The 120,004-nt window shown below is 42.8% G+C and overlaps 4 protein-coding genes across 19 annotated transcripts; all 4 read right to left on the bottom strand.

The window, feature by feature from the left end:
- Positions 1 to 5,922: 5,922 nt before the first annotated feature.
- IL18R1 (interleukin 18 receptor 1) lies at positions 5,923 to 28,159 on the bottom strand. 4 transcript variants are annotated; one of them, XM_077927611.1, is made up of 13 exons: positions 27,707 to 28,159; positions 27,378 to 27,460; positions 27,061 to 27,158; positions 26,205 to 26,293; positions 23,267 to 23,495; positions 19,440 to 19,617; positions 18,368 to 18,518; positions 16,240 to 16,305; positions 15,042 to 15,186; positions 11,439 to 11,575; positions 9,819 to 9,980; positions 9,341 to 9,499; positions 5,923 to 7,034 (listed from the first exon to the last, which is right to left on the bottom strand). In XM_077927611.1, exons 4-13 carry the CDS (start codon positions 26,260 to 26,262, stop codon positions 6,703 to 6,705), a joined length of 1,617 nt encoding a protein of 538 aa, XP_077783737.1. In that variant the 5' UTR covers positions 26,263 to 26,293; positions 27,061 to 27,158; positions 27,378 to 27,460; positions 27,707 to 28,159; the 3' UTR covers positions 5,923 to 6,702. The 4 variants fall into 4 exon arrangements, with proteins under 4 accessions (XP_077783737.1, XP_028583776.2, XP_077783738.1 ...); XM_028727943.2 differs by lacking the exon at positions 27,378 to 27,460; XM_077927612.1 differs by lacking the exons at positions 27,061 to 27,158; positions 27,378 to 27,460; positions 27,707 to 28,159 and adding an exon at positions 26,879 to 27,014.
- A 2,012-nt stretch (positions 28,160 to 30,171) lies between these two features.
- On the bottom strand, positions 30,172 to 47,249 carry IL1RL1 (interleukin 1 receptor like 1). 4 transcript variants are annotated; one of them, XM_077927608.1, is made up of 11 exons: positions 47,122 to 47,249; positions 46,016 to 46,086; positions 44,587 to 44,770; positions 42,585 to 42,750; positions 40,951 to 41,113; positions 37,988 to 38,056; positions 37,740 to 37,860; positions 36,546 to 36,703; positions 33,720 to 33,818; positions 32,100 to 32,258; positions 30,172 to 30,862 (listed from the first exon to the last, which is right to left on the bottom strand). In XM_077927608.1, the coding sequence occupies exons 2-11, from the start codon at positions 46,077 to 46,079 to the stop codon at positions 30,498 to 30,500; spliced, it is 1,548 nt and encodes a 515-aa protein (XP_077783734.1). In that variant the 5' UTR covers positions 46,080 to 46,086; positions 47,122 to 47,249; the 3' UTR covers positions 30,172 to 30,497. The 4 variants fall into 4 exon arrangements, with proteins under 4 accessions (XP_077783734.1, XP_077783735.1, XP_077783736.1 ...); XM_077927609.1 differs by having other exon boundaries at positions 33,720 to 33,815; XM_077927610.1 differs by having other exon boundaries at positions 33,720 to 33,860; positions 47,122 to 47,203.
- Positions 47,250 to 53,012: 5,763 nt separating this feature from the next.
- Positions 53,013 to 75,181, bottom strand: LOC114596403 (interleukin-1 receptor-like 2). The gene is made up of 11 exons (XM_028727942.2): positions 74,565 to 75,181; positions 71,731 to 71,800; positions 70,922 to 71,171; positions 66,148 to 66,340; positions 64,801 to 64,966; positions 59,404 to 59,469; positions 58,435 to 58,558; positions 57,675 to 57,811; positions 57,003 to 57,131; positions 55,657 to 55,806; positions 53,013 to 55,264 (listed from the first exon to the last, which is right to left on the bottom strand). Exons 2-11 carry the CDS (start codon positions 71,792 to 71,794, stop codon positions 54,864 to 54,866), a joined length of 1,680 nt encoding a protein of 559 aa, XP_028583775.2. The 5' UTR covers positions 71,795 to 71,800; positions 74,565 to 75,181; the 3' UTR covers positions 53,013 to 54,863.
- Positions 75,182 to 81,291: 6,110 nt separating this feature from the next.
- On the bottom strand, positions 81,292 to 117,187 carry LOC114596401 (interleukin-1 receptor type 1). Of its 10 annotated transcripts, none has more exons than XM_077927601.1 (12): positions 117,034 to 117,185; positions 115,014 to 115,131; positions 95,903 to 95,969; positions 94,070 to 94,289; positions 92,315 to 92,486; positions 90,469 to 90,637; positions 89,031 to 89,096; positions 88,814 to 88,931; positions 87,928 to 88,076; positions 86,326 to 86,469; positions 84,199 to 84,363; positions 81,292 to 82,635 (listed from the first exon to the last, which is right to left on the bottom strand). In XM_077927601.1, exons 2-12 carry the CDS (start codon positions 115,023 to 115,025, stop codon positions 82,241 to 82,243), a joined length of 1,677 nt encoding a protein of 558 aa, XP_077783727.1. In that variant the 5' UTR covers positions 115,026 to 115,131; positions 117,034 to 117,185; the 3' UTR covers positions 81,292 to 82,240. The 10 variants fall into 10 exon arrangements, with proteins under 10 accessions (XP_077783727.1, XP_077783728.1, XP_077783729.1 ...); XM_077927602.1 differs by having other exon boundaries at positions 95,903 to 95,966; XM_077927603.1 differs by lacking the exon at positions 115,014 to 115,131 and having other exon boundaries at positions 117,034 to 117,187.
- Positions 117,188 to 120,004: the final 2,817 nt, after the last annotated feature.

The following is a 120,004-nucleotide window of genomic DNA, read 5'->3' as shown; positions in this document are numbered from 1 at the left end:
GAGTCTTCTCTTCTCATGAGGTGGCCAAAGTATTGGAGCCTCAACTTCACGATCTGTCCTTCCAGTGAGCACTCAGGGCTGATTTCCTTAAGAATGGATAGGTTTGATCTTCTTGCAGTCCATGGGACTCTCAAGAGTCTCCTCCAGCACCATAATTCAAAAGCATCAATTCTTCGGCGATCAGCCTTCTTTATGGTCCAGCTTTCACTTCCATACATCACTACTGGGAAAACCATAGCTTTTACTATACAGACCTTTGTTGGCAAGGTGATGTCTCTACTTTTTAAGATGATGTCTAGGTTTGTCATTGCTTTTCTCCCAAGAAGCAGGCGTCTTTTAATTTCGTGGCTGCTGTCACCATCTGCAGTGATCATGGAGCCCAAGAAAGTAAAATCTCTCACTGCCTCCATTTCTTCTCCTTCTATTTGCCATGAGGTGATGAGACCAGTGGCCATGATCTTCGTTTTTTTGATGTTGAGCTTCAGACCATATTTTGCGCTCTCCTCTTTCATCCTCATTAAAAGGTTCTTTAATTCCTCCTCACTTTCTGCCATCAAGTTTGTGTCATCTGCATATCTGAGGTTGTTGATATTTCTTCCGGCAATCTTAATTCCGGCTAGGGATTCATCCAGCCCAGCCTTTCGCATGATGAATTCTGCATATAAGTTAAATAAGCTTGGAGACAATATACAGCCTTGTTGTACTCCTTTCCCAATTTTGAACCAATCAGTTGTTCCATATCCAGTTCTAACTAGCTTCTTGTCCCACATAGAGATTTCTCAGGAGACAGATGAGGTGATCAGGCACTCCCATTTCTTTAAGAACTTGCCATAGTTTGCTGTGGTCGACACAGTCAATGGCTTTTGCATAGTCAATGAAGCAGAAGTAGATGTCTTTCTGGAACTCTCTAGCTTTCTCCATAATCCAGCGCATGTTTGCAATTTGGTCTCTCTGGTTCCTCTGCCTCTTCCAAATCCAGCTTGCACTTCTGGGAGTTCTCGGTCCACATACTGCTTGAGCCTTCCTTGTAGAATTTTAAGCATAACCTTGCTAGCGTGTGAAATGAGTGCAATTGTGTGGTAGTTGGAGCATTCTTTGGCACTGCCCTTCTTTGGGTTTGGGATGTAGACTGATCTTCTCCAATCCTCTGACCACTGCTGAGTTTTCCAAACTTGCTGGCATATTGAGTGTAGCACCTTAACAGCATCATCTTTTAAAATTTTAAATAGTTCAGCTGGAATACCATCACTTCCACTGGCCTTGTTATTTGCAGTGCTTTCTAAGGCCCATTTGACTTCACTCTCCAGGATGTCTGGCTCAAGGTCAGCAGCCACACTACCTGGGGTGTACGAGACATCCATATCTTTCTGGTATAATTCCTCTGTGTATTCTTGCCACCTCTTCTTGATGTCTTCTGCTTCTGTTAGGTCCCTACCACCTTTGTCCTTTATTATGGTAATCTTTGTACGAAATGTTCCTTTCATATCTCCAATTTTCTTGAACAGATCTCTGGTTCTTCCCATTCTGTTGTTTTCCTCTATTTCTTTGCACTGCTCATTTAAGAAGGCCTTCTTGTCTCTCCTTGCTATTTTTTGGAAATCTGCATTCAATTTCCTGTATCTTTCACTATCTCCCTTGCATTTTGCTTGCCTTCTCTCCCCCGCTATTTGTAAGGCCTCGTTGGACAGCCACTTTGCTTTCTTGCATTTCCTTTTCATTGGGATGGTTTTCGTTGCTGCCTCCTGTATAATGTTGCGAGCCTCTATCCATAGTTCTTCAGGCACTCTGTCCACCAGATCTAAATCCTTAAACCTGTTCCTCACTTCCACTGTGTATTCATAAGGGATTTGGTTTAGATTGTATCTTACCGGCCCAGTGGTTTTTCCTACTTTCTTCAGTTTAAGCTTGAATTTTGCTATAAGAAGCTGATGATCTGAGCCACAGTCAGCTCCTGGTCTTGCTTTTGCTGACTGTATTAGAGCTTCTCCATCTTTGGCTGCAGAGAATATAATCAATCTGATTTCGATGCTGCCCATCTGGTGATGTCCATGTGTAGAGTCGTCTCTTGTGTTGTTGGAAAAGCGTGTTTGTGATGACCAGCTTGTTCTCTTGGCAGAACTCTATTAGCCTTTGCCCTGCTTTGTTTTGATCTCCAAGGCCAAACTTGCCAGTTGTTCCTTTTTAACTCTTGATTCCCTACTTTAGCATTCCAATCCCCTATAATGAGAAGAACATCCTTCTTTGGTGTTACTTCTATAAGGTCTTGTAAGTCTTCATAGAATTGGTCAATTTCAGTTTCTTCAGCACCAGTAGTTGGTGCATAAACTTGGATTACTGTGATGTTAAAAGGTCTGCCTTGGATTCGTATTGAGATCATTCTATCATTTTTGAGATTGCATCCCACTACAGCTTTCGCCACTCTTTTGTTGACTATGAGGGCCACTCCATTTCTTTTACGGGTTTCTTGCCCACAGTAGTAGATAAGAAAGTCATCTGAACTGAATTCGCCCATTCCTGTCCATTTTAGTTCACTGATGCCCAGGATGTCAATATTTATTCTTGCCATCTCATTTTTGACCACATCCAACTTACCAAGGTTCATGGTTCTTACATTCCAGGTTCCAATGCAATATTTTTCTTTACAGAATTGGACTTTCCTTTCGCTTCCAGGCATATCCGCAACTGAGCGTCCTTTCAGCTTTGGCCCAGCCGCTTCATCAGCTCTGGATCTACTTGTACTTGTCCTCCGCTCTTCCCCAGTAGCATGTTGGACGCCTTCCGACCTGAGGGGCTCATCTTCCAGCGTCATAACTTTTATATGCCTGTTGTCTTTGTCCATGGAGTTTTCTTGGCAGGGATACTGGAGTGGCTTGCCGGTTCCTCCTCCAGGTGGATCACGTTTGGTCCAAACTCTCCACTATGACCTGTCCATCTTGGGTGCCCTGCTCGGCATGGCTCATAGCTTCTCTGAGTTATTCAAGCCCCTTCGCCACGGCAAGGCAGTGATCCATGAAGGGGACTTGAGCAATAGATCCTTGCAATTCTGCACTGGAACGAAAAGCATATTACACAGAGACTACAATTCCCATCATCCCCAACCACTGGTCCTGCTAGCTAGGGATCATGGGAGTTGTAGGCCAAAAATATCTGGAGGGCCGAGGCTGAGGAAGCCTGGATTAGCTCACCCACTATAAACAACACCTATAGGCAGCTGCCACTTCCAGAATATAAAAAAATGCACTACAAACAAAAGCATTTTAGCCCCTTCAATATTATTTTGCATTATTTTATTATTATTTATTAGATTTGTATACTGCCCTATACCTGCAGGTCTCAAGATAAAAATCCCAAGATAAAAATCCCAATATAAAACCAGAAAACACATAAACAAAATAAAAACAAAAACAACCTGTCAGAGCTGCCCCTGGTCCCAGCTCACAGAGGACCAACGCCAGTCCGTTGTTATATTAAATAGTTTTTATTGAAGTTCAGTTTCTCATTTACAGCCACGGTGCGCAGCTCTACGTCTTAAACCCTAGACCGTCGAAGCTCCGTCTGAGTCTCCTCCCCCCAGACACCAGTTTAAGACCCTAGCCTTGCTCCACCTCTTTCTCTGCTCCCTCTTCCTCTGGGTCCTCCTGTCCGCCGGGGTTTTCCCCTTTCTAGACTCTTCTGACGCTGACTCCCCCGAGTCTTCCCCCTCCCTCCGGTGGGCTTTAGGACCTGGTTCCCAATCCGGGCTTCCTGCTGTCCCGCGCGCCTGTACATTTGAACTTGGCGCGCGCGCCCAGCCTGCCACCTTCTTTCTGACCGTTATACTGCTCCTGTCGCTGCTCCCCTCTTCGGGGACGCTAGCTGGGCCTGACTCCTCCTCCCTGCTTGCCGGAGGAGACGCTGACTCTGACCTATGGGACTCTTCCCCCCCACTACGCTCCGGTGGGGAAGCTGGCCCTGATTTCCAGCTACTGCTCTGGGAGTCTCCGCTGGCCCCCTGCTTCTGGTGTGTCCCCCCTGGGACCCCCCTTGCCCTGGCCATCGGCGCCCCCTTCTGGGAATCTTCTGATTCACTGGAGAGGCTCATGGAATCTCTCGGGTCACTGTCATTCTGCCCTCTGCTGCCCTCAGATTCCTCCCCCTCGCTCTCCATTTCCTCTCTCCCCTGTGCCTCTGCTCCTGAGCCCCTGACACAACCCAATAACCCCCACCCAAATGTGGTATATGGTTGATGCTAGTCTGGCACCGGAATATAGAGATTGTTTACATCCATGGTTTATCTGTCATTGTAGTACAGTAGTGACTGAGGTTAAGTACTTAATTCGTTCCGGAGGTCCGTACTTAACCTGAAACTGTTCTTAACCTGAAGCACCACTTTAGCTAATGGGGCCTCCTGCTGCTGCTGCGCCGCTGGAGCATGATTTCTGTTCTCATCCTGAAGCAAAGTTCTTAACCTGAAGCACTATTTCTGGGTTAGCAGAGTCTGTAACCTGAAGCGTATGTAACCTGAAGCATATGTAACCTGAGGTACCACTGTATCTAGTGAATATAAAAAGAATGAACTTCTGTCTAGTTGAAGCAACTCTACAGTTTAAACTACCAGATGACATGTAATCACGATAAGCATTCCTCACCCTATGGGAGGCTGTGGTTAATGAGTCAGAAGGCTGCTTCCTGCACCAAGCATAAAACCACAAGGCCCAGCATTTATATGATTGTGGTCATGTAAAATGTTGTGTGCTTGCCCCCTGCAGACTGCTGTTGAAGCTGGAAATGGGTGCATTGTGAATACAACAATCTCTCATCAAGAGGAAAGTTAAACTGCTTGCTATAGAGAGTAGGGAAACTAATTGACCTGTTTCATCCCAGACAATGGATTATAATCCCATCCTTGAACCTTGCCCCAGCTATTCAGACTCCTGATCCCTGCACCAGCCTTCAATTTCTTTTCTCCAATGGCAGGGTTGCCATGTGTCCTCTTTTTCCAGGACAGGTCCTCTTTCTCACAGGTATGTAAGATTAGAGATGTCATAGCAACCCATAGTGAAAAACAGGAGTCAGAAAATGTGTCCTCTTTTTTTGCTCTTCAAGATATGGTGACCCTACCAACGGGGCTTGCACATTCACTTGTTGTGCACCAGAGTCCTGGAACTTTTCTGTTTTGGTATTTCGACCTTGCATCTCGTTCAACTTCTTTGCTCTTGTGCTTTTTTCAGGAGTGCTGTAGTACGTTGTAATGGGAATTGGGGTTGCTTGTGCGTAAATTCCAAACTGCTCCAAGCTGTTGGTGTACAAACCTTTCCCTGGTTTGACAGCCCTTACAAGGCGACTGTCTCAGTCACTGGCAGAATCCGTCAGTGGGCGTTTCCTAAACTTCTTCCAACATAAAAATTCCTTGACTCCAAGTCTCCTCCTAGATTCTCTGCGCGGAAGCTTTCTGCGCAGCATGGGTGTGCCAAGCGGAGGTCCTGTGCTCTCCCCGCTGATCTCACTGGAAGAGTCTCGGAGCCTTCCCTCCGAAGTACTCTCAGCCTCCCCTTTCTTCCTGGTGTCACCTTGATTCCCTTCCCCAGCGGAAGCTCTCTCTCTCTCCTTGCTAGTTCCCTCCCCTGCCTCATTGGGGAGCCTTACCTCTCCTCTTGTCTCTGATGGCAGTTCCCTGACATACGTATATGTACAGAGAGCGGAAAATGGGCAGGTGAAAAAGGCTTGCGGCTTGAAATGGCAAAATGGAATACCTCCTAGCGAGTAAACCCAGTCAGCAGACACCTTGCTACTTGAAAATCAGACTGGAGAGTTGGTACAGTACTAGATAATTGTAGAAAGTTTAGCCATTCTCTGCATACTTGATACAGCACCAAGGTATTATTGCAACCAAGTATAATACTATTGACATTTTCTTTTCATTATTCAATAAATCTGAAGACAGATAGCTAATCCACTGTGGTTTATTGTAGCTCCTTATCAGATTCAGCAACGTCTGGTTTTAAAAGTGAGATAACAAACCAAGGCAACATATATTATATTTCTACAAATATCTTGTTCCCACCCAGCGTGTCTTTTGAAAGTAAAAATAGCACCACAGTTGGAGTGTGTGCACACAGATGCAGACATTTATTTTTTGGAAATATCTATAGACTGCAGTTTCATAAAAAACACAGCAAGGCAATATACAGCATATAAAATTACTATAAGATTTTTTTAAAAATCATTATAAACACCATTTTTTAAAATAATCAATAAATACAGGTTGGTAAAAATAATTTCACATTGCAAAGGCTTGTCTGAATATTACAATTTCAGGAGATGTATAAAAGAAGGCAGGAGCGTTTCCTGCTGATCCTCTCTTGGCAAGGAGTTCCACAGGACAGGGTCTGCAACACTGAAGGCAGCAAACATATGAATGACATCTGTCCATATAAGGAGGCAAAATATTCTCTATTGAGTCCTATGTTGAGCTGGCTTCCAGAGAGTGCTGCATCTACTTAAAGATCACACGGTATATTTTCTGACACATTTTGTTTTGGGGATATGAGACACAAAACTTCCCAAATATAGTCACTCTAATTGCAAACAGTCAACAGCCTGTAGCAACATCTTGTTCTAAAGAGACTCTGATATAAAGCTAGTAGCCTTACTAAGATGAAACCTGAGTGAAGACCATCAGAGGTGGCTGAATTGGTCATGCTCTGTCCTGGAATGTACATCTCACAAAATAGTTGGTTCCTTCATTGAGGAGGGCTTAGCAGGCATCGCATAGCGGAGCTTCTTCCAAAACCTGGAATTTAAAGCGAGTGACTTCTCTTCTTTCCATTTCAGCACGTGGCTTGGTGAAAGAAGTTTCAAAGACTTGGGCAAGAAATCAAAGTCACGTATAGCCATATATTCTATTAGTATCACTTTAATGTTCTTCTCAACCAAGGCCTTGTGAAGCCCGGTCTCAAGTTCAAACATGACTTTGTCAGAGATGTAGTTCTTACTCAGTATGATGATTAATCTTCTACTTCTGTCAATATATGACTGGACTTCATCAACAGCAGCTGCAGGCAGAAGAGGGAGCAGTTATAATGGAAACATCTGAAATAGCATTGGTCTATTAATACATTACACAAATTACAAACATGAGAGGCCTGTGGAAATGTGCTAATGCTGTCTCTTCTGCCACAAAGCAGCATAGAAAAGTTGAAAGTGAATTATTTCTGATTTTAGAATAAAGTTTATGTATATATATATTGTGTGTGTGTGTGTGTGTGTGTGTGTGTGTGTGTGTAACAATATAACTATATAACTATGAGTAGTATCACATTTTACAGCTGGAGAACACTGAGGCACAATAATAAATGACTAGCTCACAATTAGTCAGCGAGTTCATGACAAAGAATTCTTAAGCAAAAATTCCAGTAAACGGCAATAGTGAGTGATTCTGGGCATGTGCAGAATGCCTTTCACTCACAACCAAGCAATCTCAGCCTCCCCCCCCCCCCCCCCCCCCGCAATCCCACGCTTAGAATTAAGAATTTAAAGTCAGAAGTCCATTTTCAACTAAGAAGTCTATTTTCAGCATCAGGACAGAGTCCTGGAGTCAAAGAAGAAAATGGCAGGTTGCGAATACTTTAAAGGACACCAGTTGTTTTCTTTTGCCCTTGATGAACTGCACTAATGTGATGTTCTGAGGTCTCTGAGAAACTGTGAGGAAACGACTTCTACGAAGGCAGGAAGGCATGTGGGCATGTAAGCGGCAGAACTTCATACCTGGTCTGTGATATTATCAGAAGCAACTCACACTTCCTTTAAATCAACACCACTTGTTAACCAAACGATAAAACCGTCACCTACTATGGTCACAGATTCTTGTTTGGCACAGAGGAATAAACGATCAGCAAAACAAACATCTATGTCACCCTTAAGGGTAACAAGGCAAAGGACTCGCCCTTCTCTGGTAGGCTTCCCTCCCCCTTCCATTACAGAAGGACAAAACATTACATTTCCCCCCAATAACAAACATTTGTAATGCCCTTTCAGCCAGCGAGGCACTGCCCCCCACCTCCAAGAGGAGGTCACCCATTGGTCAATATGAATTGAAGCAGTGGGCAGGAGTTTGAGCCAGCTGCCCAGGCGGCCAAGGCCAGCCACCCGGTAAAAGGGGTAAGCGTCCATTTTTCCTCAATCTGAAAAGCGCCTTAGAATAATGCAGCGGAAAGAAAAGGCATTTCTCTCCTCCAAAATCTTAATATATCTGTCAGATCTAATGTAGCAGGGGACTCCTGTCTGTCAAAATTGATAATACTGGGTGGTCCAGCTCAGTATATGGCAGTTTCATATGTCCAACGTTCTCTCTGGACCTCAAGGACGATGGGGGAAGTAATGTGAATCAAAGCCCAATAGCAGATAGTTGAAAAGATACAAGCTGATAAGGCTATTTCTTCCAGCAAGAAATAGTTCGGGTCCAGACTTCTAAAATGATTGGTTCCCTTGGCAAAACATGAGTAAAGGGGACAATATTAAGTCATCCCACACCCGTGCAGGGCAAATGGTTTTGTTTTTATCCCTTTGTAGACGCAATCTGTTTGTTTCCAACCAACTCGGCATACACAAAGATGAGTTTGGCTGCTTAGTCATGCAGCCCATAAGGTAGAAAAAATATATATTAACTTGACCTTGGTTTGAATTGTGAAAATACTGAAGTCAGTTGGATCCAAGTCAGAGTTCATTACAAATCTAAAAATTATGAGCAACTAGATTTGACTTATAAATAGATTAACAGATTTCTTCTAATATAGCTCCTAACTGCTCAAGTACACCTTGCATGGCTAAATTCTGCTACAAAACATCCCTCATTTTGATATGCATTTTAATTTTTCAAAAAAGAATCAGGGTTAACACCCATGAAAAGGGGTTATTAGTGCTGTCCTTTAAAGCCCTAAATGGCTTTGGCCCTGTATACCTGAAGGAGCATCTCCATCCTCATCGTTCAGCCTAGACACTGAGGTCCAGCTCCAAGGGCCTTCTGATGGTTCCCTCATTGCGAGAAGCGAAGTTACAGGGAACCAGTGGCACCCGCTCTGTGGAACGCCCTCCCATCAGATGTCAAGGAAATAAACAATTATCTAACTTAGAAGACATCTGAAGGCAGCCCTGTTTAGGGAAGTTTTTAATGTTTGTTGTTTGCTGTGTTTGATGTTTTAATTTGTTGGAAGCTGCCCAGAGTAGCTGGAGCAACCCAGTCAGTTGGGCAGCATGTAAATATATTATTATTATTATTATTATTATTATTATTATTATTATTGACAATTTTTGCATATTGTCAAAAACTACTCAATAAGACAGTAACAACACATCCACCTACCTCCTCCAGGAGAGATATCCCGTTCAAAGATACACAGTTTGTATCCAAAATGTTTTTCTAATATTGTGGGCAAAATGTTCAGTGCAAATTTTCTCTCTTCGTCACATATGGGTATAGAGTCTTTCAGGTAAGACACAAATGCATCATATATTTTACCATCTGGAAAAAAAAATTCACCTGTGAAGTATTTATGTGTTCTGTCTATTTTTAAAAAGACATTCCTTGTGCAATTACTGGAACTACCGGTAATTGTGCACCTCCTGCATTTCTTGAAGGTAGCCACTTATCCTTCATTCCATGCAGCCTAATAAACTGAAAGGTCCTTCCCGTAGCAACCGGGGAATGCTGCAACAGAAAAGCTTAAAAAGCAAATACAACCCTGTCTGCCTCCCCAACCAAGACCTACAAAATTCATTTTTGCTCAGGCAAAACAGCTCTTCACCCACCCCACCCTAAATCAAACCTTACTATGTTTTACCTCCAATCGTTTCATCCTTCCCTGTGACATCTCTGTACAATAAAACAAGGTCAACTTTGAATATCACAGACAGAATGACTGCAAGAACAGAAACAAGGGAAAGAAAGATCACTGCGATAATTCCAGGGGTAAAGACCCGCAAGGGTATGTCTCGATTCGTTTCTGGAAAACAAAAGGAGGCAACACACGATTGAGACGGAGCCCTCCAAATAAATACTCTTCTCAAGAAAAACTGCAATAAGTCTATCCCAAGGGTAGCCAACATACCCCTCCAGCCACAGTGTTGCTTCACTACAGTTCCCATATTCCCCCTGGCTGAGGCTGATGGGAACTGGAGTTCAACAACATCTACAGGGCACCACATTGGGGGCCCCTGGTCTATACTGATGCCGGAACACTCTGCTATTAAGTGTTTGCCCAGTATGTTTTTAGGCAGAAAAAGGGATGGCGCATGTTGTCATGCCTCTTGCTTCCTATGATCTAAGCCCTGTTTAGGGAAGTTTTTTATGTTTGATCTTTTATTGTGTTTTTAATGATCTGCTGGGAGCCAATTGGAGTAGCTGGGGAAACCCAGCCAGATGGCCGGGGTATAAATAGTATATTATTATTATTATTATTATTATTATTATTATTATTATTATTATTATTATTATTATTATTATCATTACTACAGTATGATGATATTATCTATCCTCAATTCGTGAGGTCATGCTTCTTCTGCTCTCAAATTCTAACAAACTGAGCCCCATGAAATCCATTTGTTCTTGTTCATTTACAGTCAACATCCAAGAGGCGACCAAAGCTCCCCCCCCCAAAAAAAAAAATAAACCACATGTTTGTTGAGATAATGTGATTGTGAGGAGGAGCGTTTGAAAGAGAGAACTGGTGGGTGCTTAACACTTCCCCCCCTCCCCACCAATTCTTCCTGACAAGCTGTCTCCACAGCAAGACTTCATGAGTCAAAATGTCCAGCTTGGGGGGGGGGGGAGCATGTCTATTACAATCTCAGACCAAGATCGCCAAGAAAAAGTAGCAGCCCTGTATGTATTTGCCACTACAAACGTTGACCTGTGCTGAGAGATCCGGCACTAGTCTTTTTCCCGGATTACACCAACACCAGGATGCTAGATCTAGTTAGGGGAACTATCACTAATTTTGTCAGCTAAGAGAAACAGCCGCGGGCAGAAACATATAATCACAGAATTGAACAGCTGGAAGGGACCACAAAGGTCATCCAGGCCAACCCACTGCAAGGCAGGGATTTTTTGGCCCAGCATGGTGCTTGAACCCACAACCCTGAGATTAAGAGTCTCAGGTAGCTACTGACTGAGCTACCTTTGCCGTTGCTATTTCCCACTTTCTTTCAAATAAGGTAAACTAATTCTAAAAGAAGGGAGCACTCAAGTGAGACAGAAATACTAAGTACTGTAGTATTGCACTAATTGTTGTACTATCAACAATTTGAGGCCCCCATCCAGAGGACTGCTTCTTAGGCTTCCACACGAAAGCTCTGATTTTCCTTGCATAAGTGCTTTGCACTTCCGTTGTATCTGGTCCACAAACAGGCCCCAGTTAATATTCTTTGTGGGTGACGGGCATTAGAAGAAAACCATACAGTACCTCTCTGCAGTGTAACTATTTGCTTTTCAGGGTAACCAGCTGCCACAAAATTGCATATGTATGAAAAATTGATGTCCGCCTCTTTAACACTCTTGATCCACAACTGCTTCAAAGAATAGTTTTTCCCTTCTTCTTGACTGTTAGAAGAAAAGAAAAGAATGTGAGACGTCTTTCATCGGTCAGCTTGATTCTTGTAATCTAATTTCAGGATACAAATCTTCAATGGCAGATCACTGAAGAAAATCTTAGAATCATAGAATCATAGTTCAACTCCCTGGAATGCAGGAATCTCAGATCAAGAATCCATAACAGAAGAAGAGCCCTTTATGATTGTGCTACAGTAAGTTGAGAAATAACCCACCCTCTCCAACTAAATAAATCTTCTTACTGCAGCTTCATTGGGTACAAACTAGAGGCTGTGCCCAATATTAGTAATGCTCAGAGTAGACAGATTGAAACAAATGGACCTGATTAACTTGGGTCCATTAATTTCAAAGGGCCCACTCTCAGTATGATTAATGTTGGCTACAACCCTAGATATTTAGTGTGGCATTTCTATGTTTCCTTCTGTCACTGTTTATGGGGGAAGATCTGTCATGCACAGGGATGATCCTATCATAGTTCACACAATCTTTGCAAGGCACTGCTTTATAAACCCTTTTTATGATCTTTTATTTAGCATGAACATGTATTTATGGATATATATATATATATATATATATGCAGGTTTTGGTGTCCTCGGGTATCTTCCCGTGTAAAAGTTGGGGTGTCTAGGCGACGTTTCGACGAGGTCTCACTCATCATCTTCAGGCTGGTGCTTTCGGCTTCTTGTTACTGGAACAGAGCAGGATCTCAGTGTTTGAGTTCCTATAAATACTGTTGAGGAGTTATGGTGTATAGCCTCCAATGTTCTGGGCAGAGAGGAAGAAAAAACTTCCTCTCTCTTCCAACACATGAAAGAAACAGGACACGAAATTAATTTTGCAGATTCCAAATTGCTCTCTAACATGGAACATCACCACAAGAGAATAATCATGGAAGCCATCGAGATAGAGAAACACCCTCACAACATGAACAAGCGTGACGACACATCCCGCTTGCCAGACATCTGGAAATTAGCCCTCCCCACAAAAACTGACACCAGATCCAGAGGCACACAGAACGCCATCACCAATCAACCACACCAGACCCAAACCCAGACCCTCTCCACAGATAAATTACAGACACCATCCAGTAGCCAAACCATGGTGGCACCTCCGGATGCTGCACCCCCCTGCAATCCCTACACAGATCTGGCTGGCACAGGCCACAAAACCACAGCTCGCCCCTATACACGAAGCCAAGCCAGAGCACAACTAAATGTAGTACACCCATCTTCTCAGAAAAACTCTTCACAAAGTTCAAGAGGTCAAGACACAAAGGCTTTAGCAACTAATCCACACCTAATGACCCACCTAAGTGGTACTCAGGATATCACTCAAGAAATCACTCAAGATATCCCTCAAGCAATTAAGGAACAAAAGAAGAAAAGGCACACTAGCCTGGGAACTTCCTCTCTGCCCAGAACATTGGAGGCTATACACCATAACTCCTCAACAGTATTTATAGGAACTCAAACACTGAGATCCTGCTCTGTTCCAGTAACAAGAAGCCGAAAGCACCAGCCTGAAGATGACGAGTGAGACCTCGTCGAAACGTCGCCTAGACACCCCAACTTTTACACGGGAAGATACCCGAGGACACCAAAACCTGCATTCCTGTACCCGTGAAAATCTACGAAAGCATATATATATATATATATATATATATATATATATATATATATATATATATAATTTAAAAACTATATACCACCTGTTTTGGACTGCTTACACACTATACAGTGGTACCTCAGGTTACATATGCTTCAGGTTACATACGCTTCAGGTTACAGACTCTGCTAACCCAGAAATAGTACCTCGGGTTAAGAACTTTGCTTCAGAATGACAACAGAAATCGTGTGGTGGTGGTGCAGCAGCAGCAGTGGGAGGCCCCATTAGCTCAAGTGGTTCTTCAGGTTAAGAACAGTTTCAGGTTAAGAACGGACCTCCAGAACGAATTAAGTACTTAACCCGAGGTACCACTGTACATTTAAAGTGAGAATCCTGGGAATTGTTAATGGTACTGGGAATTGCAGCTCTGTAAGGGAGTAAAGGGACGCGGGTGGCGCTGTGGGTTAAACCACAGAGCCTAGGACTTGCTGATCAGAAGGTCGGCGGTTCGAATCCCTGCGACAGGGTGAGCTCCTGTTGCTCGGTCCCTGCTCCTGCCCACCTAGCAGTTCGAAAGCACGTCAAAGTGCAAGTAGATAAATAGGTACCGCTCTGGCGGGAAGGTAAACGGCCTTTCCGTGCGCTGCTCTGGTTCGCCAGAAGTGGCTTAGTCATGCTGGCCACATGACCCAGAAGCTGTACGTCAGCTCCCTCGGCCAATAAAGTGAGATGAGCGCCGCAACCCCAGAATCGTCCGCGACTGGACCTAATGGTCAGGGGTCCCTTTACCTTTAAGGAAGTAAACTACAGTTCCCAAGATTCTTTGCATCAAGAATATTTGATTTATATGTGCTTTAAATGTACAGTGTGTATGCCGCCGTATTGCCATTTCCTGGTAAAATGGAAATACAGAATATGACATACAAAGTCCAAAGTAAAACAAAAACACCTAAAACCCACAATGGTTAACATTCAGCCAAGCTGAAGTGAGAGAGGTCTAGTGAAGTAACACCATGCAGGGATAGCTAATATAGGATCCTCAAGATGTGGTTTGACTACTACTCCCATCATTCCTTATCATTGGCCATGCTGGCCCAGGACTGATGGGAGTTGTAGTCCAATAACATCGGACGGGAAACATTAGATACCGCTGCCACAATGCTATAATGCTGATTTTTAAAAAATCCTTTTCAGTATTGTTGCCGTTCATTTTTTTTTAATCATTTAATCTTTTTGTAAACCACTTTGAGGTTTTTTTGTTTGTTTTCATAATCAAGCAGTGTATAAATTTATTGAAAGAAGAATAAGAAGAAAAAGGAAAAAGAAGAAGTGTACCTTATCCAGTCCAAAGACAGGGGGGAATCTATAACATGCTAAACCAGTTCACAGATAATGCACACAATATGAACACTAAAGAAAGGTGGAAGAGACAGTGAAAGGAATGCAGTAAATGTAAATAGGCAGATAGTTGCAGAGAAGAGTGCAAAATTGAAAGTGATAATTTTGTTGTATTGTGCACCTTCCCAATCCTCTAGACACTTGGTTGAATCCAGGCTTAGGCTATCTACACACTAACCCATTTGTAGCACCAAAAATGTAGTTTTCGTCAATCTGGAACAATCCATGTAAACATCCTGCTTTCAATCTAAACTGATTCTAGATCCTGCCATGGACACAGCTGGCTATTAAACACCAGTTTGTGTCTGTCGTACAAAGAAGCCCCATGGTTGTATTTTATTTTAGGTGGTTAGGTAAGAATGCAAGACAGAGAACACAGGAAATCACAACATGCCAAAATGCCAAGGACTATATAAACATTGATACACAGTATTTTTCCACCAACATTACTTACTAATGGTATTCCATTTCACATGGCAAGTCGTTGTCCTCACAGCGACCTATCATGTCATCTTGGTGTGCCCAGTAAAGCAGAAAGTCTTCAACTACATTGTTAGAGTAACCTAAAAAAGCTGTGCAGTTGAGGATTTCCTTTTTACCTAAGCAGAACATGTTTCAAAATTAATAATTTAGGGGGCCTTTAATAAATACACCCAATTGTTATTAAAGCGGAAATGATTGCCTAATTTGTTTTCATTTATTTGTGAAATTTCTGGCCCACCTTCCACTATGTAGGCCCAGGGCAGGAATACAAACATTCCTAAAACTATACAACTAAAACCCCATGGGGTGGTATCTAGCCAAGTCATACTCAGAGCAGCGTTTCCTCGATGACAGTGGTTTAAGTTCAACCACATTTTGCTCACAGCAGACCCATTGAAATTAGTGGACTTAAGTTTGTCATGTCCACTGAATTCAATGGGTCTACTCTGAATATAACTAACAACCCACACCTCAAAAGTAAAGAGTCCTCCGGCTGCATCAAAACAGACAATAAACAATACCAGCCGAACGGCTCCATTAAAATCCTCACCCTTTCCCAACGGCCTGGGAGCAGTTGCTTTGCTTCCAACTCCCATTATTTTGTAGTCCTATATTAAGGTCTTAAGGGTGTTTGCTCCAGATTTTTTCAAGATTTCAGAAGGATACTGCCTCATGAGGAAACTGGTGTGGGTTGCTATCTACCACAGAGATGGAAGTGATATCCATGGTTCGGTTAAATATGCAGTTAAAAGTCTCCCATAAGCTTCTTGTGCAGATAACAGCTATGAAAACTTGCACTCTACATGGCCAACCAAAATGATGAATGGATTGTAAATAAATAATAATGGTTTGTTTAGGTTATGGCGGTTATGTGTTTCAAATCAACATAAGTCACTTTAAATTTATTTTGTAAAAAAAATTCTACCTGTAATATATGCATGCATGCATAATCTGCAATAGGCAGTCCGCATGGTTCATGAAATACGTCTACTCTGTCCCCACAGTGTATCTCAGGATGTAATGTCTTACCCATCTACACATTTTGGGGACAAATGTGGCAATGCCTGCTGTCTTCACTTCCAAGCCACACAACCAGCCCATACAACCACACACACTTACACAACTAGCCTTAGAAAACGTTCTCTCATTTTAGAGAAAGGAAGAGGTACCTATTTCCGTTAGGATGGTATAACTTTCGGATCCAATTAGCCCAGGCTTTGTGATTTCCTCAAGACCTTGGGGGTGCAAAACAGCACGTTACTTAAGCCACCCTTTCCCCTAACAGTTCAGTCTAATGTTGACATATTTGAAATTGGGTGAAATAATGTTGTTGTTATAATTGTTGTTATATGATTTGAAAGTAATATCATCATCATCATTCACATAAATCCAGGGTTGACAAAAAGTGCCTGATAGGAACCTGTCAGCTTACAGAGTGTTGATGCAACAAAGCAAATCCCCTGTGCTGCAGAACAGACAAAACTAGACCAACCAGAAACAACACGCAGCTAATAAAGAACTAGCAATAATCAGTAATAATGTAGTGTTTCACAATATCAAATAGTACATACGTGATGTGTCCAAGTACAGTAGTACCTCGGGTTACAAACACCTTGGGTTACAAACACTTCGGGTTACAAACTCCACTAACCCGGAAGTAGTACCTCGGGTTAAGGATTTTACCTCAGGGTGAGAACAGAAATTGCACAGCGGCGGCAGCGGGAGGCCCTATTAGCTAAAGTGGTACCTCAGGTTAAGAACGGTTTCAGGTTAAGAACGGACCTCCAGAACGAATTAAGTTCATAACCAGAGGTATCACTGTATGTCAAATCAAAATAGTAAGCATAACCAATCACTATAACAGAACATCGTGGTTAAAGTCAGATGCCTTTAAACAAGCACATAGCGATTAAGGACAGATGCCTTTGAACAGTCAATCAATGTGCTGCAAAAAAAGTAGGTGCTCCAGCAGAAAACAGAAGAACAGTTTTTCCGGATACAAGCACTGTTTTGAAGATGAATCTTCATCAGCGATTAAAATGTCTACCTACAGGTACATCAAATAACAAAGGATCAGCAGACACTGATACGTGTAAAGGCTGCTAATCCTTTGTTATTTGATTACCTATGGGACCTTAATTGCTATGCGCTTGTTTAAAGGCATCTGACCTTAATCGTGATGTTCTGTTATAGTGAGTGGTTACACTTACTATTTTGATTTAATGTAATAATAATAATAATAATAATAATAATAATAATAATAATAATAATAATAAATTTTATTTATATCCCGCCCTCCCCAGCCGAAGCCGGGCTCAGGGCGGCTAACAACAATAAAACAGTACAAAAGTACAGCACAAACAACACTCCAAAATCATTCATTATAAAATTAATTCAAATCAAGCAACTGGCAACCATTGGGCCAGAGCTCCGCGAAGCATCACATACGCACTATTTGCTATTGTGAAACACTACGTTATTATTGATTATTGCTCATTCTTTATTAGCCGTGTGTTGCTACAGAGTGTTGATGGCAGCTGAGCCTACAGAGAGGAGGCAGAGGGTCTCCAGAAACCAAAGTTAGGCAGACTGTAGGCCCCTTCCATGTATTATCCACACAAAATGGCCTCCACTATAGCCGCGAGCCCTTTGCTGTTTTTACACATGGGAGACCCATTCACGTGGATAACACCTAAAGGTGCTTGTGTGAAGCCTGCATCCCCAGTATCATGTCTTAAAAAACACACCCTAAAAATCAAATACTGAGTAAACAGCAGCATTGCTAAGCACTTAAAAGATTCAGAGCACAGCCACGTGCCACAAACGGACATAAAATTGACACCTGCTAATATGTATTGGGACGCAGGTGGCGCTGTGGGTTAAACCACAGAGCCTAGGACTTGCCTATCAGAAGGTCGGCGGTTCAAATCCCCAAAAACGGGGTGAGCTTCCGTTGCTCGGTCCCAGCTCCTGCCAACCTAGCAGTTCAAAAGCATGTCAAAGTGCAAGTAGATAAATAGGTACCGCTCTGGCGGGAAGGTAAACGGCGTTTCCGTGCGCTGCTCTGGTTCACCAGAAGCGGCTTAGTCATGCTGGCCACATGACCCGGAAGCTGTACGCCGGCTCCCTCGGCCAGTAAAGCGAGATGAGCACTGCAACCCCAGAGTCAGTCACGACTGGACCTAATGGTCAGGGGTCCCTTTACCTTTAATATGTATAGGGGCTCCTGGGTAAGTTGAGATTTAAAGGGTTTAATGCAAAGCAAACTATTGTCCTATTTTTCGCTCCGCCTCTCACCTTCTTTCACTGTTAGTCCTATTGTTTTGGTAGCATTGTATCTCTTTCCTGCATGAACAAATGACTTCACGCATGTGAAGTTTCCAGAATCTCCCGCTGTTAGCTCATCGATAGACCACTCCTCCTTTGTTTGAGGGAGCTTCCTGCAGTCCTGTTTAAAGTGGAGATGTTCCAAAAGGTGTCTTAGAAGCGGCATAAAACATCCAAATACAGTACATGAACAAGTACGCAAACAATGTGGTGAGCCATTCCCTCCCCATGCGTTCTGCCTTCATTATCTTGCTCTAAAGAAACCATGGGTAGGCAAACTAAGGCCGGGGGGCTGGATCCGGCTCAATCGCCGCCTAAATCCAGCCCGCGGACGGTCCGGGAATCAGCGTGTTTTTACATGAGTAGAATGTCTCCTTTTATTTAAAATGCATCTCTGGGTTATTTGTGGGGCATAGGAATTTGTTCATTCCCCCCCCCAAAAAAAATACTCCGGCCCCCCACATGGTCTGAGGGACAGTGGACCAGCCCCCTGCAGAAAAAGTTTGCTGACCTGAGTCTAAATATTTTGTCACAACCTTGTAGTTAGTTGTGTGCAGTGGCGTAGCGTGGGGGGTGCAGGGGGGGGCGGCCGCACCGGGCGCAACATCTGGGGGTTAGGGTTATGGGGCGCAAATCCACGGGTTGGGGGCGCAAATCCATGGGTTAGGGGGAGCAAATTACTTGCCTTGCCCCGGGTGCTGACAACCCACGCTACGCCACTGGTTGTGTGCAGTGATTTTGAGGGGGGGGGTAAAGGGAGGGGAAACTCACCACAAAGTTTGTTCGATTGTTGCAGATCCAGTAACAGTGCCACCCCTACCCCCACCCTACCCCACTTGCTGGGCAGTGACTAAATGTAAGATTTGATTAATAAACTGGATTAGAAATGGCCACAGCTTTATTGAGTACAGATATAGGTGGATTTTTGGGTGCATACCCGTTCCAGCCCTCCAGCCTGCCCCCCCAACAAAAATTAATTATTATTTAATTTTTTAAAAGGTAAGGGAACTCAATTTCCAGAGAAAGCTGTGTTAATAAATACCTTGTACCATGTTATCTTGGCAACATTTGCCTTGTGGTATGTATCATTGCATTTCAGGTGGTAGGTTCTTCCAAGAATTCCATGTATAGCAGATGACACGTGGTTGGCATTGAAGCAACTTGTTCTACTTCTTTGGAGGACAATCAAAGACCATTTCTTTGGATTGTGTTTTCCATTGCTGAGAGGAAGGAAGAAGTGTGTGTGTGTGTGTTAAGGTGGCTTTCTTTATTTTCTTACATTTATATCCCGCTTTCCTTCCATGAGAGAACCCATCAAGGCCAGCCCAAGGCATATTTTGACACCTGAGGCAAACCACAAAATGGCGGCCCTCCCCGGCTAATGGGAAAAAAGGTTGAGTGAAGAGGTGGCAGTTGGGGAGGTCACCAAGGAGGCGGCAGATCCGGGCTCCAAGGAGCACACCATAGGCAGCGCAAGTGGGAAATGTATTCCTTGAAGGCTGGGTCAGCTGCCCCTGCAGATCCTGCTCCCTAGGTCGTCCCATCATGCCTCATGGGGTGTGTGAGCCAGCCCTAGATTCCACGACACATTAAAAGCCATTTACACAGACCAGTTCTCTCACAAGGACAAAACCAAATTCACATATTTTGCATCTGCAGTGGTACATTTGTAAATGGTTTTTTGGGCAGAGTTCCTGAATAAATCAGGCATTTAGGCCATTGAAAGTAGGAAACCAAAAGCAAGGAACCAAAACAAACAGAATAATTCATAAATTAGGTGTTGGGGTGGGTGGGAAATTTGTTATTTTATAATAATAAGAATAATAGTAGTAGTAATAATTTTGAGTTATTAGGTTGTTAACAGCCCTGCAATTTCAGATGAAGGGTAGTATATAAATGCAATAATGATTGTGATAGCTCATCATTATCACAATACAGTGGTACCTCGGAAGTCGAACGGTATCCATTCCAGAAATCCGTTCGACTTCCAAAATATTCGGAAACCAAGGCACGACTTCCGATTGGCTTCCGGAAGCTCCTGTAGCCAATCGAAAGCCACGTAAACCATGCTGGACATTCAGGTTCCAAAGAACGTTTGCAAACCGGAACACTCACTGACTTCATTTCAAGGCACAGAATCACATACTCAAGTGAGGTCTCTGTGACCTAATTTGCGACAGCCACAAGAACCAAGGTGTCAGTAAAGGGGGCAGGAAGAAAACAACAAGCAGCGGCCCAACCCAAGATCTTTGGATAACAGTTACCTAACTTGACTTTCGCTCGTGGGTCATTTTTAGATTTAAAAAAAGCCATCTGAAAACTGAATTGATAGATGCCACTGAGAAAATTATGTGGGACTCCAGACGGCCAAATAAAGCATTTTCTATAAGGCAAAGATGCCTCCTGTTTGAGCCCTTCAGTTGCTCAAAACAACCCAGGTCTCTGGTTTCTTAAACTCAGACGTAGGACTCAGCTATACAGCTGCAAACAAAATGTTTTAAGTGTGTTTTAAGTGCAATATGCAATGTGACACTAGATGGCGATGGTGAGCCTTATGGAAAATTCAGTGTATTTTTAAGAACGCTTTATTACAAAAAGCATTTTCAGAGCGGTTTTTTAAGTGTGTAGAGATTCCACCTTAGTCTCCCTGAAACTCACCTGGACTCCCTTTGTTATTGACCCTGCATTTGGATTATGTTTGGGCCTGGACTGATTCCCTAGACCGATTCAACCTCAGTATGTTCTGGTCACTGCTGCACCATCATCCCAGCTCTCATTGGCCAAGAATTTTGGAAAGGAAACTTATGCCTCTCTGGACTGGCACCCAAGCCCTTGAGAGCAACCCTAGACAATAACATCTATTTGCTTTCAAGTCCTATCATTCACACAGGAGAGTGTTCCTTGTTGTTGCTAGGCAGCAACATCAACAGTGTTTGTATGTGGTACAAAATCAATATCGTTTGCTCTGCACATTCAGGACCAACGGGACATAGCTGGACTTTCCACAGTATGGATTTGGGTGAGGCAGCATCAGTCATAAAAGCTCAGAGCAATAAAGAAAAAAGATCCAAAATTCATGCCACAATAAACTGATGGGTCACCATGCCATGTAAATTTGGGTTTGTGGGTTGCCATCCCAAAAAAGTTGGGAACTAAGAGGAGACTATTTTGGCATTAATATAAATGAATAAATAAAATAACTGGTTGCAGAATGGCATCCAGATGGACACTTCTTGCACTGAGAGTAGCACTAAACCAGAAATCCCCATCTAGCTTTGTTTGGAAGCACCCATGGGCCTGTTTGGCCCCTGCTGTAGCTAACTGTGCTGCATTAGTTCTGGTACTGGATCCAACCGTTCCAGGCACTTCTTACTGCTAGAGTCCTTGTGTGGTTTGTGAGTGCCAGAAGCCAGCTCTTCTATTGGAAATCATGCAGCTGCTGTCGCACGTGGTTCGCCAAAGAGGTGCCGTGATGCTGGCTACATAAGCAATCTGTTCCGGAGGTGCATTCTTAACCTAAAACTGTTCTTAACCTGAAGCACCACTTTAGCTAATGAGGCCTCCCGCTGCTGCCGTGCCGCCAAAGCACGATTTCTGTTCTCATCCTGAAGCAAGGTTCTTAACCTGAGGTACTATATCTGGGTTAGCGGAGTATGTAACCTGAAGCGTCTGTAACCTGAAGCCTCTGTAACCTAAGGTATCACTGTATTTTGCAGCACATGTCTCTGCCACACTCATGTTAAGCTTCAAACGGGGTCATCCCCTTGATGATCCAGGAAACATATTGCTTCAAGGAGTTGCCCAATCCAGAATGCATAACAGGAAAAGGCCTGCTTTCGGAAGAGGGGAAGCTGCTAGTGCTTTACTAACTGAGAAGGAAGTGAAGGAACTCACTGTGAGGGCTCTCCTGACACTGTTGTCTTTCACTGACATTCGCAGTGTAGCAAGTCTCACTCCTGCTTTGAAACCACACTAAGATACAACTAGTAGCAATGTTGCTGAACTGTCAGCACCAGTTAAAAAAAACCTGTTCCATTCTGGCTAAAGGGTGGGAAGGCAGTGTGCTTGTGCAACAGCCGGGGACCCCTAAAGCCTTGCCCTGTTGCAGGGCTGGGAAGGGCAAGGGGATAAAAGCATTGATGCCTGCCTTTCTACTTAATCAGCCTTTTCTTAGGAACTGGGTGTGGAGAGTGGGAGAGGGAATAGTAGAATCTTAGAGCTGGAAGGGACCACAAGGGTCATTGCAAGATTTGGAGGGGGGAGGTGCCGGTACAGAGTACCACAAAAAAAAAAAAAAAAGCACTGAGAAGGTTCAAACCCTGGTGTTTCCAGGTGGAGCAGGGAGAAAACCCAGCCTGAAAGCTTGGAAAGCCACTGAGCTAGAGGAAAGGCAGCTTCCTATGCAAATATGGACTGCTGTACATCTTCTTTGTGGGACGCGGGTGGCGCTGTGGGTTAAACCACAGAGCCTAGGACTTGCCGATCAGAAAGTCAGCGGTTCGAATCCGCGCAACAGGGTGAGCTCCCGTTGCTCGGTCCCTGCTCCTGCCAACCTAGCAGTTCGAAAGCACCTCAAAGTGCAAGTAGATAAATAGGTACCACTCCGGCGGGAAGGTAAATGCGTTTCCATGTGCTGCTCTGGTTCGTCAGAAGCGGCTTAGTCGTGCTGGCCACATGACCCGGAAGCTGTACGCCGGCTCCCTCGGCCAATAAAGCGAGATGAGCGCCGCAACCCCAGAGTTGGCCATGACTGGACCTAATGGTCAGAGGTCCCTTTACCTTTTTACATCTTCTTTACGTTAAAGGAAGACCTGGCAAAACAGGCCAAGGCCTCCAAACATCTCTCTATATACTCCTCTTGGTACCTACCTGGAATTACACATATAGTTTCCAGTGTCATTCAGCACAGCTGGCCAAAATTCCAAGTAAGTCCCGCTCAACTCAGTTCTGTTGTCTCCTTGAATCAATGTCCAATCTTCTCCTCTTTTCTTATACCAGTGTACAGCATAGCCTCTATCTTGTTCCACCCCGGGACAGCAAATTGAAAAATATTCTCCTTCTGGAATGTTAATGATCGAGCGTATCGGGCAAAGCTGACCTTCAGAGTGTACACAAAGAAACAAATAAATGTGGCCTTTCTTAGAAAACAGGGGGCAAAAGAGCACATCTCATTCTTGGAGCTATGCTAACGCTAGCCCTGATGTAACCTAGCTTCATGAAACACAGCCGTTCCACCTCTTTGGCCTGACTATTGAGACAGGGAATGGAGTATGCTGGCACTATTCAAACAAAACAAGACAGCAATGGCAATGCAGCTCTGAGAAGGGATGGGTCCATGCCCCTGTTTTTGTTTGTAGATGATCCACAATATCTTGCATGTTTGTGCATGAAGCTTCTAAGGAAGGGGGGAAATGCACTAGTGTGCGGAAGATATGGTTAGCAGGGAGAGGTGAAGTGGTGTAGGTGCTTGACCAGTCTTTGGAGATTGTAATGGGTTAGATGAGGACCAATAAACAGAAACTAAATTCCAACAGGGCAGATGTGCTGTGAATCAGTGGCACCCACATTCAGGAATTAGGTAGAAGGTGACCTGTCCTAGATGCACTTGCACTTCCCCTGAAAGAATAGCTTCATAGTCTGCAGGTAGGGACGCTGGTGGCCCTGTGGTCTAAACCACTGAAGTAGAAGAAGAGGAGTTTGGATTTGATATCCCGCTTTATCACTACCTAAAGGAGTCTCAAAGCAGCTAACATTCTCCTTTCCCTTCCTCCCCCACAACAAACACTGTGACTGTGTGAGGTGAGTGGGGGTGAGAGACTTCAGAGAAGTGTGACTAGCCCAAGGTCACCCAGCAGGAGGAGCGGAGACGCGAACCCAGTTCCCCAGATTACGAGACTACTGCTCTTAACCACTACACCACACTGGCTCTCTTGGGCTTGCCAATCAGAAGGTCAGTGGTTCAAATCCCTGTGACAGGGTGAGCTTCCATTGCTCTGTCCCATCTCCTGCCAACTTAGCAGTTCGAAAGCATGCCAGTGCAAGTAGATAAATAGGTAGTGCTGTGGCAGGAAGGTAAACGGCGTTTCCATGCACTCTGGTTTCCGTCACGGTGTTCCGTTGTGCCAGAAGCGGTTTAGTCATGCTACCCACATGACCCGGAAAGCTGTCTGTGAACAAACACCGGCTCCCTCAGCCTGAAAGCGAGATGAGCGCCACAACCCCATAGTCGCCTTTGACTGGACTTTACCATCCAGGGGTCCTTTTACCTAAATTCCGCCTTGTCCCTGGAAGTCTATGCAGTCTCTCTTTCCAAATAAGGCTGGTTCATCACTTACAAAGGACCACTAGGGACTGATCCACTGCTCCCTGGGCTTCCTTCCTGTGTGAAGGATCAGTCCCTGGACAGCTGGGCCTGCTGATAAATAGTAGCTGGGAGATGAGCCAGATAAGGACCAACTGGGGAAAGAGACAGCTCTTGAGTGAGGCCTCAGAGTGTTTTCTAACTGATGAGGATGGGAAGATAGCCGTGGCTATTTATGTGCAGGAAGAGAGGGACAGCAGGCATGGGCAGCAGGTCTACTGATGTACACAAATTACAGGGGTAGCCTGGTTACTGTGATCCACACTCAAATGACCTCCGGTTCAGCTACTGCAATGCAATGCACTCTACGAGGGGCTGCCCTTGAAGAGGGTTCAGAATTTGCAGCTAGTGCAAAATGTAGCCACCAGAGTCATGTTGGGTCTGATGTGTCAAGACTTCATGGCACCAATCCTCAAAGATCTGTGCTAGCTGCCAGTTAACTACCAAACCCAGTTCAAGGTTTTGGCCCTGACATGTAACTCCCTAAACTGCTAATACCACTGCTAATAAACTCCCTAAACCGAAATACCAGAGGGACGCACTTCTCTATATATCAACCTGCCCATGGCTTGAGACCTGCTTGGGAGGCCCAGCTGGTAGGCCCAGGCCCAGGAGGTCTCTAACACACCAGAGGGACTTCTTGGTAACAATCTCACAGTTGAGGAATGCACTGCCCCAAGAGGGTTGGCTTGGTGCCAAAACTCTTTAGGCATATTCTCATCGGTGTTTCCCAAAGTTGGGTCTCCAGCTGTTTTTGGACTACAACTCCCATCATCTCTAGCTTGCAAGGCCAGTGGTCAGGGATGTTGGGAATTGTAGTCCGAAAACAGCTGGAGACCCAACTTTGGGAAACACTGTCCTAATGATTGCCTTTTTCATAGGGCATCTTTATGTAGAAGTAGACTGCTTACGGAAATTGGTTTTATTTTACTGCACCGTTTATTTCTTTATTGGTTTATATATTGTTGAACTCTGTCCCGAAGATCCTCGGATGAAGGGTGGGATACAAGGTTTTTAAAAATAAAGTTTGAATTACGCAGGGTGGTTGGAGGGGCAACTCAGTATCAAAGGTTAGTCATACCCAGAGAAACCCATTGAGTTCAAGTTATTTAAATCCATGTATTTCAAGGATTCTGCTCTAAGTATCACACCCCACACTCTAATTCCTGAGAAATAAAAATGTGTGCTTTCAGTAAAAATGACATTTACCAATAATAGAACCAACACACTGAAGGACAGTGAGATTACTGAGTTTGACTTTGCATTTACAGTTGTTTTTTTTAATTAATGTCTGGAAATGTTTCTGGGGAGCTTTATATGAAGATCCAGAAACAGTGACTTCTATTCTATCTATCTATCTATCTATCTATCTATCTATCTATCTATCTATCTATCTATCTCTTGCTAAACCTTGTTTAAAGAGAGGAAAAATTGAGTTATACTTACCTAGCCTGGCACAGCTAAGAATCATCAGCAGGAGAACAGACAGATTTCCAACATACATTTCAAAATTAATTTGAGTTGCACCTTCTTTTCTGGAAAAAAAAAAGAAAAGTAAAAGCTAGAGGCTTTGATTTTAAAAAGCAGAGTGTGGATTTGCAGGCCGTCTGATTCGTCAACAGAGGTTTTTATCTAAGGATATGAGTAATATGAGAAACAACTAAAACTGGAGGGTTAAAAAAAATGGGAAAGTTATTACTACATAAAAAAAGAAAATATTTGCATATTTGGGTATGACTCATTTCGTATTGCTCATGGCTTAATGATTTTGCTGAATACTGTGAATTACTATCACATATTCTATATATGCCTTCTAGATTTAGAGATTAACCACACTGGCCTGGGTCCTAAAGCTGCAATACTAAGCATCAAGTGTATCTACACTGAGAGTTTTTAACAATGCCTGCTCATTATTCTCCCACTTTAGGCTAAATAATTTTCCATGCCGCAGAAGTTACATCCTCCCATTTTCTGTCATATCAATGTCCACACACAGGCAGTGCGGTGCAGTGGTTAGAGTGTTGGACTAGGGACCTAGGAGACCAGAGTTCAAAACCCCACTCAGCCACAAAGCTCAATGGGTAACTTTGGGCCAGTCACTGTCTCTGAGCCTAACCTACCTCACATGATTGCTTTGAGGATGAAATGGGGAGGTGGAGAATTGCACTCCGAGCTCCTTGATGGAAAGGGGGGGGGGGGCATAAAAGAAGGAACCGTGCGGAATTAGATATAATTTGCAGACATGTGCCTGGATCCCAGGGACATGACAGCAACAGTCTAGAAGTACCGTTAGCCCTTCTACCTGCGCACTTGGGCTGCTTTCAGATGGTCTCGCTGTTTTGTGAGTGAGCGTCGAGGAGAGAGCAGCAAAATCAGGCTGCTCAATTGAAGAGGATTTGTCTGAAAAAAGGTGATGAGAAAGCACATGGGAAAGTGAGGGATAACAATTCCTTGACGCATAGAATCATAGAATTGTAGAGTTGGAAGGGACCCCGAGGGTCATCTAGACCAACCCCTGGCAGGAATCTCAACACACTGTCCCCTATCCCAGTTGACACAACGTCATATCATGAGAGAGAAAGGAAACACTCAGGAAATTTCAGGAGCCTTGTAACCTACCTGGAAACTTTGTGCAAAAGCAAAATCAGGAGAAATGCTCAAATTAGCAAGTTGTCTTGAAGCAACAGCAATGCAAATCTTTCCTGTTTAAGCAGAAGAAAAGTCCTACTGAGCGCAGTGGGTAAGCATGTTTAGGATTGGGGCCGCAGATTTCAATGGGTCTTAATCCCCACCTCCCCCCCAAAAAAAAAAACCCCAAAACTGTACAGGATTGCACAGCATTTTGATTGCAAAGCGCTCAACACGTCAGCTACTACCACTTGCGCGACCATCTAACCGAGATTGCAAGAGGGTGGAAATCGTCCCTGCGAGAGCTGCGTGCGCCTTACCTTACGGAAACCAAGCGGAGCGGAGAATCGGGAGTGAACGAGGGAGACGCGGCCGGCTCCTGCCTACCGAAAACTTAGCGCGTCGCTTGGAAGGCAGACATAGCAACAAAAAACAAAACCCCAGCAGCAAAGGGAAAACGATTGATTTTCTATCCAAACCGTTGATTTGCGTATCTAGGCGATGCAAGCCGGCAGAGGGCTCCGTGACCAAGGCGGAAGAGGGAAAAGAAAGGATCGGGTCCTAAATCTTTGTGGGGGGGGGTGTCTTCTTTTTTGAAAAAAAGAAAGAGGCGGCAGTGTTGAGGTTTAGGCTTGCTTGGAAGTCCCGCCCTGTGACCCAGATGCGCGCGCGCGTGCGCAGCAACCGCAGCTGGTTAGGAAAGTATTCGGGTTCCCCGGCCGAGCGAGGAAATTCCCAGGACGACAGGTTCAACTGCTGCTGCAGCAGTGGAAGAGAAGCGCGCGGCACTTTGGTCTCCTATGATTGGGCGGGGGGGGGGGGGGGGGAGTCAATGCATTGCCTTCAGTTTCTAGTTAATGCAGGTGTTGCTTTAAACCACACGACGGCGCTGCTCTCTTGCAAGCTAGCCAGCAGTTGCTTGTAAGTCTCTTTGAAGAAGTTAACTCCCCCGCCCCCTTAGGGATTGCCAACGTTAAAATAAAATAAAATAAAATAAAATAAAATAAAATAAAATAAAATAAAATAAAATAAAATAAAATAAAATAAAATAAAATAAAATAAAATAAAATAAAATAAAATAAAATAAAATAAAATAAAATAAAATAAAATAAAATAAAATAAAATAAAATAAAATAAAATAAAATAAAATAAAATAAAATAAAATAAAATAAAATAAAATAAAATAAAATAAAATAAAATAAAATAAAATAAAATAAAATAAAATAAAATAAAATAAAATAAAATAAAATAAAATAAAATAAAATAAAATAAAATAAAATAAAATAAAATAAAATAAAATAAAATAAAATAAAATAAAATAAAATAAAATAAAATAAAATAAAATAAAATAAAATAAAATAAAATAAAATAAAATAAAATAAAATAAAATAAAATAAAATAAAATAAAATAAAATAAAATAAAATAAAATAAAATAAAATAAAATAAAATAAAATAAAATAAAATAAAATAAAATAAAATAAAATAAAATAAAATAAAATAAAATAAAATAAAATAAAATAAAATAAAATAAAATAAAATAAAATAAAATAAAATAAAATAAAATAAAATAAAATAAAATAAAATAAAATAAAATAAAATAAAATAAAATAAAATAAAATAAAATAAAATAAAATAAAATAAAATAAAATAAAATAAAATAAAATAAAATAAAATAAAATAAAATAAAATAAAATAAAATAAAATAAAATAAAATAAAATAAAATAAAATAATAAAATAATAAAATATTTGGGGGGATAGTAAACCCTGCTCCACATAATCAATCACATGATGCGGCACACACAAACTATTTGAATGGCAATATTCTTCAATTTGGGGGGGGGGTGACCCCTTCAAATATTTTATTGGGGGGAGGCAAAAGGACCCAAGGAGTTGGCTCCTATGCCCCCCCCAGTCAGATTTAGGGGAGCACGGTAGTTCGATCGCACAGGGTGTCACAGGGGAGCAACAACTATTATTCAGAATGGAGCGTGCATGCCCGCATTAGTGCCCTAACTGTTCCCCTACCGAAAATGTCACTGCACGCCACTGACCTCTGCCCCACAACGCTGTCTAAGGGGGCTGAAGGGAGTTGGAGCCCAACGACTTTTAGAAAGCTCCAGGTTGAGAAAGCCTGGGTTAGAGAGGAATGTTTTGTTTGTTTGTTTTTTTAAATAATATTTATTCAAGATTTTTGCAATACATAGAAAAAACCCCTAGCCCAGAAAAAGAAAAAAGAAAAATGATACAATACAAATCTCAAAATACAGTTTTCGTTTGCTTAGTTCTTGAACCTCCTCACACCTCCCTTTTTGTATTCCAGTTTAAATCATTATTTCAGCAAATTCTTCTCACAATTCAATTTTAATTTAAATAGTTAATCATCACACTCTATCTTATTTATTAAACAACATACCTTTTCCTTCTTTTAGATTGAACTGCTATTCAATTTACCTTACTCCATTTAAGCCTGTCTTATTATTAAAAATCTTAAAATTTCAAAAACACAACATATCCATACATGTTTTGAAAGATCCAGGACAGTGTGCAATAATTTGAAAAAGAGGGGACGGAAAATTCCTTCCAGAGTAGAACCACCCCCGACCTCTCTCACCAACAAAGAAATGCAAAAGGTGAATAGTAAAGAGAACCCACACAAGTGACGCTGACACAAAACCCCACACATACACTCAGTAGAAGAATAGAAGCATTGCCACCCGACCCCACCCCCTCACTGCTCCCCCCCCTCCACCTCTTCCCCCCTTTTCTTCCTAACCTGACATGGTATGTAACACTAATGTCTCCCAACAAATGAAACGGATCTGTAGAAAACGCAACTTGAAAAAAGGGACAATGCACGTGTTTTTGTTGATTAAGAAATCTTTCATTTACAATACATTTTGAAAAGAAGACGTAAAGCGTGCAGATCATTTTGCTGTCTCGAAATGTAAGTGCTAGCCTGATAGCCACAAGCAACAGGGAACTGCAGGCCGCGAGCCAGAGTGCTCCACCCTTCCCCTTACACCTAGCAAAGAAATGCAACAGGCTGCTGTAAGAGGCCCACAGCGAACTAGCAAACATTCATGGAAGCTAGTCGCTTTTGCGGGCTTGTTTACAGCAAACCATATGCAGGATTCGCTGTGGTTGGCTTCTTTGAACGACGCCTCCATGGCATTTGGTATTCCACGTGCTTCCAAAAGGCAGTGTTGGGTGAGGATGGAGAGGCCATGTATTTTGCTCTCCATTTTATAGTTCCTTGCTGGTGAATGAGGTGCCTGAGAGACTCCTGCAGCCGTTCGTAGTCCCCAATTTCCTCCATTTCCAGCAGAATCACTTTCACGTTGCTTTGGATGAGGACGTTGTAGAATGCGATCTGATGCTCGTATGCAAAATGTTCCCTCTTGGCCAGCCATTCTGTTAGAAGGATTATCAGTCTTCTGCTCTTTTGTATTCTGCTTTCAGTTGCACTAATAGCATCTGCCAATGTATAAAGTACGTAGTTAAGAAATAGCACAAGACCTTTCCAACTCTATGGTGCATGTTTCAGAAGGCTATTAAAAATCTGAGGCTCAGAAGATACCCATTATACCAACACTGGCCACTGCATCTCAAGTAAGGAGCACCAGCGGTGCAGTCTGTCTCTGGTTTTTCCAGTGGTTTCTTGTGACTCTTAGAATCAGAGAGTTTGGAAGAGAAAGCTAGAGCATCCTCATCAGATGGCTAGCTAGGCCTCTGCTTGAAGACCTCCAGAGCCTACCATGCCAGAATTGAACTATTTCTGGCGCAGCTTGAATTGAGCCTTGTCTACTAAGGAAGAGCCCCCACCACAAGCAGGGCTTGCTTTCGGTGCTGAATATAAATTCAGTGCCAATTGCAAGCCCTGCTTGCAGAGGAACAATTGGAACACACTCTAATGCTCCTTTGATGCCAAAGCTCACCAGTGTTGAAGCAATGGTTCTTCAACATCAACTTCGTTGGACTGGTCATGGTGTGGATGCCTGAATATCGATATAGCAACTACTCTATTCCGAACTTAAAAACCAAAAGCGTAATGCTGGTGGCCAACAAAAGAGATTTAAAGACTCTCTCAAGGCAAATCTTTAAAAAAGTAGTATAAACACCAACAACTGGGAAACACTGGCCTGCGAGCGCTCCAATCGGAGAATAGCCTTTGCCAAAGGTGTCATGGGCTTTGAAGACACTCAAACTCTGGACGAAAAGGAGAACTGCACTTGGCAAAGCTTCATAGTGGTCAACTCCCACCCGGAAATTAATGTTCCCTCTGCGGATGTGTGGATCCAGAATTGGCCTCCACAGTCACTTACAGACTCACTGTTATAACTGTGTTTATGGAAGACAATCTTACCTGGCTACAAGTGATCACCAAAGAAGAAGAAAGAAGAGTTTGATGGCTGTGGCTGGGGGCCGAGGAAGGAGGAATGCCAAACAAACAGGCCTTATTTGACCTGTGACCTGGAGGTTCCCCAGACCTGTTCTAGATTATATTTTATTTCAGCTCCCATCATATCTGACCATGAATCAGGCTGGTCCAGCAACACCTGTTAGAGCCGCAGGTTCCATATTCATGATCTACCATACTGGAGCTCTGTGTTGACTAGCCTTTATTCACAAGGCTAGTAGTGGTATGTAGCTGAGATCATGGCAGTACAAAATGTACCGTAATTCACAGCTTCTTCATTGCACAACAGCTTACCTTCTCCAGGCAACACGTCTCTCCCATAAATGCACAATCTATACCCGCATTGTTTTTCTAAAACCTCCGGTAGAATCTGATGAACAAAAGAGCCCATAAAATTATTTTCATAAGTGTCATTTGTGGGATAGATAACATATGCATCATGTACTTTCCCATCTGCGAAATAAAACAAGAAATAGGTGCAAAGCTGAAGTATGAATTTTAGAAAGCTGTTATTTTTCAAGTTAGAAATGCAGAATTCATTTGGTTGTACGGGTTAAACAGCCGGATTACAGATTATTAGCACGCCTGTTTGTAAATCATGTACCATATATGCAGCATGCTTAGCACAATTTTTAGAATGTACAAGCGTGAAAAGAATATGGATAGACTTGAAATTATTCAGCCTACTGAATGTGAATAAAGTTGCATGCACCATAGCATTAATTGTGCATATTTGTTATACTACAGTGGTACCTCGTGTTACAGACGCTTCAGGTTACAGACTCCGCTAACCCAGAAATAGTACCTCGGGTTAAGAACTTTGCTTCAGGATGAGAACAGAAATCGTGTGGTGGCAGCAGGAGGCCCCATTAGCTAAAGTGGTACCTCAGGTTAAGAACAGTTTCAGGTTAAGAACGGACCTCCAGAACGAATTAAGTTCTTAACCCGAGGTACTACTGTATTTAGGATTATTATATCAAATTAGTAAAGCCAAAGAGGGGAAATGAATTCCAAGAACTTGAAAGCACAGTCCTTAGTTGGGGCAGATCTACTAGGAAACCAATGAAGCTTAAGCTTCAGAGGGGCCCCAGAAGATAATTCAGTCCACATTGCTTAAAATCATTAGGTCTAGTAGACCCAATTTGAGTTGCACAACTCAAATTGATTAATTTTTTGTTGTATATGTTTCAACAACCCCAAAGTTTGAGAGTGAGTGGCAAAGATGTTGTAATTGTGGAATTCTGGGCCTGTGCACATGATTCTCCGCACCCCTTTTGATCCTCACAAGAAACCTACGAGGCATGTTCTGCTGAGAGACAGTGACTGGACCCAGGTGAGTTTCATGGCTGGGTGGGAACTGGAACTCTGGTCTTCCAGGTCATAGTCCATTACACCACACACTTCCAAATTCAAGGGAAGCAACTGCCAAGTGATAAAATCAACATGTCATGTGCCTTCTGAAGCAACGTGATCCAATTTAAGCGACTCCTAGTACTGCCATCAAAACAGAGTTAGTCCATCCTTTCCCACCCATTCTACCTTTTCATTGCTCTTCTCCCTGAAAGCAAATTTGCGTTCCTCTTGTATAATAATAACAATGATTTTTTTATTTATAACATCAATCCTGGAAAGCTTCCCTAAACAGAGTTGCCTTCAAATGTCTTCTAAAAATCAGATAGTTGTTTATTTTCTTGATATCTGAAGGGCATTCCACAGGGTGGGTGCCACTACCAAGAAGGCCCTTGTAGTGTGACATCCGCTCAGATCCATACTACCTTTTATCAAGTGGTAATTCACCATGGTGAACGTCCAACTACATGAGGAGACAGTCATCTGTAGATCATGGATAAATTCTTGGCTCTGGGACATGCAACTGCTCATTACTGCTTGCACAAACTGCACATTCATACTCACCATCTCTAGATTTATTGCAGTTAAATGTCCTTCGGACACATAAGACAATGTCAACACGAAAAACATGGTAAACCATCACCAAGATCATTGTAAGACCTGCTGAAATAGCAAACACCACAATCACGTAGGTGTCGCTATGACCTGACGAAAAGAAAATATAGAAGATTACCAGAAATATATATATATCCTGGGCTCTATTTTCAATCACACAAAGCAGCAGTGAAAGTAGAAATGCTAGAATAATAAGTCTAGAGTAGACTAACCAGGATGTCTTGTGTCATGAGAAGGAGGGAAGGGCTGGAGCTCAGAGCCAGCTCACATGCTTTGCTGGGAAAGCCCTTCTCTAAAACTTGGAGAGGTGTTGCTCTGCAGTGCAGACAATACTAGAAGGTCTAATGGGCTGACTTCCTGTGTAAAGGAACTTCCTGTGATGACCTCACTTCAATTAAACCCCTGGCCACCACTTCCCAGAATTAGTCCTCCCTCTGTTCCATTATTGCTAGTCTCAGTTCCTGTCACTGCGTATTGACCCTCAAAGCAGCCAAGGTGTATTGATTTGTGTACGTAGTAACTGGTAGACGTCATCAAATGGGGTCTGAGTTCTGTGGCAACTTCCTGGAAGACATTTGGCAATGTAGTTCTGGACTCTTTAACCGAAGCACTGCAGGTCTGTCCTTGTGTAATAAATAACTATTAAAACTGGAGAGTATCCACAGGTCAAGATGGCATTCTAAGTGTTTCTTATCAGTTAAAAACACCAAGCCTAAACAGCTGCTCCTCCAATGCCTTTTCTCCAATTAAAATATATGACTTTTAAGCCCACATAGAAGAAAAACAGATAAAACAGATATCCTCCTTGCCTGTACATAGCAATTAACATTAAGTGTTGAGCCAACTGACTTTAAAACCTTAAAACTGTTCAGAAAAAAGCAAATTAAAACTACAACAGACTATGCATATACAGGACCAGCAGTCTTACTCATCACCATCTTCACCTAAAGCTTCAGCCTATGGTGAAGTTTTACCTCTTTGCCCTGAATTTTGACACTTGAGATACATATTTCCAGGTCACTTTGTTATTGTGTGAAACTGTTACAAAACGTGTTCTTAAATTGCTGTAACCCTGGGACCTTATGATGAAAGGCAGGTAGGAAATCATATTTATAAAAACAACAAATAATCAGGGGGTCCAAAAGCACAATTGCGGCAGGGAGACATCTTTGCCTGGTGCCTCAGAGCTGACACTGGCAGAGAAGGAGCAGGTTAAACCTCCTTAGGAAGGAAGTTCCACTGCCCAAAAGGTGGTGGACAACTCAAAACAGAGCTTCTGAGAAAGCTCTTCTAAGTACAGGCTGGGTAGGGTCATATTGGATTGTTGAATGGTTGTTTCGTACAGTGATTGCTCCAGAAAGCACACCATGCTAGTGCTTCTGTGTCTTGACTGATAGTTTTCTATTGTCTCTGAAGTGAAATTCAAGGATATAATAATAAATCTCTGAATGGATCGAACCCTTCAAGTTTCAAAGGCCAGTCATTTAATTTTTGTGGTGACTGGGATTCTTACTATCTCTACAGCCAATAAAGGAACTCCTACTAATCAAGCCTATGCAAGAAGCCTAAAGGGTAGAGAGAAAAGATTGGCATCCTTAAATTGGCTGTACAGTGGTATCTCGGTTTTCAAACATAATCCATTACGGAAGTCCGTTCGAGTACCGAAATGTTCGGAAAGTGGAATCCTCAAAACGCAAGCCTCAATACAGAAAACTCAAAATGGAAACCGCGTTTCCTGTTTGACTTCAGAGGCACGTTCAAAAACCAAGGCACTTGCTTCTGGGTTTTCGGCGTTCAAGTTCCGAAACGTTCGACTACAGAGGCATTCGAAAACCAAAGTACCACGTGGCAAGGAGAACTTGGAGAGCATGATTTTGATCAGACAAACAGCAAGGAGGGAATGGGTGCCCCTTAGATTACAACTCCCACCATTCCAGATTACTGGCCATGCTGACGTCCCACTCAATTAGCATTAAAGGATTTGAAGATATTGCAAAAGTGGTGGCTTACCCTGGTAAACTTATCATACATTTATAGGAATGTTTCAGCAACTTGTTGGAGGGGGTGTAGTGATAGGGGTAACTATAAACATATGTGGAGGGGATGATGGGAATTGTAGTCTCAAAACATCTGGAGGGCCAAATTTGCGGAAGCCTGTGACCTAGCCTGTCCTCCCCAGTTGGGTGAGCTTAGCTGCGGCAATGGCCTCCGCCTCCTGGCACTCTTTCTGGCTTCCCCACGGAAGCCGCCATGAGAAGGAAGAGGAGGCAGGGTGTGTGGTCCACAGCTGCCACCCTTCCTGCTGCCTTTGGCCACCAGCCCATCTGCACAGTGACCCCACAGTGTCACCCACCCACCCCACCCAGCGTTGGCCAGGGGGCTTGCTTGCCATTGATGCTGCTCATTGCTGGTGGGGCTGCAGAGATGGCAGAAGGCAAAGGATGGGAGCGACTCTTCCTTGTATATTTAAAACATAGGCTTCGCAAACTAGAGTTCCCAGGCCAGAGATGGCTGCATGTTCTGATTCGCTTCAGGTGTCAACATGTCCTGAGCTGCCCTGGTGACTTGCCACACATATACCCCTGTACCCTGTCAAACAAGTTGCATAGGCCTTGTTCCAGCCACTTAGAGGCACTTGAGGAAGGCCAAGAGCAGGGATGGTGAGAGAGTTCTGGTGGGAGAGTTCCGAGGGAAAGATAGGATAGGAACAACATCCTTCTTACGCTTTGAGATTTGACAGTTGCTGAACAAAGAGAGGATTAAAATTCTTCTCACCTTCGCCTGCCCCTTTGGGCACCAGTGTCACTTCTGTTGTTTCAAACTCCAGATCATTGGCCAGGACACATCTAAAGGTTAAGCTGAGGTCTTCTTCCCTCACTTCTGTGATGCTTAATTCAGCCTCTGCAAACTGTCCTTCGCCAGGTACCATATACCTAGTAGAAAGAATGCCATTCGAACCAGCTCAGCTTTGGCAACCTAGAAGTGGAATTTGCTTCACTTGGCTTGCAACTGATTTTTTGTGATATTAAGCTGTTGCATGTTGAGTCCCACAATGCCACCCCCCAAAAAATTCACACTTCACACATCAATTTTTGTTTAAGGTTTTTGGCATAATTTTGGCCACAACTTTATTTAAAATACAAAAAATGTGAGTGGTTGCTTAGGCATTGGTTATAACTATCTGTCCTTGCCCTCAGGGACAGAGCTGGCCTTCCGGACACCAACGGAAGCCAGCGTGGGAAACAAGTATTGGGTGAGAAATGAAGCTGGGTATCAGACCCTCACTTCTCACCCTCATGTTCCTGTGGGGCTTGCACGGCCCAAGTCCGACGCCACGGACAAGGACGAAAAGAATGGCAAGCCCCTGGATTCCTTTAACGGAATTCCCTTTCCGCATCATTTGGAGGGATAGGCACTTACCCCTCCAAGCACCAATTTAACCAATGCCTAACCGCCAACCTTACAAGTTGTGACGATTTGCTACGCAGTAGGCAAAAACCAAATGGCACCAGCCAATCAGCCAAATGGCAAAATTCCTACCAGGCCCCCGCTCCAAGGCGGACGACCCCATGACAGGCATAGCAAGGTCAAGCTATCAAGAAAAAACCACCCTATTAAAAAGGGAGGGAGGGCGGGTGATCCGGTGCAAAACGGCCAAGAGGATGTCCAATGTCTGGCCCCTGTATTTAAAGACTCTGACCCCTCCTCCAAATTGGCAACAATCAAAACTCCCCAGCAACCCAATTTTAACCACTTAAAGGCTTGGGTTCCTCACCAAATCTGCCTAGTCACGGCAGGGTGGCTTGTTCCCCCAACCGCAACACGTGCTCTCTGTTAGGGAGAACACGCTTTATCGTTTAATATGCATTTTTGTAAACTACTCTAGAAATTCTGGCAACATAAAAAATTAGCTAATTAAATTATTTCTCCCCTCCCCCACCTCCTAACAATGGACATATTTTTACTTACGATTTATTGGATGTAACAAAGCGCTTGGAATCGTTTGCTTCATCGAATTCCCAAAAGCTTATGGCTATGTCTTGCTTTCCATGGCCCAGCCATGCCTTACATAAAAGTTGCGCAGGAGAACCTAGAAGGATGAATCCATACATCATCAGCATAAAATTAGACCCCACCAGGTCATCCGATGAAACCGAATGGGTGGAGATTTAGGACAGACAAACAAAAATAAACAGCTGAAGAAATAGTATCATTACCAATCTCTACTTCTATAACGTCACCATCCTTTGGATATAAAACTTTAGGAGATGTCAGTAAAAAGGAATCTGTGGAAGAGACAGGGATAGAAAACATTAGATTAATGTTTAAGCAGTGATTTCACAATTTAGAATTATAGCTTATACCCATAATATTTTCCAAGTTATTTTAAATACGGCATCACTTAGATTACTTCAGTGTGATATCAGAAGAGTAATCCCTGTTGCTTATTTAAAAAAACAAAACAAACCAAAAACAACTCAACCCCACAAATATAAATTAGGATTACTGCTGAGCTCAACTCTAGTAGAATTCAGGCTGAATTTTGGACCAGAACATTCAGAGATTACAGGGAAGACTTTCCAAAGCCATTTTGGGACAAAATTGTAGCGAGGTAAAGGTAAAGAGTAAAGGACCCCTGGATGGTTAAGTCCAGTTGAATGGGGTGTGGCGCTCATCTCCGCTTTCAGGCCAAGGGAGCCGGCGTTTGTCCACAGACAGCTTTCTGAGTTATGTGGCCAGCATGACTGAACTGTTTCTGAAGCAATGGAACACAGTGAGGGAAGCCAGAGTGCATGGAAATGTCGTTTACCTTCCTGCTGCAGCAGTAACTATTTATCTACTTGTGCTGGTGTGCGTTCAAACTGGTAGGTTGGCAGGAACTGGGGCAGAGCAACGGGAGCTCACCCCGTTGCACAGATTCGAAATGCCGACCTTACAACTGGCAAGCCCAAGAGGCTCGGTGGGCTCAGGTGGCGCTGTGGTCTAAACAAAATTGTAGCAGCTGGAAGGAAGAGTTGAACCTTCCTTCTCAAGCACTTCAGTCCCAGTCAGAAAACCCCTCTGCTTCTGGCTGCTTCTATGGCACACTCCCATTGACGAGAGCACTGACCACACAAACTAATCAATTTACACGGCAAAGACAATTACAACCCGGGGTTGTTGTTTTTCAGCGGGAACTTGCCAGAACTCAGTTCAGGTGGGCACCATTGCCATTATAATAGAACAAGGGAGGCATTCATGGTGAGTTCCGACACCTTCCCGCCCCCCCTAGAAAAATAGAACTGGTTACAACTGTTAGAATAATCACGTCAGACAGAAATATAGAACAGCATAGAGATTCTCCGCTATGTCTCACACAGAACGAGAACAGACCAAATGCTGGAAGACTGGCATCCAACGCCTCTTGTCCCAATACCAATCTTCAGGTGACCATGAAGATGGATAAGAGGCACTTAAGAGACTGTCTCTTTGGCTCCAATGCAGAAAGAGGTCTAACCATGATTGCTTCTACCAAGAGCTCACCATGGTTCCCACTTATCAAAACGGAGCATGTCCAAACCAGATACCTGACAAAGCTCCCACTTGCCATGCTAAGAATCGCTTTTACAGAACTACAATTCCAATCGATGCCCTCGGCGGTGTTGGATGGACAGTACGGCAAAGCACATTACAAAGAGAGACTGTCTGTGTGGACAACCCTGCATTGTGGACCTGTGCTGTTATTTATTGCAGTGCCCGTTATATATAGGCCCAAGAGACCGATTTATAAAACCCCTCTTTACGAATGGAACACATTTGAATAGGGTGGAAAGGGTGAAATGGCTGCTGAGCGACACTGACGACTTTGTTGTAGGATGTGAAACACAAGAGCAGTCAAGTACAACATTCCTAGAGTGAACATGTTTGTACATGGGGAGGAATGTTTGTCCAATCAGCAGGGAAACTTCCTGTTTCCTTCTGGGCTGGGACAGACTTCCTCTGCATGTGAGGAATGTGGGTGTGGCCTCACCTGTGCAGGTAACAACAAAAGCACAGAGCAGGGCAGCCATCTCTCTCTTTTTCACCACATGCATCAAAGAAACATCTACTAAGCCAAAGATGCCCTCTTGGCTTCCAGCCAAGAGAGGACAAAGGGACTGTCTTCTTATGAGATAGATTCCAAGTGTATGTTACTTCATTAAGCTAAGTCTGCCTTCTGAAATCTGATTGTGAACAGAATGTGAGTAAACTCTTTTTATACTTTTGTAGAAGACTGTCGTGTCTTATGAGGGAATAAGGGGAAAATACCAGAACAGTTATTATAGAGGCTTTAGCGAGCCTGAGCAAACGCATGCACTGCAAAGTTTAAAAATAAGGGGAATGTTACTCTGCTGAATTGTGGAACTTGTTAACACAAGTTGGATAAGGATATAATCAGACAATATATCCTCTCCTGCATCCCTGAACATTCCCACATTTGTTACTTATAAAGTAGCACTCTATGCACTGGCAGCTAAGAAGATCAGGAGGGAAGAACTAGATAAAATAGCAGTCAACTGCAAAGGGGATTCGGATATTTAATTTCGCTCATCTTACCTGAGAATCTTCTGCTATTCCATTCTATTTAATGCAACAAATGATTTTATGGTTTTATTGTATGTGTGGTGCCCAATGATTTTTATGGTTATTGTTGTGTGTTTTTTTGTTCTCTTTCTGAATGATGCCATGGCCTATGGCTAGTGCAATAAAGAGTTTAATTGAATTAACTAGAACAGCATAATACTGTAAAAACTGGCTCATCATTTAATACCACTTCAACACCAGTTTGTGCTAATAGCACCACACTATCTTTTTAGGAACCAAAGCAACCTTGGTATGTACAAACACACTACGAAATATTTGTTTATCGAAGAAGAAGAAGAAGAAGAAGAAGAAGAGTTTGGACTTGATATCCTGCCTTTCACTCCCCTTAAGGAGTCTCAAAGCAGCTAACAATCTCCTTTCGCTTCCTCCCCCACAACAAACACTCTGTGAGGTGAGTGGGGCTGAGAGACTTCAGAGAAGTGTGACTAGCCCAAGGTCACCCAGCAGCTGCATGTGGAGAAGCGGGGAAGCGAACCCAGTTCACCAGATTATGAGTCCACTGCTCTTAACCACACCACTGCTGGCTCAAACTGGTTAATGTCCACTATCATCTTACCTGTAATTGTAAAAGGCGTTGTTGCTGTTACTGGAAATGCTCTTCCACCATGGTGGTATGTAAACTGGCAAGTATAGTATCCACTGTCACTTTTAATTGCATCAGAAATGTAAAGGATGTTTTTAACCGCTTTGTACCTTGCTCCATGAAGAAGTTTACAGTCCTAAAAAACAGAACATATATTCATTTTTCACCACTGTTTAATGACTTATTAAATATTACTAAAGGTAAAGGGACCCCTGACCATTAGGTCCAGTCACAGACGACTCTGGGGTTGCGGTGCTCATCTCGCTTTATTGGCCGAGGGAGCCGGCGTTTGTCCGCAGACAGCTTCTGGGTCATGTGGCCAGCATGACTAAGCCACTTCTGGCGAACCAGAGCAGTGCACAGAAACACCATTTACCTTCCCGCCAGAGCGGTACCTATTTATCTACTTGCACTTTGGCATGCTTTCGAATTGCTAGGTTGGCAGGAGCTGGGACCAAGCAACGGGAGCTCACCCCGTCATTGGGATTCGAACCGCCGACCTTCTGATTGGCAAGCCCTAGGCTCTGTGGTTTAGACCATAGCACCACCCACATCCCTATTAATTAATTAATTAATATTACTACTGCTCCTCTAAATGTGAACTCCAGTGTTGCGTGCTGGCAAGCACAGCCTTTTTTTTCCAGCCAGAACTCTCCGGAACTCAGTCCTGGCACTTCTCAGTTGGGTGCCATTGCCATTCTAAGAGAATGTGGGGAGTGTTCATGGTGAGTTCTGCCACCTCTGTCAACAAGACTGTAGTCAGAACAGAAAACTGAGACTCAAGAGGGAAGGATCAGCATGCTCAGAGAAGCCGAAGTTTCCAGAAGTTCATAATTCCTCTGCAAGTATACTATCTGCATACTTGGGGCCATGAGAAATTATAATCTTAAGGACATCTTACACCTTGACTGCTATAGCCGAGGAACCCAACCAAATGGTGCACAAATAAGTAACAGCAAACAATAAAACAATATTTTAACATTGTGTGCTGCTGTGTATGTGATACCATATTGTCAACAGCCATGTAGTCCCTTATTGGGAAGGAAGTCGGGATATGTATGAGGAAATAAATAATGATCTACCCATGAACAAGACCACTGCCATTTCCAGGGCAGTGAAGGATGACAGAACTAGTGTGTGACCTCAGTGGTGGATGTTGGGGTCTGAAATTTAGCGGCCCTACACCTCTTGTGCTCCACTGCAAATCACAATTGCATCATCCCTGGCACCCCTGAGGCTCTGAACCCATCGCACTTCCCTAAATCCACCACACAGCTCACTCAATAATATGCTGGAGAGTCTCATGGTCGTGAATTATACCTATCAAGCCAGCCTGGGCATGAATGCTGAAGTCCTCCAAAATTTCAACGCCAAGTCCTAAATTTCACCTGCACAGTCAGAAAGGGAGTGCGCGAGCCTAACGTCAGATTAATACATTCAAAAGTGGTTGTGTTCAACAGTTACTTCCTGGCAGAGGAGATGGCATCTCAGCAGGTAATTGAGACTTTCCCTTCTCATGCCCTAGAGGAGGCTGGTGCTACACAGAGAACTGTCAAGTCCAACACTGTCTGTCTAGAACCATACAGCCAGATATCGATGATACATACCTTGAACCACTTCATATCAGATGCGTTCTCATAGTCATTATAAGAAGGGCAGAATATTTTAGCGGATCGAGGGCTTCCAGTTGTTTCCAAATAAAGAGCATCTTCATAATAACAAGTGCCTTCTATATTTGGATTTATTATGACACTCATCGTTTTAGGAGCATACCTGTAAACACAAAGCAACTCCCATATATTTTCTTAAGATATATTTTCTTAAGCTACTTTAAATGAATTCAAATTTCCAGGGCCTGATGAGCTGCATTCAAGGATACTAAAGGAGATTGCAGGTGTAATTTCAGAGCCTTTTTCTATTATCTTTGAGAATTCTTGGAGAACAGGTGAGGACTGGAGGTGGGGAAATGTTGCCCCCATCTTCAAAAGGGGATGAAAGGAAGACCCAGATAACTACCGACTAGTGAGCTTGACATAGATGTCAGGGAAGGTCCTTGAACAGATAATTCAACAGCCGGTCTGTGAGCATTTAGAAAAGGATGCTGTGCTTACTCAGAAATAAGTCACGCCAGACCAATCTGATTTCTTTTCTTTTTTTATGGAATTGCAAATTTGGTGGATCAGGGAAACGCTGTAGACATAACGTAGCTTGATTTCAGTAAGGCTTTTGGCAAAGTTCCCCCATAATATTCTCATGAGGAAGCTGGTAAAATGTGGGTTGAATGTGGGTAACTGTTAGGTGGATTTGTAGCTGGTTGACTGACTGAGCCCAAAGAGGACTCATTAATGGTTCCTTGTCATCCTGGAAAAAAGTGACAAGTGGGGTGGGCCCATTCTGGGTCTGTTGTTCAACGTCTTTATAAATGATTTGGATGAAGGAATTGAGGGGATGCTCATCAAATTTGCAGACAACACCAAACTGGGAGGGGTAGCTAATGTCGCAGAAGACAGAATCAGAATTCAAAATGACCTTAAGAGGTTGGACAACTGGGTGCAAGCTACCAAATGAATTTCATTAGGGACAAGTGTGAGGTTCTGCACTTAGGCAGGAAGAACCAGATGCACAAACATAGGATGGGGGACACCTGGCTTACTAGCGGTATATGTGAAAAGGATCTAGGGGTCTTGGTAGACCACAAGCTTAACATGAGTCAACAGTGTGATGCAGCAGCAAAAAAAAAAAAGTTACCGCTATTCTAGACTGCATCAACAGAAGTACAGTTTCCAGATTAAGGGAACTAATAGTACCACTCCATTCTGCCTTGGTCAGACCACACCTGGAATACTGTGTCGAATTCTGGGCACCACAATTTAAAAAGGATGTTGACAAGCTAGAACATGTGCCGAGGAGGGCAACCAAGATGATCAAGGGTCTGGAAACTAATCCTTACGAGGAGCGCTTGAAGGAGCTGGGTATGTTTAGCCTAGAAAAGAGGAGACTGAAGGGAGATATGCTAGCCATCTTCAAATATCTAAGGGGCTGTCACATGGAAGAGGGAGCATGCTTGTTTTCTTCTGCTCTGGAGGGTAGGACTTAAAGCAATGGCTTCAAGTTACAGTGGTACCTCAGATTACAGACGCTTCAGGTTACAGATGCTTCAAGTTACAGACTCCGCTAACCCAGAAATAGTACCTCGGGTTAAGAACTTTGCTTCAGGATGAGAAAAGAAATCGCGCAGTAGCGGCACAGCGGCAGCAGGAGGCCCCATTGGCTAAAGTGGTACCTCAGGTTAAGAACAGTTTCAGGTTAAGAACAGACCTCCAGAATGAATTAAGTTCTTAACCTGAGGTACCACTGTACAAGAAAGGAGATTCTTGACTAAATATTCTGAAAAACTTTCTGTTCAGCAGTGGAACAGACTCCCATGAGAGCTGGTGGGAGTCCTTGGAGGTTTTTCAGCAGAGGTTGGATGGCCATCTGTCATGGATGCTTTATTTAGCTGAGATTCCTGCATTGCAGGGGGTTGGACTAGACGACCCTTGGGGGCCTTCCAACTCTATGATTCTATGACACACACTCATGCAAAGCTTTTGCTCGTTTTTTACTTACTCAGGATGGATGCATGTATAATTTCCATTGTCCTCAATGGATGCAGGCAGAAACCAAAGTTCATTCCCAGAAGCATGTATTCGGGCCCTTTTGTCTGTAGAGATGGTTGTATCACCACGCTTCCAGACCGCAGTGTCATGCACAGGGCACTTTACAACAAAAGCCTCACCTGCTATTGTAAGCCCTGCAAACATACGTATAGATTCAAAATTCCTTTGCAAAATATCAAGTGATGGGGGCTTGGGGGAAAACATTCTGCATACCTACATCAGGAGAGATTTCCTAGCTTGTTTAATGCTGCTGGTAATGTCATACTAAAACCAGTAACTCTGTCTTGGAAACAAATGCAAATCAACAACAACAACAACAACATTCATCTACATGTCCGCTCTTCTGGATTAAGAATTGCACTTTTGACATGGACATGATCCAGCTCATGAATCTTCCCACCATCCCAGTACAAAGTGCATCCCTATCAAAAGATCTATCAAAGCAGTTCAATGAAGCCCAAATAAACACAGTGACATAGGTAGGCATCCATCTGCACTGGCTGAGTGGTCGTAGAACCTGGTTTTCACTGATCAAATTGCAGTGCTCATGGAAACTGGATTGGGGTGTTTATGTATATTTTAAGGAAATTTTTCAATGGTAATGGTGTCACATCAACGCCAGAAGAGGGGAAAACTTTAACATGTAGCAGAGTTCAGCAGAGTTCCCAAAAAATAGACCAGAGGCAATTGTACTTCATCCAGCTTTACTGATACTGAAATCAGGCATGGCCAAACTTGGCCCTCCAGTTGTTTTGGGACTATAATTCCCATCATCCCTGACCACTGGTCCTGTTAGCTAGGGATGATGAGAGTTGTAGTTCCAAAACAGCTGGCGGGCCAAGTTTGGCTATGCCTGGATACATAATGGTTACAAATCCAATACAATCAGGATTGGCACAGTCCATAAAAAAATCCAGTTGCAGCACTTAAAATAAAACTTAGAATAAGACTAAACCTTAGCACTAAGCATACGGAACAGAACATCAGAACAAAGAAAAATAAAGCAAGAATAAGAGCCCAGGCTCCTCATTGCCTTACCATAATAGTCAGCATGACCTTGACAGAAACATAACAGAACCAGTTTAATCCAGCTGAACACAGCTTCCCAGAGAAATAACCCAACCATCAGAAACCATATTCCTGTTTCTCTCACATAGAAATAAACCTTTCCAGAACACTCTTGAACTAACCAGAATAGGAAAGATTTCTACACATCAGATTAATACTTTCTGCACTAAGAAATGAAAACTGACAAATGGATGTCTAGATCATTCTAGTTTAGACGCACAACTGTGACCAGCAGTTCATTCATTCAACAGAATGAATCAATCATATTCCAGGTATTTCTGTGAGTAAAATCAGCGCAGAGTAAGACTTACAGTATTGCGGTTTCCCAGCAGTAGCAGAGAAAGCCATGAGGAAGATGAAATACAAGAGAGCCATTGTGTTGCTAAATTGGGGGGGGGGGGGGACACATTAGAAAAAGGGGAAAAAAGAAAGCCCTGTTATTTGACTCTTCAAAATTATCAGCATGCTGAAAGAGAAACATCTACATTTTTTCAATTGGAAATACATTGTTTTGCAAAATTCCACCTGAACAACTTGTGCCTTGTATTGAATACTTGCACAGCATTTCGGTTTCAGCTCAGAGACTGATATTCAACACAGCAAGTAAAAAAGGTAGCTCCATAACTAATGATAAATAATCATCCTCCACATTTCTTTCACAGTAGCACTTTTATCTTCTTTGTGGAAATCCCCTCCCACCTTTTGTTTATGAAATAAGTTAAAATATCTGATTGTGAACTGCATAGTAGCTGATAGACCGACTGTTCCAATATTCAGAATCATGATTCAAATATTAATATAGGATCTGGCTGTAAGAAAATAATATCCAGAGCTGAGACTGTCCTGCTGGAATATCTAGAACGCAGTACACTGGCTGCATACACACCCCACATTTAAGACACATCCCCCCCCCTCAAGAAACCTGGGAACTGTTGCTTACCCCTCAGAGTGCACCCATAGCAAACTACAGTTCCCAGGACTGTTTAAGTGGGGGATGCGCTTTAAATGTATAGTATGCGTATATAACCACTTACTATTGCAATGCTACTGTCCATGGTACCACAACAGAAATGGAAGTTGTGCAGCCATCAGCTAGCTGTTGAAGCAAACCACCTTCATTAATTCATTCATTTTATTTGTATACTGCTTTTACACACACACACACACACACACACACACACTGCAAGCAGCTTACAAACCAAGAAACATTACAAAACAATTTCATAACAACATAACAAAGCAAAATAACAAGATTATGTAATGATCTTATCCGAGCATTTCTGAGTGCAAGGATTATCTCAACGTATTTCTTTATTTATGAATTTATAAGCCGCTCTTTATGACAAAGTATAACAAGGCAGAATACAACATATCCTAATTAATTATTATAATATTATTATTATTGCATATGACCCACCGACTGAAGAGTGCGAAATGGAGAAACTTGGCAGGTTCCCTGTTCCCCTTCCTTTCACTGAGATGCTTAGCTGATCCAAAACTCTAAAGGGTTTTCATTATATCTATAGCTGAGGCTCCTCCTTCTGTGTGGTTTGTGAACTTACCAGCTATCAGTGTCTCATGAAACGCTGTGCAGATAAGGATTTTGTTGAGTAAGCAAAGCAGCCACCTCCTCAAATTGCAAAATTATTTCCTGAACTGATATTCTTTACAAAAGTTCTGTGCTTTCCCATCTCTCTGCCAAACGGTGGCAAGAGCCTAGGGGGGTTCCAGGGTCTGTGCTTCTTCGGAGAATTGAGACATGGCAGAGACAGTCATAGATTTAAGAAATACGGTTTAATCACCTATTTTCACCTTCAGTCTGCAAGGAGGGAATCCAAATCTTACAGCATGGTCATTTCAAGAGAGGATTGTCCCCCACAGCAGTGTAGCCATGGAGTCCAAGGCAGCTCTCTCAGCCAGCCTTCCCAAGATGGATCCCAGACTCTGTTTCTCCTCTCCTTCCCAGAATCCCTTGCTACCAGGTGCCCCAGGCTTTTCCCCAAGGTTTGTGTTTCCTTCAGAATGAGGGACAGTGGAGGCTGTGGTGTCTTTATGAGATATGGTTTATTTACACATATATGCAACCTGAGCCTACAATGGTGGGGGGGGGGGTACATCAAAGCATTAACATCTCAAGAGGGTTTTGCTTCCCCCATAGCCACAGCCTTGGATGTCAGCAGAAATCAGGTATGTCTCTCCTTCAGAGGCTTCAGCCTGTTTCTTACTTCAGCTTCTAATTTACACACATACAACTCAGCCTTTACTGTATTTTCTAAGGGGAGGGGGCCACCCATTAGTTGTCTGGCACAGATCCGCTTCCTTGGTTACCTTAATGGCCTGTTACCTCACCAGCAAGCTTTCTTTCTTTCTTTCTTTCTTTCTTTCTTTCTTTCTTTCTTTCTTTCTTTCTTTCTCTCCTTCTCTCTCTCTCTCTCTCTCTCCTCTTTATTTCTATTGTCCCTTTCTTTTCTTCCTCTGCTTTTCTCCTTTGCCTTGTATCTTTTGTAGCTTCAGTTTTATATGGAAAAATCTTAATTAAAAAATCTAATTTTTTTTTTAAAAAAAGTTTTAACACTTGCTGGATCCAGGAATTATCAGGGTCTTGGTATACGGCCTATTCCCCAACAAAATAATAACAATATGTCATGGAGAAATCCTGTTTTTAGAATAAGAGGGAAACGTGCAAAGTTAAATACTGCTTTGTAGTTATAATTTAGGACTAGAATCAGGATATTTTTGAAATGTGTATGAATGTAATAATTCACTGTGTGCTTTCAAAGAATGGGGAAAGAACACCTATTAATAGCCATGACATCTGCTACAAAACAAGACATTATGCAAGATAAGCAGCTTTAAAGGAAATAATCATCGTAAGCAGAACCTCCTCAGGAAGCTTCTGAACTTCTTAGAACTATCAACTGTTCTTTCTTCTGTTATTGGCAATTTCAGTTGTTAAGCAGCATTTGGTAGCCAAACATTTGGTCAGTGCTTTTTTAAAATATAAAAGGTAAAGGTACCCCTGCCCGTACGGGCCAGTCTTGACAGACTCTAGGGTTGTGCACCCATCTCACTCAAGAGGCCGGGGGCCAGCGCTGTCCGGAGACACTTCCGGGTCACGTGGCCAGCGTGACATAGAGCCAGCGCAGCACACGGAAACGCTGTTTACCTTCCCGCTAGTAAGCGGTCCCTATTTATCTACTTGCACCCGGGAGTGCTTTCGAACTGCTAGGTTGGCAGGCGCTGGGACTGAACAACGGGAGCGCACCCCGCTGCAGGGATTCGATCCGCCGACCTTTCGATCAGCAAGCCCTAGGCGCTGAGGCTTTTACCCACAGCGCCATCCGCGTCCCAATTTTTAAAATATATATATATATAAATGTTTGGGGGTATTCTTATCTTGAGTCAAGAAAATCACTATTTTATGGTTCAAATCAGGAAAAAGAAATACAGTAAATCAGGGATGTCCAACAGGTCGATCGCGATCTACTGGTAGATCTCCCTGAGGTTTTGGTATATCGCGGCTGCCTTTCCTTAGCGTTGCTAAAACTGACTCCTGCCCCGGCCTCCATTGTTGTTTGATCTCTGGAAGGGAAGATGGAGCTTTCTCTGTGCTGAATCCCCCCCCCAAAAAAGGGGGTTTCCTTCTCAAATAAAGCTCAACAACTTTGAGCTGAACCCCCAAAAACGGGAGTAGATTACTGCCAGTTTTTAATTCTGAAAGCAGATTGCAGTCTCTTGAGAGTTGGCCACCCCTGCAGTAAATGGACAAAAGTACAAAGATTCACAAAATGTTAGGGGTATGCATACCCCTGCGTCCTCCCCCCAAAAAAGCACTGCATTTGGTCATAGAGTATTCTGTGAGTGCATGCACGCAGGAAAGCCTCTGCCGAACACCAGCAGAGAACCGAATTACAGGGGTCATTTCAACCAAAGCTGTATCCCAAGTCTTTTTAACACCAATAGTATTTCACAGCTCCTTCCAAATCCTTCATGAAATGCGCAGTCATTAGTTGCACTGCCACTAAAACACAACTTCCCAACACTTTACTTTTCAAATTCAAATCGCTATTCAAGAACATGTCTAATAAATCTAAATAACAATCCAGCTCTAAAGTTGATTACTTATATTCTCAATTTCATGAATGACTTGTTTCTAGAAATACTGAAACTGTGGAAAAGAAAGGAAGGAAAAGAAATATCTAAAATGGAACCTGATCATGGTTTTGTGCATTGCAGCAAGGAATTCTTCTTGGGTACTAGTAAAAACTCTGCTGTTGGTCCCTCAAATAACTCTTCTGGGTACTTCTAGGTCCCTAAGCATCCAAGAAAGAGGTCTATTTTGATTAAAACAAGACTGGCACAGTGTGTTAGGTACTCCTGGTAAGAGATCCCTACAGCTGATATAATACAAAGTAATTTACTAAATACATTAACAAGGTTGTTTAAATGCCATTTCAAACTGCAAATAGAAACCCCAAGTACAAATTGTGCAGCTACTTTGACATTTGCTACTTTCCTTCTTTCACGGCCCCCCCAGAACATGTGGGCTCTTCACAGAGCGTAAGTGGAACACCATATCATATAAATATCAAAGTGTGCTAATTTAAAGCAAAATGGCATGACTCTTTGGTCTGGGAGTCACATTGCCAAGTGGTTAGCAAACAAAATGAATCCTGTGACGTCCAAACTTTTTTCAAAGAGGGCCAGATTTGATGAAGTGAAGGACCGTGAGGGCCGACCAAAGTTGTTAACCATTTTTTAGGATTGAAGTTGTTGTGTAGCCTTATTGGAGTTCACCGATTGGGTCTGCATTGCTCCGGGACAGGAGGAAGGAAGTCAAATGACACCAAGGTTGATTCAAAGAGTTTATTCTGCTCTCTGGATAGCAGAAGGCACTTGCGTGATCAAGTCCACAGCAAGTCCAAAGAAATGACAAGTTTCATGCAGTATATATATCCTCCAGGCACCCTCTCCCTCCTTCTCCAGGAATCCAACCATGTCAGCCTATGTACGCAGGTTGACATCACATATGTTCTTGCTCTGGTATTCTTAACCATAAAAGGGAATTCCTTCCTGTACTTCTGACCATAAAAGGATCTTCCTCTTCCTACTCTTATCTGGGAGGAAGAGGTCATCATCTCCGGGAACACGCTTTTGGCGTTTTTCCCGGACATCGGCCTGTGCGTCTTTTGTGGTCAGCACATAAGATAAGGTACTGCCGTATCTTCTCTGTTCCCCTAGAAGAACAGCCAGGGTCATCCCTTGCCGTGACTGATAAAGGAGAGAGCTTGTTTATGCAGCTGTGTCCTTGTTATGCTTTTGCTCAACAGCTCAAGTTTTATGCATTTTAGAGTGCTCTCTTGGAGAAAGAAGAAAGGGGGGGTGAGTCAGTTTTAAACTTACTGCACAGAAACCCATTCCTTCAGTTAAGGGTTTTTTAGGATTTTACCCCAGGAAATAAACTGCCACAGGAGCCAAATTAAACCGACCAGTGGGCCGGATTAAGCCCCCGAAACGGACTTTGGACATTTCTGCAACACATTGTGGTTTTCAATGCTGTGCCATGTAGATTCATTCGAGGAAAATACAGCAGCAGCAGCAGAAACAGAATACCACCTTTATTAGGATCAACTAAAAGCCATAAACCATTGAGCTAGCTTCCTGTCCGAGGCTGGATGTTAAGACCCTCCCATTCCTTTGCCTGATGATTGGTTTTCATAGTTAATTTGATGCTGTGACCATCTTCTGTGGCAACAAAGACTGCTGCTCCTAAAAGAAAACAGAGGGCTCCTCCAGACTGCTGTTTTATTGTGTGTGTATTCTGAAACATCTTCTTAACATTAGTGAATTAGTTGTAGATTTATTCTGCTTGCAGTTTGCTTTGCAATGCTTCCGCAATGGTACCACATTATTGCTGTCTATAGCACACAATAAAACTAATAATAATAATAATAATTTATTATTTATACCCCACCCATCTGGCTGGGCTTCCCCAGCCACTCTGGGCGGCTTCCAACAGAATATTAAAATACAATAACCTATTAAACATTAAAAGCTTCCCTAAACAGGGCTGCCTTCAGATGTCTTCTAAAAGTCTGGTAGTTGTTCTTCTCTTTGACATCTGATGGGAGGGCGTTCCACAGGGCGGGTGCCACTACAGAGAAGGCCCTCTGCCTGGTTCCCTGTAACTTGGCTTCTCGTAGCGAGGGAACTGCCAGGAGGCCCTTGGCACTGGACCTCAGTGTCTGGGCAGATTGATGGGGGTGGAGACGCTCCTTCGGGTATGCAATAAAACTAGAACATTTATGAGATAAAAAGGTGGGATTTCAGCAGTAAGTTACAGGATATACACTGCTTGGAAATGAACCCGAACTTTTGCAGGGGCAAACAGTACTGAAAGCGGGATTGTGTGTGACTGATCCAAAAGCATCAGGGACACAGATTGTCATGAATGTGCAATTTTTTAAAAAATGACCGCTGAACAGCCGTCATGTGACACCCATCCTCACAAAAATTGTGCAAACAAATCAGGATGAATGCTTAATGAACAGGTGACCTGGAAGCCACCAGTCTGAGACCCAAACAGCATGATTATTTTAAAATTGTGCAGCAGCCTTTATGAATCCAAGACTGTTTCCTGAGAGCATGACCCGCCTCATCATAGAAATTATGCTTTCCTGTAGGCACAAACACAAGATTCTCCTAACATTAAAAAAAAATATGCTCTGTAAATACAAGCAATGTGGATTGAAGATGTTGAATGATAATTAAAAGTTTCATGAGTAAAATATGAAGAGCAGAAGCATATTGTCATAATGACTATTGTGGGTTTAGTTAAGTAATGCTGCTTTGCTATATTCCTGTTCAGCATAAAGTCCAAACCACTTCATACTTCCTGAACATTTTTGTCGATAAAAAAAAAAATGTATATCATTGTCCATTCACCAATTTATCATGGTTGGAGTTATTTCACATGTAAGTTTCTTACAGTTTGACACTGCTCATTCTGTGAACGAGCCTGAGACCTCTGGGTATAGGGGGTTATATAAATTAAATAAATAATAATAATAATATATTTCACATTTTACTTTTTAGTATTCTTTTGCCCCTTCTAAATCAATAAAAGAACTGGAAGTTTAAAACATCTCTACCTCTGAAACATTACATGTTTATCCGTAAAAAAATGTATTTCCTGAGAATCATTACTATTCATAACAACAATCGTAGAAGGCAAATATTGCAAAGGAACAAACAACGTTATGGTACTTTAAGCCAGAGAGTTGCATCCAACTACACAGAGTACAGCCATTTACATTAATGGAACTCAGTCATGTTTATTGCTTTTGATGGGTCTACTCTATGTTGGATTCACTGATAATTATTTTATTACGACATAAGCATTCATGGACTAGAGTCCTGTTCACTCAATGTATGAAGCATTGATATAAGTAAGGATAGGCAAACTTGTTCATTTCAATTTTCCCAGTTTTCCAATCTTAGGTCCACATTTCCACATCAGTTTGTGAATTTTTCTTTTGAGTTCTCATTAAAATCCATCAGCATTTTAATGCAAATTACTCCTGTTATACACATGCTCATACGTGATTTGCCTAAGACACATTTTTGCAAAGCAACATCCTCTAAAATGATGTATTTCTGTATGTTATTTTCATGTATATGCACATTTTTATGGACGCTTAACCCGAGTATATGCATTTTTGTACAAATTAATTGTCTGGAAAACTACATTGCAAAGTTCAGAGAAGTGTGAATTTTGAAGGATGGCCGTTTCCATGGTGTTTGTGAATTAAAGCAAATTTGGGGCAGGTGTGTGTATGTATTTGCAGGGGAAGAATAAGCAGTGAGGGGCAAGGGAAATAAAATATAAAAAATACAATCTATTACATCAAAACTTAAACGAAAGTCAAATATAAACACAGTGACAGTTCACAAAGTAACCCAACTACTCCCTGAATATTGCAAAGGGTGAGTTCAAATGGAATGGTGCATATAAAAAAGGTAAAGGTACCCCTGCCCGTATGGGCCAGTCTTGCCAGACTCTAGGGTTGTGCGCCCATCTCACTCAAGAGGTCGGGGGCCAGCGCTGTCCGGAGACACTTCCGGGTCACGTGGCCAGCGTGACAAAGCTGCATCTGGGGAGCCAGAGCCACACACGGAAACACCGTTTACCTTCCCGCCAGTAAGCGGTCCCTATTTATCTACTTGCACCTGGGGGTGCTTTCAAACTGCTAGGTTGGCAGGCGCTGGGACCGAGCAACGGGAGCGCACCCCGCCGTGGGGATTCGAACCACCGACCTTTCAATCAGCAAGCCCTAGGCGCTGAGGCTTTAACCCACAGCGCCACCCGCGTCCCCATGGTGCATATAAGAGGCTGCAAATGATTTCAGACACGTCTAAGTCAGTCGTCAAGTGTTACCATAATACAGTAAGAGTAAAAAATGAAAAAACTGCAAGGTTGAATTTCAGCAGAACAAAGAAACAACTGGTCAAATGTAGTTAGGGGCTACGTGTTCACAGAAAGAGACTTCCATTAGAGTTGCCATACATCCAGAATTTCCTGGACATGGCTGGAATTTGATCATAGAAAACAGTGTCCATGTGGAAATCGCTGAACAGTGTCCAGATTTTCACTTTTTGAAGTAAGGCAGCCCTGCTTCCATGGATCTGTCTATAGCCGGGTGGTGTATCAGACACAAAGACCTATGCTCCAAATGTGATTTTCTTCTATGAGCCAACCTTTTGCGCAAAGCTAAAATCCCATTGATAGGCTGATTGGCAGGACGAGGAAGGCGGTGGTCTAGATTCACTAAACAGCTGGTTGTCAGCATTTCAACTTTCTTTAAAACAGGATACACAAGTGTAGCTAATCCACGTGCATTCAGCTGGAGTGTAGCCACTGTGTGTAGTTTTCCTCCCACAACAAGAGAAACAAATGAAAAACCCTGCTCATCGTACATTAGTTGAAATAAGTTGTTTTAAGTTTTACCTTTTTTGTTTGAAACACTATGTGAATTTGGTACATTAAGAAATGCTAGTGGAAGCGATGTTGTCAAAAGAGTCCGTTTACCATGTACAAATGGTGGCTGTAACAGCACCATCCATCAAAGTAGTCTTTTGAAACAGCTGCGCCAGGAGTTATTAAAAGGATACAAGGGTTTCTGTTGTATTGAGAGAGGTTGGCACCAAAGGTAGTTCTGGAGAAATTTGGTGTCCTGGTGGCATTCGGTATCTGACCTTTTTCCAGAACTTGGTATTTGCAGAATAAGAATGCTTCTTCGTAAGGTCACCTTTCCATCTAATGGCTCCCTGCTTTTGCTTGATGTATCTAATGGATTCTGGCAAGCTGCTGTAATCCTCTATTTTACCCATTTCGATCAGAATGACTTTCAGTCCAGCACTTTCACTCATAAGGGCATTGTACAAAGCTATTTGCTCCTCAGGAACCCCTTGTGATATACTGTAGGTTTGGAATCCGGGTACTAAAATAATGATTAGCCTTCTGCTTTGCTTAATGGTTTCATCAATAACGTTGACTACAGCTGTAAATTAAATAAATAAATAAGATAAATACCACATCAAAAATGGGCTTCTGCAAGTTAATCACCTACTTTTTGTGATATTCATGGATTCTTAACGATGCAGAAATTTTTCTTAGGAGGAAAAATCCCAGATATCCGACCATATGCACATAACATATTGATGCCTTGGGATTTGAAATACGTATTCAACTCTGTGTGGGTATCCAACTTTGGCTCAAAAGCAAGCAAGCAGGATGGAAAGGTTCATGCTCCATATTAAACAGAACTGCAAGATGACTATCAGTTATTGCAAGTTATTAACACCTCATTAGTTTATGGATGAGACTGAGATAACCTCTTTTATTTAAAAAGCAATAAGGATGAATGAATGCTTTTTTCTTTTCTTTTCTTACCTTTTCCTGGTAAGTCATCCCGGCCAAGGATAAATAGATTATACCCACACTTTTTCTCCAAAACCTCAGGAAGCACTTTCAGAGCAAAACAATCTTGGGTATCCGTTTTTGGATACAGTACGTAGGCATCATAGATCTTGCCATCTGAAACTGAACACCACATGTAAACCTCTAATATTTTACTCTTCGATACTTGCATTTCCAGTTTTACTTGGTAAACCCCCTCCAGGAACAGCTAGTGTTTGAATAGCAGCTGGTTAAAGAACAACATTGGGCAGATGCCATGATTTGATTCTATCTGGCCTGCGTGTCAATATGGCAGCCGCCTGCAGTGGAAGGCTCCTGGACTGATTAGGCAACACCAGTTTGTGAAGGGATGATGCGAATTTACAGAGGGGAAACTTGGATTACAGATTTGGAGCATAAAGAAGAAGAAGAAAGACACAAAATCCACACAGAAATGTTTTGACTTAACTCATTTGCAGAATGAACTCAGAGATTGTTGAAAATAATGGATTTACATCAGAATGAATTATGGGAATTATTGTAATGGTTATGAAGTAGAACTATGAGGTGATTAGGATTCCCTCCAATCTCAAAGCATGGGAAGTCAGCCAAAAATTTATAATTAGGCATAATATTGGGACTGTTCGATTACTGGATAATTTGTATAATTTGTATTATATAATATGGTTTGATTGGATTGTTAAAATGGAAATTTAATAAATATTATTTAAAAAGAAAAGGAAAGAAAGAAAGAAACTGAACACCACAGACCAAGGTAATTGGCAGAGCTAAATAATAACATAAGGTGCTAGGTATACTGTGTTATTTTTATGCTGCCTATTATCAGCAAGTAGATCAGCATATATCTCATGTTTTTAAGTGACATTCAATGGGCAATCCTGCTTTGGGACAAGATACAGGGGCAGCTTGGGCTGTGAGCTTTATTTTGGTTCCTTCCCATACCACTCCAGTCATTTTTTAACCTAGGAGTTTGCACGTGAGGAGCTGGCATTGGGGCTACTTCCAAAGCCAACATGGTCAGCTCCTGGAAGTGGATGAGGCAGAGATGAGCCACATTACTAGCCCTGCCCATCTGGGTTTCTACAGCAACAGCATGGAAGGTGCAAAGGAATGGCACCTCTGATAACAAAATAATCGGCACTGAATCTCAACCATTAGCATTGTCTTGCAATCACTCCATCTGTAGATATCCTATGACTATAGCCACCCATTGCTTTGCTATGGCATGCTTCCTGCACCCCCTTCTTTGCTTTTATTTTTGTGGCCGCAGATAAGGGCACTGTATTCTTTCCCTTTCGTAGTAAATAATATACCATTACCTTTTTTATGAAGAAAAGGGTGGCATGACTTCCGATACCAAAGTACAAGCTCAATCTTGAACAATGCGCAGATTAGCACGGGGATAAAAATGAGCAATACCAGTGCAATCAGTCCCAATATATTTTTGGCTGAAATGGAAAAGAAAAAGAAAATGAAAAAAGTGGAGCCACTCAGATGTACCAGGATCAGACAAGCAAAGCATATATGAATATTTCAAAGTAAGGTAAGCAACTGGGATCCCACTAGGGCAGGAATTGGAAATGTTGGGCCCTCCAGATATTAAAATCAGAGAACTGTAGAGCTGGAAGGGACCAGAAGGGTCATCTAGTCCAGCTAGATGCATTGCAGAATAGAAGATTGGACCACAACTCCCATTATCCTAGAGCAGGGGTCAGCAAACTTTTTCAGCAGGGGGCCGGTCCACTCTCCCTCATACCTTGTGGGGGGACCGGACTATATTTGGGGGAGGGGAATATGAATGAATTCCTATGCCCCACAAATAACCCAGAATTGCATTTTAAATAAAAACACACCTTCTACTCATGTAAAAACACGCTGATTCCTGAGGGTCCTCAACCCTCCAGAGGCGATTTGAAAGGTGTGTTTATTCATTTGCATTCTTCACAATTATTCATTTTTTTACTAATAAAAATACCAGATGACATACGTACGTGGGCGTTGTATTAAGAAGTATGCAGCAACTTCGCCCGCCTGGCAAACAAACCGCTGGTCATAATCTTCACTTTTCACCTCATTGATGGTCAGAGGGACTACATAAGCCCATGCTCCTTCAACAGGGAAGTCTTTTCTGTTCAAAAAGTAGTAGAAGTACACATTGAAAATGTGTTCTAAAGGGGCATTGTGGGGGTTGCAGCAAAGGATTTCCAGGTGCAAAAACTGAAGCCCAGATTTAAACTAGCTGCTTGGTGGACAAGGTCACATCACTCACTCTTGGGCTGATTTAATCTACCCTGTCATGCAGCTGTGCAGATTTTATACATGGCCATTTTCTAAACGAGATCCTGTGTGGAATCTGCTGTGGACAAAGCTGAAGGACAGAAGTGTCCCATGCCGTTTGTCATGAGTACACAACGAGAGGAAACAAATCATGCTGGATTTATTTACGTTAAAAACAGATATTGCAATTTCTTTCCACTTCTATTACTTTCTTTCACACACCTTTAAACCAATTTTCTGCTTCTTTTTCTATTACACATTGCAATTGAGTATATTGGAAGTCTAACACAAAGGTGGGGTGAGGGATGGGAAAAGGAAGTATCTGTGGGATTGAGTGTGGGTATGTATGAACATTTTTAAGGATTGTATGAAATGTATGTTTCTATGTTTATTCGTAACATGTGTGTATTAATGCTGAATTATTTTAATAATAAAAACTTGTTTAAAAAATAAAATAAAAATAGATATACTTACTCGAATCCTTCTTCAATTCTACCGTTAAACAGGAAGTTTACTGGTGTATTATTGACTTTCCAGGTGATGCTATTTAAAGAGTTTCTGTAACTTGACACATTGCACATCGTAAATATTTTGGAGCCTGCAAAATTCATTATCAGAAAATGGCCATAAGACACTTTCAATAAATTGTAGTTGTACAATCATGTCACATCTTCTGGTATATAATCTCTCATTGTTTGTGCTAATGTAGTGTTTCAGTGATGTCTACGCTGGCTTGGTCATGTACACAGAATGAAAGATGGCAGGATCCTCTCAAAGATGTGCTTTACGGGAAAGCTGGATTCAGGCACCAGGCCTGTTGACAGGCCAACCTTGCATTATAAAGATGTCTGCAAATGTGACATGAAGGCTGGCAACATTAACCCCAATGTTTGGGTATCCCTTGCAGATGACTGCAGGGCCTGAAGACAGACAGTGAGGTCATGTATCCACAGCAGTGCCCAGAAGAGACCTCTGGGAGCAGCACAGAGAGAAGAAATGCTATGATACATCTGTAACAGTGAAACCAGATGCCTTCATCTGCCCCATCTGTAACAAAACATGTCTCTCCCATATTGGTCTCTACAGCCACAGCAGGCACTATAACTCTCCAACTGTTTGACTTTACCCTGATGGCAGACTCTTCCATCACCTCTTGAGACAGATGGATACCAATGACAACAAGAGTAAACCATCCACAAATTATGTGAGCTCTGCAGATTTCAAAAAATATTTAGGGGGGAAATTATGTAGCAAAAGCAGGGAGACACTGAACAGTCAAATAAGGAACTACTTAGAAAGTGCAATGCTAGCGATTACTACTGATAACAATGCCTTCGACTCATGGAAATAATGAAATGATTGGGTTCTTGTTCATTTTGTGTTGTTGTAGGCAGTTTTGTTCGGCCAGTTCTCTTTAAAATATGAAAGTACTAAATTACTTACCAAGTTCAGCTTCAATAGTATTATTTCTGGGGTACAGAATCTCAGTTCTTTTCTTTGGTTCATTTGCTAGCAACAGAAGAAGACAGAAATATTTTCATAAGATCAGATAGAGAACAACAGCTCTTTTTGGGGGGATGGGATTTCCATAATAGTTCAGATAACAGATATGGTCAATATATAATAATAGATTTTGTCTTGACTCTTGATGATGGGGAAAAGAGTCCAGGCCTCAGTATGGCCCAGAGGTCTTTACAACAGAAGATGTTCCCTAGGCTTCAGGGCAGGTAGCCACACCCAGGCAAAATCTCAGGGAGATGGCAGAGAGCTCTCTCCATCCAAGCTGGGTGGAGTTTATTATTTAATTTCCACTCCTTCCTTCCTTCCTTCCTTCCTTCCTTCCTTAGGGGCCCAGAAACTGGAAGCCAAAGTCTGCTAGAGAAGAAAGTAAGGGGAAAGTCAGGGGAGAAGCCAAATGCCCTAACTTGATACTCTCCTGAACTACCATCAGGACTGGTCTGAGACATTTTGCTGCCAGAGGCAGAACAGCAAATGCCTTGCCCACAAACAGTGTGACAGACACCCACACTAAATATGGGCGCTGGGTAACATGACCAATTTTATGAGTGTGCTAAAAGACACAACTCTCCTGTTTTTAACACAGGAGAGGTCTGGAATTGACTGTTTGTGGCAGCATTTGTGAGTCAGCAGAAGCAAGGTATTGTGCTTCTTTGAAGACTGCCCCTTGTCCACTCCCAGAGGTTCAAAGTATGAGGCAGTAGCATACGGTGAATTTTTTTGTAGGGAAACAGTGAAGGCCAGAGGCACCAGCTTGCAAGTGTGATGGAGGGGGGGGGGGAATCACATGCATCAGCACAGCATAGCACCTTCTACCCTAAACTGGGAAGAAGCTTCCAAGGCTTTGGGAAGGAGGTGCCAGGGGAACATTTAGGGGACTAGCCTAGACCACTGACTACATGCCACTGGTATGAGGATGCACTTCTGAAACAAAACAAAACAATTTATTTAATGGCATTTAATGAGGATTCCAAATGTGACGGTTACATAAACAAGGCACAAAACTTGGTCCAAAGCACACACTCTTTGCAAAGAGCTTTAAACCACGCTCTTTTTAAAAGCAAGTCTCAATATAGACTTTTCCCACCTAGAAAAACCAGCAACACTCACTCAACCCTTTGTAGGGTTTCAGCTTCCCCCTCAGGGAATCAAACTGGGTTGCCCTGCTTGGATAAAACTTGTTCCTGACCGAGCAGGTAGCTATCTAACTCACTAACTGGCAGCCAATTCTCTGTCTGAGCTCCCTCAGACAGATCAAGGTCCCCACCATCTGCCCTCACCAACTGACAGTCTCTATCTGACTGTTAAACTTCTAGCTTCTCAATTTCTGACCTGCCAATCCCTCCTGATTGGCTGCTGGCCCAACCAGCTCTCACTGGTTGCTGGGTCCCCAGGAGGCTGACCCAGGGCCTGTCCGTCACACACAATACCAAAGACCGGCCAAGATATTTCAGCACCTGATGCAGAAAATCACACAGCCACCTCTGCTGTGTTTTCATGGCAACTCCAAAGTCGGCTGCTTGAGGTAGCCACCTCACTCATGGTAGGGCTGGCTCTGGGTACCAGGTGACTCTGCTTTCCATAGCTGCTGGCCTCCCATTTTCCCCCACAGGGGATCTTGTCTGCCCTCTGCTGGTGGATCCTTGCCTTTCAAGGATTTCAAAGAGCCCCTCTCTCTTTTCCTAACTCAGACAACTGTGCCCAAACTCCACAGGGCAGCAACCAAGGACAAGGACTTTCAAAAGTGGGGGATGCTTTCCTGCAAGTGCAAAAGAGAATAACTACATACTGTATCTGACATCCAACAGCAACTCCCCGTCTCTGCCTCAAGTGACCTGCCCTGTGATGGCCTGGGATTCGGACTCGGAGGCTGAACCTGAGGAATCCCAGCCTGCACAGGAGTCCCCGCCTCCAGAACCAGCTGAGCCGGGACTGGGGCTTGAGCCTGAAGGGTCCTCACTTGTGCTGGATCCTCAGGTGCAGGCATCAGCTGAGTCTGCTTTGGCTCCTGAGGTGATGGAGGACCCATTGCCTGCAGGTGCTCCACTCTCAGCCCCATCAGAGGAAGCTGAGGTTGCCTCTGGGTCTGGTAACCCTCCAGCCTCTCCTGAGCTGCAGAGGCTCAGGGCAGAGAGGCGGAGGGAACTAAGTTCCCGCAGGAGGAGTGCTCGCCTCCAGGCCAGGAGAGGCGAGTCACCTGTGGACCGGGGCCGCCCTATGCCTCAGAGCAGATAAAAGCCAGCCAGCCCCAGTCCCAGGTTGCAGGAGCAACATTGTTGGTAGCCTGTTCCTGCCTGCACCCTGTCCTGCTCTCCTGCCAGAGTTCCTGACCTCACCCAACTCCCTGCCTTGGACCCCGCTTCAGCTTTGACGGACTGCCTCCCTACCACACCCTTGACCTCGGACTGGACCTTGGACTGGACTCGGACCTCACCACACGGTTAACCCTCGGGACCAGCACATGCCCAGAGAAAACATGGGATGCTTCCAAACTGTGCTTTTACTGCATAATGGCCATGCTTTGCTCACTAACTTTTTACAGGGCAGCAACATGACATCATCATTAAATGACTGCTTTCCTCCTGCTTCTTCACACTTTCGCAGTGTAGTCTCCGCAGGTAAAGACGGTCCTAGGACTACTCTTAAAGAATTTAAGAAGAGCCTGCTGGATCAGGCCAGTGGCCCATCTAGTCCAGCATCCTGTTCTCACAGAGGCCAACCAGATGCCTATAGGAAACCCACGAGCAGGATCTGAGCACAGAGCACTCTTCCCCTCCTGTGATTTCCAGAAACTGATATTCAGAAGCATTACCCTTTTCCATGATGCATGGTTTATACATTTATAACAACATAGTGGGCAGGTGAGCCTATCGCCCTACATCTACTGAAATGCATTTTCAAAATATTTCCTTTCCCATTTTAGTAGTTTTTTTTTAATTTACCCATCTTTTCTGTCAAAATAATAACATAATTATCCAATAGTGTTCCAGTTATAAAAGTGCTTTAGTGTGGTTTTTTTAATGCAAAGAAAAAGCCAACCTGGGGGGACGGGGCACTAGGGTGTCATTCACTGGGAATCCAGTGAACTGATACTAAATGATAATGGAAAACATGTGAGTTGCAACCAAGTTCCACTCAGAAATGACCCATTGAAATTAATCTGCCTACGTTATGTTAATACATAAACAAGGAATAAATAGGAAATCAGTCAATAATTATAGACCCATATCATTGCTTAATAATGATTATAAGCAGTTTGCGGGTATCCTAGCAAACAGATTAAAATCACTTTTAAAGAATAATATAAATCAAGATCAAGCGGGATTCCTCCCAAACAGACATATAAAGACAAATATGAGGATAGTGATTGATTTATTGGAATATGAGGATAGTGATTGATTTATTGGAATACTTGGAGTTAAGACCAAATAAAAGAATGGTGTTTATGCTAATAGATGCCGAAAAGGCTTTTGATAACTTATCAAGGGTATTCTTACAGAAGGTATTGAAACTAACATCACTGGGGGAATACTATTGTAGAGGTATAAAAGCAATCTATGAGAAGCAGCAGGCTAGGCTAATAATTAACAGTGGCAAGACAGAATGTTTCCCAGTGGAGAGGGGCACCAGACAAGGGTGTCCCATTTCACTTTTAATTTTTTTATACTAACATTAGAGATATTATTATCAGAAATAAGGAAAGATAAAGGAATTAAAGGAATAACACTCAGAAAAAAGATTTTTAAGATTAGAGCCTTTGCGGATGATATTTTGCTCACAACAGAAGAACCAGAAGTAAGCATCGCCAAAGCAATAGAGATAATAAATGATTTTGGTAGGGTGTCAGGTTTTAAGATGAATATGGAAAAGACAAAACTTATGGTAAAAAATATTCAAGAACAAGAACAAAAAGAACTTTAGGAGAAGGTAGGCCTACAGATTGTTAAGAAAGCAAAATATTTGGGTATAGATTTAACTATGAAGAATATCAAACTGTTTAAAAATAACTATGAAAAAGTTTGGAAAGGAATAAGAAAAGATTTTGAAACCTGGAGCAGACTAAAGTTATCAATATATTCTACCAAAAATGCTATATTTATTCCAAACAATACCAATTATAAATAAAGAAAATTGCTTTGAAGAGTGGAGGAAAGATATAATGAGATTTGTATGGCAAGGGAAAAAACCGCGGATAAAATATAAATTATTGATGGATGGAAAGAAAAGAAAGGGGAGGATTGGTATTGCTAAATTTAAAATAATATTATGAAGCAGAATGCTTAATATGGGTAAGAGATTGGATTAAATTGCAAAAAACTAATATACAGTGGTGCCTCGCAAGATGAAAAACCCGCTAGACGAAAGGGTTTTCTGTTTTTGAGTTGCTTCGCAAGACGATTTTCCCTATGGGCTTGCTTCGCAAGACGAAAAAACCGCTAGACGAAGAGACTCGCGGAACAGATTATTTTCGTCTTGCGAGGCACCACTGTATTAGATCTTGAAATTATGAGAAGGTGAAAGTCAATAAAGAATTTACAAATCATATATTTAGAAGTGCACTATAAAAGTTTTGGAATAAATATAGATTACAGTTAGAACCACAGACACCTTGGTGGATATCACCAATGGAGGCGTATGCTGTAAAAAAACTGAATATGAGAACAAATTGGCCAACATATAGACAACTATTGAAAGAAGAACAAGGGAAACTCAGATTAAAATCCTTTGAGGAGATACGTCAATATGAAATTGAGAGATGGCATTATATACAACTAGGAAGTATATTTAATTCTGATCAAAAGAAAGGCTTTGCAAAAGGGGATTGAAAATTCAATATTATAATAATTCAAAACAATAAGAAATTGCTATCTAAAACATATAATATTTTACTGGACTGGGAATTGATGGATGAAGAAGTGAAAGAAACTGTAATTAAATGGGCCCAAAGATGTCAGACATACTATTTATGGGAGAAACTCTGGTGAGAAGATATTCGATTTACCGCCTTATACACAATCAAAGAAAATTTTATCAAGATGTTCCATAGGTGGTACTTAACACCAGTTAAGTTGGCAAAGATATATAAATTGAAATCTAACCTTTGTTGGAGATGTGGCAAAGAAATAGGAACAAAAACCATATGTGATGGAGGTGTGAGGAATCTCTAACGGATGCAATCTCTAAGGGATGTACTGGAGACCTCATACAATAAAACTAAAAATAGATTCAAGTTTTAAAATTAAAACTGCATACAACCCCATTACATAGGGAATATTTTACAAAATACAGGCTTTACCAAGGAACTAAAACATAAAGATTTACCTTTAACAATCACAAAAATGCTCCTTGAAACATTATATTGATTCCCCAAATGAGTGTATGTTATTTTACATTCATATTTTCCCTTATCATCTTCTCTCACGTTGTTTATTACAAGATATGATTGCAAGACAAAAACTCGTCCATCCTGCTGCACTGCCTTGCATTCCTAAAAGCAAACAAAGGTTCAGTTTAAATGCACACAGAATGTGAAAAGTACACACTATTTGCTCATGCTTAGTTTGGCTTATCCTAAACAAATCTCTGTATAGAGTCTTATGCTAAACAAATTCACTGTAGAGGAAGGCAAAAATAAGAGAAATTATTATGTTCCTCTATTTTATATAATGTATGCAATAACTATTCAGTCAAACATTCAGCATGAAAAGCAATATTGTACACTGACCTTTTAAAAAGCACCATAGTGACTTTTTCTTATGAAATAACCTGGTTGTATTATGTTAATATATGTTACATTATTTGTTTTGAGTAAAGAGGCAAAGTGGCAAGCGTGTGTCTGCCTGCCCTGTATACTTTTTGCTGTAATGAGCTCTGGAGAAGTTGCAACATACTAAATTTATGCGCCATCCCATTTATGTCTTGTTTGAGACTGAGCTGCCTAAGAGAATATGTAGTTCCAAACCCACGCTTGTTGAGAAAACTGGAATGAAGGGAGTTGACTGCCTTGGGCTCACTTCCAGTTTCATAAGACAGATAGGAAAATAAATGATTTTAATTGTAGCCTGGGAGATTTTGCTGGAGAAAATAAGCGGGCAATGGAAGGGGTGAGTGCTCCCTCCCCACCTGACGATACTACTACTACTACTACTACTACTACTTGTTATTATTGTTATTATTATTATTATTATTATTTATTATTTATACCCCGCCCATCTGTCTGGGCTTCCCCAGCCACTCTGGGCGGCTTCCAACAAAATATTAAAATACTGTAATGCATCAAACATTAAAAGCTTCCCTAAACAGGGCTGCCTTTAGATGTCTTCTAAAAGTTTGGTAGTTGTTGTTCTCTTTGACATCTGGTGGGAGGGTGTTCCACAGGGCGGGTGCCACTAACAAGCAGGCCCTCTGCCTGGTTCCCTTTAACTTGGCTTCTCGCAGTGAGGGAACTGCCAGAAGGCCCTCGGCGCTGGACCTCAGTGTCTGGGTAGAAAGATGGGGGTGGAGACACTCCTTCAGATATACTCCCCCCCCTCCCGCACTGCCCTGGCTCTTCAGTTGTGAGAGAAATGTGGCATTGAGAAGTTACTAACATTAACGTTAAGTATTCATTAGAAGAAAAGAAGTGATGGGGAAATACCACAGAAGAGGGGGACCTATAAGGGTCTGTACCTTATACCAACGAACAGACAAAAAATCCAGCTCTCGTCCCAAGTCCTCCGTGTTAGAACACACAATCTTTGCAGCTGATCCTTTGGGTACCGTTTGATTGTAGCTGGACTTCTCATTAAAACAGAGAGCGGCACTGTCGTTGACAACCAGTATTCTAATCCTATTTCTGTAGCATATTGTCGAATTCTGGTAACTAAACATGAAAGTGTCAGAGTTAAAATTACTTCAGTTTTTTGCTTTTGCAGCGTAAGCATACCCACAGCCATTCCAAGTGTTACCCCCCACCCTCACAATTATTATCTTACGTTCTTTCCTTCTCACTAATCCCAAAGGAGCACCTAGCATAAGATAAGGGAGGTGGGTGCTTGGATACCTTTTGTTATAGTGACAACACAATAGCAAGCACATTTTTGTTACCAAATAGACCCCTGTCTACTTTATGGAGGCTACAATCTTATACTCCAGAGTAAGTCCCATTGAACTCATAGGGGCGTACTTCAGCCTAGACTAGGGCCATGGGTGTAGCCAGAGGGGCATGGAGGTAGCTCCCCCATCCCTAAATCAAATAAATAAATAATATTTAACTAAAAGTAGAAATAATCAGAATATTTGAAATTGAAATGCACGCTGCGGCCACTTGGATTATATTGTGAAAGGTTTTCAGCAAATCCAAGAAAAGTTGTTTTAGTCTAGATTTTTTTTAAAAAAAGATAAAAATTGTGTGTTCTTTGTAATTTTGAAAAATATACTCGTTAACCACATGAAAGGTACTCCCTGACATAAATTTTTTATTTAACTTAGTTTTCAAATGACTGAAGATTTTGACAGCTTTTTCTGAAAACTTGGCGTCAGAAGAAAGTACCGTATTTTTCACTCTATAAGACGCACCAGACCACATGACGCACCTAGTTTTTGGAGGAGGAAAACAAGGGGGGGAAAATATTCTGAATCTCACAAGACAGAACAGCAAGAGGGATTATTGCGCAGTGAAAGCAGCAATGCCTCTTGCTGTTCTGGCTTCTGGGATAGCTGCGCAGCCTGCATTCGCTCCTTAAGACGCACACACATTTCCCCTTACTTTTTAGGAGGGAAAAAGTGAGTCTTACAGAGCAAAAAATATGGTAATTTTAAAACAACTGTTGTTGAAATGTTTCGTTCTGAAGCTGCTAGACAGAGCCAGATAGAGGATGGTGACAGGTAGGTGTCTTGCCCCCATCACAACATAAATCCTGGCTTCCCCCATGACTAGGGGTGGGGAACGTCAGGTCTGAGGGGCAATTTCAATCCTCCAGGCTTCTCTGTCTGGCTCCCAGGACTCTTTCCAGACCCCTCACTGGGCCTGATTCATACGCTCCATGAGTATTCTTTGCCTGGGTGGAATGTGTACTTGAACTGTAAGAAGGCCTTTCTTGACTGGATGGGGGATAAAGAGAAATGCATTTCTGTGTGTAAAAACTATCCTAAGGTAAAAAGGTAAAATTTACATTCAGTGATCTACCCGCTTCTGCCTGTGGTCCCACCCATGTGGCTCTTGAAAAGTTATGCAAGAGGGAATGTGGCCCTCAGGCAGAAAAAAAGGATCTCTCACCCTTGGAGAAGACACATATAGGATTGTACTTCTTGGACCAAATATGTAAACAAATGGAAATGGGAAAATAGATGGTCATAAACGAATACCCACTAAAATTACAGGACCTAAATCTGACGCTTCCATACCTAAGGGTGCAACATCTGAAATCTCCCAATTTGCAAAGGAATCATTTCAAAAGATCTCTGCCGAAATAGTTCAATCTGGTTGCCCAATGGAAGAGCACAGTCATTCCAATCTTACGTCAGTTTGAAGGTTTTCCAAAACAAAACCCTTTAGTCGTTTACCAGTGTTTTTTAACGATGTTTTGAAAACGTTCGGATTGTCCTGGACTTAGGCAATATTGCTGGAATGCAAGCACAAACACTGAAATAATCTAGAATGTGCACATTCCACAGTCAAATAACTGTGAATGCCTGAAGAAATGCTTTCATCCAGAGAGTGTAGTTTTACTGAACTTCATCGAGTTGAGGATTAGGTGATGGGAGGATAAACTAAAGATTACCAGTCATTTTAGGACAAAGATAGATGGCATACCATTTTGGCTGAATGGCTTTGTGCAATGGAAAAGGGGGGTCAGGAATTAGTGTTGGAAAATACTAAGCAATGGGATGCTCTGACTGGTATGAGTCAAACACATTCAGAGCTGTTATACAATCACGTGTCAGTCAATTAGAATTATGAGAACTTTGAATGAACTCTGACAATATTCCCCAAAAGGCAGTCATCCCTCAGCAAAAATAACACAAAGTCTCAAGTCACCATAAAGACTAGCAAGTGTATACAGTGGTACCTCGGGTTAAGAACTTAATTCGTTCTGGAGGTCCGTTCTTAATCTGAAACTGTTCTTAACCTGAGGTACCACTTTAGCTAATGGGGCCTCCCGCTGCCACCGCACAATTTCTGTTCTCATCCTGAAGCATTCTCATCTCATCCTCATCTCATTCTTAACCCAAGGTACTATTTCTGGGTTAGCGAAGTCTGTAACCTGAAGCATCTGTAACCTGAGGTACCACCGTATAAGATTTTGTATACTTTCCACTTAAGATTGTGCTGCATGGAACGGATCAAATGGACTGCAGCCCATGAAAGCTTAGACCACAATGAATTTGCTGGTCTTTAAGGTGCCACAAGAGTCTTTGCTGTTAAGATTCTTCAGTGAGAACTACCAATGAAAGTGTAGCTGGCAAAGGGCAGCCAAACTTTTGAAGGCAAAAACAGGCATTACCATTTTGTCTATATACATGAGCGTTGGCGGCAGCATGCAAGGCACGATATACAAGCATCCTAAAGTTAAACCCTGACATGTGATACTTTGAAAGCCACTCTAGTTGAGCACTTGCAAAAGTTCAAGCTTCTAATGCCCATTTAAAGGTAAAGGGACCCCTGACCATTAGGTCCAGTCATGGCCGACTCTTGGGTTTCGGTGCTCATCTCGCTTTATTGGCTGAGGGAGCCGGTGTACAGCTTCCAGGTCATGTGGCCAGCATGACTAAGCCGCTTCTGGCAAACCAAAGCAGCGCACGGAAACGCCGTTTACCTTCCCGCCGGAGCGGTACCTATTTATCTACTTGCACTTTGACGTGCTTTCGAACTGCTAGGTTGGCAGGAGCAGGGACTGAGCAACGGGAGCTCACCCCGTCACAGGGATTTGAACTGCCGACCTTCTGATCGGCAAGTCCTAGGCTCTGTGATTTAACCCACAGCGCTACCCACGTCCCAATGCCCATTTAGAGCACCTGTAAAAAGTTTAGTGGTGCTCATGGAACACTAACCTCAGCCACCTCCCCCTTTCCTTGCCCTCAAGGACCCAGGGACTCCCCTCAGCGATGGGGAAAGCAGAAGTAACCACAAGCACTGCCACTCCCCAGGGAGACATCTACTCTTCTCAGGGAGGGAGATGAAAGCATCTCTTGTGGAAATTGATGCAAATAGCCCTCTTCCCAGTGGAAATTAGTGGAAACAGCATTGTGTTACCGCTGGGCATATTGGAATATGAACTCCCAAATCCTACCTGGTGGAAATGGATGTTTCTAATATGAGTGGAGGGCCAGCTTCCACCTTCTGCCTTCCCTATGGCTGCAGGTAAGTTGTTGGGCCTGGGAGTCACAGGAGAAGGTGCTTGAGGTTGAAGTCAAACAGGCTTTGTTTGCACCAAGCTGTGAACACAGAATTGCTCCACTTGCAAGGAATCAAATTGGGGTGCTTGTGTATGCGATTTTAGTTTTCGTTTTGCTTTTGAGTGGAATGATCGATCTCGATGACCCCTGGGGTCCCTTCTGATTCTACAATTCTAAGATCTGCAACCTCTCTCCAAAGCACAGCCTCAATCAGCAGTTAAACAATATCTGCTTATCTCAGATTCGTTGCACTGGGAAATACAGTGGTACCTTGGTTCTCAAACGCCTTGGTACTCAAACAACTTGGAACCCAAACACTGCAAACCCGGAAGTAAGTGTTCCGGTTTGCAAACTTTTTTCGGAAGCTGAACATGCTCCGTTTTGAGTATTACGCTTCTGATTTGAGTGTTTCACCTCCAATTTGAGTGTTACACTTCCGATTTGAGTGTTATGCTGAGGTCTGTCTGTTTTTTGGTATTTATTTTGCATTTTTGTTTTGGGGGCTCTTTTTTTGTTTTTGTGACTGTGTGGAACCCAGTTCAGCTATTGATTGATTGATTGTGTGACTGCAGTACATTGTTTATTGCTTTCATTTTATGGATCAATGGTCTCATTAGCATAGCTGTCAACCTTCCCTTTTTTTGCGGGAAATTCCCTTATTCCAGTGCTGTTTCCTGCTGCTTCCTGCTGCTATCCCGGATGGTTAGATATCCCGTAGACTGTCTCCAGGACAGGTGAGGCTGCTGATGCCTTATTTTTGAGGCTGCTGATCCCTTATTTTCAAATCTGAAAGTTGACAGCTCTGCTCATTAGATAATAAAATTCATGTTAAATTGCTGTTTTAGGGGTTGTTTTTAAAAGTTTGGAACGGATTAATCCATTTTGCATTAGTTTCTATGGGAAAGCGTGCCTTGGTTTTGGAACGCTTTGGTTTTGGAACCATCTTCCGGAACCGATTAAGTTTGAGAACCAAGGTACCACTGCAGTCAGATTTCCAATGGTGTAGCCTGAATTACCACCCTCCACCATTTACACACATGCACCACAGTTAAATGCAAGTCCTGACCGTATAACACATTCATATAATCCAGAATCTTCATATCTTGCAGGAATAAACCACAGCTTTGTTCCACGCTGATGAATTCTGGAGGATGGGTCTTTCGTTATAGGTGTTTTATTTCCACTTGTATACCAGCTGAAATTATAGGGTGTGTTTTCAAGATCTGGTGTTGGGTAAAAAAAACAATGGCGTCCTAGAGGTTCTCCTTCAGCAACGTATGGGTTAGCAATTTTAATATCCTGGACAATGCATTTCTCTGCAAGGAGGAAAGGAAATTATTATTTTTAGTTTCGAGTGAGATTTTTTTTATTGACTGTTAAAGGAGAAATTAACTTCAGCTAACCGATAGGAGCCAACTACATCTACCCACAATGTTGCAAGTTAGGTAATCTTAGCTTATAGTGTCAGACTAGGACCTGGGAGACCAGGGTTCAAATCCCCACTAAGCCATGAAGCTCACTGGGTGACCTTGGGCCTCTCAGCCTGACCTACCTCACAGGGTTGTTGTGGTGAGTTAAATGAGATGTGGGGGACAGCCATGTATACCACCTTGTGCTCCTTGGTAAAAACAAGGTGGACTACAGAGGTAATAAATAAATACATAATGTAAGAAATAAATAATAAGTTTAAACTTACCCTTGCATAATCGTGAACATACAAAGCAAATATCGGCAGCACAGCAGTGAAAAGCCAGAGTTTTAATCCTAGAGTATTTTGGGCATCTAACAAAGATTGCTGGTTTTCACTATTGCTTTGTGTCCCCCCCGCCCTTAAAATATTTGGAAAGTTCCCCACAAAATTTCTGTATCACCCACCTGATTTGAGTACATAGAAGAATGATAGCATAACAGTGCAGGAAATCCCTAATGTGGTCTTCATGTTTTACTACACGAAAGGAAAGGGAGAGAAAGATTCATTAATGCCCTTTTAATTTGATACGTAACCCCAAAACACTTTCATTATTATTTTTACTAGTAAATGGTATCTGCAGCTGCAAGAATGCGGTTTTTTCCTAGTTTTTTGTTCTCCCTCCTTCAAAAAAGAAAGTTTCTTAGCACTTCATGCAACAGAAACCAAAAGGAAAAGCCTTTCATCTTTCCATCTATGAACAGAAAACCATTCTCCTACAACATGGAGAATGGGGAAGCCTTTGTGGTGCTAACCATCCACAGTAAGGTGCAGCTACCTTAATAACTATTGTGCTCTAGTAACACAAATAGCTCGCTACAGAAAAACATGTCTCTTTGAATGTGCACAACATGTTAGTTCATGCACCAGCAAGCAAATGTTAAGTTTTCATGCACATACACAAAACTCATTCTGTTCCCACAGCTGGTCCAAGCCATTTACCTGCCTCAGTCAAACAAGATGGTTTCCTCGACCCCTCATTCCACAAACAAAATCCTAATAAGGCCACCAAGGAGAACGCTTCCTCCATTTCACCTGAGGGCAACAGGCTAGCTTAGCATGGCCTTTACATCTCTCTACTACTACTCCATGTGCCCAGCACCTGCCCCTCCCCTGAGGTGGCTGCCTCACTCGGCCATTGTAGGTTCAACCCTGACTGCTACACCATTGCCTGGCCACATCTAGGCCTTGCTAGATATAGAGATACCACCTGTTCCCTGGCTGGATATGTTTATGAAGAGATGAGTCTCAGCCCAAGGCGATTATCAGAATCACCACACAGTTGGGTCAGAAAAAAATGGCTGGAACTTGTGAGAGAGTCATTGACTTCCACACATGCATTTGCAGCCAATCCCAGCTCAACAACACACACCCCAGTATAAATATACACAGTTGCAAACATGCGTTATATTTTGAGATAGAGGTTAAACAGGTACATTTAAAAAATGAAGCATATGAAGTAACCTCAAGTGTAAGGAATAAGATCGCCGCAAATCCATTATTCGGTGACCAAAAGACACGGACACTTAAGGCAAAAGGTACAGCTACAACACATAAACAACAACAACACACCTAAAAAGTGAGAAATCAAAGCAATTTCCCACTTCCCTGGCCCACATAGTAAAGTAATTGTGACTCTAGCCTGTAATATAAGGCTGTAAAATCACAGAAGGATATTGTAATGATTCCATAGTTCATTAGCCACTGCTTGTAAGGTCAGGGCTGGGCCAAGACATTTGTTGCCTTGGGCAGTAGACAAGATGGCATCCCCCTCTCCATTCCACATGCAGAAGTTGACTGGACTGGCAGCTGAATCTTATATTTGCAAAGGCACTAGGACCACATTTTTCACTGCACCTGAGGTTAGCAAGCTTGTTTAGGGTGCTGTATGACACACACAGCTCTGTCCACACCTTTCCCTTCAGCATTTGATACCTGAGGCAGCTGCCACACTCTGCCTCACGGTATGTTTGGCACCAAGCAATGCCCACAGAATATTTAGTAGGCTGTTATCGCTTACATAGTTATTATTAATTGTTTTCATCCAGTTTTGCTTGAACTGCTCTTCTACAAGGACGTTAGAAAATAACAGTTATAATCACAAAAAGGAAAAATTTGACTCTTGCTGGGAGCTATCGATGCAGAATTAACCACAGGTATAAAAATTTTGCCCTGGCTGTCATCAATATTAAATTAAAGATAATTTATGATCCTCTTTTGTCACCTGCCATTTTAGATCAAACATTATCACATTTATTTGTTGCTGGTTTTAATTTCAAATTTTGCATTGTATTATTTTACTTTACTTCTATTCGTTATTGTGGGGAAGACCATGAAGGATTTTCACATTCCAGTTTTGAACTTTGGCCAATGGCAAGATACTACAGGAAAAATCCTGAAAAGCCTCTCTGAAGGAATGGAGAGCCTCTCCTGAACAATATTTATATTTGACCAATGGCAGCTAGAAATGAAGTTATTCTAATAATACAGTCATCTAATAGTGAGATTGTAAAAAAAAAAGGTGCATTGTCAACTAAGCTGTGAAAATCCAAGATACTCAAGTCTCCCACTTTACTTTTTTTTAAAAAGATGGTTGTTTCTAACAGTATGAAATTATTTTTAGCCTCCATTCCTAGCTTCTGCTAAAATTATCAGTGCTTTAAAGGTATTTTCTTACTATCTCATAGGATCTTTAGGTCCAGGGTATCTCAGGAGTCACCTGAACTCTCATATCCCAGCATGATCACTGAAATCATCTTCAGGAGAATTGCTGGTCCATCTCTGAGTTTGTGAGTCACATTTGACAACAACGAGAAACTGAGTCTTTAGTGTCATCGGTCCAGACACTCTGCCAATAGAGATTCAGTGAGTGTCTTCTGTGCCAACTTTTAAAACGCCTGATGAAAACCTTTTTATTCCATCAGCACCTATGCAAGCAATCTCCTACAATGGTTTAATGGTGCTTGTTTTTAACTCTTCTGCTTTTAAATCATTTTTTAATGCTTTCATTGTGCGGCTTTTATCTTTTTTAATGTTGTAAACCGCTTTGATACGTTTCATGGTATACAAATACTTTTAATAAATAAATGTACATTCCTCAAGAAAGAAAACAATAGTATACAATGGCAGATCATACCAGCACATTAAGTAGCTCATTTCTAAATACTAAAGAATTTTCTCGTTAACCTTTCTCAAATATTGGACAGTTATTGTTAGCCTTTATAAAGTTAATTCCACAAACCTGGGACAGAAGAGAATCAACCACCTTTCAGGTCCAAAAACTCTGTAGTGTCTCATGATGAAGCACCAAACATCTTCTTTCCAGAAAATCCCACCCCAAAGTTGCCTTGCCCCTTGTTACTGTAATCCTTCGTGGAAGAATAGAGTGTGGGTCTATTCTGGCAACAGTTCAATATAAAAAGGCTGGAAAGTCTACAGTACTCCTTAAATGGAAATACAAAAGACGCATTAATATCTCAAAACACCCTTATGTCCGATGAGAGCTCAAAGCAGCCATACCACATCTCTCTTTTTGAAGCTCTGTTGAAGAGAAAAACCTGTTGCTGCATTCTGATCTTCTCCTCTATAAAATCAGCTTTGGGCATTATGGAAGTGTGCACATTTGCTGATGGTGAAGACCATGAAATTTAGCACCCTGTGGAGTAGTTCCATTGTACGGAATGCCTGGTGTATACCGAACTTGCCAGTGTACGCTTCTCGCTGCGTAAGGAAAGCTACAGAAGCAAGTCTAATCCGTATCCTACCGGATAGAAGTGGAAACCCACAAGCAGATGTGTGGCAAGAGCTTCACTCCTCTCCTTTAAACGGGTTTTACCCGTTTACAGAGTTGTAGGCAAGGAAGTTGTTAGGGCAGAGCAAACAATTATGCACCAACTTCAAAACAGCACAAATCAAAACTCTGAAAGGGGTGGCTTCCTTCCCAACATTTGCAATGGTGTGGGTGTGCTGAGCTCTCTCCAGAGACAAGTTGGAAAAGATAATCTCATCCGAAACAAACATGGAATTTCACGCAGGAAATTCTCCTGGCCCCAGATTGAGTAAGAGCCATCTGTATGACAGACCAAACAAGTTGAGAGGGAAAATGTGCTTAAAATATATGGCATGTATGCAGTCCAGAGTCTAATATTACCCAACTGCACCTCTGTTTCAAATCATGGTTGCTTCAGAAAAGAGGGTGATATTTTTATCACCTCACTTTGAAGTTGTGGGAGGGGGAGGAGAGAGAGCGCAAGCATGTGTGCCTGTGGTAATTCACAAGAAGAGAAGTCAAACTCTCTCAAATCTCAGCGCTTCCCTTGCTGCAAAACTAGTTGGAACAGTTCTTCAACTCTACATTGAAAAGGACCCTCCAAGATTGGTAAAGAGCATGGCATCATGAAAACGGTGTGAGAGGAAGTCAAAGTACCAGGTCAAGAATGGAAAGAATGTCTGTCAAGTACCTGGAAAAGAGCTAAGAAATTGCCACATCATTTGCACTTGCAAAATGGCATGTACCAAACCCTAATGCACTTCCTTCTTAGGGGTTACCAGCTACGGAGTTGGCCACCTGGTCTACACATCACTTTTGCTGTAGTGGTCACCACATCCTCATCCATATTGTCGGTCACCAGAGGCGTATCTAGGGGTTGGTGAAACCAGGGGGCGCAAAAATCACCTATCAGACCATGTGTGGTACATATGTATGTTGCAATGTGCCACTTCTGTCGCAGTGAGATCAAATGTGGGAGAACCTTCCTCGCACCACAGGACAAAAGTGTGTGAATTTTTCCACCCTTCCTCCTTGCCTCACCTTCACTCCAGATGCTTTGATTACTTGGATCCTGTAAAATGTACCGTATTTTTCGCTCTATAAGACACACTTTTCCCCTCCTAAAAAATAAGGGGAGATGTGTGTGCTTCTTATGGAGCGAACGCAGGCAGGAGGCTCTGCTCAACGCTCCCTTTAAAGAACCGTGTGGAGCATCTGTGCGGCTCTTGGGGGCTTTTTCCCAAGGAGGGAGGGGGGCTGCCCTTCTCCCTCCTTGGGGAAAAGCCCCCAAGAGCCGCACACATGCTCCGCGCACTCTTTAAAGGGAGTGCGGCTCTTGGGGGAGCCTTCATCCAGCTGCTCGGAGAGGCTGTGTACGGCTATCCCATAAGCCAGGACAGCAAGAGGGATCGCTGCGCAGCGATCCTGCTTGCTGTACTGGCTTCTGGCTTAGCGCACGGCTCTTGTGGGAGGTGGGGGAAGGGACAGAGCACATGGCTCTGTCCCTTTCCCCACCTCCGAGAAAAGCCCCCAAGAGCCGCGCGGAGTGTGTGTGCTCTTGGGGGCTTTTTCCTCCTCGGGGATGCATACAGGCTCTGCTCAGCACTCCCTTTAAATAATATTTTTTTCCTCGCATTCCCCCTCTAAAAACTAGGTGCATCTTAGGGTCAGGTGCGTCTTATGGAGCGAAAAATACGGTAGTTATTCTAATGTGACTATCGTGGTAAAGTGATTTTCTTTCATTGGGAGGAGTGCTGATAGAGCTGGTGGTCAAAGGCGCAAGGGACCCTGGGTACACCTCTGTTGGTCACTGTAGGGAGTGGGTGTATATGTAATCACCCCAAATGAGTGACCCTTCACCATGACATTTGGGGTAGGTGGAAACGTTCTATGGAGTCTGCTGGGTGCATTGCATATGGGGCAGGTAGTCTAGGACTTGCATATCTGAAGATCCCATTCATTTTCAGTGCAAAGCAACCAACCCGACTTCTACATCCCCACCAGTATGCATAGCACAATGCATTGCACGAACCCAAGTACACCTAGAAGTAAGCAACCTTTCTGTTGGGTGAATCAAACTTCTAGCTGCAAGACCCTCAATGCCCTTGGAGTACAGAAACAAAAGGAAAGGCCAACAGGAATTTACAGGGATGGTGACAGAACTTTCCATAGCTTTCAAAGTTTTACAAATAACAATTTCTGAGGCAAGTTGTGTATACCATATCCTTAGGCTAGAACATGGTATGGAAATTCAGAGATACTTTCAAAACATGCAGACAATCTTAGCAGCGTTCATCCTTGGTATGTGCCCATTTTAATTGTCTATACATGTCTTGCTAATTTCCTGAGGCACAGTTCAAAATAGGTCTCAACAAGCAAAACTCAGAAATATATCTTCACCCAGCAAGAATACTCCAGACAGTGTTCTATTGCGTGGACAGGCAGAGTCCCCCAAACCCTTGGCGGCTCAAGACAATGTGCTATGGGATTAAAATTGGCCACAACTTTATTATGTTTCAGATGTGGGTAGACCTTGGCTCAGGCATTGGGCGTTTATCACTCCCAGTCCCCCGCCGGGGATCTGGGGAATATCAGGGTTATCCAGTGTGTGGGGTGGATGGGCTGGCTCTGGAGAACATATGTTCAAGCAGAGAGAGCCCGCCTCTGTTATGCCACCATCGCAGGGGAGAGCGATGACGACCTCTAGGCATACGGTCAAAGCTTCCCCTCAAAAACCCCTTTAACAGGGAACCCTGGTATCGCCACCACAAAGAGGAAGGGGGCGTGGGTCACCACTGCACACACCCCCATTCAGGGAAGATAGACTAAAAGATTCCGCCCAAGGCCTGATACCACCAAAGTTGTGACATTTTGCTATGGGAAAGGCAAACCTGCCAATGCAGGAGAATTCCTTTCCGGCCCTTCTTCAGCGACCTTGACATAGCAGCGCCCATGTAACTGTGGAGAAAAGGTTAACCTGCAAAAGAAGTCTTAACTGAGGGTGGGTAGGGTGGGAGAAGCTCTGGAGCCAACTGATGATTCCCAGGTAAAATCCTCCCTCTATTGTGTGGGCAGGTGGTCCCTCCCCTTACCTGGCCTGATCACCTTGGCAACGCTTTCCCAGGCAGGATTGGACGACTGAGGTAGGCGGAGACCTCCAGGTATCCCACCTGGGGGGAGGCAAAGCCAAGCCTGTTCTAATGGTACCTCATAGGATCCAGGAGCTATGCGCGACCACGCAAAGGGCACCCCCCATTTAATGTGGGGAGCGGTCATTGTTGTGTCCACAATCGCAAGATCTAGTTCCTCATGAATCAATGCCAGTTCTTCAGAGCTCATTAGCATATGTGATCAGGGGTTTGGGGGGGTGGTAACCATATGAATCAATTTTCACTTCCTGAACTTGGTTGCTATCTCATGGCCGCAGACTGTTTGAGATTTCAAAATCTTGAGTCGTATGGTGTAATCCACAAATGTAGCCATCATCACTGTACATCTGATTCCAGATCATTTATGAATAAATTTAAAAGCAGAAGTCCCAATATAAATGCCATCGCAACACATTCTGCTTGCACCTTCCTTCTGCTTCGTTTAATCAGTCACCAATGCATAAGGAAATCTTTTTGTCTGAACACATGACTGCTAAATTCATTCAGGAGCTTTAAGGGAAGGACTTTGCCCAAAGCTTTTGGAAAACAAAATAGATGATGTCTACCAGATTAGCCCCGACTTCACGCTTGTTCGTATGCTTTCAAAGCACTCCAGAACACATGGCAAGACTTCCTTTTACATAAGCCATGCGGCAGGCTTTTAGCCTGCCTTTTTATTTCATAATAAGGCACTCAAGGAAGTAATCAATGAAGATTAAAAACCATGCAATCGTTCTATTTTATTTTAAATGTAAGCAAACCAGGACTGCTGCCAATAATCAGGGACACCAAGAAAACAATCTAGGAGCTATTCAAGTCACATACATACCAAGACAAACATATTTTTGCTTGCTGCCTAAACCTCACTCGGGGAGGAGCTAAGTTCACCTCTTGAGGCAGGAAATTCCAGAGTTTTGAAACTGCAGCAGGGAAGAACATCCCATGTTTCTGGCAACACCACCTCCAAAGATAAGGCACAGAACAGAGCCTCCCCAACAACGTGAGTGCGTGGGCAAGAGCACATGAGAAGTGTCCTTAGGAACCTACCTTAGATCTTCAGTTACCTTTGATGCACTTGACTCAGCATTGTCCACACTGAATGGCAAATAGCTCTCCAGGGTTTCATATAGGATTCTTTGGGGAGATGCCAGGAATTGAACTGGGAACCTTCTGCATTCAAAGCAGATGCTTTGCCACTGAACCACAGCTCTTCTCTAAGAGTCCCTTTCAAGTAACCTGGTCTAAAGCCCCTGAAAGCTCAGAATGAGCAGAAAAGCCAGTGGGGTTGATAAAATTCCATTCCTTCTCAATATGGGGAGGGGATGCCTTTGCCACACCCTCCTCCCCTGCAAGATGAGGAGAGGTGGACTCTCCCACAGGGGCCATGTGGGCAACCACATGGGATGATGTGCCCTATAGAAGTGGAGAGCAGGCTATTTCAGCCCACTCCATAGCTGACTCCATAGCTGACTAATATCGAAGGCAGAGTAGTGTGTGGGCCTGTCAGGCACATTGGGGTGAACGCTGGCTGAGAAGAAGAAGAAGAAGAAGAAGAAGAAGAAGAAGAAGAAGAAGAAGAAGAAGAAGAAGAAGAGGAGGAGGAGGAGGAGGAGGGAGTTTGGATTTGATATCCCCCTTTATCACTACCCAAAGGAGTCTCAAAGCGGCTAACATTCTCATTTCCCTTCCTCCCCCACAACAAACACTCTGTGAGGTGAGTGGGACTGAGAGACTTCAGAGAAGTGTGACTGGCCCAAGGTCACCCAGCAGCTCCATGTGGAGGAGTGGAGATGTGAACCCAGTTCACCAGATTACGAGTCCACCGCTCTTAACCACTACACCACACTAAGAGGGTCACAGTGTGCATGTCATGTTCATATACCCAAGAGTCCAAACCACTGAGCCTCTTGGACTTGCCGATCGGAAGGTGGGCAGTTTGAATCCGCGTGATGGGGTGAGCTCCCGTTGCTCTTTCCCAGCTCCTGCCAACCTAGCAGTTTGAAAGCACGCCAGTGCAAGTAGATAAATAGGTACTGATGTGGTGGGAAGGTAAATGATGTTTCCGTGTGCTCTGGCTTTCATCATGGTGTTCTGTTACTCCAGAAGTGGTTTAGTCATGCTGGCCACATGACCCGGAAAGCTGTCTGTGGACAAATGCCGGCTCCCTCGGCCTGAAGCGAGATGAGCGCCACAACCCATAGTTGCCATTGACTGGACTTAACCATCCAGGGGTCATTTACCTTTTACCTTTACCTTACCCAAGGAGTATGCAGTGAGGGGGAGGAGTTTCCTCAGGCCTTGCTGGGTGATCACAGCATGCGCCTGGTAGCTGGTTCAGAAGATGGGAAATGCCTCCAGCAACCCACCTCACTGCCTGAACCTCATTGGTTTTGGTTAATTTGGTTGAATCATTCTGAATATTCTCTAGTTGTTATATTTTAATAAATATAACCTGTTACTCATCTATATTGTCTTGAGTCTTATTGGGTGTGTTGGCAAATATAGTATATGTGATTTTTTTGTTTTAAAAGGCATCATGGGGTCTTTTAAAGCCAAAAGGTAGAATAAATATACTCTAAATAAATAGCCGTATACTTTAAAAAAAAAAAAAACAGCAACAAGAAGTTAAAACTTTAACTGCCACATTTCGGACAAGTTTCTAAAGTATTTTCAAAGGCAAATCCACAGAATGTGTGTTAAGAGTTGCCCAGCCTTGATGTCAACAAGGCATTAATGATCATGGCTGTGGGACAACGGTCAGTTTTTGACAGGTCTAATTGATTGTTTAAAATTGATGTTACCGTATCTCTTTCCTGGAGGATTGCAAAGTAGCTAGAGTTCTGCAACCAACTGCACTTTTTTTGTTGGCTAGGGTATATCTCATTTCTGTTTGTAAAAGAACACTTGGGTGAATGGCATCTTGTTAATGAGACAATTAGCTCTAAAACATCCTCTCTTGTTTTCTAATTGATATAGCTGATCAGGTGCCTTCTTCCTCAACAGTGCTTCAGATGTGGGTTTCGCAAAACCATCCACAATAGAGGCAGATATAAAAATTTCATAGGAATCAGTGTATTGTGCAAGTTAAATGAATTATTACATAATTACAACAAAATTATTTCACCTATAGAAATAATCACACAGTTGTACAAAAAAAAGATGATGCCACTTTCTAGCCTTACATATTTGGTTGAGATTTAAAAAGTCAAATCTAGGCTTCCACGCTAGAGAATGCAGCCTCTAAAAATAATGTGAAACATTCCATATCATAGAGATACAGTTAAAGTGCTCATGAGTCTGCAAATGTTTGGCCATTTTGAAACATCATGCAAATAATCTTTTCAGAAGTGTAAAAAATAATTACCATCTAATAACTTCACTTAAAAGTCACTTGTGATTTTTTTTTCTGCATTAAAGACTATGGCATTACAATTTAATTAAAATGTGAATAAATCACAGAGAATTCACACTCTTGCTTTTGCATCTGCTCACTGGTAAGACAATCCACCCCAAAAATATGGTGCTCTCTTACTGTTTTTCTCCTTGGGAGATACCGTAATAATATGCATAGTATATGGAATTATCCTTTAAAAGGGGAACGAAGAAGTATTGGACAAATGAAGCAGCTATTTAAGCTGTTCCAAGTGAGCCCTTATGTTTCAGGTTAAAACCTGACTACGTATAAAGTCTGCACATGGGAGGGGGAAACACAGTTTCCTTCACATTCGCTTCCTTCCTCTGTAAAACAATTTTTGGCTCAAGCATTCACATTTTGCCATTTGTCCAAGGAACTCACTGAACCAAACCAGAAGCTTCCTAGGTCCATGGCTAATCGCATCCTGGAAGAGAAGGCTCTTCCCAAGTGATCAAAAGTAGACATTCTTAGGGACTGCAATTCTCAACAGCCGCTTTCTGGGGTTATTCATGCAGCACACCTGGAACCATGCCTTGCACCCCTAGTTTGAATATGTTCAAGAGAACAGTGCCTATGTGGTCTTGTTACAACCCTTCTGGTATCCAAGAAGAGTTAAAAAGTACTGGCAGCAAATGAAACTCGGAGGAAGGTGGTCTTCGGCTGGCTGGCATTTGGTACCGTACATTTTTCCAAAACTTTGTTGATGCCCTTTGAGACTTCTCCGAAAGGCCTTCTTCCCACCTGAGCACTCCGTGTTTTTGTTTAAGGTATTTTAATGATTCTGGCATGTTGTCATAGTCTTTGATTTTATCCAGCTCAATCAGTATCACTTTAACTCCATCCCGAATAAGAGCGCTGTACACCGCAATTTCATGCTCAGAGGTCAGTCTCTGCGTGCTGAAGCAGGATGAATCCGGTACCAACACGATGATCACTCTTCTGCATTGCTTCAGAGTTTCGTCAGCAACGCTGACCACCGCTGCATGTAAAGGAAGCATCAATATAGGTTAACTAAGGAAACATATGTACAACTGAATTTGTTTATAAATTAAACATTAAGACTGTTTAGTTTTTATGAAGAAACATCTAATTCAGGAAAAGACATCTGAAGGCAACCGTTTAGGGAAGCTTTTAATGTTTGACGGACTACTGTATTTTAATATTTTGTTGGAAGCCACCCAGAGCGGCCGGGGAAACCCAGCCAGATGGGCAGGGTATAAATAATAATAATTATTTATTATTATTATTATTATTATTATTATTATTATTATTATTATTATTATTATACCTCGGGTTATAGGCGCTTCAGGTTACAGACTCTGCTAACCCAGAAATACTACCTCGGGTTAAGAACTTTGCCTCAGGATGAGAACAGAAATCGCGCGGCGGCAGCGGGAAGCCCCATTAGCTAAAGTGGTACCTCAGGTTAAGAACAGTTTCAGGTTAAGAACGGACCTCCAGAACAAATTAAGTTCTTAACCTGAGGTACCACTGTATTATTATAGCAGTCAATTATGCACACCCAGCCTTAGACCTCATTTTCTTTGTCCCCGATCCTTATGGCAGGTAGAACAGGCAATGTTGACAATTCTTACCTGACAGGTAACCCTCAGAAGAAGCTATGCATTTCCCACTCAGACTGACACAGGAGAGGGAAAGCAGAAGAAGAAATGATGTATGAAATGCATAGGTGAGAAAATAACCAGATGGTGTTACAAGCAGAGTGGACAACATTGTTGAAGGTTAAGACAAAGTGGTATTCAGGCAGGGGAATTCCACAGCCAAGAGGTCAGGGACAGAACCCTTTTTTTTAAAAAGTGAAGGCAAAAGGGAGTCCTCAAGGCAGTACATGAAAGTCTCTGTCCAAAGGTAGAGGTCAGAGAGACACAAGAGAAGGCAGAGGGATTACCACTGAAATATCCAAGAAGCGAGATGGAATGTCAAGAAAAAGGAAGAAAGTGGGTCAAGGAAAAGGCCTGAAACAATTATTGAGAAGGGATTGGGGTGGGCATTATGATGATCTAGAACCACAAATGTGGAGGAAAACCACATACACATTTAAATCAACACACGAGACTGCTGTATACAGAGTCAAGCCGTTAGTCCAATTAGCTCAGTCTTGTCTATATTGGCAGCAGCTCTCCAGGTTTTTAGCAATCTTAGCCTACATGGAACTGCCAAAGATGGAAACTGGGACCTTCTGCATGCAAAGTATGGGCTCTAACCCACACATGGTTGAGCATTGCCCCCAGCTTTTAAAGTGAAGTAAATAAAGTGGCATGAGATGGGTACCTATGTGGTCTCCCATCCAGGCACTGACCAGAACCAAGCCTGCTTAGCTTCAGCAAGGTGGCTGAATAATGTATGCCCTCAGACCTTGCTTTAGGACCATAGCTTGTACGTATCTGATCTTTTTAAATTGAGATGCCAAGGACCTTCTGCAAGCAGTTGAGATACAATCATAATTTCAAGTAATTTACCACAGAGTTTGTCACCGAACAATGCTCTATCAATCGTAAACACGCTTCTTTAATATACATACCTTGGCCTGGCAGGTCATCCCTTCCACATATAAAGAGCTTATAGCCACATTGCTTTTCTAAGACTTCAGGCAATGCTTTCAGGACAAAGATATCAGATGAATATGCACAGTTCGCTGAATTTTGGGGATACAACACATACGCATCGTAGAGCTTCCCGTCTGAAACTAGAGAAAGGAAAATGTAGTTTAAAAACATTGCGCTTTCTAAGTTTTCCTAAAGGAAACAATATCTCATTCTTTCCTGTTGCTGGAGACTTGGTGTGTGAACCACCACTATGTGTTTGACTATATCAAATACATACATACGTGCATACATTTATTAGTTGTACCCTGCCCATTGGACTGGGTTGCCCCAGCTACTCGGGATGGCTTCCAACAAGACTGAGAAATTTTCACATATCTTTTTTTATACTATTAGCTCTTAAAAGAACCAAGAGACAAATAATACCAATGAAATCAAAATTACTCAGTATCCCAAAAGATTTAAGATCAAAGGTCCAGAGTCAGGGTACTTTAAAAAAAAGAAGAAAAAGAAGTATCTGCTTCTTTATTAAACATATGCATGGTCTTCTAGATGTTGCTGAACAGCAAGCATAGCCAATGGTCAGTCATGGGAGCTGCATTCCAACAAGGTCTGGATGACCACAGCTGTATGATAAGGGTTGCTATACTATCACAGCCCCTCAGCTGAAACTAGGCAAAGCATTCCAATCCCTCCTTTTTATAAAAAGCATAGACAGAAATGGCGAGTGAAACATAATCCCTCATGGAAGCCTTCAAGCATTGACTCCTTGTTACAGTGGTACCGTGGTTCTCAAACGCCTTGGTACTCAAAAAACTTGGAACCCAAACACTGCAAACCCAGAAATAAGTGTTCCAGTTTGTGAACTATTTTCGGAAGCCAAACATGCTCCATTTTGAGTGTTACACTTCCAATTCGAGTGCCACACTTCCATTTTGAGTGTTATGCTGAGGTCTGTCTTTTTGCTATTTATTTTGCGTTTTTGTTTTTTGCGGCTTTTTTGTTCTTGTTTTTGTGATTGTGTGGAACCCAGTTCAGCTACTGATTGATTGATTGTGTGACTCCAGTACATGGTTTATTGCTTTCATTTTATGGATCAATGGTCTCATTAGTAGAATTCATGTTAAATTGCTGTTTTAGGGGTTGTTTTTTAAAAGTCTGGAACGAATTAATCCATTTGGCATTACTTTTTATGGGAAAGCACGCCTTGGTTTTGGAACGCTTTGGTTTTGGAACGGACTTCCAGAACAGATTAAGTTTGAGAACCAAGGTACACTGTACAGTGGTACCTCGAGTTAAGAACTTAATTCATTCTGGAGGCCTATTCTTAACCTGAAACTGTTCTTAACCTGAGGTACCACTTTAGCTAATGGGGCCTTCCGCTGCCGACGCGCCCCCACCACACAATTTCTGTTCTTATACTGAAGCAAAGTTCTTAGTACGGAAGCTGTACTACCCAGGACAGGATGGGGTTGTGCAGAGTTGTTAAGGCAGCAGAGAGCATTGTTGGCTGCCCACTCTCCACCTTAGAGCAGATTTGTGCCACAAGGTGCCATAGGAAGGCACTGGACATAGTAAAAGATCCATCGCATCCTGGTCACTGTCTCTTCGAGCTCCTGCCGTCGGGATGGAGATACAGGACGATGAAGACAAGAACGAGCCGTCTTAAGAACAGCTTCTTCTCCAGAGCGATCTCGGCCCTGAATGGGAAGCCTGGACTTTGAAAGTCATCTAATCTTCCTTGCTGTATTATACTGTATTGTTTTAATTAGTGTTTTATAGTTGTTTTGATTTTGTGTGGAGTGCCCTACCTGGGTGGATGGAGCAGCCAAGTAATTTCGTTGTCCCCGAGAGGGGGCAATGACAATAAAGATATTATTATTATTATTATTATTATTATTATTATTATTATTATTATTATTAACCCTAGGTACTATTTCTGGGTTAGCGGAGTCTGTAACCTGAAGTGTCTGTAACCTGAAGCATCTGTAACCCAAGGTACCACTGTACAGCGAAATTTAGAAAAGATGGGGAGGAGAAACCCTTTTGTTTCTCATTGACCACTAGATGGCATCAAGCTATTGAAAATACAGCAGCGGACTTACCTCCCTTACCGAGAAGAACCTGGCAGGACTCCCGATACCAAAGCACAATGTCAACTTTGAAAAACTTGTAGATGAGCAGAGCTGCCAGTATAACAAGGAGCGGGGAAACAAGACCTCCAATCAAATAACCCTGGTAGTTTCGAGCTGTATTGGCAAAGGTAAAACAAGAAGTTAAAAGAAAGTGAGGCAAATAAACAATGGTGCGCAGTGTCATGGCGACAGATTGCATAAAACGTTTGTGGCCACATAAGAAGAGGACTCTAGATCAGGCCAATGGCCCACCCAGTCCAGCATCCTGTTCTCACAGTGGCCAACCAAATGCCAGTGGGAAAACTTGCAAGCAGGAGTCAAGCCCAAGAGCAAATCACCCCTTCTGTGTTTGCAGCAACTGGTATTCAGAAGCACTGTTGCCTCCAACTGCAAAGGCAGAGCATGGCGATCATGGCTAGTAACCCCTGATGGTCCTCTTCTCCAAGAATTTGTCTAATCCTCCTTTAAAGCCCTCCTGCTTGGTGGTTATCACTGCCTCCTGCAGGAGCAGGCTCCATAATTTAACTATGTGTGAATAGTAGTCTTTTTTCTGTCTTGAATCTTCTAATGTTCAGCTTCATTGGATTCTCCAGCCTCTCGCCTTAGGAGAAAACGTATCCAATTCCTCCACATAATTTTCACCTAAACTTAAAAGTCCCAGCTGCTGCAATGTTCCATCATAGGGGAATTGATTATTTTGCTTGTCCTTTTCTGAACCTTTTCCAACTCTACAATATCAATTTTGAGCTGAGGAGACCAGGACTGTAACAGTGGCGTACGGACAGTGGACTAGGGGGACAAGGCTAGTCCCCGAAATAATGTTCCTGGTAAATTAGAGTAAAGATAAAGAGACCCCTGACCATTAGGTCCAGTCGTGAGCGACTCTGGGGTTGCGGCGCTCATCTCGCTTTATTGGCCGAGGGAGCCGGCGTACAGCTTCCGGGTCATGTGGCCAGCATGACTAAGCCGCTTCTGGCGAACCAGAGCAGCGCACGGAAACACCGTTTACCTTCCCGCCAGAGTGGTACCTATTTATCTACTTGCACTTTGAGGTGCTTTCGAACTGTTAGGTTGGCAGGAGCAGGGACCGAGCAACGGGAGCTCACCCCGTCACAGGGATTCGAACCGCCGACCTTCTGATCAGCAAGTCCTAGGCTCTGGTTTAACCCACAGCGCCACCCGCATCCCTAAATTAGAGTATTAAAGTATTAAAGCCTGGCGCCTCCTTCCCAAAGCCCAGGAAGTTTGTGCCCAGCTTGGAGGAGCTGGCATGATAATCCCACAGGGTCCAGGAGCCTTCCTGCCAACTTCCCAAAGCCCACCCAGCTGCTTTCAGCATTTGATTTTCACCACCCCGGAATAATTCCTGTGGACACATATGACTACAATTCTTTCCCGTAATACCGCCTGCCCAAATAGAAGCATTTCTTTTAAAAAAATTCTAAAACAAACGTTATTAAGTGTGTTTCTGATGCCTGCTTGGTCCCTTCACTTGTTGCACTAGCTGTGTGTACAACAGAAAACCACACAACATGCGGCTGCACAACACCATCTTATACGTAAAAAACTTACCTGGAGGTTTTAGCATGATGTATACAACTCTTGGAGCAGTTCTAATAGACCATACAGTGCAGAAGTATTTTTGGTAGTGTTTAGGTTTCACTACAGAAATATTAAACTTTTCTCTCACTAGCTGAAGTTCTCCATTAGGTGACTTATCCCTGATGGCATAAAAAAAAGCAGAAAAAAAATAAGAAACATGAAAGTTTAACAGGGCTTATTTGTATGATGTTGCGTCACACTTTTCTTGAACAAAGGTACAAGGATTAAAGATAGAGAAACTGTGATTAAATGCTGAGGGGAATTATTAAATTTCCTGGTTTCAGCAAAAAGCCACGTTCCTTCAGTTCCACTATGAATCATCCCAGTATCCAAATTACGCAGAAGACGGCCTTCTTAGTGACTGCTCCCAGACTTCGCAACTCCCTCCCTAGAGAAGTTAGACTGGTTCCCTTCTTGTTATCTTTCTGCCAGCAGGTGAATACTTCCTTGTTCCAACAAGGGAATTGGGAATTGACTGCTTTTAATGAAAGAGCTGTGGTGCCATGCTGGTTTTTTTATTGTAATTAGCTGTTTGATTTTAACAGGATATATATTCTAACAATGCTTAATTGTTTTTAATGGTTCTTTTTTAAATATGTTTTTAGCTGCTCTTATTTTTACCTATATGCCACCTGTATTTCCCTCTCAGGGGAAAACAGGCACAGTATAAATAAAAGTATAATAATAATTATAAAATTAATTCTTGATAATTGGTCGGGCGACGCTGTCCACAACACTTGGAAGGCACCACATTAGATATCATGCCACCTTACAATGATTTCAATGACTAGTCCCATCAAGTAACCCCCAACTTGTCTTAATTCCAAAGACCAAAGGAAATTGAGTTAGTATTTACAGAGACTGTGTGAGTGTTGCTTTTAAGTCCCGAGTAGAGTTATCCTCAAGGTTCCAGGATACATATGGTTCGTCCCAAATACCCGACGAGGCATTACAGGTCACGGCAATACTGGACCCTAAAAACATGAAAGAATAATTGCAAATAACAGAAACTGTTAGGATGTAGTTTAGGACCATGAAAAAATAGTTTCATATTAAGTGCAGTAGTTGCTTACCAAGTTCTACTTCAACTGAATTATTGTTTGGATAAATGATGTCCAGCGGTATTCTCTTTGGAGGTGCTAACAATGGAAAGAAGTGTTAACAGAAACAACAAATCATCGTTGCACAATCTATTACTCATTGCTCTGCTAGGAAGTTCTTGATATTATTTTCTAGTTACTGCGGACTGTCGTCCACTAGCAACCATTTAATTCACTACTCATTGGGAAAAGCCGCTTCATGATGCATATCCAGATACAAGTAAAACATTTATTGGCAGCCTAGAAACAAAGGTTAATACCTAGTGGTTGCACCAACAGATGGCAGTTTGTGCAACCAATCTTCCCCTTCACCTCCTGAAAAACCTTCCCAGACAACCCTCTGAAGAGGATTTTGAAGGAACTGCAGGGGGTGGGAGACTGATTGGCGCAAGCTGTCGTCACTTGTGTAACTGTTGGCTACAGTCCAAAATATATGCATCTTGATCGGACATTACATGCAAGTACATCACAAATGCTATTAATACTTCTGAACAAAATCAGACTATCTTGATGCAAACGTTCTGCACATTTATGTCACAATACTTTTCGTTAAGATTCAAGACTCCTCTCTAGAAAAGACGGACTTTTTGAAACCTAACATAGATACGCTTAACTGAACATTAACTCCAAAAGCAGCCAGAGTCAAATACCACTTTAAGTGTTCAACAGATCCAGAAGCAGCATGGGAGTAAAAGGACAAAGGAATACAACAACAAAAATATGATCTTGCCCAGTGCTGTTCGGGAACAAAACACGTTTGTTTTAACAATGCATTTATGATGCATTTGTGGCATTATTAGATAACCTTCGTTCTGTAGCTTACCAATAGTATTTTCAGGAAAATTCGGAGATGTGGCAGCCCTAACCAATAAAGTATCAATAACCAAATATATATATTAACTGCTTTATATCCCATCTTTCAGGATATAAACTCTTCCAAAGCATTTTACAAATAAAACTAAACTACATTTTAAAAGCCCCACAAATATCTGAATGTAAGATGTCATCAGGGTTCTTGACACAGGGCAGGTGGCAAGAAGGAATAGTTTTCTTATTTGCTGATACGTGGACTTGTACAATGGCAGCTAGCTCCCATTGGGACTGGGGGAGCAGAAGGGACGAAGGCCAGCAGTAGGTAAAACCACAAGCCAATGCCAACAAATTCTGTTTGTCCCCATCCTCCCCTGCTAAGAAATGTCAACCCTGAGATTAAGGAGGAGGAAGCAGAGGGTGTGGTCTGGATGCAAGGAAGGCAGGCGGTCTTAAGGGAATGAAGGCTGAATTAGTGGCACAGTGTCCCATTTGCTCTAATGGACCAGCTGCAACGGAACTGGTAGGGGTGGGGAGGGAAAGTCTAGCCAGAGCAGGCTGGGAGGTGGTCTTTCCCTGCTTCCCTCTTACACAAACTTACCAAAAAGCGTTAGACTAATAGCACGAGATACATTCAGTTGTCTTCCCAGATAGGTGTGTGTCAGCTGGCATATATACACTCCTTTGTCTTTCTCCGTTGCATTTTTAATTGCAAGGAAATCCTCAAAATGGCTAAATCTCCCATCTTCAGGTAATCCAGGAGTGCATGCCTGAAATATAAAAAGAGGCAGAAAAAATATTATTAAAAGCTGAAGGCAGCAAACTTAGTTCATTTACAGGACCCAAACACAGACTGGCACAATAAAAAGCAGAGAAATGTAATCCACAGAATGCAGACTCACAAAGCTAAGGACAACTGTTGGGAGAGAACGGAGAGTTGCAAATAAGGATATATCTCCATGCACAAAAGGTAAAGGTACCCCTGCCCGTACGGGCCAGTCGTGACCGACTCTGGGGTTGCGTGCTCATCTCGCTTAAGAGGCCGGGAGCCAGCGCTGTCTGAAGACACTTCCGGGTCACATGGCCAGTGTGACGAAGCTGCTCTGGCGAGCCTGCACCAGCACAGCGCACAGAAACGCCGTTACCTTCCCGCTATAAAGCGGTACCTATTTATCTACTTGAACTTAGGGGTGATTTTGAACTGCTAGGTGGGCAGGAGCTGGGACCGAACGACGTGACCTCACCCCGCCGCGGGGATTCGAACCGCCGACCATGCGATCGGCAAGTCCTAGGCACTGAGGTTTTACCCACAGCGCCACCCGCGTCCCTCAAAAAAAAAAAAAAAGGTATTATTAGCAAGGTATTATTATCATTCATAGGGGGGAGATTGGTTCAGAACCTTCCCAGGCTTCAGGTGCCTAGGGGTTCAAATAACCAGAAACCTCAACAAACTATACCTCCACAATTACAAGCCCCTGCGGTGACAAATCAACAGAGACTTGAGGAAATGGAACAACACCAATTTCACCCTCTCAGACAAAATAGAGAAAAACTACACTCATTTATTTTCTCTCACAAAAAGCCAAGAATAAGCCCCAAATACCTGCCCCTCCCCTCCTCCAAAGGAGGATGGGGAATCCCCAACATAGAATCATATTACATCACCAACCAAGTACACCACATAATCCTGTATATTCAAGAAAACGAGACGAAACAATGGGTCCACTTGGGAGAGAGACCATCAGAATCATCCCCACAGCAACATACCCATTTCTCCAAAACAAACTAAAGCAAATACCCATAAATATTCATGTATGAGATGATCCACGTATTTTTGTTCATGTTTTAAAACTACTTGGGGAAAAAAAATAGGCGTCTTACTAGCCAAAAGCCACATGTACCATATTTTGAAGTTTGTACCAGAAAACAGTATGAATTGCTCATCCAGCAACAACCATGCCATCTCTCACCAGCAGAGGGAGAGAAGGGAAACAGAACTATTCCACTGAGACATCAGCAACCTTTGGCTCATCTTTTCCTTAAACCAGATACGGGGAACCTTTGGCCCTCAAGATGTTGTTACTCTACAGACTCACATCGACCCCAGCAAACATAAGCAATAGCCAGGGATGATGGGAGCAGCAATTCACCAACACCTAAGGGGTCAAAGCTTCCGTAACCCCTGCCTTAAACTATTCCTATTTCAGCTGGTTGTTATTAGAACTTGATGGCCTATATCTAGTGCTTGAGTTTGCTGCCTTCCTCCTCCTAGTTTTTGTGCTGTGTCTTTTAAGTTGTAATGTTTTGTGCCAGACCCACAGAAGGTTCTCCACAACTAAATATGGCCCACCACCTGAATGTGGTTCCCACCTCTGATTTAGGGAAAAAGGATACCGCCAATAAGATAAAACATTCAAAAGGCTGTTATTACACAGAAAGACACCAACCTTGGACCACTGAAGTAGAGTCCTTTCACTTTCAAAATTCTGGAGGTCGGGACACTTCAGCTTTCCAGTATTATGCAAATGTATTCTTTGTGGATAAACGTAATTTCTATTAAAGCATAAACCATCATCGTTCTTGAAAACACGGAGCTCCTTCCTATCTCTTGTTGAATTTCTGTTATGAAAAAAAGGGATATCAGTACATCTATTAATTGTTAAGAGATACCCACAGGATACTGGCGTTATATCAGCATTTAATGATTAGAAAAACATCATGAGCATAACCAGATCCAGATGCACTTTTTAGAATAGTAAGATGTGGAATTGGATCACAGTTCAGCAGACAAGAACCAACTCAAAATAATAATACTCTAGAAGTGTCTGGCTGTTTATTGTTAGTTTGTTGTTCCAGGAAGTAGAAGAAGAAAATATATGAAGGACAGAATATAAAAATGTGTAAGGGATGGCTTAAGAGGCAACATTGTGGCCAGGAGGTTTGGTTTCATGGTGTTCATAAAATGCCAGAATTAGCTGGAATAACATGATGTAACAGTTCTAAAAAAAATTACTGGGGGGAAACAAAAACAATCCTTTTGTGTACATTGGATTGTAGCCAGTGCTGCCATTTCACATGCACTACAAACCTCCACTTGTGCAACAGAGCTTCCCGTTGTGGACCCTGTGGGGCAGAATTTGGGATGCACAGAAAGAAGTCGCCCCACTGTGCACCACTTACAGAGACACTTACTTTTCCATCCTGCTCTTTTTTCCAAGAATTGTATTTTATAGCCTGAAAACTATAGGTTGTTAGGTTATTAGGCTGAGGTCATGTTCAGATGGCCAATTTCATAAATCATGGCTGAAGCCACATACAAACATGATGGCTGCCTGCTAATCCCTTCTCCCATCCCTCTGCATCATGCATCTTCCCGAAGGGCTTGCAAGACAGAGCTGTTCTGCCAGGCCTTTGGTCAGGGTTCAGTCTGATTCTTTTCTTTCTGTATAAGAACAAGCATTAAAGAGGCCTCCTAGCCTGCTCACATCTCCTTTATAAGACCAGTGGTAACAGTTAGCCCTGGAGAATATTAACCACTCTCAGTGCCATCTGTCCAGATTTTAATTTCCTTTGAACTAATTTTATGATGCATTTTAATTAATTGATTGCCTGTTTTTATGTTCTTTGTATACTGTGTTAGTTTTATGATGGTAGCCGCCCTGAGCCCGACTCCAGCTGGGGAGGGCGGGGTACAAATAAAATTGTTGTTGTTGTTGTTGTTGTTGTTGTTGTTGTTGTTGTTAATTTATTATTATTTATTATTATTTATTTATTTATTATTATTATTATTATTATTATTATTACCTTCCGAGCAAAGAGCATGGATTGCATTCAGCAACAGTACCCTGTTATCTCCAAACGGTGTGCATCAGGCTTTAAATAAACTACAGCGACTGGAGAGAAATAAAACTTACCTCCTGTATCAATTTTACTAAACACATAAGGGAAAAAATGTAGTTGACTCCAATGCACGTTTTATTTCAAAGAAGTCGGTTTGCTCAGTAGGGTTTATACACAGCCTGCAGATTGCTTCTCACTTCAACATTACAGAACTGAAGCCCCCCAAAAATTGTTAAGACAAAACCGGCAAAATTCTAAATTTATGTTTCCCTATCATTGCTGAACTCACTCAAGTCAGTACTATAGAACCTAGCAGATACTTTCAATTGAGAGAAAAAAACATGAACTTTGCAGAAACTTACTGAATGCGACACTCATAAAATCCGGAGTCTTCTATCATTGCAGGGCTAAACCAAAGCCTGTCTCCTCGTTGATGGATCCTGGAGTAGTTATCCATAGTTATGGGTATATCACTACCGTTTATGTACCAAGTCACAGAGTAATTGGATTGTTTGGAAGACAGCAGTGGACAGCAGATGGCCCCAGGCTCCCCTGCACGCACATTGGTCGCTAAGCGTACACCTAATGAATAAATTGCATATAATGTGTGCTTAGCACTGTGACAAATGAGGTTCTTCGCTTGTGCAAACAGATACACTTGCAGTAAGCCTGAAAATTCACAACACAGCTCCCCATCATTCCACTGTGCACCTAGCCTCATCTGCGCCAGCTTTGCCTTTCTTCCTTGCGCCTTGCAATTAGCAACGCTGCCCAAACTTACTATCTAGCTAGCACGAACTCGTCCAACTAGTAGTATGAACTTGTCCCGTGAATGCTCGGATGCATTATGAAACAGCACTTCCGTGCCCCAAATCATTCTCTGGCTCCGATTGAATCTGAGATGGTGCATTGTCAGGTTACCTGCATCTTCCCCTGTATTCCCCACTCCACACCCAGGGTGGAAAACTGTCTCCTTCTATTTATCTGGCAACTGCTACAGCTGGAAAATGTGACTGGAGGCTTTTGAGAAAGGCTCCTTTCCTCTAGCCTGGAACATGGGAAGACAGCAAGCAACAGATAAGCCTTGCAAGGGCAGGATTGTTATTTGACCCTGTTTCATTCCCAAACAGCCAAATCCTAACCGCGTCTACTCAGAAGCAAGGTTTACTCCAAAGTAAGTAGGATTAGGATTGTAGGCACAGAGAATGCCACAGGGCCCTAATGTGGAATTGGCATGGGGGGGGCGTGTGGAGAAGTCAAGTTTACTGAGCCAGGAGAGGGGGCGCATATATGAGTATCTGCAAATCACAGCTTTTGCGACGCAGCTCTCAGAATTTTAGAAATGCAAGAAATGCAATACACGTCTGGTGCATTCTTAATGCAAAACTGGCAACATTTAATTGAGAATGCAATTCAGCTTCTTAACAGAAACACAAAGAAGAGCCCAGGAAGCCAATTCCGCACCCCATTCGTTATCAAACAAAATATAATCGCTGGTGGTGTAAAATACAGCAATTTAATGTAATCTTGAGTGTTGGGGCATCTGCTGCTTCTTTAAGAGTTTTGAGATGAGAGAAATTTTGCTTGAGATTTTCTAGAAGGGTTCATGAGAAGTTCACCTCTGAATATTGCATTCATTGAGCAAAGTAAGAGGCACTACAGTATCAAAGTATATACAGGCAACAGCCAGTATGACAGTATATATAAAACATAAAATTAAAAGGTTTTTTGAAAAATAAATGGGTTTAAGAACAGCTCTTCCCATTTTTGCTGGGGAAAGTGCTGCATTTTGAGAAACTGCAACCCCAGTTTACTTATACATCATGGTGGGTGGAAGGAGAGATAGAAAACTGTGATGGATGTTCATCACTTGACTATAGGTTAACTAGTGATGCATATACACACAAGTGAAGCACTACAGACCACAGACACAGCCTTCATTTTCCCTCATATGCACTGGTTTTCACCTGTGCTTTTCAAGTCTGTGCATTCTCAGAGTAATTAAGCAAGCAGGGAGAAATAAAGTAAGAGCTATGCACCTGCAAAATAACGCAAACAAACCAGCCCCTCATGGAAGCGGCACTTATATTTGTGTAACTTTGTGGAGAAACTAGATGGGAGTATGATTACATCCACCGTGGTGTAGCTAAAGCAAGCAAGCAAACAAACAAATAAGAAACATAAATTTGACTTACAAATACTGGATGAAGAATAAGCCAGACAGATCCAGCATAAGAGCTGCAACGCAGATATCATCTTCTGCTGGAAAAGGAAAGGAAAGATATTCGGGTCTGCAATAGCTTTCTAAAATTCTCTGCTACAGCCAAATTGTTCACAATCTGTATAAAGGGGGAAGGATGACATATCCGATGCTAGGACTAGTGCATTTAGAAGAAAGTCAAATAAACTTGAAGTCCACAAAAATTACTAGCGCAGCCACACTTACCTACCAGCCATCAATAGTGTAAAAGAAGAAACATTTCGTAAAGAGCCCTTTTTGATCACCTGGTGTATGAAATGAATTTGGTTTCAGATCCTGGACCCTTTGTGTGTCCTTAGGCCAGTTACCATCTCTCAGTCTAATTTACATCAGAGGGTTGAAAGGATTTTTAAAAAGTGATACTTCCCACCATGGAAACGGCTATTTGAAAGTTCATGTCAAGCTTGGCTTCTGCCATACCAATCTATATGCATTCACAAATTGAGAGATATTAGTAATTTCCAGGCTGCATCAACAGCTCAACCATTGCCACAATCATTTTCAGCAAGAAAACAGACTATTGAAACCCCATTTACAGAAACACTGGAAATTTCTTAGCTCTTTGCTGAGTAGTTTAGGTACATAGGAACCTGACCACATACTCAGTAGCAGATTTTCCTAAGCTGGTGACCAGATGCATTGAGATACAAACTCGCATCAGCCCCAGTCAGCGCAGCCAAAGACCGGGGCTGGTGTGAGTTGTGATCCAACACATCTGGAGGGCACCAGGTTGAAAAACACTACCTTGTAAGAATTACTGCCACAAACAACATTCCACAGCTGATCATGACACTTCCCTGCATTAGCTCCTACCCAATATTCCACATTCACAAGAGCTGCAAATGTGCTGCATGGGAGATTTCACATCGTTGCTTTTTCTGGGGGAAAGTAGTGATCACTGCTAAACATGCTGTATATACTTTGGGCAGTCTGGCCTTCACGATCCCATACCCTCCAACATTTCTCTGATGTAAACAGATACATCCCCGCCAACATTTCTCCAATGAAAATAGGAACATCCAGTGCTATTTTTCTAGAAAAAGTGGTGCTGGAACTCACCACGAACACCCCCCTTGTTCTCTTAGAACGGCCATGGCGCCCACCTGAGAAGTGCCAGAACTCAGTTCTGGTGAGTTCTGGCTATAAAAGCCCTGGGCATGTCCTATATCCTCCAACATTTCTCCGATGGAAATAGGGACGTCCTAAGGTAAAGGACATTTCAGGATCAAATCAGAAACCGGTATGGCTTCTGTAAATCCAGGACTGTTATCCAGGAAAATATGGATACTTGGAAGACCTAGTCTCCTTGGACGTGTATAATAAGAATAAATTCTGCTAGCATTGTTTTCTTGTTGGCCAGAATCAACAAAATTAGATTTCCTGTCAAGTTTCATTCTATACCATGGGTAGGCAAACTAAGGGTTGGATTCGGCCCAATCGCCTTCTAAATCTGGCCCGCAGACAGTCCGGAAATCAGCATGTTTTTACATGAATAGAATGTGTCCTTTTATTTAAAATGCATCTCTGGGTTATTTGCGGGTCATAGGAATTTGTTCATGATTATTTTTTTCAAAATATAGTCTGGGCCCCCACAAGGTCTGAGGGACAGTGGACCGGCCCCCTGCTGAAAATGTTTGCTGACCCCTGTTCTACACAGCTGGTATTGAGAGGTCCTTCATTCTTGGAGATACTTCGGATCTGGTACAAGATGAAGATGCTGCCAAACTAGCGAGGAACAGTTAACTACAGTGCTATCAAATCAACTTAAATGGAAGTGGGAAGCCACCAACAAGGTTCAACAGGGTCAGGTTTAATTTCAAGAGAGGAAAATTCCTCCAAATGGTGGAGATGCATTATAAGGAAGTTGAAAGGGAAAGTATTCAGGAGTCTTGGAAGTTATTTAAAACCACAACAACAGAAGCTCGTCTGGAGTGCACACCATGGATTAAGAAAGAAACCCAACAGGATGTGTGGTTAGTAATGCACGTCAATAGAGCTGCAAAAGCCAAGACTCTTTTCTTTAAAAAGTGCAAGTCTCATCTAAATAAAGAGGACAAAAAAAGAGAAAATAAGCTCTCCTAAAACAAACACAAGTTACCAGTGAGGCACATGAGAAGATATTTGAGCATATGGTTAGGGGCACGAAGGGGGTGGGGAATACAAATTTCTTAAAAATCACAAGCAGTGAGCGAGCCTGGGAGTGTCAGACCATTAGAAAAACAACTTCGAAAAGGAAAAAATAAGATTAAAATTTTAGGGCTAAACACCACATTAAAAGCCAACCCTCGGTCTGGATAGCATCAGGAGTTCGTAAATAACATAAAAATGTGAAGCAGTTGGTCATCTAATGCTAAAAATGTAAAATGTCTTTAAACTCAAAATCCTCATGGGAGGGTTGGAAGGCAACCAATGTGGCACCAGTTTTTAAGAGAGGTGTGACGAAATATATTGCAGTCTAATTTCTTTCCTAATAAAAAATGACAGAAAGCAGGATTAAAGCTTAAAGGTCTCCCTCTTTGGAGGTCTTTAAGCAGAGGCTTGACAACCATATGTCAGGAGTGCTCTGATGGTGTTTCCTGCTTGGCAGGGGGTTGGACTCGATGGCCTTTGTAGTCTATTCCAACTCTATGATTCTATGATTCTAAGTTAAAATCGGTCAACCTTGGATAATGAGGTTTTGCTTACTGCACTGTGTCACTGGGATGTTAGGTGATTGTAAGCCACCTGAAATCAAACTGCAGTGTAGTAGTATTTAGTTGTAAATAAATGAAACGTACAAATGCCCTTCACAAGTGGCCTGATGTCCATGTTCCCTAACACTTAGTACAAAATGTCAAGTGAAAAGCCACCGCTAGTATTTTGTCCTCAGCCTGTTCGTGGTTAACTCCACTCAGCCTTCCTTTTGCAAAAAGGTGGTATGTTTTTCAAAGCAGGTATTCAACAGGGGCTGAAAAGTTGCCACTTTTGCTTCAGCTTACACACACACACACACCAGGAGTGGCACCTTGGCCCTGCGACTGTGGATGCCCAGGATCATGGGTGCCATGCAACATGCATGGCCCTTGCATCCAGACTTGTGGGTGCCTAGCCCCTTCATAGGGAATTTTGTGGGTGCTTGAGCACCCAGGGCCCCAGGGAGTTGGCACCCATGAAACACACACAGTGCTGTGTGTGTGTGTGTGTGTGTGTGTGTGTGTGTGTGTGTGTGTGGCAATTCTAAAGGCCTAGCATCTACAAATTCAGCATTGACTTGAAGTTTAAATTCTGACACAACAATTTCAAACATGATTTTTTATATTAAAAAAAAAAGTTCTGGAATTCAGGAATACTCACATTTTCTCTGCATCCACTGTGTTCCAACTGCTGGTTTGGGAAGCAGCTAACAGGAGATGTTAGCCACAATCCATATCTATGCTGTATTGATCACTGACTTTCAGAACAGCGCTCTTGGGTTAATAGTTTGGAAGCACCAAATCCTTTCCCCCAAATTAACAAATGTGTATGTACAGAATGTGCAGCACTGATTGCAGCCACCAGGCTCAGCTCCCTTCCACACAGATTGCCTAAACCTCACTCAGCTTATCTACAATGGTTGACTATCACATGTAAGTGGCACCTCTGCACACAGAATCCAGCATGCCCAGGCTGACTAATACAGCCACATTACCTGGCACAGAGTCATGTGAGGACCTAACCCATCCTAAGCTGACATTCCTCCTTACATCCAACACGTGCAGACAAACCAGAGCCCAGGCTGGATAGACACAATCCAACTGCAAACTTTACAAAGGAGTTACAAGAAATTATAGCCTTGCACTTAGCCTTGGACCTTAATTTAGCTATTTGTGTTGTTTATTCCGTCAGCAGTTGATTTATTAATGCCTGGGAAGAGATAGCCGGCATTCCATAAAACACACACAGTGATCTATGCTAAATAAACCAGAAGCAGACATTCTTCTTTTAGAAAGGTGATGCTTAAAAGCAAACTAGGACCCCCATAAAAAGGTAAAGGTACCCCTGCCCGTACGGGCCAGTCTTGCCAGACTCTAGGGTTGTGCGCCCATCTCACTCAAGAGGCCGGGGGCCAGCGCTGTCCAGAGACACTTCCGGGTCACGTGGCCAGCATGATGAAGCTGCATCTGGCGAGCCAGAGCCGCTCACGGAACGCCGTTTACCTTCCCGCTAGTAAGCGGTCCCTATTTATCTACTTGCACCCGGGGGTGCTTTCGAACTGCTAGGTTGGCAGGCGCTGGGACCGAACAACGGGAGCGCACCCCGCAGTGGGGATTCGAACCGCCGACCTTTCGATCGGCAAGCCCTAGGCGCTGAGGCTTTTACCCACAGCGCCACCCGCGTCCCCCATACACAGTTTCAATTACTCTTATTAAAATGAATATCACTATCAAGTGAGTCACTAGTTTGTTTTTAATTTTTAAGCCTTTATTAACATTATTAGCAGGTCACTTGCGACATAAAAGTGAAGAGCAATAAACCACTGAAATCTTAGAGCTTGCACTTCAATTCTGGATAACTGAATCTTAGAATTGGAAGTAAGAACATTCACTACAGGAATGCAACTCACAATAGACCCCCATACTACTTTCAGCTTTCAACTTTTTACCCTGGCCTTTGTCACTCCAAACATATATCCTGATTGCAATTTGTTTTAACAGATTTTTTTAAAAAAATACTGTTGTAACCTGGAACCTTATAGTTAAGGACAAATGAGAAATCCAATAAAAATCATTCTGCTTCTGATAATCATTGATTTAGCAACTAGAACTTCAGAATGTCCAACACACAATGTTGGCCACATTCACAATCTATGCAGGCCACATTCAAGAGAAAGGCAAGCCATAGTTCAACTGGTTCCCCTCCAGATGTAGGAGTGGTCAAAAGCAAGGCAAGAGTGAGTTAACAGGGAAAGTTCACTCAGCACCTCATAGTTACCATCACCCAGAAAATATGCAGCAAAGTCAACAATGTCCCATTTACACATTGCACCAAAATAGCAAACAAGAACTTTAACTCTGTGAGAGACACGAAGAAACAAAAGAAGCTAAGGCTCACTGGATATATATAACTAAAAACACTTAACACCTGGACCAGAGAGAATGTAATGGCATGCTTGGACTTTCAATCACTTATGAACTTTAAATGTATTGCCAATGCATCACCCATGAATCACTTACTAGTTCCGAGCAAAGACTTAACATGCTAGCCATCAAGGACAAGAACCACTCGGATCTTGTTTGGGGAAGGGTGGATTTAAATTGCCCACACCTACCAAGTTGTCATACTCAGAACAGACCCACTGAAATCAATGAATTTAGGGTAAGTTGTGAATTGCATCAGATGTGCTAAACTTTTGGCCCTCCAGATGTTGCTGAGGTACAACTCCCAACATCCCAGGCCATTGGCCATTCTTGCCGGGACTGAGGGGAGCTGCGATTCAGTAACATCTGGAAGGCAATTAGTTTCCAGCACATGACTTAGACGTATACAACCCAATGAGTGGTATTCAAGTGATTTTAACTTGGAGTAGACCCATGGAAATTAATGGACCTTGGTCTTTTGCATTAATTTCAATGAGTCCACTCTGAGTTGGTTGAATACCATCCTACATTTTTAACTCTATGTGAAGCTGCCTCTCTCCCCAAATGACTGGACCAAACCTATTGAGTCAGGGCATTTGGAATAAGTATGGTATGGACAGAAATAAGTTATACATCATATACCAAATACTGCCATTTCCAAAGACAGGCCTTGCATTGGGGGAGATCAGTTAGCATTCATAAGTCTAGGAGAATCAAATATGCCATTTGGAGATGGGTTGTTGCCAACGGAGTGGAATTTAAAAAACTGAGATTTTTGGTGCTTCCCCTCTCTCTGAAAATCATAGGGACTAGCAGCTTGTTAAAAGCGATCCCTTGATTCTATAGAAGGTGCTTCTTTGAAAAGGAGATATCTTGCCTGCTGTCCTTTTGCCCACTTTAGTTAAAAAGTCTGAAAAATCCTCAAAGGGGTAAAAAAAAAACGTAGTTTGTTCAAGGTAGAGAACTCTAGAGGATATTAACAGGCCCCAGTGAGAAACCAGATTAGGTTTCTAACCTGTTTGACTCCTGGTGGATTCTTGCGTGTTTCTAACTCCACTCAGGTCAACTTCATAAAGGGCCTCTGAAGCCCATTTCAGAAAAGTGTCCGTCAAGGCAGGCTGCTGAAAAAAGGGACTCTGTACCCATTCAAGACTGGCAGCAACCTGCCTAAACGAGACACCTCTATAGAGGGATGCCCAGTTGGCTTCTGTCTGTCTGTCAGGGCTCCTCAGAAACGATTGCAGCTGAAGCTCCCTTTCCCTTTCTCCACCTGCTGATTTGCCCCCCTCAGTGGCGCCAGGAAAGCCAACGGCGAAGCTCGCGGCGGAGGCGAGAGGAACCCGTCCGGTCTCTTCCCCGCGGCTCTTGGAAGAACCTGCTGCCCCCTCCCGCCCCAGGCCAGCCTGTCCTCGCGGGCAAGAAGAGACCGCGCTGCCGGGTCCAAAGCGTGACTCACCCGGTGCCAGGAACTTGCCTAAACTCTTTCCCCACACAGCGCGCTCCCCTTGTGCTCGAGAAAGAGCCGCGCAAGACGGCTGCGCCTAACCCTCATACAGAGGCGAGGCGGCGGCGGCGGCGAGCTGCCCCCCTCGCGGACTCGCAACCCCTCAGCAGCCGACCCAGACCCGCGCGCCCTGCGCCCAGCGCCTTCTCCTCACCTGGACTCTCCCGGCCGGCAGCTTCGCCACGACTCGCCTCAGGCACCGAGGGCCGAGGGGAGCTCCGCCCCTGCCCGTTAAGGCGAAGCCCGCCCCTTGGCGGCCCTGGACGCTTGGGCGGGACGGAGGAGGCGGTGGGTCGCCGCTGCCAGAAGCGCCGGGGCTGCTCTGAATCACCCAGGCGCGGAAGAATGGACTCGGATCCCGGATCCTGAACAAGCCGAGACTCGCGAGCTTGATCCTCACCTGCCTGGCTCCTCAGAAATCAGCCTTAGGGACTGAGCGAGGATAAGAATAAAAATTACTTCTTGTTGTTGTTCGGTCGTTTAGTCGTGTCCGCCTCTTCGTGACCCCATGGACCAGAGCACGCCAGGCACTCCTGTCTTCCACTGCCTCCCGCAGTTTGGTCAAACTCATGCTGGTAGCTTCGAGTACACTGTCCAACCATCTCGTCCTCTGTCGTCCCCGTCTCCTTGTGCCCTCCATCTTTCCCAACATCAGGGTCTTTTCCAGGGAGTCTTCTCTTCTCGTGAGGTGGCCAAAGTATTGGAACCTCAGCTTCAGGATCTGTCCTTTCAGTGAGCACTCAGGGCTGATTTCCTTAAGAATGGACAGGTTTGATCTTCTTGCAGTTCATGGGACTCTCAAGAGTCTCCTCCAGCACCACAATTCAAAAGCATCAATTCTTCCGCGATCAACTTTCTTTATGGTCCAGCTCTCACTTCCATACATCACTATTAATTCCATACATCACTGAAAATTACTATTATGTATTAAATTTGTGGACCGCCTTTCGTCTGTACCTATCCGGGCGGCTCACAACATCAACATGACAGTATGAAAAACACAATAAAAATAAGAACAAAAACAAACCAACAAACCACAAAATGCACAATAAAATTAAGAACCAAAATAAACCAATAACCTTCCCCTCCAACAACAAAGACTGGGTTAGAGCATGGTGCTGGTAACCCCAAGGATGCAGGTTTGATCCGCCATATGGGGCAGCTGCATATTCCTGCATTGCAGAAGGTTGGACTAGATGATCCACAGGGTCCCTTCCAAGTCTAGGATTCTATATTTCACATGTCCGTCAGCCCAAGGCCCAGGTGGAAGAGAAACCTTTTCACCTGCCGCCTCAAGGGGTATAATGAAGGCACCAGCCAAACCTCCCCAGGGAGAGCATAGCTACAAACCCATTCTGAAGACTCCTTTTAACTGGATAGCACTTTTAATAAAACTGGCACTATTCAAAGTGCTGGGTTTGACCCATAAAGTCTTTTGTGGCTCAGGACCCCAATTCTCCAAGGACTGCCGCTCCCCATGTGAACCCATCTGGAAACTGCAATCATCATCTGAGGGCCCTTCTTTGAGCAGGAGGTCTTGAGGACAGCAACAAGAGAAGGGGCCTTTTCAGTGGTGGCTCCCTGTTTATAGAATGAGTCTCCTTTGGTGCCCGTGCCTTTTTTTCTGGGGATACTCAAGGATATGCAGTACCAGCACACACACACCCAATATTAAAAGTGTGGCGCTTACTGCAAAAACTTCATAGTGAGTACCGGCACCTTTCTTCTTCTTTTTTTTTTTTAAAAAAAAGCACTGCTTGGTGCCATAATTATGTATCTTCTAAGGAAGATCATTCATTCATTCCATCAGGCTTTGGCTTTTAATTATAGCCTTTTGTGGGGTTGGGCTGTTTCGATCTACCTTTTTAAAAAATAGAGTTGTCTTTCAGATTCTTTTTTTAAATGCTGGTTTCCATGTATGTATGTGCTTGGTTTTTGCTTGAAATATTATAAGTCCCTTTGAGCTGCCATGCAAAAAAACACTAATTATTATTATTATTATTAATACATGCAAACAAATTGGGCCCTTAGCAAGCCCCCTTTTCTTGGCTAAAGCAGGCAAAACGATCACAACCAGACTGTGCTGTTAGTTATATTTTTTTATTTGTGTCACCTAACCAGGGTTGGCCTTAGTGGTGGGTGAACTAGGCGGTTGCCTGGGTTGTGGGCCTGAGGGGGCACCAAGTTGAATTGAGAGGCTGTGTTTGTATTTATCCTGTACTTCTCATTTATGCATGTACTTCTCAGGTACTCCCAGCTACATGCGAACAAGTAGTTCTCACCAAAAAATAAAGCAAACAGGCAAAGCACCATGCTAAAATGTGACACTAGCATTTTACAATCTATACACACTTTACGGGAATCAGTGGGTGTTATTCCTAAGTAAATATGCATAATGGGAACAGCTGTACAGCTTGTCCTTTGACCCTTTTTTGGAGGCTTGAACACATTTACCCTGTGAAGTAATAAATAAACAAAACGAGAGGCTATAATATGGGAGCCTGAGCTAAAAGTCTTGTACCCTTTATTCTCCCATGCTTTTCTGAAACTGGATACTCACTCAAAATCTGGTTAAATTGATATAATATGCTTCAGGATCCAGTTTACAGTGGCAGGAATCAGCCCCATAGAATGTGCTAAGTGCCTTTCTCATCCAGATTGAGTAATGGAATGCAGTTGTTGCCACACTGGTGGTTTCTAAGTTAACAAAATGAAGTTTTCAGCAAGAGCTTGAACTTTTCCCTAGCATGGTACAGGATTAACAAAGTTTTCAGCATGTGGCATGCAGGGTTCCAGGAAAACACTACATTTGCTTTAAGAAGAACGTGGAGAAAAATAATATTTGCTGAACACTTCAGACAACTGTGTTTCATTACCACAGGCATCCCAGTTTATTTGACTGCTGTGTAACTGTCTGGTTTGGGACAGTCAGATTGTATAGAATATACAATGTAGAGCTTAGTGAATGCTATGAGGGGGTTTTTTCTTTCAGACTGAAGTACCACCCAAGATCCTTTGTGCTTGGCCTCATCACTGGGAATCATGCAGTATGATGCTATGATAAATATTTTTTCCGGAGGGGAATCCACAAGCAGCTAAAAGCAGGGGCAGATCTACACTCATGGTTTTTAACATTAAGGAAGGGTTAAGGAATGGTTTTGATAGTGTAGATCGGGGTAGTCAACCTTTTTATACCTACCACCCACTAATGCAACTTTCTTGATGGTAAAATTTCCTTACCGCCCACCAGTGCTGCAATAACATGTGCCCCCCTACCGCCCACCCGGAATCCTAAAACGCCCACTAGTGGGCAGTAGGGACCAGGTTGACTACCCCTGGTGCAGATGGACACATGGCATCCTACTTTTTACATTCATAATGCATTATTACCTTGTCTTTTTATCACTTAATTTTTAATCATTTTCTGCTGCCATATAGGTGAAACACTCCTCATATGTCCCTATGTAGTGTTTTGCCCTTTTTTGTTACTGCATTCAAACTCTGATCCCTCCTCCAATGGTATTCAAGGGACAGTGTTCAGTTTCTCCTCCCGTTTTTTTTTCTTCTTCCATCCTAGCAGGGAAAGAAACAGCGTTTTGGAAAATGGCGTGGCCGGGTATTACTTACATTTAACACTCACCCCTCCCCCCCCAAAAAAAAGCCAAGGTAGTTAACAGGTATGCCCTGTGGCATTTTAGAATGACATATCTATATCTTTCTAACAGGGGAAAATAATGTTAAACAGGTCAGTGTAGATCCAGCCTAGGTGAGTTTCACAGATCAAGGTACTGAAACCAGTTGAATTGCAAGTTTACAGGTTAATTCCCAGCTAATCTGCCATCTAGGCATCTCCACCTAAAGAAGGATAAGCCCTCTAGAGCAGTGTTTCCCAACCTTGTGCCTCCAGATGTTTTTGGCCTACAACTCCCATCATCCCTGACTAGCAAGACCAGTGGCAAGGGATGATGGGAATTGTAGGCCAAAAACAGCTGGAGGCACAAGGTTGGGAAACACTGCTCTAGAGCAAGGGTAGCAGCTGTTGCACCCTCCAGATATTGTTGGACTATGACTCCCATCATCATGGCTGGTGGTGAGGGATGGTGCAGGTTGTAGTTCAGCAACATCTTGTTGTCTATCTCTGTTCTACATAGTCTAGACCAGGGATGGCCAACTCCCAAGAGACTGCAATCTACTTACAGAGTTAAACACTGGCAGTAACCTACCCCCTTTTGGGGGGTTCAGGTCAAAGTTGTTGAGCTTTTTGGGGAGGAGGAAGGCCCATTTTTTTAGGCATTCAGATCAAAGTTGTTGTTTAGCTTTTTTTAGGGAGAAGGAAAGCCCCATTTGGGGGGGATGCAGGGCAAAAAAAATGAGCTTTTTTTTAGGGGAGCCAAAGTTGTTGAGGTTCTTTGGGGGGAGGCAGTGATCTACCAGTGATCTACCACAGATGTCCAGTGATCTACCAGTAGATCACAATCTACCTGTTGGACGTGCCTGGTCTAGCCGTTACTGGACTAGCCAACTAATTACTTTGTCCCCATCCACCTCCCTGCTCAGTTGTACAAGGACTACAGAGGAGTAAGCAGGCAGCCAGGGCTGGTTTTAAGTAAGAATGCAGGCTGGTGGTCTTGGAGGAATCAAGACTTAGCTTAGTAGAACAATATCCCATTTGCCCTAATGCAGTGTTTCCCAACCTTGGGCCTCCAGCTGTTTTTGGACTACAACTCCCATCATCCCTAGCTAGCAAGACCAGTGGTCAGGGATGATGGGAATTGTAGTTCAAAAACAGCTGGAGGCCCAAGGTTGGGAAACACTGCCCTAATGGGCCAGCCACCACAGGAATTGTATACCTGAAATCCTGGAAAGTCACACTGGGAAAGCCAAGCTATATGCTATTTGGTTAATTGGAAAGGCGGCCTGTCAGTTGTTCAGGCACACACAGTGGAAATTGTGGTAGCATTACTAGACTTCAAAGTATCTAGTTGTGCTGCATCACTTGGCTTGATTCCACAGCAAGAATGATAAACAGATGATTAAAAAAATGATTCCAGGAAATCAAGATTTGGCTCAGACTGAGACATAGCCTATTAAAAAGTAATTTCACAATGCCCTTAACTTGTCCATAGCATTATTTAAAAGGTTGTGTGATAGCTAATCATATCCCAGATGTTTTTCTTGTGACCTTTATTCACTGCAGTAGAAATAGGCATATGGTTTTCTTTCAGACATACTATAAACTACCAGTCCTACACAGTTTCCTCACTGGCTGCTAGATTAATCTTATGCAGCTCTTGGGTCAGCACCCAGGACAGTGTACTGTCCATCAAGGGCTTTTTTTACTTCCTTTCTGTTCAATTCTGGCTCAAGCCCCACCCAGGAAAAATTGGGGTGCCATTTTGGATGACAAGGGAGCTCTCTCTCGCTCTCTCTTCCAAACAACCTTATTTATTCAAATTAACAAATTATAGCAGCCAGAGTAACATAGTAATATATTTAGTAGAGCACAGAGACTATGGGAGGAGCACAACCAGGAGACAGTCTTGCTTCCCCTTCCACATGGTGGGAACAGTTGCATCCATGGGGAGCCAATCAACTGCCAGGCCCACACCCACCTTTCTTCAGCCTTGGCATCACACAGAAATGTTGGAGCAGAGAGGGCAGATAATAAACTTGAATGCATTTCTAGTCACTATGAGCGGACGGACATCCCATGTGGGGTAGTTTCACAGCAGCCTTTTCATCTGGTATGGACAAAATTTGCAGACTGATTTGTGCCACAGAATTGAAACAATGTCCTTCCCAAAGAAGAGAAGCAGAAGAGTTTGGATTTGATATCCTGCTTTATCACTACCCGAAGCAGTCTCAAAGCGGCTAACATTCTCCTTTCCCTTCCTCCCCCACAACAAACACTCTGTGAGGTGAGTGGGGCTGAGAGACTTCAAAGAAGCGTGACTAGCCCAAGGTCACCCAGCAGCTGCATGTGGAGGAGCAGAGACGCGAACCCGGTTCCCCAGATTACGAGACTACCGCTCTTAACCACTGCACCACATTGGCTCAAGTGCATTCCTGTGATTTTCATCAAGTATATTCCCGTTCCCCTGCCCCCAGAGCTGCTTTGTTGCCTGTTTTCCAGCCTTCCAGCACAACTGAGTAGCACTACCGTCTCAACCAGCAAAGAGAAGTGGGCAGTGGCATGGTTAGTGGCTCTGGAGCCAACTCCTAGGAGCTGAGGTCCTTTCAGGCCCTCCAATAAAAAAAATTAGACACCCCCCTCCCCCCAAGCTAATGGGCACTGCCATTCAAATGGTGTGTGTGCACCGTGTCTTGTGATTGATGATGCGGGGCTTACCTGCCCCTGCATATTTTTATTCAAGTTGGCACCCCTGTTTGGTGGCAGCCTATAACTCTGCCTTCCTGCGTTATCCTTCATGGTGCTACTTCTTGACTTTCAGTAGCCTCATCAGTTTCACTTTCGGTTTTGCTTTGTTTTTTAATGTAGTATTAGGGTTAGCACCACCACTAAAAACACACCAGTTTTTTGAGGAGAAACCCCTGTCTTCAGAACAGATGCAGTAATATACAGTAGTACCTCGGGTTAAGAACTTAATTCGTTCTGGAGGTCCATTCTTAACCTGAAACTGTTCTTAACCTGAGGTACCACTTTAGCTTATGGGGCCTCCTGCTGCCGCTGCGCGATTTCTGTTCTCATCCTGAAGTAAAGTTTTTAACCTGAGGTAGTATTTCTGGGTTAGCAGAGTCTGTAACCTGAAGCATCTGTAACCCAAGGTACCGCTGTATCCTTAAATCTTCTCATTGGGGGACCCTCCCTCCAAAATTAAAACTGCCAGACACTTCCTGATAGCAGCCCATGCCACTCTGAAGGAAAGGTCTGGCAGCAGCTCCTGAAATTTGCCTGATAGGCCTTTTTCTGGCTGCCGCCACCATAGATGCCATCACAGGCACTTGACAGGCTATTCCTGAGCCAAAATGACTATCAACCCCACTCATGATTTATGACTCTAGTAAGAGTTCCAGGTGACAGGGATTAGGATGGAGCAGACAGCATATGAGATCATTTGGTAAGTTCCTGCAGTAGTTACGAAAAATAGAGCACAACTCTAGCAGATTCCATGGGTGAACCAATTTTTTTGGGGGTGGGGTGGGGAAGATGCTTCCAGGTAAAACAAAAACTGTTTCCCCACCTTTATTTATAGTGATTATATCATGCATAATTGCCACAGAGCAGGACCTTCCCTAAGATTACATCCCAAACATTTAATGTTCAAAGCTTTTCAACAAGGATCTGCAAACGTGCTCCGAGCTAGACTAAATTCCAGTTCCTTCCATGTGCTGTTTTGTTTGTTTCATACCCTCCAACATTTCTCTGGTGAAAATAGGGACATCCTATATTTCTGTGTGCCAAGTTGGGCTTTTTTCAGGGGGGACTCACCAGAACTCAGTTCCAGCACCTGTCAGGTGGGTTCTGGAATCTCTCAGGTGAGTTCCGGCAGCTCTCAGATTTGTGCCATTGCCATTCTAAGGGGAAGAGGAAGGAGTTCATGGTGAGTTCTAGCACCTCTTTTTCTAGAAGAATAACACTGGCACCAAGTAGTATGGAAGTGTCCAGGCATAGCATGTTGACTGGAAGATTTTGTTCCTGCCTAGAGAGGCACCTCAATATTTCAAGATTATTATTTTTTTTAAAAAAAAGGCAATAAAAAGGAAATGTATATCAAACCATGTGGACCTATGTGACCTAGATGGTAGGTTTTTTAAAAAATTAAATTCACCCATTGTTTTTTGCTGGAAAAGTTCTCAATGTGACTTACAATAAATAGCAAAGAATGCAATGATACCGCGAAAGAGTCAAAAGCAATAAGGTCATACAAAGTACTAATCCGCCATCAATCAATAACAAGGAAAACACCCTTTCCCACTGAAAGCCTGCTGAAGAGCTATTGTCACTTCTAGCTATGGTGGAGTGCAGTACCCAGTTTAAAATGATTGTGATGATGGTCATGGCAATGCTATAGGTGAAGCATTCAAGCAATATATTAGGTTGAAGTCAGTGATTTATCTGCTTTTTTCAGTTCAATAATTTTTTATAAATCACCTTATGAGGCTCTACATGGAGGTTTTCCATGAAAAAGGACCCATCATGTTTTAGTTTCACGTGCCCCCCCAAACATACATATTTTTCAGGTTCTCCAGGCATGCTAGTAGTATGAGAACATAGATCCTTCTCACTCACTACATGAATATTTGCAGAAGAGGACTAAAAATGATGTAACAGAGAACAAAAAGCTGTAATGTTAATTACCTAGTCCTCAGTTTCACAACAAATTGGCAAGACATATCAAGTAGATAAGAAAGTATACGGTCTGATCAAAAAGGCTATATTACTTTCACAGAATCTTTGTCTATGTCCTTAAGCATAGAATGAGAACTTAGCCTTTAAGGTAAAAACTACTCCATTGTGGGGGAAGTTGCTGTAACAGTGAATTTAATATAAATTAAAGAAAACCAGGAAGAAACCCCACTCCTGCCTCTCTCTTAAAGGTAAAGGGACCCCTGACCATTAGGTCCAGTCATGACCGACTCTGGGGTTGCGGTGCTCATCTCGCTTTATTGGCCGAGTTAGCTGGAATACAGCTTCCGGGTCATGTGGCCAGCATGACTAAGCCACTTCTGGCAAACCAGAGCAGTGCACGGAAACACTGCTTACCTTCCTGCCGGAGCGGTACCTATTTATCTAATTGCACTTTGACTTGCTTTCGAACTGCTAGGTTGACAGGAGCAGGGACCGAGCAATAGGAGCTCACCCCATAGCGGGGATTCAAACCGCCAACCTTCTGCAAGTCCTAGGCTCTGTGGTTTAACCCACAGCACCACCCGCGTCCCTGCCTTTCTCTCAGTGAACTATAAAAATATGGGGGTGGAACTGATCTCCTCTCCCCCCCCCCCCCCCCGCCCTGCGCTTCAACCCATGTTATTAATATATGAAGATGTAGTAAATTGACTCCTAGAAATATAGCATATAAAGATGAAAACATCAAGCAAAATAGTAGGCATCATGATGTATCTGTCTTTGTTGAGCTGGTCTTGGTGGTTGTCCTTTGTCTGGTCTGCCTGGCTTGCCTCCTCGGTGAAGTTCAGCCGCCATTTTGTCACTCCCAAGCAATGTGTCAGTGTGAAGGTCCCGCTTCTCCTTCTCCTTCTCCTCCTTCTTCAACAACTTTGGTAGCTTCAGGGGGTTCCAAGCCACATGCTGTTGAAATCATGAGGGCTTCCTCAGAGTGAGTGGTACCATTTCAGACAACAGATAAATTAAAATGGAAGCCCCAGCAGTATTGAATTCGCAACATGGCCATTACCAGCCTCAAAGATGATGATGATGATGATGATGATGATGAACCTGGCCACCGAATTCTGCACCTAGTCTTTTGGCTAGGATTTTGAAGTACCATTATTGGCTTTCCTTCATTAATCATTAATTTTTCTCAATTTCATAATTAATTCTTTTTTAAATGAATTGTGAGAAGTAATGTATATTGGAAGAGTGGTGTCTTTAGGTGTATGCTTGCTGTGTGCTCGTTCAAAGTGGGCACCTATTATTTCAAATCCCAGTATATCTGTCATCAACCATGTTAACTTGCATTAAAGCCAAATGCTCCCAGTCTTCTATGCCTTCCAACATCCACAAAAACGAACATTTCTTCATCTGATTGCCTCCAGATTTTTCTTAATCAAGTTTGCTTTCTCAACACAGAAACAATAATTGCTCTGAGTTCTGAAGTCCCATGTCTAGAGTTTCAGAGGTCGATGTTGCAATGTGACCAAGATGCATGCCAAACACAGCCATCTTGGCTCCACATTGTGCTCCAGCTCTCCATGAGCTTGTGCTTAAAAATGAGCAATTGAGCCACTAATTCTTTCCTGAAGCCAGAGCCATCTAGCTTGGCTTGGGTCTGAGTTTGCCAGGCAGACCTTTGTGTTCCAGGAGCCTTCTTGTCTGGCTGCAATTCGCAATTCTGGCCTAGACCATCTTTTCCAGAGGATGGAAATAATCAGTAAGAGCACCATCTTTATTTTTGGCAATGCCTGGCAACGTTCCCTTCACACCTACCAAGTAATTAGAAGTGAATCAGGAGTTGTTTTTGCTGTGAAACAAATGTTTTTGCAGGAGGAAGGCAGAGCCAAGCAAATATGTAGCTTGTAGCTTCACTGAGGCCTCCCCCTGTTAATAACTGTTTTAAACAAAGTATGAACTACTCTGTTTTAAATAGTTTGTATCTGAAGTATTGTTCAAGAAACATTATAACTAAGTAGTCAAGGACAATGAAAATAGTATTGCAGATTACCAATACTTCTCTTCTACTCCCCACCAAAATTAAATAAAGGTAGACTCAGAAATGCCTGTTGTTTTTGTCCATGGAGTTTTCTTGGCAGTGATACTGGAGTGGCTTGCCGGTTCCTGCTCCAGGTGGATCACGTTTGGTCAAAACTCCCCACTATGACCTGTCCATCTTGGGTGGCCCTGCACAGCATGGCTCATAGCTTCTCTGAGTTATTCCCGCCCCTTTGCCACGGCAAGGCAGTGATTACTTCCTGACAGGGGATCACTTCCTGACAGCAGTCACGAAATTAAAAGACACCTGCTTCTTGGGAGAAAAGCAATGACAAACCTAGACAGCATCCTAAAAAGCAGAGACATCACCTTGCCAACAAAGGTCCGTATAGTTAAAGCTATGGTTTTCCCAGTAGTGATGTATGGAAGTGACAGCTGGACCATAAAGAAGGCTGGTCGCCAAAGAATTGATGCTTTTCAATTATGGTGCTGGAGGAGACTCTTGAGAGTCTCATGGACTGCAAGAAGATCAAACCTATCCATTCTTAAGGAAATCAGCCCTGAGTGCTCACTGGAAGGACAGATCCTGAAGCTGAGACTCCAATACTTTGGCCACCTCATGAGAAGAGAAGACTCCCTGGAAAAGACCCTGATGTTGGGAAAGATGGAGGGCACAAGGAGAAGGGAACGACAGAGGAAGAGATGGTTGGACAGTGTTCTCGAAGCTACCAGCATGAGTTTGACCAAACTGCGGGAGGCAGTGGAAGACATGAGTGCCTGGCATGCTCTGGTCCATGGGGTCACGAAGAGTCGGACATGACTAAACGACTAAACAACAACAACAACAGACTCAGAAATCTCAGCATAAGAAGATGAGAAGAGCCTGCTGGATCAGGTTAGTGGCCCATCTAGTACAGCATCCTCTTCTCATATCAGCCAACCAGGTGCCTAAGGAAACAGAAGGCTAAGCACAACAACACTTGTGATTCCCAGGAACTGGCGTTTGGAGGCATATCAACTCCAACAGTAGTGGTAGAACCTAGCCTTTGTGGCAATTGCAGATATTAAAGTATTGTGCAGCTTGAAGCAACTGGGTGCATAAAAACAGACTCCTTTTGGAATAAAACATTATCCAGACCCATCAAATATTATTCAAAACCTTCCTTGCACGACTTTCTTCAAAACAGAACAAAACCCAATAAATGTTACAGCCAAACAGTTTCACAATATCTTGTCCAAAAACATGCTCAACATATTATAAAAAATAAAATAACTTATAATTAGTGCTGACAAGCCTAGCTTTCTCTCACACAGGCTCCATTAGCCTGCCTGCATTCCAGCCCCAAAGGCTATGCAGTTCCTGGAGAGGCACCTTACTTCCACACTGGCTGGGAACAAAAGACAACAGCCACCACCCTTCCAAGATGGTGAATTTGCAATTCAGTAGCCTCCCATGTGATCTAAAGTTAAACACCTCATCAGAACTAGCAGAAAACACTAACAGTTATCAACCTATATATATATATGTTCAGTGAGCTTAATATAGAAAACCCCCATGTTAAAGCCTTCAGTAACACACAATCAGACATTCTCCATATCAGTGTCAATTAACCAATTATACTTAACACTGGCTAGTAGCCATTTTTAGCCTTTTTCTCCATAAATGTCTCTTAAAAAAATTTCTATGCCACTTTATATTTTTAAGAAAAAATTCAAAGCGGTTTACAGCATATTAAATCAATAAAACATAAATAAAACAATCTGAAGAAAGTCAAATATAGAGTATATAGTCAAAGCAGCATAACAGAAAACTAGAATATTATCTTAAAGATTTTAAAATAAAACATTACAAAGGAGGTCAACTACAGAATACGTATTTAACCTAGTAGGGCTGGGTGAGTCTGGTTGAGTCTAATTCTCTTTCAAAGCCATCCAATCATCTAAGCAATACTTCAAAGATAGCATTGAATCAATAGCAAGATTAGTTCTAGCTTGAGACAACATTCTGGAAAACGTGGAAGAAGAAGAAGAAGAAGAAGAAGAAGAAGAAGAAGAAGAAGAAGAAGAAGAAGAAGAAGAAGAAGAAGAAGATATTTACCTTTAGTTGCATTTCTTTATTTGCAAAAGCAAGTCTTCTTCAAAAGGTTTCCTTTTTGTATTTTGAAAATAGAACAGTGGTTCATTTCAATTTGTTTGGAAGGTTTCAAAGAGCACAGCTGAAAACAAAGATGTTTATGAGCACCCACCGGGTGATGTGGTTGAATGACCTGGTTTTGGACAAATGTCAAGAAGCAATCTGGTTTGATGTAGAAGCCATGCAAGAATTATATGCATGATGTGTGACTGATAAGAAGATAAAAACAGAAGAGTGCTGTTTTATAATGGCTCTGATTGCTGGCTCTATCAGCCTAGGTTTTGTGACTTTCCCAATTTTTCCAGAATGAAAGCTGCTTTATGTTAGGAATTCATGGGGCAATCCTATGCACACACTTCCCACTCAACACAGTGGAAATCACATCCTGGTAAATGTTCATAGGAATGTGCAGCTCAGAATTTAAGGCACCTTGTGTATATTATTGGCAGTAGCTATTAGCGACTATTCTGCTATGTGCAGTGAGCCATGATTTACCACACCACCTTAGCCATGTGCAATGCACTGAAATAGTTGCAATGAGAGAAAGCAAAATGTTCTACCTGAGCTCCAAATAGCTTTGTGGGATCTGTGGCTTTCAAAACAGCTTGTGGTAGTTTGTAGGGGAGTGCATTTCCTAATATGCATTTAATTGCACCCAGAAGGAATCACAGTATGAGAATGTAAGCAAGCCTTGGCAGATGATTTCTGAATAATTCTAGCATTTTTTCATGGCTGGCTCTAACAAAAGAACATGTGAGTAGCGTGTGGGAAACATATTTACTGTATTTCCTTACAAATTACAAAAAGATATATGACCTCATTCTTCTCCTGCCAATTTCCTCCCCATGTTAGTTCTCAGTCTATGTTCTTCAGCAGATTTATCACTGAGTTTAACTAATATAAACATCATTGCAATTTTGCTGTTACAGCTAGAATTCAGAAAGAAAAGCACAGCTACTAGCCAGGATGTCTGCACTTTGTCTCCACAGTTGGAGTAAGAATACCTACAAACTTGGGCTCTTTGCAGATGACCTTATGGCCACAACTCCAGACCCCATAAACACAGCAACCGCATTAACCAAAGAACGTAACACCTTCACAATGGTATCATGCCTACAGGAGAGCCCTCTTTAACAACAGAGGGACACAGAAAAGGGATGGTATCTACAATATATAAAATACTACTCCAAGACACTACAAATCCCCTCACCATGATTAAAGACCAATGGGAGCATGACATAGGGTACAAAATAAACTCCACCCAATGGTCCAAAATGTGTTCTAAACCACCATTTAAAACCAACTCAGTCTAAAGAAGAGAACTCACTCTGAAAGTTATCTATAGGTGCGTGGCGCTGTGGGTGAAACCACAGAGCCTAGGACTTGCTGATCAGAAGGTCAGCGGTTCGAATCCCCGCGACGGGGTGAGCTCCCATTGCTCAGTCCCTGCTCCTGCCAACCTAGCAGTTTGAAAGCACGTCAAAGTGCAAGTAGATAAATAGGTACCGCTCCAGCAGGAAGGTAAACGGCATTTCCGTGCGCTGCTCTGGTTCGCCAGAAGCGGCTTAGTCATGCTGGCCACATGACCCGGAAGCTGTACGCCGGCTCCCTCGGCCAATAAAGCGAGATGAGCACCACAACCCCAGAGTCAGTCACGACTGGACCTAATGGTCAGGGGTCCCTTTACCATTTACCTTTAACAGGACGGGGAAAAGGCTGTTAGGCAGACTGGAGAGCTCCCACTTCTATACATTTGTGTTGAAAGTGAAGAGATTTGAAGTTGGGCCAGCAAGCAAAGGGATGTTGTGGGCAAGACTTGTATGGACCTTTCCTCTCTCCGGCCCTCTTCAGATGAATACTTCCAGCCCTGCGTGGAGATGCCGGGGTAATTGAACCTGGAGCCTAGATGCAAACCAGACACTCTACAATCCTTCTCCTTTTAAAGGCACTTTCTGATCATTTGGAAATTTTGTAAAATACTTACTGTATTATATTCTGATCATCCAGGGAATCCCAATTGTCTCCCATCTAGATCAGGCCCACACTTGCATAGCTTCATTTGGTTTTTCGTTCCTAGAACATCCCTGGGTCAACCAGTTTGAAACACTGACTTTCACCACCCATAAGCATTTCAGTTCACGCTCTTGTTCAGCAGATTTTTATGTATCAAGGAAACCTCTTCAAGCAGCCAAACAAATAAATGAAGTCTGATACAGTTAACAACGTCTAGGAGGAAATGCCAAAAGCGGGAGGCAATCTTCCTTCCGCCTTCATAACATGATACGTATGAAGACAGATACACAGAAACAATTGTCAAGTGATTTGGAATTATGTCGCACAACTGATTCCAGCTGCTTTCTTGAGCATCGTCCAACGGCAAAGGGAAACTCTGTTCCCAGAGATAAACCCGACACTTGAAAGGCTTATGAGCAGCCTAAGGACATTACTGTAATCCCTAAGGAAGGAATCATAAAAGAAAATAATCAAAAAAATAAAGAGCTGGTCAATTAATGAAAGGAATGAAAACGCATCTGCGGTTTTAGATGGAATCTGACCACCCGCACACACAAAAGTAAAAAGACCAAGCAACGGGAGCTCACCCCGTTGTGGGGATTCGAACCGCCAACCTTCCGATCGGCAAGCTCTAGGCTCTGTGGTTTACACCACCGTGCCACCCGCGTCCCATACACCTTACACTTACAAAATTAGATTAGAAGAATAATGTGGCACGAAGTGAAATGGTGTATTGCTGCACATATTCTTAACCAAGCTTCTGTGTGGTGCCTGCAAATTATAACTATTGACCAATGATTATGCAATAGTTCTACTGATGAATCCCTATTGCACGGTTCTAATTCATTTGTTAGCTTTGTTGCCCAATTTCATCTCTGACTTTTGCTGTTGTAAGCAGCCTTACTTGGTTCAATGTCAGAACATATGTTTTTAAATAAAATAAACAAGATCTTGTTGTGCCAGTTTCTGAACATTGGAAATCATATGTTATTTTTTAAAAGCTATTTTAAAAACCCTATAAAAATATGAAAGGTTGACTTCCTTACAAAACTTACAGTACAAGTAACATTTTTTCATTAAAACTGTGTGAAAATACTGAACAGCTTGAATTTTGGATACAATACATACTAGACTATGTACATTATGGGCATATAGAATCTTGTTTTGTGGAAATTAGCTCCAAGGGAACATACTGTTTTAATTACAGCCTCTATACCAGCTCTACATCTCCTTTAAATCAGAACCAGTGAGGGGGGGGCACTAGGGGCGCCTTGGAAGATGGCAGACAATACCATCTCTCCAGCTCACACAAGGTAATTAAGAGGCTGATATGGGAGTAAATCAGCCTCATAAAACTCTTCCCGGGGAAGGGAAGATGCAGCCTCGTTCGCGGTTGCCCACAAATCACCCCCGAGTTCGAAAGAAGAAGGGGGTGAGGGCACTGAACAGAAAGCCCTTGAGTGAGCTTTGGATCTCCCGGACGCTGCTTCTGAGAGCGGCGCTAGTTGCATTACTTAAGATAAAATATTGGATATAAAAGTAATTGCACATGTTTCGAGCGAAGAAAAGGGTATATGAGCTGCTAATTAAGCCTGCCACTGAGAAGTTAAGAGTGATGGAATGGACTGTACAGAAGATAACATCAAAGAATAACAGCTATGTCGGTATGTTGAAACGGAACGGAAAGGGGGGGGGGAACTTCTTCTTCTTTTTATTATGATACTACCTAACAACCACCCCCCCTAGAAGAACTGTCACATGACTGATAGCAAGTGAGAATGGAAAATAAACTATGTGGAAATAACTAAAGGCTTTGTTTTTTGGGAAGATCCGGAAAGAAAATGAAAGACTCTCCTGTGACGCAGTTCTTAATCGGGATCCATCATTATGAGACAGACTATGTTGCGAGATTGATAGTCATAGGGGGAGGTGAGCCATTGCTGTGTTATCATGTTTGGATTGTAAGTTTGACTTGGCAAAATCTCCCCTGGAAAGACTGATTTATGGTGCAACTGGTCTGGGAAAATTAATGAGCAAATGCTTAGATTTTATTTCATCGGAACTGACAAAAATGGTGCCTGCCGCCCGAGCAGGACTTTTGGATTAGTGTGTGATGATTTACTGCAAACAAAAGACTTACCAGCTTTTTTTAAAAAAAGGAGAGAGCCTTACAAAGTTCACACAGAAACATAATAATGCTTGCCTAAACTTGCTTGTGGAAACAACTCAGAGGTTATTAAGAAGAAAAGCAATAACAACAAGAAGATTGAAAGATGGGACTTGTGAATCCAAAAGCAGCAGAAATATGAGATGATTGGACCCTTACTGAACTCGAAGCATGGGAACCCCCAACAAAAATTTAAAATTTGGCAATATATTTGGACTTTTTGATATGTATTGGTATAATTTGGAATAACTAATGTGATATGATTGGATTGTTAAATGGAAAACTTAATAAAAAATTATTTAAAAAAATAAATAAATCAGAACCAGTGAGGGCAGTGAAGGTCCTGTGTGAGTGTCTAGAGGCGGTTAGAGGATGGATGGCGGCTAACAGATTGAGGCTGAATCCTGACAAGACAGAAGTACTGTTCTTGGGGGACAGGGGGAGGGTGGGTGTGGAGGACTGCTTGGTCCTGAATGGGGTAACTGTGCCCCTGAAGGACCAGGTGTGCAGCCTGGGAGTCATTTTGGACTCCCAGCTGTCCGTGGAGGCACAGGTCAATTCTGTGTCCAGGGCAACTGTCTACCAGCTCCATCTGGTACGCAGACTGAGACCCTACCTGCCTGCGGACTGTCTCACCAGAGTGGGGCATGCTCTGGTTATCTCCCACTTGGACTACTGCAAAGAGCTCTACATGGAGCTACCTTTGAAGGTGTCTCAGAAACTGCAATTAATCCAGAATGCGTCAGCTAGACTGGTGACTGGGAGTGGCCACCGA

Source organism: Podarcis muralis, chromosome 4 (genome assembly GCF_964188315.1).
Source record: "Podarcis muralis chromosome 4, rPodMur119.hap1.1, whole genome shotgun sequence".
Taxonomy (NCBI): domain Eukaryota; kingdom Metazoa; phylum Chordata; class Lepidosauria; order Squamata; family Lacertidae; genus Podarcis; species Podarcis muralis.
This window is presented reverse-complemented; position numbering and strand designations above follow the sequence as displayed.

Bases quoted from the DNA above. Each gene is read 5' to 3' on its own strand.
- IL18R1 (XM_077927611.1), bottom strand. From the start codon at position 26,262: ATGTATGTTGGAAATCTGTCTGTTCTCCTGCTGATGATTCTTAGCTGT. The intron at 15,187-16,239 runs GTACCTCTTCCT...TGTTCTGCTTAG, and splicing joins TACCATCCTAACGGAAATAG to GTAAAAAGGAAATCCTCAAC. The intron at 11,576-15,041 runs GTAAGTAATGTT...TTCTTCTAACAG, and splicing joins TGTGAAATGGAATACCATTA to TCAAGAAGAAGGGAAAAACT.
- LOC114596401 (XM_077927601.1), bottom strand. The intron at 88,077-88,813 runs GTAAATACTAAC...TTATGCCATCAG, and splicing joins GCAACACTCACACAGTCTCT to GGATAAGTCACCTAATGGAG. The intron at 86,470-87,927 runs GTAAGTTTTTTA...TTGCCAATACAG, and splicing joins CATCATGCTAAAACCTCCAG to CTCGAAACTACCAGGGTTAT.
- IL1RL1 (XM_077927610.1), bottom strand. From the start codon at position 46,079: ATGGCTCTCTTGTATTTCATCTTCCTCATGGCTTTCTCTGCTACTGCT. The intron at 38,057-40,950 runs GTAAGATGATAG...TCTCTTCCACAG, and splicing joins AACGCCTTTTACAATTACAG to ATTCCTTTTTACTGACATCT. The intron at 37,861-37,987 runs GTAATGATACTA...TCATCCTTCTAG, and splicing joins CGTTATAGAAGTAGAGATTG to GTTCTCCTGCGCAACTTTTA.
- LOC114596403 (XM_028727942.2), bottom strand. From the start codon at position 71,794: ATGAAGACCACATTAGGGATTTCCTGCACTGTTATGCTATCATTCTTC. The intron at 57,812-58,434 runs GTAAGTATATCT...CTTTTTGAACAG, and splicing joins AGAATTGAAGAAGGATTCGA to AAAAGACTTCCCTGTTGAAG. The intron at 55,807-57,002 runs GTAATGGTATAT...TGTGGTGTTCAG, and splicing joins CCCTTTTCTTCATAAAAAAG to TTTCAGATGGCAAGATCTAT.